Source organism: Natrix helvetica, assembly GCF_964273705.1.
Source record: "Natrix helvetica genome assembly, chromosome: 7".
Lineage (NCBI taxonomy): Eukaryota > Metazoa > Chordata > Lepidosauria > Squamata > Natricidae > Natrix > Natrix helvetica.
In genome coordinates, this window is record NC_138558.1 from 64,669,793 (window position 1) to 64,813,971 (window position 144,179).

The 144,179-nt window shown below is 44.3% G+C and overlaps 1 protein-coding gene across 2 annotated transcripts; it reads right to left on the reverse strand.

Annotated features, from left to right (window-relative positions):
* Nucleotides 1–17,439: 17,439 nt before the first annotated feature.
* PDGFRA (platelet derived growth factor receptor alpha) lies at nt 17,440–86,836 on the reverse strand. Of its 2 annotated transcripts, none has more exons than XM_081959288.1 (23): nt 86,650–86,836; nt 70,501–70,561; nt 60,592–60,906; nt 58,339–58,605; nt 56,779–56,909; nt 55,582–55,753; nt 55,311–55,500; nt 53,397–53,512; nt 49,211–49,334; nt 47,230–47,423; nt 45,506–45,600; nt 44,666–44,798; nt 42,746–42,850; nt 40,149–40,259; nt 35,710–35,863; nt 32,608–32,774; nt 28,592–28,701; nt 25,611–25,733; nt 25,048–25,159; nt 22,907–23,006; nt 22,326–22,431; nt 20,726–20,961; nt 17,440–20,023 (listed from the first exon to the last, which is right to left on the reverse strand). In XM_081959288.1, the coding sequence occupies exons 2-23, from the start codon at nt 70,547–70,549 to the stop codon at nt 19,876–19,878; spliced, it is 3,258 nt and encodes a 1,085-aa protein (XP_081815414.1). In that variant the 5' UTR covers nt 70,550–70,561; nt 86,650–86,836; the 3' UTR covers nt 17,440–19,875. The 2 variants fall into 2 exon arrangements, with proteins under 2 accessions (XP_081815414.1, XP_081815415.1); XM_081959289.1 differs by lacking the exon at nt 86,650–86,836 and adding an exon at nt 85,608–85,623.
* Nucleotides 86,837–144,179: the final 57,343 nt, after the last annotated feature.

The following is a 144,179-nucleotide window of genomic DNA, read 5'->3' on the forward strand; positions in this document are numbered from 1 at the left end:
TTCAGAAGCTCGCAAAAGGAGATCACATGACCCCAGGACAACCCAACTGTCATAAATATGAATTAGTTGCCAAGCATCTGAATTTTGATCACGTGGGGATGCTGCAACGACCGTAAGTGTGAAAAATCGTCAAAAGTCACTTTTTCGGTGCCATTGTTGCAAGTCTTTGTTCATTCTGAGCCTTTACTTTCCTGACTTCGTCTTTGCAGATTCTGGACTATCTGCTGATATTAGTTGTGTGACCCTTTTTCCATTTTTTTTGTACTTGTCTGTTTTGTCTTTCAATTTGTCAGAGAAATATTTGTGCAGCCATGCTGGTTTCTTCTTGGATTACTTGTTTTTCTTTCTCAGTGGTATTGTGCTGGTCTCGGCTTTTATGATCATATTTTTCAGAGTTTCCCAAGATTCTTGAGTTGTTTTCCCCTTTAGGATTTTCATTCAAGGAATCTTTCCCAAGTTCTCTCTGAGTTTATTAAAATCAGATCTTTTAAAATCTAAGACTCTGGTATTGTTAGATTGGGTAATGGATAGGCACACACAGGCTTAACGGTAACAACAGCTCTTTATTAAGTACAACAAGTGAGAACAATCCAGCGAAGGTTGGGTCTGACAGCAGCCCTTTTATAGGGAGCTGTCGGACCCTTCGACCAATAGGATTAAACCTCTGTTCCCGCCGGAACAGAGGACCTTGGTGGAAACCACTGTAGTTAGAGCAAGTATCTAACAGGTATCATCATGTTCTATTGCTTGCAACTTTGAACAGTCTCTAAATGAACTGTTGTAAGTCAAGGACTATCTGTATTCTTGGGCGACTGTTCCTGTTGCTGGCTATATCAAAAGAAAATACTGTATTTTTGGAGTATAAGATGCACCGGAGTATATGACGCACCAAGGTTTTGAAGAGGCAAATTTTAAAAAAAAGTTTTGGCATTCTGCAAACCTCCCAAAAACGGCCCATTCTTCGTGAAAGCGGGCCTGTTTTTTTTTTTTTTCAAAAAAGGGGCATGAATAGCCCTTAGGAGGCTTATAGTGTTCCGGGGGGGGGGTGGCGCAAAAATGAGCAAAAAACGGCCCATTTTTTGCTCATTTCTGCCCTCCCCAGCTCCCAGGAGCTCTCTGAAAGCCTCCTACAAGCTATGCACGGCCATTTTGGTGAAAGGGGCAGGGTTTCGGGAGGCAAAAAATGCTGTATTCAGTGTATAAGACGCACCCAGATTTTCAGCCTCTTTTTTGAGGGAAAACGATGCTTCTTATACTCTGAAAAATATGGTAGTTTGGAATATAGAGGAGGCCCTTGGCTACCCCAATAGCTCACCGATCCCACTTGCACCCCCAACCCTGGAGAAAAGCTAAGAGCCTTAAAATTATAAGCAGCCTTCAAATCCAACTGTTCTCAGCTATTTTCTAGAAGAAGGAAAACATTCCTAGATCACTCAGAACTGGAGGCCTTCAAGTAAATATCCTCATTTGCTTCTATTACAGTCACTTTATGCAAAGTTTTTAAAAGCATGAATTTAGGAAAATAATAAAAAGGCATCCTTTTTTCTTTTATTCCTTGTTTTTATTTTTCATTCCACTTCAATTATCGATCAGGTTGTTGGGATAAAAGTCCAAGATCATAGGTATGTTTTGCATAACCGCCGTTTTATTTAGTGCAGGGGTGTCCAAACTTGGCAACTTTAAGACTTGTGGACTTCAACTCCCAGAATTCTGGGAGTTGAAGTCCACAAGTCTTAAAGTTGCCAAGTTTGGACACCCCTGATTTAGTACGTGTAATATCTAGATTGATTAATTCCCTCTTTTGGATTCTAAAACATTGGTAAATATTACTGAAGGTAGGATGCAGAGTCTTTAAAGAGAACTGATCATGGATTTATGGAAGCTTTCAGTTTGTGGCAATTTTTTTTCCTTATAGCTAATCTTAACTTGGGACTTAGCCAAAATAAATTGGCTTGAGCTATTAACTTCTACATAAGGTTTTTATGAGTTCACTCATGACCCATGACAACTCATGGGTATCTAGTGATGGGGGGGGGGGGAAAGGGTGAGGTAGGGTCCAGAGAGACAAGACATCATCTTTCAAGAAATAAAAGAATTGTCAGAAGGAAAACTTCGGAGCAAGAGCAGCGATGGTGGTGGAGACTCTAAAAATATCCGAAATAGACAATGACTCATTCTACATATGCCGAACAGCTGACAGATGGTTGAATGTCCATTTCATTGCTGTTATTTGTGTTGGCAAACCGGCTTGGTTCAGTGCAGCTGATGTGCCATGTAGTCTCTTATTATGGCTCCGTTTCCTCTACCGCAATTTAAATAAAATGATCCCTTTTTTGGGGGTTTAGAGATGTGAGGGAACACGAGAGCCACCATGACTAGCTTGGGTACGAATGATGAGCTCCTAGAGCCTTGTGAGGATCATGGGGAGACAAAGGACAATGTGGGGGGAAAAAGGCTTGTAAAAAAAAGGATAGAGGGATTTTTCATTCACCCTTTATGGTAGAGGGAGATGCGGTCTGTCTCTTGGGAATAATCCGTATCCTGTCATACCCTCCCATTATCTCCAGCTATTAGTGATGCTGCCTGAAGATCTTGGCCAGTAGATACTAGAAGTTACAATAGAATCCCTTATGCCACCAGCCTTGAAATTTTGGGCTTATACAACCTGGAACTACGCGGCCTATGTTCTGACCTAAGCATAGTACACAAAATTGTCTGCTACAGCATCCTACCTGTCAACTACTACTTCAGCTCAATAATAAACGGGCAAACAATCGATACAAACTCAAGGTAAACCACTCCAAAGTCGATTGCAGAAAATACAACTTCAGCAACAGAGTGGTCAATGCCTGGAATGCTCTACCTGACTCCATTGTTACATCCTGAAACCCCCATAACTTTAACCTTAAACTGTCTACCGTGGACCTCACCCCATTCCTAAGAGGCCGGTAAGGGATGTGCATAAGCGCACCAGCATTCCTACTGTCCAGGGGTGGGTTCCTGCCAGTTCTAACCTCTTCATCTACCGTGCCATTTAGAACCGATTCCAGCTCCCTCCCCCCGACCATCTGCACCATGCTTGTCCCGCCCACCGCTCACTGATTGGCTGGCTCACCAATCACCCCCCCCCCCCCGCCTCTAAGAGTCCTATCTAAACCTTAAAGTCTTAAAGCTGTCAAGTTTTAACATCCCTGGGGTTTTTTTTCCTAAAGGGTTACGGGTGCAAGGGTCTTGCAACTTGACCGCTTTAAGACTTGCACACTTCAATGCCAGAGTTCCTGAGCCAACATGACTGGAGGAGGAATTCTGGGAGTTGAAGTCCACAAGTCTTAAAGCTGTCAAGTTTGAACATCCATGGGGTTTTTTTTTTCTAAAGGGTTAGGGGTCCAAGGGTCTTGTAACTTGACAGCTTTAAGACTTGCGTGCTTCAAATGCCAGAGTTTCTGAGCCAACATTTTGGTTGCTAAGCAAGAGCGTTGTTAAGTGAGTTTCACCACATGTTACAAGTTGGCCATGCCCACCCAGTCACATGACTGCCAAGCCACTCCCACTCGGTCACATAGCAGGCAAGCCACTCCCACAAAGCAGGCCACACCTACAGAAGAGGTTCTAAAACATTTTGAAACCCACCACTGCTACAGTCCCTCTTCTACTGTCTTACTGCAGTCACTTATGACGGCAGGACTGTAACTTTGTTGCTTGTATCCTTACGATTAATATTAATATTGATTGATATACTAATAATGATACTATTAATCTTCTCATCTTTCCTATCACACATCTCCTCCCACTTATGACTGTATGACTGTAACTTTGTTGCTTGTATCCTTACTATTTATATTGATATTGTTTCCTAGTATGATTTGATTGCTTATTTGTACCCTATGATTATCATTAAGTGTTGTACCTTATGATTCTTGATGAATGTATCTTTTCTTTTATGTACACTGAGAGCATCTGCACCAAAGACAAATTCCTTGTGTATCCAATCACACTTGGCCAATAAAGAATTCTATTCTATTTTATTCTAGTCTAGTCTAGTCTAGTCTATTTTATTTTGTCCCCATTTATTTGTACTCATTTCATGTGCTCATGTCCATGTTTATACTTATACCTGTTGCTTTGTACTGTATATGTTTGACTAACTAACTAAATAAATAAATAAAAATTTCTTTGAGCTTCAGGCTTTGCATGGCACACCAAGGGCTACACTTCAGAAGTGGGTAGGTCCAGGTCTTTATCTTGGCTGGGTGTTTTTTTTTTAAGAACAAGAGGGTGTCTCGTTTAAGGAAGATATGTTAAATTGGTTAAACAAATAGTGTGATCACTACTGTTTTTAATACTAGTATAATTGATATTAAATAGATATTATTACATAATCTAATTGATATTAAACAAGGTGGCTCAGTGGCTAAGAAGCTGAGCTTGTCAATCAGAAAGGTCAGCGGTTCGGATCCCTAGCGCTGCGTAACGGAGTGAGCTCCTGTTACTTGTCCCAGCTTCTGCCAACCTAGCAGTTCAAAAGCACGTAAAAAATGCAAGAAGAAAAAATAAGAACCACCTTTGGTGGGAAGGTAACAGCATTCCATGCGCTTTCAGCATTTAGTCATGCTGCCACATGACCACAGAGACCTCTTCGGACTGGCTCTTTGGCTTTGAAACGGACATGAGCACCGCCCCCTAGAGTCGGGAAGGACTAGCACATGTGCAAGGGGAATCTTAATTTTGTGATTCCCCTTGTGAAGCCTTCACAAGATTTTACAGAGGGCAAGGTTTTAGACAGGTATCGTTAACTTCTATTTCCAATGCCTTTTGATAGCTTCTTTTGGCTTTTGTCATTTTACACACAAACACACATAGGGATGCACACAAATGCATATAACAGACTCAATCCCCTAATATTCGTTGATTGACATACAGTATGTGTGAGGGGAACCTTTACCTTTAATTGATATTAATGCAAGGAATATTGTTGTAAACACTTTGATTATTACTTCCTAAAATGACTTGTACCCAGACAACATACTGTTAAATTGAAGTTGGAATTTTTATATGTTATAAAATGAAATAATAACATATTACCAAAAAAGGGGGGGGTCTCCGGGTTTTGAGGTCTAGGGCATTGATAGGGCTTGTTACGTTTCTGCCAAATAGAAAAAGTGGAAAACTGGAGTCCCCCCCCCTTTTTTTTTTAGCAAGAATCACATGAAATCCCCAAAATGCTTTTTCAAGAGGCAACTGGACTTTCTTGTTTTTCTTTGAAGATGTTTTGCTTCTCATCCAAGAAGCTTCTTCAGCTCTAACTGGATGGTGGGGAATGGTGGGAATCCAGTCAGAGCTGAAGAAGCTTCTTGGATGAGAAGCGAAACGTCTTCAAAATAATAATAATAATAATAAAATTTATTTCTTAGCCGCACCCTCTCCCGAAGGACTCGGGGCGGCGTACAAGAAAACACAAATAATATAAAATAGACAACACATACACAATAAACAAATACATGGACATGGACATGGAGAAGGGAGGCAGATAAATAGAGACAATTAAAACACAGTAAAATCTAAAAAACCCAGAATTAAAATTAAAAAACCCGTCAGGAGCAGAGTGAGCGAACTATGGTTGAGCCAGGCCAGCTATTTGGAATAGGTGGGTCTTGAGCTTTATCCGAAAGGCGCGGAGGTCAGAGGTAGTCCTAATATCCGGGGGAAGGTCATTCCACAGGGCTGGGCCCGCTACAGAGAAGGCTCTACTCCTAGACACCGCCCCCCGACATTGTCTGGCGGACGGCACCTAGAGGAGTCCCTCTCTGTGCGAGCGGATTGGTCGCAGGGATGTATGGGGCAGGATACGATCCCGCAGGTATCTAGGTCCTGAGCCATGGAGCGCTTTAAAGATCGTTATCAAGACCTTGAAACGCACCCGGTAGACCACAGGTAGCCAGTGCAGCTCGCGCAGGAAAGGTGTCACATGGGAGTACCTTGTACTCCCCATTATTACCCGCGCGGCCGCGTTCTGGACCAACTGTAGTCTCCGAGTGCATTTCAAGGGAAGCCCCATGTAGAGAGCGTTGCAGTGGTCCAGGCGAGACGTCACCAGCGCATGAGTGACTGTGCGCAAGGCATCCCGGTCCAATAGGGGGCGCAATTGGCGCACCAGGCAAACCTGGTGGAACGCCCCCCTTGCCACGGCCGTCACATGGTCATCCATGGACAGCCGGGCATCCAGGAGGACGCCCAAATTGCGCGCCCGCTCCACCGGGGCAAGTTGTACACCCCCGATGGCCAGAGATGGAATTAACTGGTTGAACCGGGGGGCTGGCAGCCACAGCCACTCTGTCTTGGAAGGGTTGAGCCTGAGTCGGTTGTCATCCATCCAGACCCGTACGGCTTCCACACACCGGGACATCACTTCGACGGCTTCGTTGGGGTGGTTCGGGGTGGAAATGTACAGCTGAGTATCATCAGCGTACAGATGATATCCCACCCCAAAGCCACGGATGATCTCACCCAGCGGCTTCATATATGTGTTGAACAGGAGCGGCGAGAGGACCGACCCCTGCGGCACCCCACAGATAAGGGGGCTTAGAGTCGACCTCTGCTCCCCTGTCAACACACGTTGCGTCCGGCCAGAGAGGTAGGAGCCGAACCACCGTAGAACGGTGCCCCCGACCCCCAACCCCTCCAGTCGGTGCAACAGGATACCATGGTCGATGGTATCAAAAGCCGCCGAGAGATCTAATAGGACCAGGATAGAGGAACAACCCCTATCTCTGGCCCTCCAGAGATCATCCACCAACGCGACCAAGGCCGTCTCCGTGCTGTGTCCGGGGCGAAAGCCGGACTGGCGCGGGTCTAGATAATCATTTTCCTCCAGATGTCATGGAAACTGATAAGCCACCACACTCTCTACAACCTTCGCCAAAAAGGGAAGGTTGGAGACAGGACGATAATTGGCCAGCTCCATAGGGTCCAGGGAAGGCTTCTTGAGCAAGGGTCTCACCACCGCCTCTTTCAAGGCTGCTGGAAGAGACCCCTCGCCCAGCGAAGCGTTCACTAGGCCCTGGAGCCAGTCGCGTGTAACCTCCCAGGATGCCAGTACAAGCCAGGAGGGACACGGGTCCAGCAAACATGTGGTAGGTCGCAGTCGTCCACGCACTCTGTCCAAATCCTCGATGGCAACCAAATCAAACTCTTCCCAGGTTGGTTTCTCAAGACTCGCCACGGACATCTCCACTGGGCCACTGAAAGGGACCCAGTCCTTCCGGATTTGAGCGATTTTATCCTGCAGGTATTTCCCAAATTCCTCTGCCCTACCCTGTAAAGGGGCCTCCCGCGGCCTCTGAAACAGAAGGGAGCGGGACACCCGAAACAGGGCGGCAGGGCGGTTCTCCGCGGATGCAATGAGAGCGGCACAATATTGACGTTTGGCCGCTCTCAATGCCACAAGGTACGTCCTTAAATGGGCTCGTACCTGTGTTCGGTCAAATTCGGAACGGGAGGATCTCCAACGACTCTCTAGGCATCTCTTGCGGCGCTTCATCACCCTTAGCTCCTCGGTAAACCAAGGGGCCAGGGTGGATCGTTGCCGCCGGAGAGGCTGCAAAGGCGCCACCCGGTTCAAGGCCCCGGTAGTTGCATTATTCCACGCAACCACCAGGTCCCCTACCCGGGGGCGGGTCAAGGTTACAGGAGGTGGCCCAAGCTCCGTCTGGAACCTATCTGGTTCCATCAGGCGCCTGGGGCGGAACCATCTAGTATTTTCCGGTTCCGCCTCCCCGCAGCGGGGGGTAGCTCCAGGGAAGTCAAGTCGGAGGAGTGAGTGGTCTGACCATGACAGCGGAGTGATGGTTAAGTCTCCTCCTCCCAGATCATTCAACCACTGGCCAGAGACAAAAACGAGGTCCAGGGTGTGACCTCCCTCATGTGTCGGGCTCTGAATCAGTTGAGTCAGGTCCATGGCTGTCATGGAGGCCATGAACTCCTGAACCCCCTCAGATGCTCCTCCCACCGATGGCAGGTTAAAGTCCCCCATCACTAAAAGTTTGGGGGTCTCAACCGCCACCGATGCGACCAGCTCGAGGAGTTCGGGCAGGGCCACTGATGTATAGCGAGGAGCCAGGTATACTATCAGCAGGCCCAACTGTCTCCCAGGGCCCCATTTCACAACAAGGGATTCACATCCGGACGTCTGTGGCACAGTGGACTCCCTCGGCTCTAAGTCCTCCCGAATAATCACTGCTACCCCACCGCCCCTTCCCTGGGCCCGGGGCTGGTGAAATGCACGATAACCTGGCGGGCACATTTCCACGAGGGGTAAACCTCCCTCATGGCCCAGCCAGGTCTCCGTTATTCCCGCGAGGTCCGGCTCCCCCTCCAGAATTAGATCGTGAATGAGGGGGGCCTTATTAACGACGGACCTCGCATTGCATAACAACAGCCTCAGGCCCTGGGCCTGGAGCTCCTGACCACCTAGAACGCGGGGGTTGGTACAAACGACCGGGTGTAACCAGCACCCACGGTCTCCCAACCGACTGCAAAAGAAAAAAGAAAGGAAGTCCAGTTGCCTCTTGAAAATACACCTTTGGGATAACCGTGATCTGGATGACTGAGAATCTCCATAGACAATCACATGAGGAAAAACTAGTGAAGCACAGGAAGGCCTCAACTTACGACCACAATTGAGCCCCAAATTTAAGTTGCTAAGTGAGTTTAGCCTCATTTTGCGACTTTTCTCACCACATTTGTTAAGTGAACCATTGCAGTTCTTAAATTAGGGACACGGTTGTTAAGTGAATCTCATTTCCCCATTGACTTTGCTTGTCAGAAGGGCGCAAAGGGGGATCCCATGACCCCGGGACACAGTCATAATGGTCACAAATGTGAGTCAGTTGTCAAGCGTTCAAAATATAAATTGCATGACCATGGGGATGCTGCAACTGTCATAAGTGTGAAAAATGGTTGTAAGTCGCTTTTTTCACTGCCGTTGTAACTTTGAACAGTCTCTAAATAAACTGTTGTAAGGACTCTCTATACTATAGACATTTGCTTAGAGGTCTCCTTCAACATTACCAAGAGGATGAATGATGCAACACTGTAGAGTATAGACTTAGTCTTTGAACATCCCTTGGGCGTGCGGTCTACCCTCTGACAAAAGCAGAAACTACATTGATAGAGCATTCGTCATCACTATCTATGGGCAGGAATGACATAATGACTCTTATGGCCTTCAACAATGTACGTTCTCTGTGAATCCAGAAAAGATGTTAATGCTGGGTGGGAAGTCAGTCCTAAGACCACAGCTTGAAGCTTTGCTCTGATATTGCATAGTGCAATATGTGTAAACATGGTGGTAACAGTGGAAGTAGGTAATGTAGTACATTGGTAAGCTATGCTTTTGGGCAGGAAGGCAGTCTTCTCTGAATGAGAAGTTGGCCTTCTTGTTTAAGTCACTTTTAGGTAGAAATAGTCTTTAAACATTGAATAGAATAGAATAGAATAGAATAGAATAGAATAGAATAGAATAGAATAGAGCAGGTAGAGTAAAGTAGAGTAGAATAGAGGAATGAAGAATTAGAACAGAAATAGAACAAGAGTAGAGTAGAATAGAATGAAGAATTAGAATAGAATAGAATAGAATAGAATAGAATAGAATAGAACAGAACAGAACAGAACAGAACAGGGGTACAGTAGAGTAAAGTAGAGTAGAAAAGAATAGAGGCATGAAGAATTAGAACAGAAATAGGAGTAGAGTAGAATAGAATAATGAAGGAATAGAATAGAATAGAATAGAATAGAATAGAAGAGTTGAAAGGGATCTTGGAGGTCTTCTAGTTCAACCCCCTGGCTAGGCAGGAAACCCTACACAACTTCAGACAAACGGTTATGCAACATCTTCTTTAAAATGTCCAGTGTTGGGGCATTCACAACTTCTGGAGGCAAGTTGTCCCATTGATTAATTGTTCTAACTGTCAGGAAATTTCTCCTAAGTTCTCAGTTGCTTCTCTCCTTGATTAGTTTCCATCCATTGCTTCTTGTCCTACCGTCAGGTGCTTTGGAGAATAGTTTGACTCCCTCTTCTTTGGGGCAACCCCTGAGATATTGGAACACTGCTATCATGTCTCCCCTGGCCCTTCTTTTCATTAAACTAGACATACCCAGTTCCTGAAACCGTTCATCATATGTTTTAGCCTCTATTCCCCTAATCATATTTATTGCTCTTCTCTGCACTCTTTCTACATTTTTTATATGTACTATATAAAGAATCATGAGAAAAATTGAGATTTTAGTTGGTGCTATGCCTCACCTCTGTTTAGTAGCCCTTAGAACACCTAACTAAGTATGACAAGCTCATGATGAATTTGCTCTAGGTTGTAGCTTCAAAACTACAAATAAAGGTATGATTTGCAGGATTTTGTTGAAAATCGGAGAGCTATCCACGTATTTGCAGAACCTGTTAGGATCTGCAGTGGAAATGAATAGTAGAAAGGAAAACCTGTTTTGCCTAGATGCATTTCCTAAGGTTGCTGACTTAGCTTTGGTTTCTACTGGATGTGAAACTAGATTCATCCAGACCATCTTCTCGTTCAACTGGAAAGAAAGTCAGTATGTTGATTACTGTAAACAAGTCTTAAAGAAATGGTCACCAAGAATAGCTGTTTGCCAAAAGACAAGGGGGGGGGGTTCGAGAATTGGCCAGTGGCCACACACAGAGATACTTTTTCCCAATCTGGTAAATCGCAACACAATAAGTTTTTGCTGCCTTATCAACTTCCAAAAAATCACCAAGAGCAGCTCAGTTTAATTCCAAAGAAGCATATATGGCAGAGGTCTTCAAACTTGGCAACTTTAAGACTTGTGGACTTCAACTCCCAGAATTCTACATTTTTGAAGTCCACAAGCCTTAAAAGTTGCCAAGTTTGGGGACCCCTGATATATGGGATACAGCTTGAAACAGAACAGGGTGCAATTTCTTGCTGGTGAACGTGTTATTTTCCAGACTACTACCAGAAATGTCTGTCTGTCTGAATGTCTCTCTCTGTCTGTCTGTGTGTGTTTGTGTGTTAGAACAAACTTTTTAAAGATAAATTAATTCTTGTACAATAGCTCCACCTTGTGGGAAATGACAAAGGCTCCTTCTCCAGTTGCAAATTATTTAAAAGCTTCATTAGAGGTAAAGGATCAAGGAACAGCCTATAATCGGCAACTTTCTCTAAAAGAAGAAAAAGAATTCCTTTCTTTCTACATATGCATCCTTCTTTCTTTCTTTCTTTCTTTCTTTCTTTCTTTCTTTCTTTCTTTCTTTCTTTCTTTCTTTCTTTCTTCTTTCTTTCTTTCTTTCTTTCTTTCTTTCTTTCTTTCTTTCTTTTCTTCCTTCTTTCTTTCTTACCCCATGACGCTAAGAAGATCTTTCGTATTGATATTTATAGGATTCATCCTGTTTTTATTTATTTATTATTTTTTTCCAGAACAACTCTGTATGCTAAGTTAGACTGATAAAGTCAATTCAGGGCTTAGCACTGGCATGCAGGAAATAAAAGGGGTACTTCGAGGTCTGGTTCTGTAGCTGAGGCCTGCCATCCGCTCTAGCCGCAAGGCCTAGGGGTAAGCCGTATTTTCAACCATGCTTAAATACGGTGCAAGTAGAGGCCACATAAATCTCAAACTTCCGTCTCAGAGGGAAAGTTGCTCCAGAAAGCAGGCATCTTGTTAGAGAAGGCCTCTGCCTGAGTCCCATCAGATGCCTCTGTTTAATCAATCAGACCTCAACACACCAATTCGGTCAGATCAAACAGGACAAGCAGAGATAGGCAGCGTCTACAGATAACCAGGCCCTTTGCCATGAAGGACTCTATTGATCAGTGATGGCCAAGGGTGAGTTCCAGCTTCAGTTACTGCCGGTTCACTCAGCTATGCTCTTCGGGCACACACGCACTTCAGGTAGTTCAGAAGTGTGCTTCAGTTCACTCAGAGCGCTTTGGGTGCTATGGGTGCATGCGCAAAACAGTAGTGGGTTCCAGATCCCGTTCCAACTGGTACGCATGGCGCATGCATGCGTTGTAGCTGCCAGTGACACTTTTGCAAGCATCTGCAACACTCCAGCTGCTCGTCGGAGCATCGCACAGGTGCTGTATGCGCCATGCATATGCGCGGAAGCGCCGAAGGCTTTAAAGGACAAGTAAGGAGCTTGGGCAGGTGGGTGGGCCCTCCGGAGCACCATACCAGAATGGTACCCAGTGCTCCGGGCAGGCTCTGGTACACCTGTACCGGGGCATACCGCCTGTAACCCACCACTGGCGCAGAAGCAAAAAACAAGATGGCAGCGCCTATGGCAGTGCTGATAGAACTGGTTTGGAGGCGTGGCCAACCAAATTACTACCTACTCAGCTGAACTGGTCTAAACTGGTAGGAACCCATCTCTGGTGATGGCTAACCTTTTGGCCATCGTGTGCCGAAAGTGCCCACATCTATCTTGCAATGTGTGTGCGACACACAAACCCCAAGCACCCTGCCCCCCTGTGTATGTGCATGTGAAAACCTTCTGTGCTCACCTCAACTTCCATTCATGCACGCATGACCCCCTCCCACACCCTGTTTTGGGCCTAGCAGGCCTCCCTAAAGCCTCCAGGGACCAAAAATGGGGCCCGAAGGGCGTGCCGCCACCCCCCTGTGGTCTTCCCCGACCCAATGTGCATGTATGCATGACCCCCCCCACTCCCGTGCATTCATGCATGTCTCCTGTATGCACCCCACCCCACGCATGCACAACAGAGACCCAAAAATAGGTCTGCCATCATGGCTATAGATGGTAAGTAGCTCTTTGAATTGCATTGGGAACTTTACAAGCAGTGGTGGGTTGCAGGTGGTGTGCTCCGGTACAGGTGTACTGGAGCCTGTCCAGAGCACCCAGTACCATTCTGTTACGGTGCTCCGGAGGGCCCCCCCACCCATCCCAGCTCATTACCTGTCCTTTAAAACCTTCGGCACTTCCTCGCAGGCGCATGGCACATACAGCACCTGCACGATGCTGACTGAGCAGCTGGAGCATCACAGAGGGTTGCAAAGGCGTCGCTGGAAGGTATGACGCATGTGTGTGCTGCGCGCATTCATGTAGAGGACGCCCGGCCACATTGCAATCGTACCAGTTTCAACGGGATCTGGAACCCACCACTGTTTACAAGTAACTAGTGCAGCTCATAAAGCAGAAGTATTATATGACCACACCCCACGTGCCCATGCTACCTCATTCTAGACCAGGAAGGTCTGAATAATCTTCAAGGGCAGCCCCATGTAGACCACATTGCAAAAGTCCAAATGTGAGGTGATGAAGGCATGAGAACCTGTCTTAAGGTCTTGTCAGCTGCCACCGTACGCTTGCTTGTGCCTTGTTACCATGAACTCTGGGGAGAGAGGATGGGCGAGGGGAATGCTTGGGGGAAAGCGAAAGTAAATCCTGTATCTCCCCGAGATGCTGCTTCAAGGTCACCCGGCTAGAGAAGAAGGCAGCTGCATACCAACCTATGCTTGAAGTGACTGTTTTGAACCTTGCTTGAACCTGATGGGTCATGGAAGGAGGGCAGCAATGGGAGGCAGTTAAGGGAGAGAAAAGTTGAACTTAGGGATTTTGACGTGCGAGTCTCAGTTCTGGCTATGCATTACTGCAACTTCTAATAAAACTATACTTTTCTCAACAAATGGAGCCAAGGATTGTTTTGAATTAAAGGTTTACGTTGTGGCGGGTCTGACAGGTCTCCACTACATTAATCTGTGTGAAAGGCTTTCCTAGTCATAGCTGCTATTTCTTCCTCAAGCAGGAGCTGTAGTATCAACCCTCATGTTGTACACCAGTTCTGAAGGGGGATGGGCAAACCCTTCAGAACTAAAGGTGGAATGGCACCAGATCTGGCTGGTCCAAACACCCACAGCTATTTGGTTTTCTCAGAGCTGAGCCTATCCAGACAATGAAACAAGACCTCCAAGATCAGCATCATCTGCTGATCTTGGTATCACCAACATTCTGATGATAATGAATCCTACACTGTTGAACTACTCCAGCACCTTCATAAAGATGATAGATAGTAAGGCTAGGCTTCTCCAAAAAGCACGAGGCAGAGTCCTAGTCCTGACAAAACCCCTTTTATTAAACGAATGTGAATTCCTCTCGTTCACATTCAGCAGGGCCCAGCAAACAGTCTTTTAAAGGAATATTTATGACTACAGACTTTATCTATCTTGGAAAGCTGCCATGTAGATATTTTCCAAACGAGGTGCTGTGCAAGGAAAGGCTGGGCAGAGTCTCTGAGATTCATGGACAGATCTTCACACTCCTGAAACGAATCTAATGATCGAACAAACGAATTGTTTCCTGCAAAAGCCTACTACCCTTTCGTTCCTCTTTTATTTCCTATGGGAGGGGATCACCTTCCACCTGTGACTTTACTCCCAAGTCTACCCTGATTTCTGAGTTGTTCTTTTCTTCTGGCAGCTCTGTGCATGCGCACACTGGGAACAGGCTCCAGCTGTTCCTCTGCCTCACTGCTGTCTAGCTCCGTAGGCACCTGATCACTGCCAGACAGCCTTGCCCCCTCTCTGCCTCCAACGCAGAGCCCTCGTCTGAGTCTTCCCCAGTCTCCAGAACCGGCCGATGCTCCTCCTGGCAGGCCACAACAAGAGATGAGATCTTTGCATTTTACCAGATGTTGTAAAACCCTGTCTGGACTACAACGCAGCTCATACTGTTTTTAGGCTTCAGAAGTAGTCATTATGAAGGCTGGAATATAAATACATAAATACAGATAATCCTTCACTGATGACTGTGAAGGAGCTAACCCATCATGATCATAAGCTGTGACCATCGTAGAACAGGTTGTTTGTGTGACCGACACAATTTCTGCAGCACTGATAAAGTCCCTGCAGTGGTTGTTAAGCAGCTGCTGCAGTTGTTAAATTGTACTAATGGTTTCACAATGGGTACAGCTTGCCAAAAACTGGATATGCCATTTTTCAGCAAAACTGTCATAAAACATTGCCCCACATCCACAGGACCATACATATAGCCCCTAAAGGCAGCCACGTTGCCAAGGGCCCAAAGTTCAGTCATATGACTATGGAGGAGGAGGGGATTACCATGGGAACCTTGAATCTGGGATATAAGGTAGGTACCAGAGATGGTATTCAGCAGGTTCTGACCAGTTCTGGAGAACCGGTAGCAGAAATTTTGAGTAGTTCGGAGAACCGGTAAATACCACCTCTGGCTGGCCCCGCCCCCATCTATTCTCTGCCTCCCGAGTCCAAAATGGGGATTTTACAGTATCCTTCCCCTGCCACGCCCACCAAGCCAAGCCACACCCACAGAATCGATAGTACAAATTTTTGAATCTCACCACTGGTGAGATTCGTACGTCCTAACATCAAACTATCATCCCTATATATTTTGGGGGAATGCCACATCAATCCCAAGGTTTGCCTCTGTGTGCCACAGGTTGTTCAGACTTGAGCAATTTGATCCACAGATAATCCTCCGCTTATGACCCCAATTGAGCCCAATTTTTTTGTTGCTAAGTGAGACATTTGCTAATTGAGTTTCTTGCCACAGTTGTTAAGTGAATCGCTGCAGTTGTTAAGTTAGGAACCCGGTTGTTAAGCGAATCTGGCCTCCCCATTGACTTTGCTTGTCAGAAGGTCGCAAAAGCGGATGATGTCACCCTGCGCGTGCAACTGGCTGCAACCGTCATAAATGTGAGTCAGTTGCCAAGCATCTGCATTCTGATCACGTGACCATCGGTAAGAGAAATAAGTCATAAGTTGTTTTTTCCCAGTGCCCTTTTGTAACTTTGAATGGTCACTAAATGAACTTTTGTAAGTCGAGGACTAACTATATTAGCAATGACTGTTACTTAGAATAAGTAAGGTGATTTGAATCATGTCTAGCACCAGACTGGAGGAAACAGCGGATTGCTTGGAGTAAGAATAAAAACTGAAGTATTTTTAAATTATATATATATATATCTATATCATTTATTGAAATATAAAGATCTTAATTTACATGTTCTTAAAGACAAAAAAAATAAGAAAAGGGGCATTTGAATTACATTTTGTACCTTTAGTCACTCTTCCAGCTTCTCCTTCCCAAACATTTCCCAAAACTACCACTTGGAACAATCTTTTCCTTATCATTCCTTATCTAAAATATAAATTTTGGACATTTAAAAGTGCAACAGTTAGCATGCCTGTGGAATATATCACAGTAAAAAAAAATTATTAACAAAGGCAGTGATACAGCTTGTCATAAATGTTTTGTACTCCTCAAAATTGATATAAAAATACATATATACATATTGATGTATAACATCACCTTAACTTATGTCCTTCATTATATCATAGGACTGTTTTGTATAATTGCAGACAACATTTTAACGAATAGGTCAGCCATTCTAACCAAAAAGTTGTGTTTCACAGGCAGATTTGATTGTCATGTGTGTACGGAACAGACAGAAACTGGACATTTATTTATTTATTTATTTTGTGAAAGCTTCTTGAATCTGAGCCATAATGTAGAAACTAGTAGCCGTGATTTTCATCTGCCACTATATTATTAAAATCCAGTGCAATCCTAGATACATCAACTAAAAAAAAAATATCGCTCCATTTAATTCCAGGGAGTTTGCCATCACATAGGATTGCAATCTAACTGCACAAGGCAGCTCTTGGGTTGAGATTGACTTAAGTTTTTCTTTTGAATGTGCAGTTCATTGCTGTATCTGGAGCTATAATTTTCAGAAGATTACGACGATAAAAAAGATTTTGGTCCATCTAAATCTTGGTCCCACAACAAGTATTGGCCCCAAAGGTGTGAAGTGCGGCAAGCAAAGAGAGAGCAGAGAACAGCATATAGTACATACCAATTTGCACTATAATGCAACAAGGAACTAAGGTCAACATGAACACATTGATGTAGCTTTCTGGCACACAATTAGTTCACTGTTGACTTCTACCAAGGATTTTTTTTGTACTTATCAGTCTATTCCAGTGATGGCGAACCTGTGGCACGCGGAGCCATTTGTCAGGGCACTCGAGGCGCATGTGCGTGCTGGCCAGCTGAGTTCACCCTTTTTTAAAGCCATTTTTCGCCCTCCCCAGGCTCCAGAGGCTTTATAGGAGCCTGGGGAGGGCGGAAAGAGCCCCCCCGCCCCCCCCGGAGGCCCTCCAGAGGCTTCATGAGCTTCCCTGAAGCCTCCAGAGCACAAAAAACCGGGCCTACGGGCAAACCGGAAGTTCAGGAACGCACTTCCAGCTCGGAGGGTTGTTTTGACTGCTCCGGAGGCTTTAGGGAAGCCTCCTGAAAGTCCTTGAAGCCTTTGGAGGGCGTCTGGGGGGGCAGGGGGGCTGTTTTCGCCCTCCCCAGGCTCCTATAAAGCCTCTGGAGCCTGGGGAGGGCGAAAAAAGCATGTAAAAATGGGGGGAGCGCCTGTAGTATGTGCATGCGCACTGGGGGGGTCACACATTGCATTATGGGTACGGCACGCCTGCACACAACCCCCCTGCGCTCCCCCCACTTATGGCACGCGAGTCAAAAAAGGTTCGCCATCACTGGTCTATTCTACGACCCCAGTATTTACAAGGGTAAAGATTCCCCTTGCACATATGTGCTAGTCCTTCCCGACTCTAGGGGGCAGTGCTCATCTCTGTTTCAAAGCCAAAGAGCCAGTGCTGTCCAAAGACATCTCAGTGCCTTCTTTATATGCTCCTCTTTATTGTCATAAATTCTAACCAGAGAAACCATTGAAATATTGCTCCAAGCAATCGTCCCTCTGGGATCCTTTGCAGGGATCATTAAGGGTACTTTGGGAACACAGAATCCACAGGAGATCCATCAAGCTTTCACGCTGGCACACGGACAACATTTTCTTAATGCCAAGACTCTGCTCCATCTATTGAGCTGGAGCTTTTGCGGTGACTGTAATTGTATGCCAAATACCTCTCACAACATGCTAAGGGGTTTTTGTTGTTTGATTTTTTTGCTTCCACCATTGAGCCAATTCAGAAAATTGCACATATAGACTAGCAGGCAACTTGGCTTTCAGAACGAAGAGCAGATTTTTTTTAAAGCACGTTCACTTTCTTATTTTGCTCTTTACAAAACTCCAGACTGAACTTCCCGTAATTATGGGATTTCATCTTGTGTGCACCATATGCTCCCAGTCTTATATTTATACCAACCGGTTCCAGTTTATTATTTCCACAGGTCCTCTGACAACATCCCAGCCTAAAAGCTACAATCCTATATGCACCGATCTGGAAGTAAGCCAAAAACACTGATTGGGACTTACTTTTAAGTAGACGTGAATAGGATTCCACTACAAATCATACAAAAATTTGACACTCTTATCACACATATTAAAAAGGCAGATTAAGAAAAGAGTAATATTCAACCTATCTCAGAATACATCAAAGAAGAATTAATGCTACCCGGTTGACATTTTACAAATGCAAGCGGCATACTTTTTCCACTTAATCGACAGAAATTAGGCAGGCCTAGGTTATGAGTATACTGCATGCATGGAAAGGCTTTTCCTTTGATTCAATGCCCATCGGAGAAATTGCAAGAAAAAAAAACCTTGCTAATTTTCATAGGAAAATTTCTTTAGAATAAAAACATTTTTGCACAAAGTAGCTACGCAACTGGAAATTTCAGGCTCAGAAAAAAAGTGTTTTTCAGAAAGATCAGTTGGTGTATCCAATCATCCAAGTCACAGGTATACTCCCCCCCCCAAAAAAACCACCTTTTAAATGTGTACCATCATTCTTCAATGCTCCATGCAGCCTCATTAAATTGCCAGCTATTTCTATTGTACAATAATTTGATTGTAAATGTATTACATTGATTAAAAATACATTTCAGTTATCTATATTCTGCAAAATTCAGTTTCTGCTAGTGAAGACCTACTAGCATGTTAGCCGCTGTATTAAAAAAGCTCTTTTGTTAAGAAAGGCAAATTAATATCGAGACTCCTTGGAAAACACTTTCTAATCCTACTTCCTACACTAGGTTTAATTTACCAAAACAGTCAAATAGAAGAGCTTTTCGTGTAAATATTTAAACCCTAAAATGATTTAGTTTGTTAGTAGTGACGTAAGTACTGCATTTTAACAAAGAACAAGAAGTAGTTATAAACTATACTTAGTAATACTGAGAACAGTAGATAAAGAACTATTCCTCTATAGTTATGAAGAAGAAAAAATAATCTCGTTTGATTTAATAAGCTATTGAATATATTTTGGAAATACCTGCCGTTCCCTTTTTATTTGCATTATCTGTAAAAAATAAAATAAAACACTGCTTAGTGTTAATCCATTTCATGCTTTTCCAAAGTGGTGTTTTTCCCCCCCGATATGTGATTCAACTCAGGTGGTAATCCACCAGCAGCTTATATAAACTTCAGGAAGTAAAAATGCCAAAGTCTTAAGTGGTCTTCTTCTTTTTAAAAAAAATGTATATCTTGGTAGGAACAGATACAATCACACCCACAACGATTCAGCATAGTAGAAATTTTATCCGTCTGAGTTATGAATGCCCTTGAAACACAAACTGAAGTATCCGTGGCCTTTTTCCTTTATCCATCCATCGACCGAAACAGCAAACAAGGCCGAACTGCTACTATGGAGAACTTCAACAAAGAAGGATGCTTGAAAACTGTCATTTCACAGTCTTTCACGAGCCAAGGGAGATTCTGAGACCACCAGTTGAGACAGGAGCATTGGCAGATCTTCTGTTTTAAGAGTGGTTTTCCTGACCAAATTGAAAGTTCGCGAGTTCTATCTGGATCTTCCTGTCTCTTTTGTTTTACACAGCTCAAAAGTTGTCCACTCTACTTTCCAGAGTTACAGGAAGCTGTCCTCAACGAGTTCTGAGGAATCCATGCCAATGTCATCGATCATGTCAATATCGTCAATGGTTTCATCTTCTCGCTTCACAAACGTCGAACTGCTGGATCCAGTTTCGATGGCGCTTTCCTCGGACGTCTGAGAACTGCGTAAGAACACAAAAGGAAAACAAAAGTTAAGAACAGAACAAAGCATGGCAGCAAACACTTTACTTTGTCCATTTATCGTATTTGTACGGCCACGCCTCTCACAAGAAACTGACTCCAGAGTACAACCGTGTACAACCCTTAAAACCCTTGTTCAGTTGTATATAGTGGCCAGAGAAAGACTAGAATGCAAAGCGTGGGCAGGGGTTGGAATGGAGAACTTCAAATTAACTCTGCCCACTGCCAGGAGTTCGATCCTGACCGGCTCAAGGTTGATTCAGCCTCCCACCCTTCTCAGGTTGGTAAAATGAGGACCCAAATTGTTGAGGACAATATGCTGACGTTGTAAACTGTTCAGTCGGGGGTGGTATTCACTTGCCTTCCCTACCGGTTCGCAAATGTGAGCCTGCACTGCGCTTAGGCTTCACGCATGCACTTTGGCTTTAAAAAGTGCCTAAATGGGATCCCATAGAGTCAGGGCGAGTGATTGTGATTTCCACTACCGGTTAGTGCGGTGTACACTATCACCTCTGCGTTCAGTGCTGTAAAGCACTATGAAGTCGTATATAAAACCAAGTGCTATTGCTATATTTATAAATTGAAAATACCAATAAAAAGGAGTTAGTTACAGTATCTGCAGAGCTAAGGTGACCGTTCCTTCCTCACATGACCAAAACTGATGAAGTCCCTTCTATGTTTACCTGTGTCTGTTCCTTTTTCCCAATTCATCTTCTGACACAGGATCAATATCAGGCAGTGGAATTATGTAGCCGCTGTCTGCGCTGAGTCTTTGTTCATCAAATCCACTCTCCCTGTCCTTCAGTTTGTCCTCGTTCTTGTAAGTGACACCAATATATGGATTGTCGCAGTCCACTCTCATGCGTGTGACGGCAGGATGGTCACTCTTTAAGAAGTCCAAGTGAATTCCATCATAACTCTGGGGGGGGGGGGGAAATGGAATAAAAATTGCTTAGAAGCCTAGAACATTCATCTTACAGCTTTATCCGCCTTCCTTCACTATAAACTCTAATCTACGTGCAATAAGTTTTCCTTTTGCCATTCAAGGATCATGCTTCACATATAGAGTAAGGATGTGTATCACATGTTCTATTACACTGTGAGCTATACAGAGTTTGTAGGTCTGCACATATTCTCCCCTTATTAGAGAGATTGCCAGGGAAGGCAGACAATTTTTATCTAAGCTTTCTCCTCCAGGACACAAACCCGGCTACCACATATACAGTGGCAAAGTTCTGTGTTGCTGCAACGTCCACAAGAAAAAAAAAATTGGTTACAGAAGTATAGTTGTCATCTTGTACCAATTATGTGGACATATCTCTAACAATTTCCGGACCATTGTATTTACTCCCATACTTATCGGCTCTGCACCCAGGTAAGCCAGGGAGTGAGTGATCCGAACAATTTGAGAACATGTATGTCATTATCCACTTTTAACGTCAATACTTTTTAATTATATTTTAATGTCAGTACTTTTTAACATATTGTAAAAAGTAATGTGTATTGCTGGTCTTTGACCGTAATAAAGATTTATACTATACTTATACTTCACATATAGAGTGTTTTTAAAGAAAAATAATTCCAAAAATGAATATATATATTTTTTTATGAGAACAGTGGTTGTGTTAATTGAAGCCCCTGCAGCACAAGTGGCTATGATGCCCCTGCACAAATGGAAGGGTAGCAAGGTAGCGGCAGCAACTTTTTTCTGATATTGTCAAGAACTTAATTAGAGATCAAAAGTGGCTCAACGGATTTGGAAACCTGACGTATTAAAACTAAAACGATAGTCATGTGGAACCAAACAATCTGTTAACTCCAACCCATTTTCCAGGGTCTGCTGTGTGATGAATCATGTCTTTTAGAAGTGACACAAGCTAGACAATCCTCTATGAAAGGGAGCCTAAAAGCATGTAAGTTGCTTATCCAACAATAACAATTGTCAGGTTTGTCCCAGGCGTCCCAACTTTTTATCTCCACAATTCTTCAATAAAGAAACATATGTTTTAAAATTGTTGGAATTCATTGCTGGAATGTATTTCAATACAACTACAGTAGTATTCAGCCAGTAGATGGCAGTGTTTACATGTTTGGATTTATGGTATGCACACACCCCCACACACAAAATCTGCTCTTTTGTTCTAAGTGGAGTTTCCTGTTTCCTATTACAGTTAAATAATTGAGCAGTAAAGCACATGGTGACTGTACTTTTTGTTTGCTTTAGATAAGCAGAATTTCTAATAAAAACCCTAACAGCAACATCCATTTTCTGAAAAGACTAACCTTCTTGTATTCACCAGGCAGCAGACTCTCAACTATTTCACTCAAGTGGTAAAAAGAAGGTCTCTTTTCAGGTTCACTATTCCAGCATTTCACCATGATGTCATACCTGGGAACCAGATAGAAGAAAATATCTGTCATTGGGAAAGTTCATAAGCAAATTGTTGACAAGTTATAAGGCTGATGAAAAATGGGAGGAAGGCCACTCATGGTAGATCTCTCAGCTAATGACATAAGTGCATCTCAATAAAACCAACATTGAATCAGCTATCAACTTCAATTCTCCACTCCGTTATGAACTCCTTTATACTTTTAAGTATTCCAGGAAAGCCATGATTATCTGTTAATTTGTTGCCTAATTGTTTTATCAAACAGCATCTTTTTCTTAAAGCGCAACACTGGAGTTTTTTTTTTAAGAATAAGCAATATTGCAGGAGGCATGCCAATCAATAGCTAGAGCTCTAGTGCAAATGTCGGAGTTCAGCCTGGAAGCATTTTGGACGGAATGCTGAAAGGACAGCAAGCTGAAAAAGTTTGATCCTATTACATGCCAGCAGAGAAAGAAGATGTGAGTGAATACATACACCTCAGAGGTAGCATGATCTGGTTTTGTCATCCGATAGCCACTTTTTATTTTATTATAGAAGGTGGAATCAACCATCATGCCAGGGTAGGGAGTCCCACCTGGAAAACAAAAGCAGAAAGTTGATATTACATTTCCTGGCTCAAGAAGCAACTCCAAAAATATCCATTTTATTAAGACGTATCTTACAAAGCTGCATAAAATTTGAATGGTTCAACATATGTCAAAGATAAGAGTCCAATGATTTAGTCACACATACACGCACATACAAATTGTCGAAAGCAGGTAAATCAAGATGATGTAATGATCTGGTCATATCCTTCAAACATAACGTCAACTGCAAGTCTTCTAAACAAGCTACATCTCCTTCATAAATATGTGCTTTCAGTGGTTGGGATAGCAATAGCTATACCAATAGCACCTAGACTTATATACCACTTCATAGTGCTTTTTACAGCCCACTCTAAGCGGTTTACTGAATCAGCATAGTTCCCCCAACAATCTGGGTCCTCATTTTACCCACCTCGGAAAGATGGAAGGCTGAGTCAACCTTGAGCCAGTCAGACTCGAACTCCTGGCAGTTGGCAGAATTTAGCCTGCAATGCTGCATTCTAACCACTGTGCCACCTAATCAATCTAGGTGGAGATTTAACAGACTGGATATCATCACTCTAAATATTTTGCAGTCTATAATTCTATATATAAATACCTGGTTAAGGACGGGCAATTGCAAAAAAATGAGTATTTTTTACAGGTATCAAAATATATAGGAATATATATTATTTCTTAATGTCTTGTAATCTAGCAATAAACCCACTTCGTTCTATGGCATAAAGCGAACTTGGAGTTATTGGTTTAGCATAACATATGAATCTCTGTATTTACTTTATCAGTGGACCATATTTTTGTGGCCATCACTGAATTTAACACTGAGGCAGGGGGTGATAGCAGTGGTGGGATTCAGCCAGTTCCTACCTATTCAGGAGAACTTTCTAAGCAGTTCGGAGAACCGGTTGTTGGAAGAAATCTCATTTTGTTTTTTCCCACTTTACAGGGCTAATCCTGTAAGGAAGGCAGGAAGGAAACACTCTGGTGTTTCTAGTTTAATTTTTATTGCCCTGCTTACAGAAACTGCCTCTCCGGTTAACCTTTATTACATTGTAACAGCTATGGCGAAGCGTCCATCGATGTGAGTGATGTTGAGTTGGCCACACCCACAAGTCACATGACCCCCCCCTGAGCCACGCCTACCCAGCTGGTCATTAAGGCAGAGAACCTGTTGTTAAATTATTTGAATTCCACAACTGGGTTATAGGGTGGGAGATTGAGAGCAAGATTGTGGTTTGAGATGCAAAAAACAACAACAACCCTACAGCAGGACCTCTTCCTATTTTCTGATCAAATATTTACATCAAACCATTTACAAAAAATATTCTGCTGGTATCTGACTGACATCCTGAAATGGACGTTTATGTACCGTGTTTCCCCCAAAATAAGACAAGCTCTTATTATCTTTTGACCCCCGAAATAAGCACTTGGCCTTATTATTCTTGAGGTTCAGGAGGCGGCGAGCATGGTCACCTCATGGCTGCTGCTGTGTTGCAATCTTTTCAGGGAGGGCTTATTTTAGCACATGTGCTCAAAAGCCCATTTGGGCTTATTATCTGCGGAGGTCTTTTTTTCAGGGAAATAGGGCATTATTTAAAAGAGCATGTGGATGCACAATTTATTTTAATTAAATAATAACAGTTAAACTGACCATTACAGATAACTAATAAATATCCAAAACAGAATTATGGATTGGCTTTGGAGAACATGGAATTGAATATTATTTACAAAATTAACTTATTGGAATTCTAAATTCTAATTTGCGTAATTTATTATAAAATTGGGAAATGAAAAATTATAGGTTGCGACTTTTTCAGTAATGTAGGTGTCAGCAATGTATACTTGCTGATATAATGTTGTTATTTTTATTGTTGTCTGCTTGTACCAGAGGTTCATAGCAAATTTTTAAAAAGTAATACGGCAACAATTTGGTTACCATGCCTCTAAACAAAATTTTCAACCATAATACATTGTAGATATCTAATTATTTATCGGGTTAAATGCTTTCACACACCAAACAATTAGTTTACCTACCAAGAGAAAATATTTCCCATAACAGAATGCCATAGGACCAGACATCACTTAATGTGGTATACAAGTTGTCAAAAATGCTTTCAGGTGCCATCCATTTCACTGGAAGAAAGGTCTGAAAAAGGTAAAAGTTATTTAGAAAATATGCAAGAGTTGTCATAAACGAAATATTCACTATCAGGGTAGTAGTGGGATTCAATTTTTTTTTACTATCGGTTCTATGGGCTTGGTGGGTGGGGCTTGGTGGGCGGGGCAGGGGAAGGATACTGCAAAATCCCCATTCCCCCCCCCCCGATCAGCTGGGACTTGGGAGGCAGAGAATAGATGGGGCGGGGCCAGCCAGAGGTGGTATTTACCAGTTCTCCAAACTACTCAAAATTCCCACTACTGGTTCTCCATTACTGGACAGAACCTGCTGAATACCACCTCAGGGTATCTTTAAAGTTGATTTGTAAGTCACAAGAATTTGGGTAGGTAGGTAGCAAAAGACACTAAAGTTGGCCATTTATTTCAACGCTGTCGCTTGCTTTTCACCCAACCTATGTTAAAACAACAACAATACATACACTGCCTTTGGAAACATAGTTGGAATCATGCATAATGTCTCTTGCTAGCCCAAAGTCACAGATCTTCACAATTTTTCCTTGGGCTAAGAGGACATTTCGTGCTGCCAGATCACGGTGCACACACTGTAAAAAAAAAAAAGTACACTTTTAAAATAATATATACATATTATAACATATAATCTTTAGAATAATACCATGCCTTCAGTATACAGTGGTATGGTGGTACTCAACTGCTTTGAAACTCATCAAATTTGGTACCCATTTTGGTGCAAAAATTTTGTCCCAGTACTCATCATTTGTTTGGTACTCGACACAAAAACTAGAACTGGTCAGTGTCGGCCGCCTTGTGACTCACTACATGATGGGGAAAAAATATTGGAAACTCATCATTTCTGGTACTCATCATGCCTTCTGAAATCAATTAACGATGACCCAAAGGTACTTTTTTTTTCAAGAGGCAACTTGAACGTGAACTTCCTGTTTTTTCTTTGAAGACATTTCGCTTCTCCTCCAAGAAGCTTCTTCAGCTCTGACTGGGGAATGGGAGGATTTATATTCCTTGCAGACAGCTGGACATTTGCATCCTTTTAGCGGGTCATTGAAGCACTTGGAGGTTTATCTGTGTTCTCAGGGTCATCTTAGTTAGTGCTCCTGAGTGAGGAACGGTGGGAATCCAGTCAGAACTGAAGAAACTTCTTGGATGAGAAGCAAAACATCTTCAAAGAAAGTCCAGTTGCCTCTTGAAAAAGCACCTTTGGGGACAACCATGACCTGGATAACTGAGAATCTCTACAGACTTTTAGGTATGTCCTTTCGGATGAATACCCTTCGAATGGTGTAGGGGTAGGAACGTATTTCCAGAAAAATTGCAAACTACACGAACCATTTGCCCTTCAGTTTGAGATGTAGACAATACTCAGGTGACCTTGAGGACACAGACAAGTGCTTCAATGACCCTCTTAATGGATGCAAATGACCAGCTGTCTGCAAGGAGTATAAATCCTTCCATTCCCCACCATCCAGCCAGAGCTGAAGAAGCTTCTTGGATGAGAAGCGAAACGTCTTCAAAAGAAAAACAAGAACCTAATATTCAAATACATTTCAAAAACCAGAAAGTCCAGTTGCCTCTTGAAAAAGCACCTTTGGGACAACCATGACCTGGATGACTGAGAATCTCCACAGACAATTAACGATGAGTTAACCAAGGTACCACCGAGTATATACGTAGTACTTGGCTGATGCTAGCGAGCAACAACGCACTGATCTTATACATTTGAAATGTTAAAGTTGGGTACATTAGAGGGGGATACTCTCTTGGTTGTCTTTTCCATCTTTAACATTTGAAATGTATCCTTCAGCATAACGATCTTTGCAATGTAGCTTACTTAAGGGAAAGGAAGAGGGAGGATGAGTGCAGACACACCAAATCTACAAGACTGAGCAAAAACAGGCTGAATTTGTTTTCAAACCTGGCATGAAATTTTGGCACTGTCTCTCTCTCTTGACCACATGAAAATTGGAAGCTGCCTAGATCCTAACATAGAAACTGTGACTTATACATAAGCTATGTACTGTATATGGCAAGCAGATCTATGGGATAAGTTGAGGGAAGAATCGCTGACAGGGATAAACTCCTACCATCCCACAGGAAGATCGCTATGGAGACTAATCCTTCTTGGGGTACAACACTTAAAATCTGGTTGGCTGTTAAATTTAGAGAGGGTCCCTTTCCCATCCGCACTCTTAAAATAGGCAAAGTGACTGATTCAAAGTGGTGAAAATTGGGGTTTAAAGCTAGTCTTTGTCAGAGGAGAACCAAGCAGTTTCTTCTCATCTCCCCCTACAATAATATTCATTTTTCAGAAAACAATAGGTCAATGTACAAATACATTGCTTTCAAAACCCAGAGCCTATGTACTGTAGCGATGCATGTAGAGCAGGGAAGTGGTGGGATTCAAAAATTTTTACTATCGGTTCTGCGAGCGTGTGCTGGTGGACGTAGCATGACTTGGTGGGCATGGCCGGGGAAGGATACTGTAAAATCTTCATTCCCACCACATTCCAGGGGAAGGTTACTGCAAAATCCCCATTTCCTCCCGATCAGCTGGGACTCAGGAGGCAGAGAATAGATGGGGGTGGGGCCAGTCAGAGGTGGTATTTACCCGTTCTCCAAACTACTCAAAAAATCCGCTTCTCCAGTTCTCCAGAACTGGTCAGAACCTGCTGAATACCACCTCTTGAGCAGGGGTGTCAAACTGAAGGCCCGGGGGCCAGATCCAGCCCGCGGGGTGCTTATATCTGGCCCGTGGAGCCGCCCTGGAAACAGTGAGGGCCTGGCCCACAGTGCCTCTGCCAGCAAAAACGGAGCTTGGGAGTGCTGCGTGCGGCCCTCCTGAGCTCCGTTTATGCTGGCAGAGGTTTGCAAGAGGCTGTCACAGCCAAAACGGAGCTCAGGACCTGTTTTCATTGGCAGAGTGCTTGGACCACCACAGGTGCCCCTGACACGAGTGACATTGAGCTGGCCACGCCCCCTGACCATGCCCCCTCCCTGCACCCCCCAAAGTCAAACACAACCCTGATGTGGCCCTCAATGAAATCGAGTTTGACACCCCTGATGTAGAGTCTATCGGTTGTGTTTGAACTGCGCTTCTTCCTCATTGCCTGATTCAGATAACTTCCCTGTTATTACTCTTGCTAGGGAATGGTGTTGGTGTAGTTTTTTATTTGTTTTCTAGGACTTATTAGGAAACTTTAGATCAAACTATGTCATAGTGGATTTATGACAGAATTGGCTATTTGAATTTATGTGCAATTGCCTTGGACTGGACAGCTGTGTAGGGAAATGTCAGCTCATCCATACAATATAAATAATCATTTTCTAATACATGTTCTCTTGATTGTTCTTTTTATAAGACATCTTTGCAAAGCTTAGATGCCAACTTTGTTTAAAATGAAGCTGCCCTTCAGGCTTTGCCACTTACGTTTTTTGATGCCAAGAACTCCATCCCCCGGGCTACCTGGTAGGTGAAGCTCAGCAGATCCAGCAAACTGAGGCCTTCTGAATTGTCATCAGAAAGCAGATTCTTCCCATCTAATTTCATTGAGAAGAGGGGAAAAATGAAAAGAAAATTCTTTGGTTAAATGTTAACTCCAGAGGAATCAATGCATCTATCTCTTTGAGGCAAGCATCGTTTTGAACAGGTTGCATTTTTCTGAGACATGACAGAGACAATACTGTATCTCCAGTAAACTGATTTAACTACAAAGGCTCCCTTTTCCTGCATAAAATTCTTATTCAAAGATTAAATACTTATTACAAGGACGGAGTGGCTCAGTGGCTAAGACACTGAGATTGTCAATCAGAAAGGTCTGCATTTCGGCGGTTCGAATCCCTTGTGCCGCGTAACTGAGTGAGCTCCTGTAACTTGTCCCAGCTTCTGCCAACCTCGCCATTCGAAAGCATGTAAAAATGCAAGTAGAAAAATAGGAACCACCTTTAGTGGAAAGGTAATAGTGTTCTGTGACTACAGAGGCGTGTTCGGACAGCGCTGGCTGTTTGTCTTCAAAACAGAGATGAAGTCTCCGCCTAGAGGCGGGAACGACTAGCACATATGTGTGAGGGGAACTTTATTGTAGTTATTTCCTTAAATTGCCGTTTCCCTTTATCAAACCCAGCAACCTTTCTTCTGTCGTTCCATAACATTGAACTGAGAACTCTATCTCCAAAACATTTCAAGAAAACATGTTTGTATCCATCAATAATAGAGAAGCGGTGTTTTTTTTAAAAAAAAATCAAAATACTAAATATAGTTTTATTTCTCCCTTAATTATAGACCTTTTTTTCCCTAGAAATTGCAGGATTAAAGGAGCACCACCTACACATTACAGGGCTTGTTGTTACTTTATTCCTGTGTGGTTTAAATCCAAAGCCATCATTTAGAAATGGCATGGAGTCATCCACTTGTTTTCGACATATATCCATTTTTTTGCCCTGTTTGCTAGCCTGGCCCGTGCTCTTTGGTAATTGGGGTTACCCAAGACTCTCAAAGGATCAATGGTTTCTACAGCATGGCTCTTATTATGCTCTGGAAAATGACAGCTGCAACATGCTTAACATATCATCATTTGGTTACTTGGTTGAACTTAGTAAAGCCTTGGTGGAAAAGCTTCTGCCAATGGAGCTGCAGCTGGAATAGAATCCACTTCAAGAATCAGGAAAGGGCAAATCTGTTCTGTAAACCATGGATCAGATTTCAGCGTAATAGGACAGTAAAAGGGATGAGTTGGTCATACGGCCCTTGACTAACCATCAATTTGGCATTCTGCAAATTACTTCTGTTTGAAGTCAGTTAGCTCTTAGGGATGCATCCTAATCTAAGGAAAAGCACAAACAAGTGGCTCAAAATCCAGCTAAAAACAAAATCCTTTGTGCCATCAATGACACTGGCCCTCATTAAGCCTAAGAAACATCATTGACCAGTTTTGTGGACAGAGGTACATTATGTTTACGACCTTGCTCACAATAGAATCCCTTATGCCACCAGGCTCGAAATTTTGGGCTTAAACAATCTGGAACTGTGCCGCCTATGGCCGGACCTAAGCATAGTACATAAAATTGTCTGCTACAACATCCTCCCTGTAAACGACTACTTCAGCTTCAACCACAATAATACACCAGGAAACAATAGATACAAACTCAAAGTAAACCGCTCCAAACTCAATTGCAGACAATATGACTTCAGCAACAGAGTGGTCAATGCCTGGAATGCTCTACCTGACTCCGTTGTTACATCCTCAAACCCCCGTAACTTTAACCTTAAACATGTCTACCGTGGACCTCACCCCATTCCTAAGAGGCCTGTAAAGGGGAAGTGCATAAGCGCACCAGCGTACCTACTGTACCTCTCCTACTCTCCCCATTTATCTGTATTTACTTCCTTTGTTCATGTTTATGTTCATACTTATATCTGTTACCTTGTACATGTTTGACAAACAAAGAAATACAATAAATAAATGTGCTGGGTAAGAAGAAAAGATAGGAAATCTTTAACTCCAGAGGTCATCCTGAATGCCTACTTCATTTTGAATTATAAATAGTAACCAATGTTTTCACAACAAAGTTAGATAATCAACCAAATTGTAAGAAACAATATAATTGCCATTTGGATGTAGAAAAATTCCACTAGTATATTTTTACCTGTCTCCTGAAGTAGGAAATGTTAACATCTAATATGATTCTGCCTTTTGTAGAATTCTTCAAGATACAGAAACTTTCTGAGACTCAGTGTTTGGGAATCTTATGAACCAACCACTATGTAGTACAGGACATTCCAATTGCTTTAATAACTTTACTTTTGATTTTTCCTAGCGCACAAAACATGTACTAGTGGGTAATAGTGCTGCAACATTTGTTTCAGGCATGTTAATGTTATTTGGATTTCTTATTATGCCAAAATGTTGTTTAAATAAAGACTCCCTTGAATTGAGCTTCTTTATGGGTGACTCTGTGGAGGCATATATGCTGCTTTTATGGTAGCAGTATGGAGTAGAGTAGAGTAGAGTAGAGTAGAGTAGAGTAGAGTAGAGTAGAGTGGAGTGGAGTGGAGTGGAGTGGAGTGGAGTGGAGTGGAGTGGAGTGGAATGGAACGGAACAGAACAGAATAGAATAGAAGTAGAAGGGACCTTGGAGGTCTTCTAGTTCAGCCCCATGCTTAAGCAGGAGAAGAACCTATACTATTTCAGATAAGGGACTGCCTAGACTCTTCTTAAAAACCTCCAGTGATAGAGGCCCCACAACTTCTGGAGGCAGTTTTTCCACTAGTTAATTGTCATCACTGTTAGGAAGTTTACAAATTGCTTAATTCCAGGTTGCTTCTCTCTTTGATTAGTTTCCAACCATTGGAAATTAATGGCAATTGATTTGCCATTGCTTACTTCCATGATGTCTTTTTGACTTCCCAGACTAATATATACTCTGGAATTTCTCATCCGACTACTAACCAGATCCAGCCCTGCTTACTTTTGGAGACTAACTTTAAATTACTTAGCAGCTATCACCTCTGGCAGCACCGATTATTTTACAGGAAGAATAAATACATTATGTTCTTCATCAAACAGTTATTATTCAGATTATAATTAATGACATGCTGCTGTAATCTTTCAGACTTGATACGACCTCTAAAACCAAGCTGAAATAATTCAATTTTTAGGAAAATTGAACATTGAAAAGGCCATAAGACCTAACCCTTCGCTATCCTTCTATACAAATAGATACCTGAACACAGAAAGAGATCATTGCAATCAGGATTGAAAGACCAAAAAACCAACAACAACCTAATAGCAATCATTTAATGAAAAGAAGGTCTAGAGGTGACATGATAGCGGTGTTCAAATATCTCGGGGGTTGCCACAAAGAAGAGAAAGTCAAGTATTCTCCAAAGCACCTGAGGGCAGAACAAGAAGCAATGGGTGGAAACTAATCAAGGAGACAAGCAACTTAGAACTGAGGAGAAATTTCCTGACAGAACAATTAATCAGTGGAACAACTTGCCTCCAGAATTTGTGAATACTCCAAGACTGGAAATTTTTAAGATGTTGGATATCTATTTGTCTGAAGTGGTATAGGGTTTCCTGCCTAGGCAGGTGGTTGGACTAGAAGACCTCCAAGGTCCCTTCCAACTCTGCTATTCTATATTCTATTCTATTCACTTCTGCCATGAGCTCAAGCATAAAAGAACTAAATTGTGCAGCTATTAGGGACAATACAGAATCCAATGTCCCATAGAACAGACAAAAACCATAAAACAGAGAGGTGAAATGACCAGCACATGCCACAAAATCCTTAACTTTTACTCCTACAAGACTAGCAGTGACTTCAAATTACTTTGTTCAGAAAAAAAAAAACAGTGCAAGGAGAAAACCTAACCGTAATCCAATCTGATTCTTTGCCAAATAAAATTACTTGGTTATATATGCTACAACATATAAGCAGACTTACCCAATTTATATTTTTTCTTATATGAAGCAGGGCGGTCGTACACAGATCTTTGGATGTCAGAGTATTTTGATCTGTCTTTTCTTTCTAACATGGGCACGTACTGAGTCGTCTCTGCTTGTTTCATATCCATGTATTCACCATTATTTTCAAAGGATAAGATGACATAGCTGGAATAAAAAGCACAGTAGCAATATAAAGAAACAGTGAATATTTACTGTACTTGTTATACTTTCAGTTACAAGTATAATATTATACGTATTATAGCCGTGGAGGCGCAATGGTTAGAATGCCGTATTGCGGGCTAATTCTGCTGACTGCCAGCAGTTCAATCCTGACTAGCTAAAGGTTGACTTAGCCTTCCATCCTTCCCAGGTTGGTAAAATAAGATAAACCAGATTGTTGGTGGGCAATATGCTGACTGTGAAAACTGCTGAGAGAGGGCTATAAAGCACTGAAGTGGTATATAAGTCTAAGGCCTATTGCTATTGCTATTGCTATACTGATCTCTTATTTGTTGATTGTGGAGCAGGGGTTAGGTATTGTAAATGTCACAATAAAGTTTCAGCAATCTGGAGGCCATTCCCAAAATGACTCTTCCATCATTGTCTTGAATCAATGATTCTTTAAAATCTTAATCAATAAATCTGCCCTACATTTCTTCATCCCATTAGAAACTTTTTTTCCTTCTGTTAATGAAGGAGACACCATAAAGTTTCCATAATATGATTCATTAGATGGAGAATTATGTTTCCCCAGAAGGCGGCAATGCTTTGGAAGTGAGTTGCAGCAACGTGCAAAGCAGTGTAAGGGTGGCTTGGTTAACAATCTGGGAGTCTTCCCTCCAAGTGAAGTTATGGAGCTCACCATAAAACAGGGGTGTCCAAACTTGGGAACTTTAAGACTTGTGGACTTCAGCTCCCAGAATTCCCCAGCCAGCATGGCTGGCTGGGGAATTCTGGGAGTTGAAGTCCACAAGTCTTAAAGTTCCCAAGTTTGGACACCCCTGCCATAAAACATTCCTATTATGATATAAATAGTGGTCTCAAATCAACTTTTGGGAAATGGGAGTGAGATTGTAATATTGCTGTTATTATTAATTTGAAATTATAATTTTTGCAAAGGAGGCGGAGTTTCGGGAGGCCAAAAATGCTGTATTCAGTGTATAAGATGCACCCAGTTTTTCAGCCTCTTTATTGAGGCAAAAAGGTGCATCTTATACTCCGAAAAATACGGTAATTCTAGATGCGAGAAACTAAATTAAGTACTATACCGCTTTATCTCATTTCAGGTAATCCTCGACTTACAGCAGTTCATTTAGTAACCTTTCAAAGTAATCCCAGCAGTGGGGGGGGGGGGAAAGTGACTTGTGACCATTTTACACACTTACAACCATTGCAGCCTCCCCATGGTCACAAGATTTACATTCAGATGCTGGACAACTGTTTCATATTTATGACGGTTGCAGTCTGTCAGGGTTGTGTGATCGGCTTTTGCAACCTTCTGACAAGCAAAATCAATGGGGAAGCCAGATTCACCTAACAATCATGTTACTAACTTAACAACTGCGGGGAGTCACTTAATAAATGTGGCAAGAAAGATGGGGGCAAAACTCACTTAACAAATTTCTCAGGAAGCAACATAAATGTTAGGCTCAATTGTGGTGGTAATTCAGGGACTACCTGTATTAAGTAAGTATTATATTAAATACTAGCTGATAACTTTATGGTAATCCTATATTAGACAGACAAAGGAATAAATTATATTATAGTGTCAAGTCAAAATAATGTTGGCACACAGAGACACAGGGACACACACACACACACACACACACACACACAAACTTGAATCCAAAATTCACACTTTCATTGTCAAAAGTACTGTGATTTGAAACTATAGATATAATTCATTCCTTTTCATTTCATCAGCCCAGGCGTTCCAGAGTTATGCTGGAACAGACACAGACACACACACTGAGGAGTGTTAGGGCTGTCTTACTCCCACAGTATTTGTTTCTAGAGAGCAAGTCACCTGTGTACCAAGTCATTTCAGCGGCTTTAAGACTTGCACACTTCAATGCCAGAGTTCCTGAGCCAACAAGACTGGAGGAGGAATTCTGGGAGTTGAAGTCCACAAGTCTTAAAGCTGTCAAGTTTGAACACCCCTGGGGTTTTTTTTCTAAAGGGTTAGGGGTGCAAGGGTCTTGTAACTTGACAGCTTTAAGACTTGCGTGCTTCAAATGCCAGAGTTTCTGAGCCAACATTTTGGTTGCTAAGCAAGAGCGTTGTTAAGTGAGTTTCAACACATTTTACAAGTTGGCCACACCCACCCAGTCACATGGCTGGCAAGTCACTCCCACCCGGTCACATGGGTGGCAAGCCACTCCCACCTGGTCACATGGCCAGCAAGCCACTCCCACAAGGCAGGCCACATCTACAGAAGAGGTTCTAAAAAATGTTGAAACCCACCACTGGGCATGTCTTACCCCCACAGTATTTGTTTCCAGAGAGTAAGTCATCTGTGTACCAAGTTTGCTGAAATTGCTCGAGGTGTTCCAGAGTTATGCTGGAACACACACACACACACACACACACACACACACACACATATATATATATGCTGGTTTTGTTGTATTCGGGTCTTTTCCCGTGTAAGGTTGAGATTGTCTTTGCAACGTTTCGGCAGGATCTCACCTGCCATCTTCAAGCTGTGGGCTTATTAACATTTTTGTTGTGGCTTGCAAGTATAAAGAAGGGTTCCTGATCAACCTGTTGTAATGGAAGGACCCTATTAAGCTCTGGAGTAGTTTCTTCAATCTCGTGTCTCTCACATCTCAGTAAAAAAATTAAGGTTTCCCTGCCCAATTGTGTCCGACTCTAGAGTTTCTTGGCCGAGGGACCCAGGATTGTCCGAAGACAATTTCCGTAGTCATGTGGCCATGATGGCTATACGCCAGGGGTGTCCAAACTTGGGAACTTTAAGACTTGTGGACTTCAACTCCCAGAATTCCCCAGCCAGCCATGTTCCCAAGTTTGGACACCCCTGCTATACGCCAAAGATGCATATTAATATTGTCCCTTTGATTACTTCATAGCTAAAGCTTACCTTCTAGTGCTCTCATCTGCAGAATTAATGCCAAAGATGTCCAGGTCCGTCTTTGCTTTTTCAGGATGCCGACTCAGAAAGTTATCCCTGTTTTTATGGAGGTAGTTCACCAAGTCTCCATAAAAACAGTATTCTGTTATGATGTATATTGGACCTAATGAAGAAGAACAAAGCAGAACAATGCTTAACGTCTCAGGGAAGCCATGTCTGGAAACTAAATTGGACATCCCTGTCCCAAAGATCGCCAGTGTTCATCTGACTTCAACGTAGAATCAGAACTGCAGAAAAAACAATGGCTACCAACCTGCCTTCTACTAAGGACCTGCATACTGCACAAGTCAAAAAGAGGGCCGTGAAAGTATCTACAGACCCCTCACCTCCTGGATGTAAATTGTTTCAACTTCTAGCCTCAAAACGATGCTATAGAGCAGTGATGGCGAACCATTTTTGGCTCGCGTGCCACAAGTGGGGGAAGCGCAGGGGGGTTGAGTGTGGGCGTGCCGCACCCATAGTGCAACGCGCGACCCCCCCAGTGCGCATGCACGCAAAATGCGCGACCCCCCCATTTTTACATGGTTTTTTTTTTTTTTTTTTTTTTTTTTTTTTTACTTTTTTTTTCTTGTAATAAAATTTTATTGGTTTTTCAAAATTTATAGGGAAAAGGGTAAATGGACAGGTATACAAATTTTGGCAGTTGCAAAGTGTGTGAGGCCCCCCTCCCTCCATACCCATAGCGTACATTTATATATAATGCATTAGTATATAATTGATTATAATCAGCATATTAGTTCTATTATTAAATTCAATCAAATTAAACATTACAATATAAAATCCAAATATAATTCCATTTTCACTTTCGGTCAATTTATAATAATATGATTTTCATATTTATTTCTGTGATCTGAGTCTTCTTGCTATTGCCCCATCTCCCTCCACTGGCAGAGCTCTGGCCCCTCCCGTGTCCTGCGTGTCCGTTGTAGTGTCTGGTGGTTTCTCTAGGAGTGTTTTATTTTTTTCCATAAAGGCCTGCGCCTCTATGGGTGAATTAATTCTGATTCTTGTCTCCTCCCAGAATATCAGCATACCTTCAGGCATCAACCATCTAAACCACACCCCTTTCTGGTATAATTTATTCGCTAATTGCGAATAATTTTTTCTTTTTTCTCTAATCTTCTTAGGGATCTGCTTCAGAATGGTTATCTCCATATCATGATATGTCAATGCTTGCCCCCTTTGTACACCCAGAATTTCATCTCTTGTGGTTTTTCTAAGGAATTTAATGTGAACCTCCCTGGGTAAATTGTGTGTTCTAGCATAAGCTGAGTTCACTCTATAAACCAGATCTATATCCCACCCCATCTGTTGTTTTTCTTTGTGTGTATAGTCAGCCAGAATGTTTGTCATGATGTCCCTTATATTTTCCCCATCTTCTTCTATAACATTTTGAAATCTAAGATAATAGGACATTCTCTCAAATTCTAATTTCATCTGTTGGATGTCAAGATCTTTGTTCCCTTTCTGCACAGCTTCCACCACCCCCCTCACCTCCTCCACCCCCCCTTCCACAAGATTCAGTCTTTGTGAGTTCTTATATATTTGGGCTTGATTTTCTTTAATTTCATCTTTCATTTCCCTTAACTGTTTCTTGATTTCCTCCTGGCCCTGTAGAATTTGTTGAAGCATTTGTTGAAAGTCCATCTCTGTAGTCTTATGTTGCATCAGTTCTGTTATCTTTGACTGTGTGGCTGGACTGGATGTTGCGGATGTTGGAGCAGAAGTGGCAAAGCCAGGTTTTCCAGGAGGGGGTCTTTTAGATGCCATCCTTTATAACGTTAAAAGTTCAGTCCAAATATGAAGTAAGCAATTAGAAAAGAAGGGTAGCCAGGTGAATCCGGGAGCAGAATAACCAGGCAGAAGAGAATCTCTCCAATAAGTCTGGCAATAGATAGAAAATTTCCCCTAGAAGGTTAAAAAAATACCAATCCACAAGAGGTTCCTCTGGGAGACACGGAGACAAAGACCGGAAGCCTGAATTTTAAAGGTGGAGTCAGGTTTCAGAGTTCATAAAGACAACGGAAGTGTGCCATCTTGCCCTGCCAGTTTTGGGCACAGAGGCGTAACAAAGTTTTAAAAAGTTCCAAAAGTCCTCAAATCATTGTAATATGTAAAATTAAATTGAAAAGAAAATCATCTCAGCCTAAGTGAGGCTTCATTCGTTGGCTCTCCCCCCTCCTCCTTCCCCGGGGGCTGAGAGCAAAATTGTTTCTTGCCGCTTGTCCAAGGGGGGGGGGGGAAACCCCCCTCCCTCCAGCCGCACCTCCAAAATGCTCCGAAAGTTGTTTTAAAGTTTTAAAAGCTGAATCAAATCTTCATGCAAAGTAAGGGATGAAGAGAGAGGCAACCTCACCGCACCGCAGCTGCTTCCTTCAATTGTAGCATTCTCCAGTCAGCTTGTAGCGAGGCGCGAGGCGTGGAAACGCGATGCGCCCTCCGAGCTTGCTCCCCGGTGCCTTGGGCGCGCGAGAGAGCCCCCGCCGGCTGCCGCCGCTGCAGGAGACCTCCGCGATGCCGCCCCTCCGGCAGGACCCCTCTGCGGGGTGTCCTGTGCCCCCCAAGGAGTGGGGAAGCCCACCGGGGAGCCGGAGCGGGCAAAGAGCTGCCCGTCGCCGCCGCCGCCGGAACCGGAACTCTTTACATGGTTTTTTTTTTGCCCTCCCCAGGCTCCAGGGGCTTTATAGGAGCCTGGGGAGGGCGAAAAGAGCCTCCCCGACCCCCCGGAGGCCCTCCGGAGGCTTCAGGGACTGTCCAGAGGCTTCCCTGAAGCCTTCGGAGCGCTTAAAACCACCCTCCGAGCAAACCGGAAGTGACTTCCGGGTTGCTCGGAGGGTCGTTTTAAGCGCTCCGAAGGCATCAGGGAAGCCTCGGACGGTCCCTAAAGCCTTCGGAACGCTTAAAACGACCCTCTGAGCAACCCAGAAGTCACTTCCGGTTTGCTCGGAGGGTGGTTTTAAGCGTTCCAAAGGCTTCAGGGACGGTCCCTGAAGCCTCCGGGGGGGCGGGGGGGCTCTTTTCGCCCTCCCCAGGCTCCTTTAAAGCCTCTGGAGCCTGGGGAAGGCGAAAAATAGCTTTTAAAAAGGTGAACTCAGCTGGCCAGCGCGCGCATGCGCGCTGGCCAGCTGACAGGACAGCGCCTCGCGTGCCCTGACAAATGGCTCCGCGTGCCACTTGTGGCACGCGTGCCATAGGTTCGCCATCACGGCTATAGAGCACTGCACACCAGAACAACTAGACCCAAGGACAGTTTTTTCCTGAATGCCATCACTCTGCTAAACAACTAATTCCCACAACACTGTCAAATTATCTACTACGACTGTATTACTATTATTCTTATCATCCTTCCTAGTCCCTATCTCTTCCCACTGATGACTATAACCATGTTGCTTGTATCTTTACAATTTATATTGATTTATTTGTTGCCTAGTACGATTTGATTTCTTATTAGTAACCTAGGACTATCACTAAGTGTTGTATCGTATGATTCTTGATGAACGAATTCTATTTTATTTTTCTTTATGTACAATGAGGGCATATGCACCAAAGACAAATTCCTTGTGTGTCCAATCACACTTGGCCACTAAAGAATTCTAATTCTAATCAGAGACTTTTCTACACTGTTTTATACACATAAACACCACATCCTTAAAGGCAGGGGTGGAATTCAGCCGGTTCGCACCGGTTTGGGCAAACCAGATGTTCATTTTGCATCCAGTTCGCCAAACCGGTTGTTGCAAGGACCAGCTGGCCCCGCCCACCCTCCCCTCCCCTCCCAGGAGTCTCCACATGGCCCGTTCATCATGACAGGTGAGTACAGGGCCCGCACGGAGGCTTTGAGAGGGCGAAAAATGGGCCTCCCGGAAGTTCAGGAACAGCCTCCAGAGCCCAGGGAAAGCCGTTTTCCCCCTCCCAGAGGCTCGAGGAAAGACTCCAGAGCCTGGGGAGGGTGAAAACGCCCCCCCCCCCCTGCCATGGTGCAGGAGGCCGAGTAGGCCACGCCCACCCAGCAATCGGGGAGAGAACCAGTTGCTAATATTTTTCAATCCCACCCCTGCTTAAAGGTTGTCAGAAAGGTTCTGAAACCTAAAGGTCAGGAACTATGAATGATTACTAGCCATCTTCACAGCAACTTTTCTGTAGTCAGAAGTCCCTTCCAGCTCTTCTCTGGGGCTAAAATGGCTGTGTTTGGTTTGGTAGGTCTTAAATTATGCAATCCTGATAATACAGATTTGCAACAGGGATCGAGCAGAATGGCCGGTGTTTGATCTGTTAAATTACAGCCTACTTTTCTAAATACTAGCTCAATAAATGCAACCGGGCCTGATGTTCTAAGGTATTTCTTTTTTCAATGGAAAGAGACAAAGATGCCTGCTAGAGAAATTTACCTGATTTTGTGCAAGCTCCTAAGAGGTTGACGATGTTCAAGTGGGGGCCAAGATGAGTCATTATCTTTAATTCAGACATGAGCGCCTGCTTTTCGCTGGATCTTGCAGTTGCTGGTGGGAAAATATGGGACACAGAGAATTAGAATGTGTTTTTCCAGAAGTAAGCAATCACGGTCACTGTTTCTTTATGAGCAGGAATCTTTAGGGGGGGTGGGGGGGAGGAAATAGTTTTCAAAAAAAGATCTGTTTAAGTTTAAGATTACTTTATTGTCAGTGCACCTCGTGCAACGAAATTAAATGCCATCTTCAGTGTACATTATAACTATAAAAATAAAACACAAACACACATCCTTCACATTCTATACAATTGAATTGAAACCCCCTAATATTGCATTACAATACAATAGCAGAGTTGGAAGGGGCCTTGGAGGTCTTCTAGTCCAACCCCCTGCCTAGGCAGGAAACCCTATACCGTTTCAGACAAATGGCTATCCAACATCTTCTTAAAGACTTCCAGTGTTGGGGCATTCACAACTTCTGGAGGCAAGCTGTTCCACTGATTAATTGTTCTAACTGTCAGGAAATTTCTCCTCAGTTCTAAGTTGCTTCTCTCCTTGATTAGTTTCCACCCATTGCTTCTTGTTCTACCCTCAGGTGCCTTGGAGAATAGTTTGACTCCCTCTTCTTTGTGGCAGCCCCTGAGATATTGGAAGACTGCTATCATGTCTCCCCTAGTCCTTCTTTTCATAAGATTAGACATACCCAGTTCCTGTATACCGTTCTTCATACGTTTTAGCCTCCAGTCCCCTAATCCTCTTTGTTGTTCTTCTCTGCCATTCTTTCTAGAGTCTCAACATGTTTTTTTTTACATCATGGCGACCAAAACTGGATGCAGTATTCCAAGTGTGGCCGTACCAAGGCATTATAAACTTCACGTGATCTTGATTCTATTCCTCTGTCGATGCAGCCTAGAATTGTGTTGGCTTTTTTGGCAGCTGCTGCACACTGCTGGCTCATATTTAAATGGTAGTATTAGTATTGCACTATACTAGTGATGGCGAACCTTTTCGGCACCGAGTATCCAAACCGGAACACGTCTGTATGTGCATTTGCCAGAACACTGGTAACCCAAAGACCAGCTGGCTTGCTTTGTGCATGCCTGTTTTGGGGGCATTTTTTGGTAGTTTTTGGCCCGAAAAATGGCCTGAAAATGGGCTGCTTTGGGGCATTTTCAGGCCTTTTTTCAGGCAGTTTTTGGCAGTCTTTTGGGCCATTTTCCAGCGCTCCGGCACCCACGAAGACCAGCTGGCCGGCGTGTCGGAAACTAGAAGAGAAGCTGACAAGGGCACACATGCCCCCAGAGAGGACTCTGCATGCCACCTCTGGCACGTGTGCCATAGGTTCAACATTACTGCACTCTACAGTAGGAACAGGATCTGCTAGGGAAAGGAAATTATTTTCATTTTATGTGCTGATTTCTTAACTTGCTTAATAAATAAAGCAATAATATCTTGGTATTGTGGACATATGTCTGAATTCTTCCCAATATAGATTGCTTTCTGAATCAGACTGTAGGCACTCCAAAATTATTATTTTGCACCATTTTGGTATTAGATCCAGAATGGATTGTCTCATCCCATCATTTGCCATAGGTTTGCCATCATGGCCTACACCATTTTTGACAGATGACAGTCCAGTCTCTTCTTGAAAGCCTTCAGCGATGGGCCAGCCACAACTTCTGAAGGCAACTTCTATTCCATTGGTTAATTGGATCTCACTGTCAGAAAGTTCCTCCTTATTTCCAGGTTGAATTTCTCCTTGATCAGTTTCCATCCATTATTCCTTGTCTGGCCTTCAGGTGCTTTGGAAAATAGCTTGACCCCCTTCATCTCTGTGGCAGCCCCTCAAATATTGGAAGACTGCTCTCATGTCTCCCCTGGTCTCTAGTTCTTCACTAGACTAGCCAGGCCCAGTTCCTGCAACAGTTCTTTGTATGTTTTAGCCTCCAGTTCCCTACATTACTTAACAAATGTGGCCTAAAAAGGTCATAAAATTGGGCATAACTTCTTGAACAATGCTTAGCAATGGAAATTCTGGTTCCCAATTGTGGTTGTTAGTCAAGGACTTTCCCCATATAATTAGATGTTTTTTCTGTTCCGCCAGTATGAGCAGAAGTATCAGCTGATGACTTTATACAATCCTCTTCTTTTAAAAAAATTACCACTCACTTTAAATATTAATTTTGTAGGAAATATGTTGAACCAATCAATTTTTTCCAAGCTCAATGCGAATGAGATGGCATTAATGAGAATCATCATATTTTAACAACCTCATTATCCCTTGAGGGGTGGAGTCTGACAACTGAATGGATCTGAGTGTTTCCTGGCCAGATGCCCTTCCTGTCGCCAATGCGGAGTTTTGTTCAGCAGATATGTTCTCAGTGCACCCAGAGAGAGAAATATCTGCCTCTACCTAGGATTGAACTCACAGCCTCCTGATTGTGAGGCGAGAGCTCCACCTCTAGGCCACCATACCATTCCAATGGCATTAATGGGAACGAGACAGTATATTAGCAGTAAATGAAAAAAAATGCTTACGTTTCAACATCTTCACAGCTACTTTCATCACTGGTTGCGACCGGCTTAATCCATAGGCTGTTCCTTCGACTACTTTCCCAAAAGCCCCAGAACCAAGGATTCGACCTATAGACAAGAGAATACAGTTGCTGAGAATTAACTCTGGAGCCATCATCTGGAGTTATTTTGCCTTTCGAGACTTTTTCTAAAAATGCAGCCTAGGTACCTCTAAAAAACTTTCTAGTAAAATCGACCGATATCTCCTTCTTGAGCCCTGTTTTTAATCAGGCAAGAATTGAAAAATATGATTGAAATTCTACACGGAATGCCCATCCAGCTACCATCTGAAATGATAAAGTTGATAATTCTACCGTCTCAAATTATTACTTGGTTTTGGGTAAATAAACGTGGGAACAGCTGGGAAAGAAGATGGCCACCAGAAGCTGAAGTGCCCAAGCTCTCTTCTTTTCATCATGTCACAATCAACAGTAGGACATTTGATTAGGTCCAGGCCAGGGAATAGAAACAGCATGGACTACGGCAGGGTTATTGGGATTTGTCATGAAGTCTCATAAAAGAAGAAAAAAATATTTTCCATTTCATCGCTGTAAGAACATTTTTTTCCAAGAACCGAAAGGTCATAGCAATCACACCTGTAACCTTTGGAGCTGTTTGGGATGAAGGACTGGTTGCTGAGAGGATCAGAATAACAGAATAACAAGAGTTGGATGGGACCTTGGAGGGCTTCTAGTCCAACCCCCTGCTCAAGCAGGAAACTTTATATCATTTCAGACAAATGGTCCTCCAATCTCTTCTTAAAAATCTCCAATGTTGGAGCACCCACAATTTCTGGAGGCAAGTTGTTCCACTGATTAATTGTTCTGACTACCAGGAAATTTCTCCTCAGTTCAAGGTTGTTTCTCTCCTTGATTAGTTTCCACCCATTGTTTCTTGTCCTGCCCTCAGGTGCTTTGGAGAATAGTTTGACTCCCTCTTCTTTGTGGCAACCCCTGAGATATTGGAACAATGCTCTCATGTAACCCCTAAACCTTCTTTTCATTAAACTAAACATACCACATTCCTGCACCTGTTCTGCGTTTGTTTTATCCTCTGGTTCCTTAATCATCTTGGTTCCTCTTCTCTGCACTCTTCCTAGAGTCTCAACATCTTTTTTATGTTGTGGCAACCAAAACTTGATGCAGTATTCCAAATGTCTTATCAAGGCCTTATAAAATGGTATCAATACTCCACATGAACTTGATTCTATCCTTCTATTGATGCAGCCTATGACTGTGTTGGCTTTTTTGGCAGCTGTGGCATACTGCTGGCTCATATTTAAGTCATTGTCCGTCAGGATACCTAGATCCCTCAGTTATTACTATTGAGCCAGGTACCACCTATTCTACAGCTGTACACTTGTTTTTTCTTGCTTAAATGTAGAACCTTACTTTTCTCACCGTTGAATTTCATTTCATTTCCTTAGACAGGGCCCAGGGTTTCCGTCGGTCGAGATCCTTCTGTATCTTGAGCCTTATCTTCTGGAGGGTTATGGCTATTCCTGCCACCTTGGTGTCAAAACCATTTCTGGTATATAATTTATGGGGACACAGGTAGTCCTCAACTTGCAACAGCTCATTTAGTGACCATTCAAAGCTACAATGACACTGGAAAAAAGTGTCGCTTAACAAGCGGGTTACTAACAGAAGTGATTCACTTAACAACCGTGGCAAGAAAAGGTCGTAAGATGGGATGGAACTCACTTGGCAAATGTTTCACTGAGCAACATAAATGGGGTCATAACTCGAGGACTCTCTGCATTGGCTATTCCTGCCACCTTGGTGTCAAGACCATTTCTGGCAAAGAATTAATAGGAATAAGGTCTCTTGAGGACTTGTGTGGAAAATCAGAGACTCTGTTTACAAGCCTTTGCGTGATCCTTACCCAGCACTAGTCCGTCTCTAGGAAATTCCCATCTTGAATCGTAGGGCAATTGCATTGGATCCACATAGATGTACTCATGGCCATCCGGGCTGATAGACTCAATGACTCTCCATCGGATCTCATATCTGGGTTTCTGTGCAAAAGAAGACATGGAAGATCAGTTTCCTCCCAATGCAGTAAATCAGGGGTGTCAAACTTAAGGCCCACAGGCCACATCCGGGCCGTGATGTGGTCAGATCTGGCCCACAGGGCCGTCCTCCAAAATGTAAGGGCCTTGCTTTAGCCGGTCTCCCCAATGCAAAGAGAAAACATGCCAGCTGTCTGGGGGAGTGGTGTCAAGCTGGCCGTGCCCACCCAGCTGGCCATGCTCACCCAGTCGGCCAGCCCCCCCCCCCCGGCCCCCTGAGGTCAACCACAGCCCTGATGCGGCCCTCAATGAAATTGAGTTTGACACCCCTGCAGTAAATCAGGGGTGCAGAATGTGGTTTATAGCAGGAGTCCCCAACCTGTGGCTCACGGGGCCCACTGCCAAGTCGTGGGCTAATTGCCACTGGGCCGTGTGAGTAGCTGGCCAGTGCGTGCACCTCTGTGTGTACACGTCCCTATGTGCACGAGAATCATCATGGGCGGCCGCGGCCCCATTTGCACAAGCCTCGTTGCAGGCACTCGCGCAAGCATCACCACAAACATTGCGGGCACTTGCTTGTTTGCATGTGCGTACACACCAACATGTGCTTGCTACTCCCACAAAATCATCCCCTCTTTCTCCCCCTCCCTTCTCCGAGCCATCAACCCTGAAAGTTTGGGGAACTCTGGTCTAAAGGATGGATTTCTCCTTACCTGTTTCCATATGATTACCAAGACAATCAGCGCGATTATTACAATCACGAGGAGGACCAGGACAGCAGCAGCCACAGTGAGTTCCGATCTTAACGCTGTAAGGAGAAGCACATAGAATTCTCTCCTTTGCTTTTTTTAAAGCAAAGTAACTTTTCACTGCGACGTCCAGTGCAGTAACACTGATATTAATATTATAGGAGTTACGTAAACCCCACAAATGAGCATATAATCAAAAAAATAATAATGGAATGTGCAGAAATGGATAGGTTAACGTTAAGAATGAAAGAAAAGGAAGATTCTGAATATTTTAAAACATGGGAACTTTTTTTTTTTACAAATGGTTAGTCGATAGATACAGAGATCAGGTGGATGGATTTATGTGAAAATATGGTTTACATGAGAAAGCAAAATTGATGATTACAAAAGGTTGTGTAATTATCCTACAATGGAGATTTCATGCCAGCAAAAAAACCAAAGCCCAATCTTTCCAAATTAAGCCATTTAAAAATTCACTATATAGTTCCCTTCCCTTCCTCTGTCATCCTTGTTCAAATCAAAACAAAGGAAATGTGTGGGAACAGTCCAGATGCAATAACAATGAAGACAAACTCCCTTTTGTCTAAGAGGTTTATAAATTGCTACTGCTCCTTTGACAGATACATTGCAAATAAAAAAATTATACGGGTAGTCCTCAACTTACAACAGTTCGTTTAGCTACAACGGCACTGAAAAAAGTGACTTATGACCACTTTTCACACTTATGACCATTGCAGCATCTCTAGAATCACATGATTTACATTCAGATGCTTGACAATTGGTTCATATTTATGACGGTTGCCATGTCTCCGGGTCAGGTGATCCAATTTTGCGACCTTTATACGAGCAAAGTCAATGGGGAAGACAGATTCACTAGGTATAGATACAGAGATCAGGTGGATGGATTTATGTGAAAATATGGTTTACATGAGAAAGCAAAATTGATTAGTAAACATGCTTTTGATGCTTAGATGATTGATGACAATCTAGAAGATAGTATATTTTATACCAATGATTGATAGTATCTACTATATGTTTGTGTGTTGATATGATCATAATGATTATGAGGCTGTTTAAATAATAATACTTTTGTTACCTAGAAAACACACTTGTTCAATTTAGAAATGGAATTTGTGATATAAAAGCAAAAAAAAAAACCACTTTTTAAAAAGTGTTACTAATTTTACAATTGCAGTGACTCACTTAAGAAATGTAGCAAGAACAATCGTAAGGTGGGGCAACATAAATACTGGGCACAATTGTGGTGGTAAATTGAGGACTACCTTCTTTCCCTGAAAATAAGCCCTTCCCAAATAATAAGCCCTCCCCCAAAATATTGCAACACAGCAGCAGCCATGAGGTGACCACGCTCGCCACCTCCTGCACCCCAAAAATAATAAGACCTCCCCGAAAATGAGGCCAAGCGCTTATTTCAGGGGGTCAAAAGAAAATAAGACCTTGTCTTATTTTCGGTGAAACACGGTAGCAGTATATGCTTAGTCTGTTATATTATAAAAGCTGGCCTAAATTTACATGTTTTTGTTTTTAATGTATATTTATTTTCAGTTCTAGCTGCTACACCAAATGGATCTTTTCTCCTTTTAATTATATCTCCTGGGGAAAAAATATATATCTGAAGTTGCGGTGATTTGGGGGCCCAGGAAGTACTTTGATCCAAGTTAACTTACTAGGAGCCACAAGCTTTATCTCCCTTGTAACAGTCCGAAGGTCATTCTTTGCCATACAACGAACAGCCATGATTTCTTCCACCTTCTGAAAAGTCACCTGACTGGCTACCATGTTCCTTTCGTCGAGATGAGTCTCCACCGTGACATCAGAGATGTTGTTGGTCAGGAGAGTCCATGAGGTGTCATTGTTGCATCTAGAAAGAAGTCGCTTTTTCATTGATCCCGCCAAAAAAAGATTCTTCTTTTACTGAAGACTATTGAGTGGACAGATACCTTTACGTGCATCTTTAAATAACACGTTGCCCAAGCAAAAGCAACATTTTCTTTGAACAACAGCCACTGATACTACAGATTTATACCACAAGCAACATTTCAGGAGTATTAAGAAGGGTACCAGGTATGTGGACAAATCTCAGTTCTCAAATCTCAAATCCAAAGTATTTATTTGATAGATTTATAGCCTGCTTTTCACACAAAATTTAAACTTAGGAAATATTGTTAGACACAGTTTATAAGGTTGGCTTATTATTAACAATTAATCTTGGGCTTTAAATTATATATAACTCCAACACTCAAGAGGTACCAGTTTCTATAAGGAACAGAATAGAATAACAGAGTTGGAAGGGAACTTGGAGATCTTCTAGTCCAACCCCTGCTTAGACAAGCAACCCTATACAAATCATTATTTAATATCTTCTTAAAAACTTCCAGTGTTGGAAGATTCACAACTTCTCGAGGCAAGGAGTTCCACTGATTAATTGTTCTCACTGTCAGGAAATTTCTCCTTAATTCTAAGTTGCTTCTCTCCTTGATTAGTTTCCACCCATAGCATCTTGTCCTACCCTCAGTTGCTTTGGAGAATAGCTTGACTCCCTCTTTTTTGTGGCAGCCCCTGAGATATCAGAACACTGCTATCATGTCTCCCCTAGTCCTTCTTTTCATCAAACTAGACTAGGAAGAAAATTATAGCTGTGGAGAAGGCACCATGTATGAGAAAGGATTAACCATTGCTGTTTCTTCAACTCTGATTAGGAAATCTTGTGGCTTGGGTTGTTTAAAGAGGCATTATATACGCTCACACATTTAACAATACACCGATTGCACCAAGAGTTAAAAATTCAAGAGGTATTTTAATCAATAAAATGATATTCCCACTCTCAAATCTGAAATCTTTACATCAGTGATGCCTAAACGTATTTTCAAATGGTTTCAACTCCCATAACCGTTTAGCCATTTTCCATTCTTACTGCCCATTTATTATTAGCTAATAAATGATTATCAATTTTGGAGTTGTGAGAGTTAAAATGCAATACAAACTCGAAGGCACCCTGTTGTAGAACATATAACATATTTTTGGAGTATAAGACGCACCTTTTCTTCCCCCAAAAGAGGGTGAAAATCTGGGTGCGTCTTATACACTGAATACAGCATTTTTTGTCCCCCCAAACCCTGCTCCCTTTGCAAAAACGGATACGCAGAGAGTTTGGGAGGCCTGCAAACGATTCCTGGTGGCTGGGGAGGGCAAAAATGAGCGAAAAATGGGGCTGTTTTTCACAAAAACCGGAGTGTTTTTGCCCTCCCAAGCTCCCAGGAGTACTCTACAGGCCTCCCAAACTCGTCACAAGCCATTTTTTGCAGAAAAACAGGCCCGTTTTCATGAGCAATGGGCCATTTTCTGTTCATTTTTGCCCTCCCCAGCCCCAGAAGCATTCTGCAGGCCTCTCAAACTCTCTGCATGCCCCTTTTTTCACAAAAAACGAGGCGTGCAGAGGGGTCGGGAGGCCTGCAGAGTGCTCCTGGGTGCTGGGGAGGGCAAAAACTTTAAAAAAAAATTTACCTCTTCAAAATCTTGGTGCATCTTATACTCCGGTGCGTCTTATAGTCCGAAAAATACGGTATATTATGAAAAGTATAGAGTAAACGTATGATTATACCAGGCAGATAAAGCCACCCGAGGCAGCCCAAAAACCAAAGGCCTTACTTCTTAATGTCCTTGCAAACCAGCCATTCCACATTGGGGAGGGGTGTGCCTTCTGCCAAACATTTGACTGTCTGCCCGGAAGAGCCATGGTGATTATCTATCAGGTCTCGAATTAAAGCTGGAACTGGAAAAGGAAAAATTGGGAAGAGCATGTAAGAGATCTGTGTGCTGGGGGTGGTTTCTTCAGAGACAGTCTATTTCTGAATCCACATCTGCCTGGCAGGCACCGTTGTTTCTTGAGGAAGCTTCAGAAATGGACACAGGAGGGTTTTTTTGCTTGTATTCTCTGAGACAGGACAACCTCCTGCATTATAGAAATGATCTATGCCCGGGATGACAACCTATGGCACGCGTGCCATCTCTATGGGCACGCAAGCCGTTGCCCAGCTCAGCTCCACCCCGCATGGGCATACACCTCCCACCAGCCAGCTGATTTTCAGGTCTCTGCCGTGCACACGGGAGACACAGGAGCTTGCGCGGGAGCAAGGGATTGCAGAGGGTTGGGTGTCACACACACACACACACACACACACACACACACACACACACACAAGCAGCCAGCTTTTGGTTCCAGGAGGCTTCAGGGAGGCCTGCTAGCCCAAAACGGGTCATGAGAGGGGGGGACACATGCATGCACGAGGGGAGCACGGGGAGTCGCACGGGGGTGGGAGTCACATGTGCAGGGGGCAGGGGGCATTGCATTTTGGGTGTAGGCACATGCACGATTTCAGCACACAAGGACAAAAAGGTTAGCCGGCACTGATCTATGCCTATTTACCTTAAATACTTTTCTCTTAACTCAATGAGATGAACTTTAATCAAACACCCGTAAGATTTGACGGTATCAGGCCGTACTGCGATTGCTTTGCCTGAAAGGGAGAGTGTTCTGACCCAGCTACTCAAACACGACAAACCACCAGAAGTGAACTCAGTGATTCCTTTATTAGGAGCTTCAGCAGTCCCAGCAAAAAGCTTCTCTCTCAGCGCAGGCTAACAAGTCTGCCTGCCACATCTATTCATCTCCACCCCCTGCCTTTTATCCCCAGAGCTAGGATGGGGCTTTGCTAGCAGCTGTGGCTCTTCTGTCCCAAGGACCGGCCCATAGATTTCCATTACTCTCCTCTCCTCTGCCTTCTGTGCATCCGCGCATCATGCACTGGGCCCAGCTGTTCCTCTTCTTCCTCATCAGCCACCTCCAGACCTGGGGGCTGTTGACTTTCCATCTGAGGGCTGACGAACGACCCAGGCTCCACCCCTTTCTCTTTCTTTCTGCGGGCTCCATTCCCTCTTCCCCCTCGGAGCTCTCGGGTTGCCTTGCTGCTGTGTCTGACTCCCACTCCGCCTCCTCCTCATCTGATTCGGCTGCAGGAGGGGCCAACAGCCGACAGGCCACAGCAGAGAGCAATTCACCATACCTTTCTTCTAAGTAGGAAGATTGCATTGCTAGATGGCAATACATTGGATATTTTCCCAGAGGTACCCCCAACTAAACGGAGTCACAAGCTGCGTAAGGAAACCTTCTTGAATCTGGTGGGTTTGGGATCTGTTGAACTTCCCTTATTCACAGCCAATATGGCCCAACCCACAGGGTGCTTGCAAATCATGAGAACTGAAATCCATGGAAATCAGTACCATGAAGATAAGTGGTATGAGGCCAAGCTATTTCTTTGTTTTCAGTAGGAACTGATAGTTTATGTCTAGTCCTCTTTTACCAGAGCAAAATTGGAACAAACAACTTGGTCAGCAAGCAAAGCAGTCACCAAGTGAAACTAAGACTGTGCTTATGATTTTACTTCAGCTGTCCTCTGCTTTATAGATCTGAAAAGGTCATAAATGTGAGGATTTGTTACTTTTTCATTACCACTGTAACTGCAAACAGTCACTAAACAAACACTCCAAATACCGACTCCAAGAGGAATTACATCTTCTGAGTTAGCAATATTCTGCTGTTAGATACAGAATATCTGGGACCATTTTGTCAACAATACAGTATAAGCAACTGGATAAGATATTGCTTTTAAAAAGTTTTCTGCCACTATATTTCTATGAAAAAAATGTGAGAAATCAAGACTTAAATTGACTATTTCAACTTAAAAGTTACAAGATTTCCATTAACAGTCAGTTTGCCAATCAGTTAATTTTAAGGTAAAGGTAAAGATTCCCCTCGCACATGTATGCTAGTCGTTCCCGACTCTAGGGGGCGGTGCTCATCTCTGTTTCAAAGCCGAAGAGCCAGCACCGTCTCTGTGGTCATGTGGCCATCATGACTAAACGCTGAAGGCACACGGAACACTGTTACTTTCCCATCAAAGGTGGCCCCTATTTATCTACTTGCATTTTTACATGCTTTCGAACTGCTAGGTTGGCAGAAGCTGGGACAAGTAACGGGAGCTCATTCCGTTATGCAGTGCTAGGGATTCGAACCCCCGAACTTTTGACTTTTCTGATCGACAAGTTCAGCATCTTAGCCCCTGAGCCACCACGTCCCTGTTGGTTAATTTTACCAATATATAAATCCAATCGTCCAGAAGCAGAAGAGACATTCAGATTTTAGTTAAAGCATTGTGCATTGTTAGATCCTGTGGTTAAAAACCACACACTCCTCTCTGTGTCAGAGAGCAAAGCTCTCCCAAAACACCATTTACCATCTGCAAGTTGTATAAAAACATTTATAATCTACGACCCAATTAATTGAGGCTCTTTTTAAGGACACACGTAAATGAAAAGTATCTGATAGCATTGAATGAAAACAGATCTCTATGAACTCTTTCCAAATTTCCTTCTTTAAACTTGGTCATCGGCATAAGTTCTCCACTAAATGCTTATTTTGTTCTGTAATTCCTTATCCCTTTAAGGTGCCCTTTCCTCTCTCCAAATTAAAACCGCATGGATAGGACCACATCTGCCTTTCAGCCAAGCACACCAGATGTTGAAGTACAGTATGTCGACTGAATTAATAATCCCCAGACTATCATCCACTGGTATCAACAAGCAAGCACAATTTTCCTACATAATTTGCTAAGTTACTGACTGAATTTCAGAAGCATTTCATGATGTGAACAGGGGAGTCCATTGAAGGTATTATTGCTGGAATGGTGCAGTCAATCTATATCACTCATGAATTTGATGGAAATAAAGGCCAATGGTTTTGCATTATTATTATCATTATTATTATTATTATTTTCTTACAAGGTCCAGTTCATCTTTGCCCATCTACTGTAATATATTTTTTTCCCCTGAACTTCTTACTTAGGGATGGTTTCCAGCTGCCGCTGCTGCCGGTTCACTCAGGGATGCGCCCCGCACGCACCAACCCGCGCGCATGCACAGTGCAAATTGCTCTGCACATGCACAGAAGGCAAAAACAAGATGGCGGCACCTATGGCGCTGCCGAGAGAACTGGTTTGGGTGTGTGGCAGGCCTAGGTCGCTGCCGGTTCCAGTGACCCAGGCTGCCAAGATGGACAAAGGTGGGTTTTCCTTCGTTTGATCATCACAAGAATTTTGAGATGTGTTACTACTGGCCTTTATAGTTGATCTGGCATTCTAAACTGTTCCTTGATATTATTATATTATATAGCTGATAACCTGGCGTTACCCGGATATTTATTTGTAGGGGGAAAATGTCTGGACCGAAAGTAATTTTTAATGTTGGATTTTCCCCTGTACCAGAGGGAGCCCCTTTATGGAGTACTGTGAAGCTGTTACCATGGCAACTCCACTGCGCTGCACAGTAGAAGCCATTTTAAGGCACAACAGGCTGTATCTTAACAGAACACACATCACAAGGGGTGTTAGTGGTGTCTTAACCACATAATATTTTTCTCCAGAGGGTAAGTCATCTGTGTACCAAGTTTGGTTGAAATTGCTCAAGGCGTTCCAGAGTTATGCTGGAACATACACACACACATACACACATTTTTATAATTATATAGTTACACATTGGACTTGATGTTATATTTATACCTCACATGCTTTTTCCAAATGATGTGTTGTAAAATTGGCTTGTGTGAGCTTGCTTGTTTTCTTGCTAATATCACTGATGAAGTTAGCTATTTGGGTAATGAAATGTCTGTAAGAAAATAAGCAAGCTCAGAGACCACCAAGGACCCCTCTTTTCAACACTGAACTACAAATATTCTCCTTTATTGATATTGATAATGGCTTGTCCCATTTTACAAGTTTACCTCGTACGAGCAGAGAGAAAGTGTATCTTTGGATTTCATCCTCATTCTGGGCTACTAGTGTATAATATCCACTGTCTTCTTCCTTGGCACGAATTAATTTTAATACACTCTGATATCTGTGAGGAGGGGGGGATAAAAAAAACTATGATTAAAAAAATAGCGCAACACAGTAGGAATAAAGTAATTATTTTAATGGAAGCAAAAATATGTGTATAAAAGTCTGGTGAAATTTAAAAATTTACTACCCGTTCTGTGGGCTTAGCTTGGTGGGCGTGGCTGGGGAAGGATACTGCAAAATCCCCATTCCCTCCCCACTCCTGGGGCCAGCCAGAGGTTGCATTTGCCAGTTCTCCAAACTACTCAAAATTTTCACTACCGGTTCTTCAGAACCTGTTAGAACCTGCTGAATTTCACCCCTGATATAAGTAGTATAAGATTCATTAGACCAAAATGTCACCATTCTGGAGTACCTCTTCTCTCTCATCCTAAATCAAATTTATAGCATTTATATTTCTTTTTCCACTGACAGAGTTAAGATCACTGGCCTTACTTCTCTTCAACCAAAGCAAACTGGGGGTGCTGGGACTTATAATCGGACTCAAAAGACAAGGAGCAGACTGATTACACACAACAATCAGCATTGCAACTTCGCAATTAAGAAGCTGGTACAATTGCTGTTACAGTGAAAGATATAGCAGGGGAAGAGGAAGAAAACAGGGAAGTTCAGATTGCAGACATGTTTATTTATTTTATTTTATTTATTTATTTATTTATTTATTTATTTATTTATTTATTTATTTCATCAAGCATGTATTAGATAACAGATATAAATATAAATATGATTATGAATGCATGAAATGGATACGAATAAAAGGGAACATTAGAACAGGGACGGTAGGCACATTGGTGTGCTTATGCACGCCCTTTACAGACATCTTAGGAATGGGGTGAGGTCCACAGTAGACAGTCTAAGGTTAAAGTTTTGGGGGTTTGGGGAAGAAACCACTGAGTCAGGTAGAGCATTCCAGGCATCGACCACTCTGTTGCTGGAGTCGTATTTTCTGCAATCGAGTTTGGAGCGGTTTACCATAAGTTTGTATCTATTGTGTGCTCCGGTGTTGTTGTGGTTGAAGCTGAAGTAGTCATTGCCTGGTAGGACATTGTAGTAGATAATTTTATGTACTATGCTTAGGTCAGACTGAAGGCGGCGTAATTCTAAGTTGTCCTAGCCCAAAATTTCGAGCCTGGTGGCATAAGGGATTCCGTTGTGAGCAGAGGAGTGGAGGACTCTTCTGGTGAAATGTCTCTGGACTCCCTCAATTGTATTATATGCAGTGCGGGTTCCAGACAGATGAGCTGTATTCGAGAATTGGTCTAGCAAATGTTTTGTATGCTCTGGTTAGCAGTACAACATTACCAGAGAAGAAGCTTCACATGATTAGGTTCACAATTCTTAATGGCTTTTTGGCAATGCTGTTACAGTGGGTTCTGGCCCACTGTTGCGAGTATAGAGTCAATATTTTCAATGATTTGGAATGAGAAGGGTTAATAACATTTTAGGAAGGAAAATACAAGAAGGTGTGTGGTTTTTGTAGTGTCGATCTGGCACTGACTGACAAAGCAACGGGGAATAAAGCAGAATTACTCTTATGCTCTGTTCAACCAATACTTAGAATCATAGGGCTGGAGAGGACCTTGGAGGTTAAGGCTATGGGGACAACGACAAAATCATCAGTCAAAAACGGAGTGTATGACGTAGACTGAGAACTAGAGAAAATGTTCAGAGAGGTGTATCATAGAATGAAGCTTATTCAGCAGGGAGAGTAAACAATTTCTGACAAGACACCTTCTTTCACAAATGGAGAATTCAATGGTGAACAAACCCATCAATCTATGACGGACTTGTCCCTTTACCTCGTTTCTTTGATTTGCTTGGAACTGGTTACAATCTCTGTGAGATTCTCCATCAGAGTGACGTTGTCCTTTAGCCAGAACAATTTCGGCTCTGGGTATGCATCGACATAAATTACAAAGTTTTTCACTTCATGTAGATTGACGGCTTCCGTGGGCTTGAAAAGAGGTTCCAAGTCAACAAACCCTTTATCTGTAGGAAGACAATAGTTCCATGACTACCTCTGTTGCCATTCCCATGACTCATAGCGTGAAAAAGAGAAACAAACTCTACCGTGAACATAGATGGCTATCCTTTCCATTTTCTTAAAATCTTTGGTCACATGTCGAACGGCACACTCATAATCCCCACTGTCTTTCACGGATGCATCTGGAATGGTTAAATTATAAATCAGCTTCTGGGTTGGGATTTTGATGTCATCAAGGGTGATTATTCCTTTAGTCTTCTGCATATGGGAGAGACGGAACGGGACAGGTAGTCAAGACAGAAATCTTGTTAAAATAAGATATCTTCAGAAAACATTGTGCTATTTCCATAATGGCGAACCTATGGCACACACGCAACAGGTGGCATGCAATGCCCTCTCTGCGGGCACATGAGCTGTCACCCCAGCTCAACTCAACTGCACATGCACGCATGGCTCCTGCCGGCCAGCTGATTTTCAGGTCTCTGCCGCACATGTGCAGGGGGAGCGGGCTGCATGTGGGAGACGCATGCGCAGGCGGGGGGGATCGCGCGTGCATGCATGAAAAGTGGGGGGAAGTGCAGGGGAGTGCGAGAGGTGCAGGAGGGTGCGTGGGGTGTGGCTTGCCCCCCCGCGGGCTTCCCCCCCCCCCGGCCCATTTTTGCTCCGAGAAGGCTACAGAGAGGCCTACTAGGCCCGGGGAGCACGGGAGAGTGTGTCACACACACACTGCATTATGGGTGCAGTAAAAACGTTAGCCATCATTCTGCAATCTCATCAGCCTCCTTGTCCCCAAGAATTTTCAGAAGAAGTCCCATTCTGGATTCCATAATTGTCAAATCTGTCTAATTATGCGGGTCAGAGAATCCAAACCTTATGGATTAGGCCATGTTAGAGAAGGCCGCTTTGGATTAGGACTTAAAGACATTTGGAAATAATCATGTTCTTTCATCAGCACAAGTGTAACATGTGAGCAGCTATGCAAAAACCATTTTTGTCGTATTATATATATATATATATTCCAGGTTGTTATTACTCTTCCTCTCCCACTTCCTGTCAAACTCATGTGTTACTCATCTCTGCGTAGCATTCGGCAAAGTTCTGCATGCTTGCTAACCGTTAAGTCTTGACAGCTGACCAAGCGAATGCATTTAACAATTGGCCTTTCTTCCCAGTGTTTTTATACAGGCATTTTCTTTTTAAAAAATCAAAATCAAATCAGGACTTAAAAGACCCACCCACGGCCTCCTCCGGTCATTGAGTCAACAACAAAAAGGGATATTTACCGCTTTCCCTGGATAATTCCACTCTAGGTTTACCACTTCGTTATCCAAGACCACACAAGTAACGGTAATGGTTTCTCCGGTTTTATACACGGTCTTGGGGGACTCAATTTCAACACGAAGGGACGTTGGAGCTGGAAGAAGATTAAACATTTTAAGGAAATAATATGCATATAACATCATTCTCTTGAAGACCCTATTTCTCTACCATACATTAAGGAGAACGTCAACATTAAAGATGTGTGGGGAGAAATTTATTAAACTAAATCCAGGGGTGAAATCCTACCGGTTTGGGCAGGTTCTGTAGTAAAAAAAATAGTTAACAAAGAAAAAAAAGTTTGGACGATCAGCTGTGCTATGCAATGGTAGGAAACTTTTTTTAGAACTTTTTTTTAGCATTTGGGGTCTGTCTTTGCTCCCAGGAGGCTTTCCTAAGGCCTGCTAGTCCAAAAATGGGGGATGGGGGTGGGGCGAAAGAGAGAGAGAGAGAGAAAGAGAGAGAGAGAAAGAGGGAGGGAGGGAAAAAGGAGAGGGAGGAAGAACCACAAACCTGGCACTAGACGCATCTTCAGAGGATACCTTGAAAGAGCACAGGGCTGGAAGGGACCTGGAGGTCATCTAGTCCAACCCCCTGCTCCAGCAGAATATTGTTAAAGTGAGTTTCTGTATTTTGATCCCCCCAGTCACATGACTACACAACCATGCCCACCCAGTCACATGACACTCCCACCAAGCCACGCCCACAGAACGGGTAGGGAAAAAAATTAGTTTTCAGCACTGACTAAATCACCGTATTTTTAAAAACTGTTGTTCGTGGGGCCAACTCAAGGCATTTGGGAGGTTTTTGAGCTAAAAGAACAAACAGCATTCTTTGCCATATAAAATAAATAACATGTTTGAATCATTACATGGGTGGAACTGAATCTTTGGGATTCAAAAGCAGGAATCTATTGTAGACGTGGAAGAGGGCACATTGGTGTCTGTTCCCCCAGCATGGAAGAAAGTGAATTATGACCGTTTTGTGCACTAAACACCGTTGCAGCAGCCCCTGGTGAACGTGATCACAATTCAGATACTTGGTAATTGACTCATACATACGACCGTTGCAGTGTCCCAGGGTCATGTGATCACCTTTTGCAACCTTCTGACTAGCAAAGTCAGTGGGGAAGCCAGACTCACTTAACAACTATGTTACTAACTCGTCAATTGCAGTGATTCTCTTAACAATTGTAAAATTCACTTAAGAAATGTCTCACTTGACAACAGAAATGTTGGACTCAATTGTGGTTGTAAGTCGAGGACTACTTGCACTTATAAGATGACCGTGTCTTTAACAAGAAGCAGTTGGGACCTTTTCACAAAGCATCTAAGGCAGTGTTTCTCAACCTTGGCGACTTTAAGCCCTGTGGACTTCAATTCCCAGAATCCCCCAGCCAGCTGGCTGGGGAATTCTGGAAGTTGAAGTCCACAGGACTTAAAGTTACCAAGGTTGAGAAACACTGATCTAAGGAGACTCAAGCGTGTCATTTATCCATTTCGATTGAAAAGCACAAAGAGACGTACCTTTGTAAACATAGATGAAAAATTCGCCAGACTGGAATTCGACTGCTTTGACAGTTGTCTTGCATATGTAGGAGCCCAAAGAGAAGTTTCCAATGAAGCCCAGTCTGTTGTCGTAAGAGGCATACAGAACTTTCCCTTCTCTGTTCATCAGGGTGACTTGAGTGTTAGGATCGGTCGTGCGACAGGGGATAATGGAAGAATTGTCTTCCTCACTGGCCACAATGAACAAATCTTCGGGGGAGGATGGGACAAAGGGAACAGCTGGATCTGTTGAGAATCAGATACTTAACATCAATAGGGTTGGAGGAATAAATACATACATTAATAGTTCAATCTCGAGCCTTCATTCCATGCGTTGTACAATAATATGAGTTATTCCAGTAGTTGAACCAAAACTTCCAAGTCCATATTCCAATTTTCCTAATCTTCCCATTTTTTATTTTTGGCTTTAGGTTTTTCCAATTCCAAATTTATTAACAAAGTTCTTCTTGGTCTCAGTACTCTCTCACCGATAGTTGTCTCCTCCTTTCTCTCCGTCCTCCGCATTCCAAGTGATGATTAGCCACTAGCTTAGTTCCGGGAAATTTTTAAGCTCCAAAATTTGTTTCTCTTACTCTTACATCGGCCAATCTTCCTCTGGATCAAACACTCCGTCCGCTTCTCCGCACCTGCACAAATCTTGTTCCAGATGCCCCGTCTCCAGAGCAGTCATATGAAGATGGCTGCCACCCCCGCTGCCGATTCCCAGAGAGCTTTGAATCGGACCTGTTGGGGAGCTTGCCTCGCCCCTCACAGGCGTCCAAAATGCCTCTCCTTGTGCCCCGTCCCTTCAAGATGGTTCCAATCCACAAAGGACCTCTCAACGATGGCTTGCCAGCTGGGTTTTCACATAGCTCAACAGAGCTCATTATTTCCCCAGCCGTTCTCACCGGGACGCTTTCCATATTCCAGCCATAATCAGAAGGTGGGGACCCTTAGTAGACACGTGGGTTATTATAAAGGCAAAATCGTTCATGCTTTAAATCTTGAGTTAAGTCTTGGAAGGGGCCCCCTGGCCATGGGCCATGGCAGGGGTGGGTTCCGGCTTCTACTGCTGGTTTGCTCAGGAATGCACTTCGGGCGCACTATGCGCAAATGCACAGTAGTAAAAAAGTTGCTTCTGCGCATGCACAGAAGCAAAAAACAAGATGGTGCCACCTATGGCTCTGCCAATAGGACCAGTTGAGGGGCGTGGCCAGCCGAGTTACTACCTACTCATCCGGACCGGTCCAAACCGGTAGGAACCCACCTCTGGTCCATGGCCACAAAAGTTATTTAAAGAGGGTCCGTGGTGAAGCATAGGTTGAGAACCACTGAATGTTTCAGTTGTTGTAAGTCAAAGAGATACAGTAGAAGCTACTTGTCTCTCTAGCCCAGGGTGTCAAATTCAAGGCCCATGGGCCAGATTTGGCCCACAGGGTACTTAGATCTGGCCCACGGGGCCACCCGGGAAACAGCAAAGCACCGGCCAGCAGTGCCTCTGCCAGTGAAAACAAAGCCAGGAAGGGACATGTGCAGCCCTCCTGAGCTCTGTTTTCATTGGCAGAGGGTTGCAGGAGGCCGGACCTTCACTGGCAACTTGGGAGCCCATTTTTGCTGGCAGTGCACCTGGGCCACCATGAGCACTCCAACATGAGTGACATTGAGCTGGCCATGCCCAATGTCAGATTCGAGTTAATGTCAGGCTTCCAAATAGCATCCAAAAGTAAATCAGAGTCCAAGGCAAAAGATTCCTCAAAGTTCCAATTTATTAAGTGAGCCATGTTGGCACACCTGGGAAAACCCGAATCTGAAAGCTTCCCGGTTTTCCCCACCCAGTTAAAATACCCACAAATCCATCACATGGCCCAATCTTCCACTGCCATTCTGGCAGTTCCACCCATCCAGTTCCGGCCCGGTGCAGAGGTGCAAAGACAAAGGATGACCTTGGCTTTCTAAAAAGAAGTTTGTTATGGCTACATAGCATCTAACTCCATACTATCCCCCCTCCCATTTTCCCACAATAGAAAATGCATAGTAGAATAATAGAAAGTGTGGCAGGCCAAAAATCCCCCCAAAAAGATGGCTGCATGCCTGGCCACCCCCCCAAGGTCAAACACAACCCTGATGCAGCCCTCAATGAAACCGACAAACTGCAGGCAGCCGGCAGGCAGCAGAAGTAGCCTGCAGTGCTGCACTCTAGCCACTGCGCCACCGTGGCTCAAATCAACTCACCTGGCACAAAAATGTAGATCTCTTTCCCCTCCACCTCTCCATCTTCCTCTTGAGAGTGATTATAATAACAAATGTATAATCCGGTGAGAGAAGCTGAAACGTTTGCCACTTCAAGGACAGTCACAAAAAGGCCACTGTTGTTCTCTTCGTTTCTGATGGTTATGGAATGGTTGCCCTCTGGGATGGGATGCTGCCAGCTGACTTCGCTGTCTCCAAAACATTTCAAGGTGAAGGAGCCGTTCAGCTGCACCACCAATTGCTCTTCGTTTGGAAGAATAGTGGGAAGCAAACTCTGGCAGGAGATGATGCATAACCCTACGGAAAGAAAGCACGCCGTGTTACCACGAGGAACATGTTTTAATCTCAAGGAAGTGACCATCAACTCCTTCGGGCCATTTCCATCAGTGCCTCTCTGGGGGGGAAAAGTCAACAGGAATAAAATCAACAGGACAAAAACCGAGAGAGTTAAACGTCCTTCCAAGAGAAATGGTGCTGTAAGGTCTCCTGCTTGAGTGGGGGATTGCACTAGATCAGGGGTCAGCAACCCATGGCTCTATGGCAGGGGTGTCCAAAGTTGGCAACTTTAAGACTTGTGGACTTCAACTCCCAGAATTCCCCAGCCAGCTCTGCTCTGCTGGCTGGGGAATTCTGGGAGTTGAAGTCCACAAGTCTTAAAGTTGCCAACTTTGGACACCCCTGCTCTAGGGCTGCATGTGGCTCTTTCATCCCTCTGTTGCAGCTCCCTGTTGCTCAAAATATGTGTCACAACCGCCAATGTGCGACACCCGCTGGCACCTGATTTATTGAGCTTTTCAACCCCTGGTAGGCCAACCATGTTTAAATCCAAGAAAAGGAAAGTTTCAGAAGAAAACAGAATGTTTAATTCAACTACATATGCTAGTTTTGGGACTCCCTCTGTTTTCTTTTCAGTGGGAAACGGGTCCAAATGGCTCTTTGAGTGACTAAGATTGCCGATCCTTGATGACTTGCAAGATCCCTTCTAATTCTGTTATTCTGTTTCTGGAATCTGTTTCTTTTCAAACCAGTTTGCAATATTTGATTACAGGTAATCCTCGACTTATGACCACAATTGAATCCAAAGTTTTTGTTGCTAAGCAAGACACTTAAGTTTTGTCCCATTTTACGACCTTCCTGGCCGCAATTGTTAAGTGAACCATCGCAGTTGTTAATAGTAAGCACAGTTGTTCAGGGAATCTGGTTTCCCGATTGACTTTACTTGTCAGAAGGTCGCAAAAGGGGATCGTGCGAGCCCCCAGGACACAGTGACGGTCATAAATATGAACCAGTCTCCAAGCGTGTGAATTTTGATCACATGACCACCGGGCTGCTGCAACGTTGTAGGTGTGAAAAGCAGTCGTAAGTCTCTTTCTTTCCAGTGCCCTTGCAACTTTGAACGGTCACTAAATGAACTGTTGTAAGTCGAAGACTACCTGTATTGTGATTACAAGTAGTTGTGAAGCATTCCCAAACTGCACAGTAAATACATTTGCTTGGGAGCACGTTAGACATTTTGCAAAGCTTGGCTTTTCTGTTCATTTATACTTAGTTTTTATTATATTGTTCCCAAGAGTTTTTGTAGAAGTCAAGCCCAAATAACGATATGTGTTTCCAAAATAGCATTATGTTGCACTATACTTTCTATACTGCAAATTTCAAACTGGACCTGGCGGTAGCATATTTCCAATAACATAGAACAATGAGGGTGAACCTTTTTTGGCTCGCGTGCCAAAAGCGGGGGGAGCCCAGGGGGTCGTGCGCATGACCAGCACTCTCCCCCTTTTTTGGGCATGCTTTTATCGCCCTCCCCAGGTTCCAGAGGCTTTATAGGAGCCTGAGGAGGGTGAAAACAGCCTCCCAACACCACCCACCACCCGAGGCCCTCCAGAGGCTTCAGGAGCTTCCCTAAAGCCTCCGGAGCACGAAAAAATGACCCCATGATCAAACCTGAAGTCACTTCCGGTTTGCTCGTGGGGTCATTTTTTGCTCTCCGGAGCCTTCAGGGAAGCCTCCTAAAGGCTCCAGAGGGCTAAAACCGGCCCTACGAGCAAACCGAAAGTACATTCCTGAACTTCCAATTTGCCTGTAAGCCTCCGGAGGGCGAAAAATGGCCTCAAAAGGCTGAAATTAGCATGCGCGTGCTGGCCAGCTGACAGGGCAACGCCTTGCATACCCTGACAAATGGCTCTGGAGTTTCTGGAGGCAAGCTGTTCCACTGGTTAATTGCCCTCACTGTTAGGAATGGAATGCAATAGAGTAGATACATAGAAGGGATCTTGGAGGTCTTCTAGTCCAACCCCCTGGTTAGGCCGGAAACCCTATACCGTTTCAGCCAAATAGCTATCCAACATCTTCTTAAAGACTTCCAGTGTTGGGGCATTCACAACTTCTGGAGGCAAGCTGTTCCACTGCTGAATTGTTCTCATTGTCAGGACATTTCTCCTTAGTTCTAAGTTGCTTCTCTCCTTAATTAGTTTCCATCCATTGCTTCTTGTTCTACAGTCTGATGCTTTGAAGAATAGCTTGGCTCCCTCTTCTTTGTGGCAACCCCTGAGATATTGGAAGACTGCTATCATGTCTCCCCAGTCCTTCTTTTCATTAAACTAGACATACCCAGTTCCTGCAACCGTTCTTCATATGTTTTAGCCTCTAGTCCCCTAATCCTCTTGGTTGCTCTGCACTGCACCCTTTCTAGAGTCTCAACATCTTTCTTACACTGTGGCAACCGAAAATAAATGCAGTATTCCAAGTGTGGCCTTACCAAGGCATATTTCTTGTTCAAAAGACAGTCAGATCCTCCTCAAAACCCAAGAAACTTAGTATGTCCTGTCTACAAATTGGGCGCCTGCCAAATAAATCAATACATATTTTACCCTGGGCCAAACTTAGCTATTAACTTCACCTTTCTCTAAAATTCCTGGTGGAGCTTTTCCAGCTCTGACCCAGAAAATGCATGATATTCAGACCTTGTTGCTTTTGGGTCTGAGTATGCCATGCTTAACATTCTTGAAGATTTGTGTTAGATTCGGGCAACGAGAGAACAGACTGCGGACACGTAGTGACTTATCAGCTCTTTATTAGTAGTAGTAGTGATCCAGCTTGCCCTGTGGACGGAGGGTTCCCCTTTTATAGGAATCGGGTACGCCTCTCGACCAATCAGAGCGATACCTGTTTCCCGCCGTAGCGGCGGACCAGAGAGGAGACTTGCTGCGATATATGCTAATATCTAACACCCCTCCCCTCTTAGACGGCGCATTACGGTTGGTTACATAGTCCTTAAGATATGATGGTGTTTGCCTTACACGGGTAGAACGTCGCAGTTCTGGTTGATCTGGAGTAGTTTCAGGATCGGTTGCTTTCTCTGCTTCACGTTCGGGGGTCTGCAGACTTTCGTTGTTTTGGCGTTGTTCGGGTTCTCTCTCGACCTCTTGTTCTACCCTGGGCTCGTAGGTGTCGTGGTTCTCTGTGTTGGGGATCTCGAGTGGCTGACTTTGTGCTGGCAGGTAGTTTCCATCGTCAGCCCTCAGGTCTGAGTGTGCCAGGCGACCCCGTAGTTGATCGATGTGCCTTTTCCAATTCCGTCCATCTTCAAGCTCTAACAGATACGATTGTGGACCCGTGATGCCAATGACCTTTGCCGGCATCCACAATGTTCCCCCTGCATAGTTGTGGGCGTATACTGAATCCCCTATGCTAAAACTCCGAATTTTGCTCGTCGAGTCTGGGGGCGCTGTGGCAGAGTAATTTGGGTGAAGACGGTCCAGGTGAGACCGTAGACGGCGGCCCATGAGTAGTTCAGCGGGGCTCCTACCCGTCGTTGCGCTGGGGGTAATATGTTGAATTAATAGGTAATGATCAATGCGTGTTTGCCAATCACCTGGACCCATCCTAGCGAGGGCCTCTTTTGCGGATCGCACCATTCTCTCCGCCTGTCCGTTTGATGCCGGATGGAATGGCGCGACGAGGGCGTGCCGAATCCCCTGACCTGCTAAGTACGTTTCGAATTGCATGGCCGTGAACTGGGGCCCGTTATCGGAGAGCAGGAGGTCGGGCAGGCCATGAGTGGTGAAAAGTCGCCGTAGAACCTTAATGACTGCCTCTGCCATGGTTGAAGTCATTAGGACTACTTCTAGCCATTTGGAGTATGCATCCACAACTATAAGGAAGGTCTGACCTTGGACTGGCCCTGCGAAGTCGATGTGTATTCGCGACCAGGGTGCTTTAGGCTTTTCCCATTCTGTGGCGGGCGCTTCCGGGGGTGCTGGTCTCGATTCCTGGCCTGGATCGCAAGTGGCCACCCATTCCTCTATCTCTTTGTCCATGTTTGGCCACCACACGTAACTTCTTGCTAACGCCTTCATCCTAACTATCCCCGGATGCCCAACATGTAATGCATCTAACACATTTCTACGTAATGCATAAGGAATAACAACTCGATCCCCCCACAATAAACAACCTTGTAACACTGAGAGTTCATCCCGTTTTGACCAAAACATTTTGAATTCCGGGCCCACGTTTCCCTTCAGCCACCCCCTCCAAACCCAAGTTTGAACTTGCTTTATTATATTGTCCTTAGAAGAGAACCTTGCAACGTCGCAGGAAGAAACCGGTCCTGAGTCCAAACAGTCAATGAGCAGCACCGGTACTTCGGGAGTGGGGTCTGGCAAAAGGTCCGGTAGTGGGCAACGGCTGAGTGCGTCTGCGTGTCCTATAGTGGAGCCCGGTCGATGTATCAGCTTGTATGAATATGCAGCCAGGAAAACAGTCCACCTGGTCATGCGTGGAGAAAGGGAGACTGGTGTGGGGTGGTTTCCCGCCAAGAATCCCAACAGCGGTTTGTGATCCGTAATCAGTTCGAAGTCGCGCCCATAGAGGTATTCATGAAAACGTTTAACTCCAGCGACAGCGGCTAACGCTTCCCTGTCCATCTGGCTGTAGTTCCTCTCAGCCGATGAAAGAGTCCTGGAGTAGAAGGCGATGGGTGCTTCGTTCCCGTTTGGCATTCTGTGGCTGAGGACTGCGCCGACGCCGAATGGGGATGCATCGCAGGTCAATACCAGTGGTAGCGTCTGGCTGTATTGAACTAGTAGCGAGTCAGTGGTGAGCAAACGCTTTACTGCGGCAAAAGCTGCTGCTTCGGATCGTCCCCATCTCCATGTTGCGTTCCTCTGGAGTAGTCGATGTAATGGCTCAGCAACGGTCGCCTTCTGTCTCAGAAAAACACTGTAGAAGTTAAGTAGTCCGAGGAAGGCCTGCAACTCGGTCTGATTTCGTGGTGTGGGGGCGTCCTGGATCGCCTTAATTTTCTTTGAAGTGGGGTGTATTCCCTGACCATCAATTCTATATCCCAGGAATTCTACGCTAGGCACGTTAATTTGGCATTTCTCCTTTTTGAGGCGGAGGCCCTTTTCTCTGATTCTGGCCAAAACAGATCTGACTCTTTTTAATAGTTGCTCCTCGTTTGCAGCGGACACCAAGATGTCGTCAAAATAGGGGACGACTCCCGGTATCCCTTGCAAAAGCCGTTCCATGACGCTCTGGAACAGACCTGGAGCAATACTCACACCGAATTGTAGCCGGTTGCATTTGAATGCTCCTCTATGCGTCACTATAGTTTGGGCCTCCGCTGTGGCGCTATCCACGGGCAACTGCTGGTAAGCTTGTGCCATGTCTAATTTAGCAAATATCTTTCCTGGCCCCAACGAGTGCAATAAGTGTTGTACTACTGGCACAGGATATGCGCTTTGTTGTAGCGCGACATTAATTGTGCATTTATAGTCCGCGCTGATGCGGACTGACCCGTCTGGTTTAACTGGGGTCACAATGGGAGTTTCCCAGCACGCGTGATCCACCAGCTCAAGGATTCCTTGCTCCACTAACTTATCGATCTCTTTATCTATTTTTGGGCGGAGTGCAAAAGGCACTCGTCTCGGTTTAAGTCGGATTGGCGCCACTTTGGGGTCTAAATTGAATGAGATTGGTTTACCCACATACTTACCAAGACCGGGGCTGAACACATCCTCGAACTCCTTAAAAATCTGCTCAGCGCTGCTGTTCTCCACGGCGTTGATCCCGGTGACTTCTAACCCCAAGGCTTCAAACCAATCTAGTCCTAGAAGGTTCTGTAACGGAGCGCTGGTGATGGTCACGGGCAGCTGGGCTACGATGTCCTTGAAACGAATTTGGAACGTGCCTTGGCCCACGATGGGGACTCGGTTCCCCTGGTAGTCTCGTAGCAGGATGTCTGGTGCGCGTAGTTGGCTCTTTTTGAGGCTAGGGTTAGCCTGTTTCATCGATGCCCATGAAATGATCGTCAAGGACGATCCTGTGTCAACTTCCAGCTCGCAAGGAGAGCCCTCCAAGAGGACTGTGACTTTCAGCTTTTTAGGCCGCTTGGTGCGGACCTGACTTATTGATGTGAGATACGTTCGCAATTCCTCTCTCTGGGTCAGCTCTATCTCAGCATCTGTATCCTGAAAATACTCTCGTTGAGCGTCTTGGTAGAACGCTCTCTCAGCTCTTTGTGTATAATCTCTCTGGGAATACGCCCTTTCAGCTCTATGGGAATTGTCTCTCTGGGTAAACACTTGTGGATTCCTCTCTGGGCGCCCTTTTTGATTTCGCCAAGCCCCTGGGTTGGGCTTCTGTTGGCGGTACGCAGGCGGCTGCCGTGAGGCAGGGACTTCGCTCCGGCACACTCGTGCGATGTGCCCAAGTTTGTTGCAGTGTGAACAAACAACGTTCCTGAACCGACAGGTAGACCGGGGGTGATTCCCTCCGCAGCTTGCGCTGGGCGGCAAGCGGAATCCGGGTCTCCCCCCAGGCCTCATGTGACTGCTCCGCATCAGGTGACTGTCCTCGAACTCGGGATCCTCGTAGTCGGGGTTGGTGTCCTCGTAGTGGACTCTGGTTTGTCTGGGTGCTGGCTGGCTTATTTTGAATCCGTGTTGTATGCTTTCCGATGATCTTTCCGCTGACTCGGATGCCCTTGCTTCGTTTAGCGCTATTTGTAGGGTTAAATTTGGGTTTGCCAACAGCCTTTTTTGTAGCGAAATGTCTCTTAACCCACAAACAAATTGTGCCAGGATATGCTCGTCCAGATCCCTGAACTCGCAGTTAGTTGATGCTTTACGTAGGGCTGCAACATATTGGTTGATTGACTCTCCCGCCTTCTGGTTCCGCGTGTTGAATTCCTGGCGGCAAACATGGCGGGAAGGTTTTGGCGCGTAATGAGTCTGTAGAGTCTGTTGCAACGCCGTCCATGATACCGCTTGTATTGGAGTAGGCGTGGTGAGGTCTCTGGCCGTGTTGAAGACTTCTCGCCCACAGTAGCCGAGGAAAATGTTTTTCTTTCGGGCATCTGTTATCCCCGTGTATTCGTTTGCTTCGAGAAAACACTCGAAACGAATCATGAAAGCCTCCCATTCGTCGTTCGTTGGGTCGAATGGAGCGGGTGGAGTGTGCATCGCCATCTTCTCTTCGTTTGAATTTGCCGCGCTGCGGTGACCTGAGATGGCTGCCGGAATTTCTGCCGAATTCCTGGGCTGGATCGAATCCTGAGATTCTGAAGTAGCTCTCTTCGTCCTATCTGTCTCTCGATCCCACCTTCATCGCCAATGTTAGATTCGGGCAACGAGAGAACAGACTGCGGACACGTAGTGACTTATCAGCTCTTTATTAGTAGTAGTAGTGATCCAGCTTGCCCTGTGGACGGAGGGTTCCCCTTTTATAGGAATCGGGTACGCCTCTCGACCAATCAGAGCGATACCTGTTTCCCGCCGTAGCGGCGGACCAGAGAGGAGACTTGCTGCGATATATGCTAATATCTAACAATTTGCACCCATGATCTCCCTTCTGGGAAGAGAAATGAGGCACGATGAGAGAAATCAAAGCAGCTTTTTTTCTCTCTCCACGCAATGCCAGGAGATAAAATATATTTCTGATGCTGTTTCTGGGACCAGAACTGGCCTATGAAAATGAGAGTGAAGTGAATTGAATGTGTTTGCTCAAGCAACAGGCTAGAATTCTGTAATGCAGGCCACTTCTTGCAACTCCCCATCGACTGGAAAGGCTGGCAAAGGAGATCTAAAATACCTGGAGAAAGTACCGTATTTTTCGGAGTATAAGACGCACCTTTTTCCCTCACCGTTTTACGGTGGTTCTCCTCCTACCTGTCGGATCGGTCACAGTTTGTGTTGACTGGAGGGCAGAGATCGACCCCCAGGCGCGTCACTTGTGGGGTGCCCCAGGGGTCGGTTCTCTCACCCCTCCTGTTCAACATATACATGAAACCGCTGGGCGAGATCATCCGTGGTTTTGGGATACGGTATCATCAATATGCTGATGATACCCAACTTTTCATCTCTACCCCAAACCACCCAAACGATGCCCTCGACGTGATGTCCCGATGCCTGGAGGCTGTGTGGATCTGGATGGGGAGGAACAGGCTCAAGCTCAATCCCTCCAAGACTGAGTGGCTGTGGTTCCCGGCATCCCGATTTGTAACTCTTGTTCCATCTTTGATGACAGGGGGAGAAATTTTAGCCCCCTCAGAGAAGGCTCGCAATCTGGGAGTCCTCCTGGATACGCGGCTTAGTTTAGAAGAACACCTGACGGCCGTGACCAGGGGGGCCTTTCACCAGGTTCGCCTGGTACGCCAGTTGCGCCCCTTCCTGGATCGGGATGCTCTGTGCACAGTCACTCATGCCCTCGTCCTTTCTCGCCTGGACTACTGCAATGCTCTCTACATGGGGCTGCCCTTGAAGAGCACCCGGAGGCTTCAGCTGGTCCAGAATGCGGCCGCGCGGGTTGTCATGGGGGTACCTAGGTGCTCCCATGTCACACCCCTTTTAGGCGGCCTGCACTGGTTGCCGGTTGTTTTCCGGGTGCGATTCAAGGTATTAATTATGACCTTTAAAGCGCTCCATGGCTTAGGCCCAGGGTACCTGCGAGACCACCTACTGCCACCAGTAGCCTCCACCGTCCAGTACGATCCCACAGAGTTGGCCTCCTCAGGGTGCCGTCGGCCAAGCAGTGTCGGATGGTGACCCCCAGGGGGAGAGCCTTCTCTGTGGGAGCGCCTTCCCTCTGGAATGAGCTGCCCCCGGAGCTCCGCATAATCCCTGACCTCCGGTCCTTCCGACGCGCCCTAAAAAGTTGGCTTTTCCAGCAAGCCGGCCTGGCCTGTTAATGTTAATGTTAATGTTAATGTTAATGTTAATGTTAATTTATTTTAAATGTACTGTTTCTTTTTTTAAAAAAAATGGTTTGGTCTTTTTGGAATTGGGTTTAATCTTTTTTTTAACTTTTGTGATGTGTGTTTTTAATGTTGTACGCCGCCCTGAGTCCTTTGGAGAAGGGCGGCATATAAATCCAAATAAACTAAACTAAACTAAAAAAGAGGCTGAAAATCTGTGTGTGTCTTATACACTGAATACAGCATTTTTTCCCTCCCGAAACCCCTCCTCCTTCATCAAAATGGCCATGCATAGCCTTTAGGAGGCTTTCAGAGTGCTCCTGGGGGCTGAGGAGGGCAAAAATGAGCAAAAAACGGGCCATTTTTTGCTCACTTTTGCCCTCCCCCCAGCCCCAGGAGCACTCTACAAGCCTCCTAAAGGCTATTCATGCCCTTTAAAAAAATACATTTTCATGAAAAACGGGCTGTTTTGGGGAGGTCTGCAGAGTGCAAAACCTTTTTAAAAAATTTGCCTCTTCAAAATCTTGGTGCGTCTTATACTCTGGTGCGTCTTATACTCCGGTGCGTCTTATATTCTGAAAAATATGGTAATCGGGCTGCTTGTTCCAGGCTTAAGCAGGGTGGATTTTAACCAAAGAGGCTATCTGACAAATGCTAAAGGTGGCAAAAATATTCCATTGAAGGCAACTTCTTACCTGCCAGGAGGTAGCCCAAGATCAATAATTCTTTTCCGGAAGGACCCATAGCAGAGGTCAACTGAAAACAGAATACAAAAGTAAAAAAAAATAATCATTATATATATATAAACAGATAAGGCACATCTGCAATGCATGTTGAAAATATCTACAAGTTATCCTCGACATTGTTAAAAGCGCAAAATGGACCGGCAGTAACACTGGCAGCAATCCACCCTGACTGACCCACAGAGCCATTTTTATATAGATAGATTATTTTTCTTATTGTTTTTATTTCTTTTTTTTTAACGGTGTTTTTATATCCTTGTAAGCTGCCTCTGGGCGGCAAGATAAATTTTCTAAATAAATAATAAAGCAGAGCAAGAAAAGTCGTAAAACAGGGTAAAGCTCACTTAACCAATGTCTCGGTTAGCAACATACATTTTGGGGCTCAACTGTGGTCAAGGACTACCTGTACCTGGGCCAACTCCAGGAGACATTGGAGAACAGGGAACTGGCATGCTATGGCCCAGGGAGTGTCTCAAAGATTCAGACCAACTTAACCACATCATCATTCTGGATATTGCATTAGCATAAAGACCCCATGTTTCAGGATGCCACATAAATTTATCACACATAAAAATGATTTCTGCTGCCAATACTCTCTAAGTCAGGGGTGTCCAAACTTGGGAACTTTAAGACTTGTGAACTTCAACTCCCAGAATTCCCCAGCCAGCTGCTGGACACACCTGCTCTAAGTTGTAGAAAACAATGGACACTCAATCAGATCAGGATAGCATGACAATTGAGTCAACATCATGAAGAGTACGATGCAAACGCCTTTTCAAATTCCAAACTCCCGTGTCTGAATCAACATCTTCACGAAAGAGAAAATGCAGCTCTAGAAACATGCGCCTTCATCCCTACATCAAGTAGGAAAAGATCTTTTTTTAAAAAAGAGTGGGAGAGATTCCGAGATTAACGTCTCTCAAACTCAACGCCATTTGGTGATCCTCTTCTCCAGATGTCTTCGGTTACTAATGAAAACCTCATCTTCGAGATACAGGAATGTCTTGTAAAAATTGATTAAAAAAAAATAAACACCGCCCTTGCGTTGATCTAACCTAGCTTACTTCAGAGGTGAAAATCTAGGATGAAACAACCTTCAGTGTTCAAAAGATGTAACATTGCTTAAACCTCTGCACAGAAAGCCGAGATTAATCTTGAAAGAAAGAGAAACGGAATGCAGAATTCAAGCTGGCAGAAGACAAACTTCTGTCACACAACTTTCCATGATCTGCTAATGGTGAAAGAGAAGGCTCAAGTCTACGTGTTTCAAATCTTAAAGTTCTACTTCAAACATAACTAAGTATTTAGTTTGTCTAAAACTCTTTAGCTGCTGATATAGTTCTACAGAGGAATTATTGAGTCTGTCATCTGCACCTCTATAACTATCTGGTTTGGTTTTGTAACCCAACAAGACAGACACAGAATTCAGAGGATAATCAGAACTGCAGAAAAAAACAATTACCACAACCCTGCCTTCCATGGAGGACCTGTAAACTGCACGAGTCAAAAAGAGGGCTGTGAAAATATCTACAGACCTCTCGCATCCTGGACATAAATTGTTTCAACTTCTACCCTCAAAACGACACAATAGGGCACTTCACACCAGAACATCTATATGCAAGGACAGTTTTTTTCCTGAATGCCGAAGAATGCTAAACAAATAATTCCCTCAACACTGTCAAACTATTTACTAAGTCTGCATTACTATTACTATTAGTCTTCTCATCATTCCTATCACCCATCTCCTCCCATTTATGCCTGCAACTTTGTTGCTTGTATCCTTACGATTTATATTGATAGTTTCCTAGTATGATTTGATTGCTTACTTGTACCCTATGGCTATCATTAAGTGTTGTCTCTTATGATTCGTGACGAATGTATCTTTTCTTTTATGTACACTGAGAACATATGCACCAAAGACAAATTCCTTGTGTGTCCAATCACACTTGGCCAATAAAGAATTCTATTCTATTGTATTCTATAATATATACACATATAGTCATATTTTTAATTTTACTGAAATAGCAGCTGCTAAAGTAACAATTAAATCTACTGGGCTGAAACATGGCAGTCCTGAAAGTATATATTTGTTTGTTTTTAATTGACACCATTTCTTTCTAAGGCTTTTGAGCTGCTCCTCTGACTCTGGGAGGATGATTTAACACTTTCTAAAGAAGGGGTCTTCAAACTTGACAACTTTAAGACCTGTGGACTTCAACTCCCAGAATTCTCCATGCTGTAGAATGTAGAAAAGGAGGAGGAGGAGGAGGAGATTGTAATATTCAGATGCTTGGCAACTGACTCATATTTGTGACGGTCCTGGAGTCATGTGATCCCCTTTTGCGACCTTCTGACAAGCAAAGTCAGTGGGGAATCCCAATTCACTACTAATTCAACCTCTGCGGTGATTCAGTTAACCAAGATGGCCAGAAACATCGTTCAATGGGGAAAAACCTCACTTAACAACTTTCTCACTTAGCAACATAACGTTTGGGATGAACTGTGGTCGTACCTGCATTTAGAATCCATTGTCAATCTACTTTTCAATAACACCGCATACAAAGGAAATCCTGCACGCTCCAAATATATCTCCAGAGAATTGCTGCCTACATTTTCATAGAGATGCCCACCAAACATATATTTTTAAGCACTAGCAATGCTGGCATTTTTCATTCAAACCGGATTGAGAAATCTGCACTAACGTATTTCCCTGTTACCATCTTTGGCTGAAGCTGCAGCCGCAGCCGCAAGGACAAGACTATCCTAAGCGGGCCACAGAGTCTTGCAAAGTTATAAAAGCAGAGCAATCTGGAGTCTTCAATCGGTCGACCGCCAGATCAGGAGTGATTTACTGACCGGTGGGCTGGCAGGATCTCAACGGCGGCGGTGCTGGGTTTTTAACAAGTGGAGTGGGGGGATGAATCACTGACCTCCAATCCACCACCAGGCCTGCCTGACAAAAGATCAGCAAACAGGCACTGGCAAAAAAAAAAAGCAACCCTCAACAGATGGCATTCTTCCAGAAACAAGTCATTTGCCTGGGTTTTTCAATTAGCAATAATAGCCCTGTGTTTATGTAAAAGTGCCTCCCCACTGATAAGCAGGCTCTTGCACATCAAAGTCATCTTCCCTTCCAGCCTCCTTCTTCACCCCCACTTTTTTTTATCACAGTTCTACCCCTTATTTTTTCTAGATAAAGAAATCCTCGCTGCTGCGTATGCCTTTCCGAGGAATTCCTGGGCTCATCTTGGATTTGTTTCTTCTAGCTGCTGTTCCCTCTATAATTGCAAGCTAGGTTCCAGATTCAGAGATGAGCAGCTAAAGATGACCAAAGGCCTGGAGATCAAAACATTATGACGAACGGCTGCGGGATTTGAGTCTGGCTGGTCTAAAGAAAAGGAGAACGAGGGATGACGTGATAGGAGTGTTCCAGTATTTGAGGGGCTGCTACAAAGAAAAGGGGGGTCAAATTAGTCTACAAAGCACCAGAGAGCAAGAAAAGAAACAATAGTTGGAAACTAATCAAAGAGAGAAGCAACCTAGAATAAAGGATAAACTTCCTAGGCTGCATTAACAGAGGGATAGAATCAAGATCAGGTGGAGTGTTGATGCCGCTTTATAATGCCTTGGTAAGGTCACACTTGGAATACTGCATCCAGTTTTGGTTGCCACGAGGTAGAAAAGATGTGGAGACTCTAGAAAGAGGGCAGAGAAGAGCAACAAAGATGATTAGGGGACTGGAGACTAAAACATATGAAGAACGGTTGCAGGAACTGGGTATGTCTAGTATAATGAAAAGAAGGACTAGGGGAGACATGATAGCAGTCTTCCAATATCTCAGGGGCTGCCTCCAAGAAGAAGGTGTCAAAATATTTTCCAAAGCACCTGAGGGTAGAACAAGAAGCAATGGGGGGAAACTAATCAAGGAGAGAAGCAACTTAGAAGTAAGGAGAGATTTCCTGACAGTTAGAACAATTCATCGGTGGAACAACTTGCCTCCAGAAGTTCTTAAAACACTGGAAGACTTCTTTTTAAGAAGAGATTGGATAACCATTTGTCTGAAGTGGTATAGGGTTTCCTACTAGAGCAAGAGGTTGGACTAGAGGACCTCCAAGATCCCTTCCAACTCTGTTATTCTATTCTATTTTATTCTATTCTTTCTTTTCCATTCTATTCCATTCTATTCCTAACAGTGAGGAAAATTAACCAGTGGAAAAGCTCGCCTCCAGAAATTGTGGGAACTCCATCATTGGATATTTTTAAGAAGAGTCTAGAAAGTCATTTATCTGAAATAGTATAAGTTCTCCTGCTTGAGCAGGAGGCTGGACTAGAAGACCCCCAAGGTCTCTCCCAGCTCATTCATTCATTCAAGTTTTCTTAACAGGGAGAATTCAGTGAAAGAAGCTAGCCAGGTAAGTACCTTGAGAATCCCCAAGTCAATTTTAAAAAGTAGAAATCAAGAGAAGCAACGTTTGGATGACAGGGGGAAAGCAGTCTGAGTGATTAAAAAGAAAGAAATGGCCTTGTGCTAGAAAGCAAGAAAGAATACAGTATAGATAGTCCTCGATTTACAACAGCTCATTTAGTGACCGTTTAAAGTTACGGCAGCACTGAAACAAGTGATTAATGACCATTTTTCACACTTACAACCATTGAAGTATCCCCCTTGATAAATGTGATCCAAATTCTGATGCTTGGCAACTGACTCATATTTATGACGGTTGCAGTATGCAGCAAGTATTCAGAGGGGAAGCCAGATTCACTTAACAACTGTGTTACTAAGTTAACAACCGCAGTGATTCGCTTAACAACTGTGGCGAAGAAAGATTGTAAAATGGGGCAAAACTCACTTAAGAAATATCTCACGTAGCAATAGAAATTTTGGGCTCAACTCTGGTCGTAAGTCGAGGACTACCTGTGTTTATCGTATAATCTCTTTCTGATCTTCAGTCTATCAGTACAAAGATACTGACAGCAACATATCCGCCACTATGAACTTTCAAGGCTAATTCACCAACAACTTGACCATTTATACATATTTTAAAAAGAGGGAAAAAAGCAGAACAACAGTAAAGGTAAAGGTTCTTCTCACACATATGTGCTAGTCGTTCCTGACTCTAGGGGGCGGTGCTCATCTCTGTTTCAAAGCCAAAGAGCCAGCGCTGTCCGAAGACGTCTCCGTGGTCATGTGGCTGGCATGACTCAACACCGAAGGCGCAAGGAACGCTGTTACCTTCCCACCAAAGGTGGTCCCTATTTTTCTACTTGTATTTTTACATGCTTTTGACCTGCTAGGTTGGCAGAAGCTGGGACAAATAGCGGGAGCTCACTCCATTATGCGGCGCTAGGGATTCAAACCGCCGAACTGCCAACCTTTCTGATAGACAAGCTTAGCGTCTTAGCCACTCAGCCACCGCATCCCTTAACGGTAATAGTTAACTTAATAATCCTCAGAACAAGAGTATATTGGAGCAAATTGCTGAAATTTTGAGCAGCCCAGACTGGGTCCCATTGGTTTGTAATGCCTCTTTATTGGAATCCCTTATTCAAGATCCCACATTTTTGGGGAAAGGGAATCTACAAATTTCTCCAAAGAGGAATGTTTATGATACAGGAAAGAGATTGGCTTTTATTTTAGAGAGAAGGAAAATAACAAAAGCTTTCAAAGAATTTTTTTTGGAACTTGATTACTTGTAGTGGGGTTCACTTTGTTTTGGTCCTCTTTTTTGCATTTTAAGATCATATTTGCACCAAACACCGTATTTTTCAGAGTATAAGACGCACCTTTTTCCCTCAAAAAAGAGGCTGAAAAACTGGGTGTATCTTATACACTGAATACAGCATTTTTGCCTCCCGAAACTCTGCCCCTTTCACCAAAATGACCGTGCAGAGCCTTTAGGAGGCTTCCAGAGTGCTCCGGCGGGGGGGGGGTTTGGGGAGGGCAGAAATGAGCAAAAAACGGGCTGTTTTTTTGCCTAATTCCCCCCCCCCCCAGGAGTACTCCTTAAGCCTCCTAAAAGCTATCCATGCCCTTTTTTTTTTGACAAAAAACTGGCCTGTTTTTGCAAAAAAAACAGGTCATTTTGGGGAGGTTTGCAGAGGCAAAAAATTTGCCTCTTCAAACCCTTGATATGTCTTATACTCTGAAAAATACAATAGCTTAGGCCAGCATTTCTCAACTTGGCAACTTCAAATTGCGTAGATTTCAACTCCCAGAATTCCCCACCCAGCATGCTTTGTTGGGAAATTTTGGGAATCCAGGTCCATAAAGTCTTCAAGTTTCCAAGGTTGATAAATGCTGGCTTAAGGTCACTGAGATAATTTAGTCCTAATCTAATAAAGGGCTGTATGTGCCTTTCCAATTATATTCATTATAATGATAGATCCTAATCAATGTTTTTCTTCTTCATACCTTTCTATAATAGAAATCTATATGTATAAATGATATGCATATATCTATATGTATATCATTTATATTGTATAGAACAGAATAAAATAACTGAGTTGGGAGGGGCCTTGGAAGGGTTGGACTCTTCTAGGAAACCCTACACACCACTTCAGACCAATGAATATCCAACATCTTCTTAAAAACTTCCAATGTTCCAACTTCCAACTTTCTTCTCTCCTTGATTAGTTTCCACCCATTGCTTCTTGTTCTACCCTCAGGTGCCTTGGAGAATAGCTTGGCTCCCTCTTCTTTGTGGCAACCCCTGAGATATTGAAACACTGCTATCATGTCTCCCCTAGTCCTTCTTTTCATTAAACTAGACATACCCAGTTCCTGCAACCGTTCTTCATATGTTTTACCCTCCAGTCCCCTAATCATCTTTGTTGCTCTTCTCTGCACTCGTTCTAGAGTCTCCACATCTTTTTTACATTGTGGCGACCAAAACTGAATCTTCTATATAGATACATTTATAATGTACAGTATCTGTATCTATATCTATATCATCTATAACGTATAAGTGATATTTCTTATTAGTTGCATTCATTATGGGTTGTCCACGAAGCATAGATTTCATTCACTATATGCCCAGTCTTGCTAAAAATGAACAAGTCGACATCTAAATATTAACATTAAAAATAAATAAATCCACAGCAGCCATTCTTTAATTTCTTAGAATAGAAACCATAACCCCTCTTGCGTTTTTCTTACACACTTATATTCACAAAGAAATACTGACTCACAAGTGAGCTGCCGTTCTGTGCAACCTTTTTTGAAATGAAATCCATCAAACTCAACAGGATTGGAACGTAGAATTGGCCACTCAAAAGCATTGATGGTTGGGTTTTTTTTTTCCAGGAGATCCATCTCTTTAATCCATTAGTACATTACAAGCAGTCCTCAACATACAACCATTCGTTTAACGACAGTTTAAAGTGACGGCGGCCTGAGAAAATGTAACTTACTAATTGCACTTGCAACCATTATACTACCCTTGTGGTCACTCAATTCAGGTGCTTTGCAAGTAGGTCATATTTACAACCTGTTGTAGTATCCTACAGTCACCTGATCACCATTTGCAACCTTTTTTTGCCAATTTACAGCAAAAAGCAACAACAACCAATACGTTGGGAAAGCTGGATTCACTTAACGCAGCCTAAAACGTGTTATAAAAACCGGGTCTGTCTCAACTTACAACCGCAATGATTTACAACAGAAATTCCACTCCCAATTCTTGTCATAAACCGAGACTACCTGTATATCTATTCCAGTGGTGGGATTCACTTACCTTTGTCACCAGTTTGGAAATGTGAGAGCGCTCACATGCGCAGAAGGTCGTGCATTATGTTGGGGCAGGTGGGTGGAGCGTCCAGCCGCCACCACTACCATTCACTTGAACCAGTAAGAACTGGCTGAAAACCACCTCTGATCTATTTGCTGTCTTCTAACAGTAACATTATCAATGTGATGTGTTATTGGTCAAAAAATTGACTTGGGAAGGGGAAAAAAGAACAAACTAAGATTGAGGATGATGGGTGCTTATAAAAAACTGCAATGAATAATGAATAAAACATATTTCTCCTTCCCAATAACATCACCCTTCTATCCGCCCTCTGGAGTTTTATTAAGAAGAACCCGTTATGCATAGTTTCTCCAGTTTGATGTGCGTGCATTTATTCCAACAGATGGCAGTGTTGAGCCATAGAAAAGAAGGGAATTACTAACTGAAAGTTTTGTCTAGAAGTAGCGGTAGGTTTTTAAGTGGTTCCAGATTATCTACACAATATGTGCTAGAAAACTGCAACTTTAAAATGGAAGTCATTCGTATTTCTTGGTGGCACAATCCTTTAGCTGTAGAACAACATTAGTATAACTGGAACTTAAGAGGAAACTTAATACAGCTCATCTGCCTGGAATCCACACTGTATATCAGACGTTAATATAATTGAGTGTGTCCAGAGGTATTTCACAAGAAGAGCACTCCACTCCTCTGCTCACAACGGAATCACTTAGGCCACCAGGCTTGACATTTTGGGCTTGGTCAATCTGGAACTGTGTTGCCTACGGTCCAACCTAAGCACATTACACAAAATTGTCTGCTACAACATCCTACCTGTCAACGACTTCTTCGGCTTCAACCACAATAATACACAGGCAAACAATCGATACAAACTCAAAGTAAACCGCTCCAAACTCGATTGCAGAAAATACGACTTCAGCAACAGAGTGGTCAACGCCTGGAATGCTCTACCCGTCTCCGTTGTTACATCCTCTAACCCTCACAGCTTCAACCTTAAATTGTCTCGCCCCACTCCTAAGAGGACCATAAAGGAGGCATGCATAAGCGCACCAGCGTGCCTACCGTCCCTGTCCTACTGTCCCCATTTATTTGTATTCATTTCTTTCATTCATATCCATGTTTATATTTATAACTACTACAGTATCTTGTATATGTTTGACAAACTAATAAATACAAACACAAACTTTTTTCATTTTTAGTGAGGTAACTATCCCAAAGGTACTTTTTCAGGAGGCAACTGGACTTTCTTTCACTTCTCATCTTTCTTCAATTCTGACTGGATGGTGAGGAATGGAAGGATTTATTATATTCCTTGCAGAGAGCTGGTCATTTGCATCCTTTTAGAGGATCGTTGAAGCATTTGGAAGTTTATCTGTGTCCTCGGGGTCACCTGAGTACTGCCCCTGGTTCCTATAATCTGCAATTTTTTGAGAATCTCTACAGATTTTAGCTATACAATTTGGGATGAACTCCCTTTGAATAGGAATGGATTTCCAGAGGGGGGGAGGAAATGCAGATTACAGGAATATGCCTCAGGTGACCGTAAGGACACAGATAAATCTCCAAGTGCTTCAATGACCTTCGAAAAGGATGCAAAACCTGGGGAAAGATACTAGAATAATAAAAGTAAACACTCTAAAGAAAAGATACAATAACCAAAAAAATAGGGAAAAGAAAAACAAGAAATTAGGGGAAAGGAGGAGAAGTAGGAAAAGAATTAAAACTGGGGTTTTGGGGAGCCCAAGAGAAAATGGTTAAAAGAGGAAGAAAGGGAAAAAGAGTTACATTAGTAAACTAAAGAGAATAGTAGTAAGATTGTTATTGTTACATAACTAATTAAGAAATAAAGAAATGATAGTATATTGTTAATGGTAGAAAAAAATTGAAAGAAATGCTCTCTGTGCTTAAATTGAATTAGAGGATGCATGCTGTTTATAGCAAAATATACCAATGGGGAAAATAAGAAATGAAAATGTGGTGTAACTTTGAAGAGCAATTGAAGATATTGTCTATGTATTAAGAAAAAATAAATATAAAGATGGAAAATAATGGAAGAGAATAAGTTGGCTGAAAGTGAAAACAAAACTATGGTGTAAAAAGTGTAATATAATTGAGAGGAGGTAAAAGAAAAGACTCGGACAACTCTTTGTTCCTATAATACAGGGGTGTCCAAACTTGGGAACTTTAAGACTTGTGGACTTCAACTCCCAGAATTCCCCAGCCAGCCATGCTGGCTGGGGAATTCTGAGAGTTGAAGTCCACAAGTCTTAAAGTTCCCAAGTTTGGACACCCCTGCTATAATATGTATAATTTGTATTAAAAAATAAAAAACCTTAGGGGGGGGGGAAATAAAAAAGGATGCAAATGACCAGCTGTTTGCAAGAAGTATAAATCCTTCCATTTGCCACCATCCAGTCAGAGCGGAAGAAGCTTCTTGGATGAGAAGCGAAACGTCTTCAAAAGAAAAAAACAGAAAGTCCAGTTGTCTCTTGAAAAAAGCACCTTTGGGACAATCATGTCCTGGATGACCGAGAATCTCTACAGACATTTAGCTATACAAGTGGGGTAACTAGTTTTCCCACCATTTGTAGCAAACAAACTATATTTTTCCCCATTTTATGACGTTTCTTGCCACATTTGTCCAGTGAATCACTGCCATTGTTAAGTTAGTAACACGGTTGTTAAGTGAATTTGGCTTCCCCATTGACTTTGACATTGACATTGTGTCGACTTACGACCACAACTGAGTCCAAAATTTTGGTTGCTAAGCAAGACATTCGAGTTTTGTCCCATTTTGCGACTTTCCTTGCCGCTATCGTTAAGTGAACCATTGCAGTAGTTAACAGTAAACACAGTTGTTCAGGGAATCTGGCTTTCCCATTGACTTTGCTTATTAGAAGGTCGCAAAGGGGAATCCCATGACCCCAAGACACTGCAACCGTCATTAATGCAACTGAACTACAAAACCCAGAGAACCACAAGGCGCAAAAAGCTGTCAAGCATTCAAATGTAGATCATGTGGATGTTGCAACGGTCATGAGTGTGGGAAATGGTCATAAGTCCCCTTTTTCAGTGCCGTTGTAATGTTGAACAGTCACTAAAGGGATTGTTGCAAGTCGAGGCATACGGTACCTGTTATTGCCATATCTGGCCTGCAGAAATGCATGCAACCACTAGCAAAGAGCTATGAGGAAAAAAATATGAACTCTTTGCCTGTGTAGTGATTTAGACAGCAGACTAAAAAGCAGAGACATCACCCTGCCAACAAAAGTGCGTATAGTGAAGGCTATGTTTTTCCCAGTTGCAATGTATGGCTGTGAAATTTGGACCATAAGAAAGGCTGAGCACCAAAGAATGGAGGCCTTTGAACTCTGGTGCTGGAGAAGACTCCTGCGAGTCCCTTGGACTGCAAGGCGATCAAACCGGTCAGTCCTAGAGGAGATCAATCCTGACTGCTCTTTAGAAGGCGAGATCCTGAAGAGGAAACTCAAATACTTTGGCCAACTAATAAGAAGGAAGGACTCCCTGGAGAAGAGCCTCATGCTAGGAAAGATTGAGGGCAAAAGAAGAATGGACGACAGAAAATAATGTGGCTGGATGGAGTCACTGAAGCAGTCAGCATGAGCTTAAATGGACTCCAGAGGTTGGTAGAGGACAGGAAAGCCTGGAGGAACATTGTCCATGGGGTCGGGATGGGTCAGACACGACTTCACGACTAACAACATGGTTTCAAATGTGGCAATTTAAAGATGTGTGGACTTCAACTCCCAGCATTCCCCAGCCAGCAAGCAGTGAGTGTGTGTAAGCCAGTGTGCTTAAACAAGGCAGATTCACGACTGCAGCAGTTTTCAAAGTGTGGTCCCAGAAACACTTCTGCAGGGTCAAATAAATACTCTTAACAATCCTAATTTTTCATTTCTAAAACAATACACGTCGGTCGATCTAACCCTCGTAAAACAAAGCTCCTGAGATTCTGAACCGGTTTTTTTTTTTTTAAGAAAGCAAAGGAGACCCGAAATCAAAATGTAGACCCATTTGGCTAAGGAATTCCGATAGCCATATGATTCTCCTTCCACTGTCAGGATGCAATGGACCCGCCATTCCCAACAACCGTCGCTTGAGGGCAGCAGAGGACCGCAAAGGCGAAAAACTGCCCTGACCGAGCTCTTCTAATTTACTCCAAGTCTCTGGCAAGATCCAGATTATCCGCCCCGCCACATCACACAACCATCTCAGCAAAACCTCCAGAAATCTCGGGTCCTTCCTCTTAACGCGCCTACATTTCTGGCAGCTGGGGAACCAACCCATGTTCCCCCCCCTCGCCCAGTGCTACCCCATTAAGGGGCGGGGAATCCCCAATCCTTCTTCTACCCACCCAGCCTCACCCCCGGCCCCTGTGGCTGTTCATCTTCCTTGGCATTTTATTTTGCCACGGAATCTACCGGGCTCTTTTGCTGCCCCGTTGCAGGCGCTTTTCCATCTTAGAGAAGAGAAGGAGAGAGGAAACAGAAGAGAGGAGAGGAGGAGAGATGAGGAGAGAGAAGAGAACAGAAGAGGGGGGGAGAGAGGAGAGGAGGAAAGGAAAGAAGAGAGGAGAGGAGAGATGAGAAGAAAGAGGATAGAAGACAGGAAACAGAAGAGAGGAGAGAAGAGGAGAGGAGGGGAGGAAAGGAGAGGAGAGGAGAGGAGAAGAGAAGAGAAGAGAAGAGAAGAGAAGAGAAGAGAAGAGAAGAGAAGAGAAGAGAAGAGAAGAGAAGAGAAGAGAAGAGAAGAGAAGAGAAAATTGCCGCCGCGTCAACGCGTTCTATTCGAGGGGAAACTATGACGAATGGGTGCCAAGCTATTGGTAACCACCCGCGGTAGCCTCGGCCAGCCCTTCAGACGTTTCGATGACGCCGTTTGACTTCTCTCTGGGACTCGCCAAGATCCGGAGGCAAAGCAAACTTGGAGAGAAGGACCAACCCAAGCGAAGATTTCCAAGAGGCCCAGTTCTCCATCCGAAGAGATTGAAAAGAGTCCAATTATTCTCCGTGTTGGGTGCAGGCTGGAAAATCGTTACGGGGCATTGCCTTTCCCAAGGGAATGAATCCGGATCAAAACGCCGCCTCTTCCCACCACCTAGGGGGCTCCGTGGCTAAGATGCTGAGCTTGTCTATCAGAAAGGTCGGCGGTTCGAATCCCTGGTATAGGTCTCCTGCCGTGAGCCTCCAAGGTCCCTTCCAACTCTGTTACTTGTTAAGCTCGTGCTGCGTCGGCTCCGGATTCAGGACCGGAGTTTTGAAGGGGATTCATTTCTGAGAGTCAGCTTTCCCGTTTTCAAATATTTGGAGAAAGACAGGCTGGCAGAGGGAGCGAGTCGAGGCAGGCCACACCTCACCGGCGTGGCTTTCCTTGCCTCGTCCCCAGCAAAAACAAGGACGCGGCCCTACGTGTTGGTTCCTACCACCCACCGCTCTGAAATCGTCGTTTCCGTTAGTCCTCCTCTACAATTGGGCTCCTACACTTGGCTTCTGAAACCCATTTTTGCAATAAGTCCAGGCGTCTCTTTCCACTCCCAGAGCGGGTTGTAAAAAAAAAGGACCGAGAAACGAACTCTTAAAAAGCAAATAATGACTTATTCCGATCTCTCCCTCTCCCCTTTCCCTTTAAATAATTCCCAAAGTGCCTTTGGGAAACCTGGCCAGGATTGCAAAATCAAAACATCTGGGACACTCCCTTCCCTTCCCTCCTTCCCGCACGGCACAGAAACCGACTCTGGCTTCGCCCAGCTGCAGACTACAGCGTAACACACACACACACACCCTGCCGAGATGCAGCCACAACCGAGGACACATCACCCTATAGACGGGGCTCACATGCGCCCCCAACCCACCCCAGCCAAACTCACCCGGGTGCTTGCCTGGCTGAAAGAGCTGCGAGCCTCCATCCCCTCGCCGTTGCAGCTCAGCCTTTCGGCCAGGGGGAGACACTCCTTTTGCCCCAGCAGGACCGTGGGTGAAGAGGCGAAGATCCCACCCTGGTTGTTGGCCCTTTTTGGAGGAAGGGGCGCTTTTCAGTCCCGTGGAGAGGAGTGGGGTGTCCCACAGGGGAATGGGGAGGGGGGGTGTCTTAATCGCCGCTCCTGAGATCCAGAAGAGCAACGAGATTCCCCTCCAGGACGTTTTCTCTAAGAGTGGACTAGAGGATGCCGGGATTCGGGGGCTAATGGGGCGTCGGGGGTCCGCGCCCTCTGTTGTGCGGTGGGAAGGGGGTAGAAATGCCAAGAGAGATTTGGGCAGCGTCTCTCCCCTGGGGGATTCAAAGAAAACGCGTTGCAGCTCTTTCCAAGACGGGCAGTGGTCAGTTCCAAGATGATGATAGATAGATAGATAGATAGATAGATAGATAGATAGATAGATAGATAGATAGATAGATAGGTAGGTAGGTAGGTAGGTAGGTAGGTAGGTAGGTAGGTAGGTAGGTAGGTAGGTAGGTAGGTAGGTAGGTAGGTAGGTAGGTAGGTAGGTAGGTAGGTAGGTAGGCACAACGGGCCCCGGAGAGGAGGCTGGTGCGGAGACCAGGCTGCCTACGAGGACGCAATCTCACTTTTGGGGCTGCATCCCAGCCGCGTCACTTTTCTCTCCTACCCCGCGTTTTGGGATCCTCTCCCGCAGGATCGGTTCGGAGGAGCCGCTTCTCGACTCGGCTGCTGGAAACCCAGGCGGTGCTCCGGTCAATCCTCGCCGCCCCGCCTCTGCTGGACCGAAGTGGAGGGTGGGAAGCCGGCTGGAGGCAGCCGTCGGCCCTCTTCCGATCCCGCTGAGCCGACCCAGAGTAGGCAGCTCTGCTCCTGCCGCCGGATTAGGCCCTTTGAATCTGGGTAACCCCGTTCCAACGCCAACCGTGGATCCCCAACTAGATCCCCCCAAGACTTCCCGCCAGACGGCGTCGACAAAGAGTTTGCACCCCGAGGCGCCCCTCTGCCTTTCTCAGAATCAGCCTCCTCCTCCTCCAGCTTCCCATCCCCGCGTCCCGCCAGTTTCTCTGGTCCACCGACTTGTAACCTCACCCTCGGCGTAAGGCCGGGTTGAGGAGACGGGGGAGGGGGTATCTTGCCTCTTCCTCGGCCAGGTCGGTCGGGTCTCTGAGAGCGGTTGGGGGCGTCTTCTGAAGAGTTAGGAACGGGGGAGAAAGAGAGAAAGATCAAAGCTCGAAATGGCAAGGATGAGGGGTTGAAGGGGGGACAAGAACGTTGGAATAAATGGGCGGGGAGGGCAGGAAAGGAAGAAGGAAGGAAAGGAAGATTTGAGAAAAGCCCCTCCCTTCGTTGCTTACCTTCCTCAAAGCTGCGAGCTGCTTCCCGAATCCCGACCGCTCAGCCCGACGGCCTCCCTAGATACCGACGAGCCTAAACCGCTCGGCCAAGCTCCCGCGGCGCCTTCCCCGCATTTGAGATTCATCTGCCTCCCCTCTGTTGCCCTCTGGCAAGAGAGAGAGAGAGAGACGCTCCGAGGGGGGCTTCCCTCCAGTTTGGGGCAGGCACTGCAGCCCTCCCCCCCCACGCCCTGGCCCGCCCGCCGCCGCCCCCCTCCCCAGCCTCCAGCTGCAAGAATGCCGCGCCGCGGCCCCTCTGCCAAATCTGGTTGTCATTAGCGCAGCCCGAGCAGGCAACGGCTTTTCCGCCAGCGCCTCAGCCTCCCTCCAGACCCCAGCCGGCGCAGGGCCTCCTGCGGGGCGACCCTCGACTCCAAGCGGAGCCCCTTTCGCTGGAGGAGCCGTCGGGCAACAGACAGGCGCAGCGGGGCCAGAAAAAGCGCAACACGGCGGCGGATCCGCGGCTCTCGCTCTCTCTCCTTGTAGCCCCGCTCGGTCGCTCCCATCGCAGCCTCGGGGCTGCCCCGCACGATCTTCCCGACCCCCCGACCCCCGAGCGATGGGGGACAACGAGGGGCCCGATTCCTTCCCTCCTCCTCCTCCTCCCTCAGCAGGAACGATTCTGGCTATTTCACCTTTCGTTTCGCGGCGCCTCCTGATCAGGCTCTCTGGGGATCTCCCTGGTAGAAAGTCGATTCTCCTGGGATCTAGAGAGCCCTCTAGATCGAAGCAGGGGGGAGGCTTCCTTCTGATTACCCCCAAAAGTTCGAATTGTCAAAACTGGACGTCGGGGGGCGGAATGGAAAGCCACCAAACCTCCCTGCCTGAATTCCGGGTGCTCTTTTTAATATTTTTCCCCCAGGATCTCATCCAAAGATTTATATATGTATGTATGTATGTATATATATATTTTGCTGGACTCCAACTCAAAAAAGAATTCGCGACGGAGAGAGAAAAAAGAAGGGGGGAAAGGAAGGGGAAAAAACACCCCCAAATGCATTACCTTCCTGAATCTTGGTTAATAATCCGTAACCGCCAAAATCGATGCAATTTGTAAAATAATTTTTAAAAATCCAAGAAAGGAATCCCTGCTTCTCCTTTCTCCGGCTTTCCCCCTCTCTGCGACGGCCTCAGAAAGCGACGGCCGGAGCGGCTTCAATTCTAGGCTCCATCCTGCTCCAACGAATCCCAGGTTTCAAGTAAAGAGTTGTCAGGAAATGGTCCTTGCCCCCCTCTCTCTCAAGCCCCATGCCCAGCTCTCGCTCTTCCAGAATAAAAGCTTCTCGCGCTGATGTGACTCCCGAGGCTCCCCGCGCCCAGCTCTTAAACTGGCGGGGTGGGGGGGTGGGGGAGGGGGGTCGGCCAAACTTTCCAAACTCCGTCTTCGAACTGGGGGTGGGGAGGGGGGCGTGCGCGCGTGTGTTGGTACTCGTGTTCATGCTGGGAAGAGGTTGACCATATGGCACGCACTGGGCACGGGGAGGGGTCCCTTGCGCTGAAGCGTGAGCAGATTCCTGACCCTTCCCCCCTTTTTTTCCGCAATTGACCCCCATCTCAGCAATGTCCCCCCCCCCAAGCGAGGGCCACGCCTGCGCAGATTTGAGATATTTCTGGAGGTGCTTGATCCATATTGTCAGTGGTTCCTGGGCTTGGGGGGGGGGACTTAGGCGGGAGAACTGGGGAGAGCGAAAGAGGAGACTTCCCCCAAATCGGTGCCCACCAGTGGTGTATGAACCATTAAGCAGACTAAGCACGTGCTTAGGGCACCGGGACCAAAGGGGGCACCACAAAATTGAGAGATAAAGGAGAGGGGGGGAGAACCAATGAAGATTTGTACAGTATGTACAAAGGAAGGAGGCACCAAGATTTGTCAGTCCTTAGGGCACCAGCGAGCCTTAATCCGCCACCGGTGCCCACTGTTGCATTACAACTGTCAGTTTCCCCCTGGCTCTGCTGGTCGGGGCACTCTGGGAGTTGCAACCCTCACCTCTGAGAGGCATCGTTGGCCTCAGGTGGGGCTGGAAGGAGGAGAAAGGCTTGTTTACTCGGGTTCCTCTTTTCAGCTTTGCGGTAGTAACCAGCCATCCGACCAACGTCCGAAGAGGAATTGGCGCGGAAGACAAGCGTCCCCAGTGGGTGGGTGGGTGGCTCTGCTTTGGCTCTTGTCCTGGCGCAAAGCGAGTGTGGAAGTCGCGCTGCAGAGGCGAGGAAAGAGAAGGGAAGAGAAGGGAAGAAGGAAAGCAAGAGGGAAGGGAAGAGAAAAGAGAAGAGGAAGAGAAATGGGAAGGGAAGGGAAGAGGAAATGGAAGGGAAGAGAGAAGAGGGAAGGGAAGGGAGGGAGGGAAGGGAAGAGAAAAGAGAAGAGAAGAAGGAGAGAAAAGGGAAGGGGAGGGAAGAGGGAAAGGAAGAGGGAAGGGAAGGGAAAAGAGAAGAGGGAGAGAAGGGGGAAGAGAGAAGAGAGAAGGGGAGAGGGAAGGGAAGGGGAGAGGAAAGGGAAGCGAAGAGAGAAGAGGGAAGAGAAAGAAGAAGAGGGAAGGGAAAAGAGAAGAGGGAGAGAAAAGGGAAGGGAAGGGAAGGGAAGGGAGAAGGGGAAAGGGAAGACAAAAGAGGGAAGGGAAGGGAAAAGAGAAAAGAGGGAGAAAAGGGGAGGGAAGAGGGAAGGGAAGGGAGGGAAGGGGAGAGGGAAGGGAAGAGAAAACAGAAAAGGGAAGGAAGGGAAGGGAAGAGAGGATTGGGGGGATTGGGGGAGGGTCAAGGCGATTTAGATGGGATCCCGGGAGTCAATGTGTGTCTGTGCGGGGGGGAGCTGCTGTTGATTTTCTGTCTAGTTTGTAGGAAATGAGGCATGGAGCGCGCGCAACTTCTTGCACCTGGGAGCTGTTCAGCTTTGGGGACCAAGGGGGCACTCGAGCTCCAGGAAAGAGAGCCGAGGCGCAGCTGAAACCCCAAGAGGAGAGAGAGAAGAACCGAAAGACCGCAGCGCGGGTCCATTCCCAGCCCCCCCTCCCTTCCTTTCCCCACCCGCCGTATCAGTGGAGGAAGAGGGGGGGATGCTTAGGTTCCTTCGCGGGGAAGCTTTCTGCCCTGTCGGCGTCTTTGGCAAATCCCCCCCCCCCCCATCCTGGATGCTCTCGCGGGGCATCCTTACCCCAAACCCGCCGGGCATCCCATCCCCAGAGTGTGCAGGATGCAGGATCCCTGACGTTGGGGGTAAAAGGGGGACACCCCGCGCGTGGTTGTGGCGCTGCCCAGCCGCAGAGATCTCCACCTTCCCCCCCCCCCCCGACTTCTTTCTGGACTCCCACTGCCCGCGGCCCTTGGCTCCCCCTTTCCCCTCCCGCAGCTTCAGCGCTGCCTTCTCTATTGCTTCCATCTGTTTCTGCAGGAGGAGGAGGAGGGCGCGCTCGGGAACAGCAGCCCCCTTGTTTGACCGGCGGACAGGATACCGTAGGGTTTAGAGTTTAGACGCAAAGCGCAGCCTTGCGAGGCAGCGCCGCAAGAAAGCAAGCGGGCTCGGGCCGCTTTCCTTGGGGAAGGAAGGAAAGGAAGGAACGAAGGGAGGGAGGGAGGGAGGGAGGACGAAGGGAGGGAGGGAGGGAGGGAGGGAGGAAGGAAGGAACTGTTGCATCTCGATTCGACCATCCCGCTATGACTTGTGTGGCTCAGCCCACTTACCTTTGGGAAGGAAGGAAGGAAGGGAGGGAGGGAGGGAGGGAGGAAGGAAGGAAGGAAGGAAGGAAGGAAGGAAGGAAGGAAGGAAGGAAGGAAGGAAGGAAGGAAGGAAGGAAGGAAGGAAGGAAGGAAGGAAGGAAGGAAGATTCGACCATCACGTTATGTGTGGCTCGGATCGCTTATTTTGGGGGAGGGAGGAAGGAAGGAAGGAAGGAATTGTAGCATCTCGATTCGACCATCCCGCTATGACTTGTGTGGCTGAGCCCACTTACCTTGGTGGGGGGAAGGAAGGAAGGAAGGAAGGAAGGAAGGAAGGAAGGAAGGAAGGAAGGAAGGAAGGAAGGAAGGAAGGAAGGAAGGAAGGAAGGAAGGAAGGAAGGAAGGAAGATTCGACCATCACGTTATGTGTGGCTCGGATCGCTTATTTTGGGGGAGGGAGGAAGGAAGGAAGGAAGGAATTGTAGCATCTCGATTCGACCATCCCGCTATGACTTGTGTGGCTGAGCCCACTTACCTTGGTGGGGGGAAGGAAGGAAGGAAGGAAGGAAGGAAGGAAGGAAGGAAGGAAGGAAGGAAGGAAGGAAGGAAGGAAGGAAGGAAGGTAGGTAGGTAGGTAGGTAGGTAGGTAGGTAGGTAGGTAGGTAGGTAGGTAGGTAGGTAGGTAGATTCAACCATCACGCTATGTGTGGCTCGGGCCGCTTACCTTGGGGAAGGGAGGGAGGGAGGGAAGGAAGGGAGGTTAGTTCTCTTGCAACCCAATTCGACCAGCCCGCTAGGACTTGTTAGCGGCGAAGTTGGAAAAACGTGGCTGGCCAACCAGAGGATCGCGTTCACGGTCAGAAAGCCCCTCGGGCATTAACCTTGCCCTCCTCCTTCGGGCGCCCTGGAGAGTCCGCCTCGAGGCTCCTTACCCCTGGGGAGACCCAGGCAGGATTAGCATTCGGGAGCTAACCCCTAACCACTCTGGAGTTTTCTCCTCGGCTTCCTCCGAAAAGCGCCCGGCGCGCAGCTCCTCTTGGTCCCGCTCGAGATCAGTGAGTGCCTCCGACCTGCCCATCCCTGGCACTAAGCTCGGGCCCAGGTTAAGCCCCCTGCCTTTGGGGGGAAAGAGGGGAGAGAGGGAGAGAGATAAAGAAGAGTTTTGTTCCCGGATCTCTTTCTCAGAGCCAGATGGAAATTCCCTCCTGCTCTGGAAACCAGAGCGGGGAAGATAAGCAGGATAAGGAGGCGAGAGGAAAACGGGACGGGAGGCAGAAAAACTGGAAAGAAAAGCATCTCCTGGTTGCAACTGGATCCTCGGATTGGAGTAACGCCTTGGCGGCGATCCACTAAGCTAAGGCAACCAAGCGAGATCAGCGCCGTGCAGATCCATTAGAAGAGCGTGTAAGGCAGGGGTGTCCAAACTTGGGAACTTTAAGACTTGTGGACTTCAACTCCCAGAATTCCCCAGCCAGCCATGCTGGCTGGGGAATTCTGGGAATTGAAGTCCACAAGTCTTAAAGTTCTCAAGTTTGGACACCCCTGGTGTAAGGGATGCAGAATAGCGCAAGCTGATCCAGACTAGCTTCCCGGTTCCCCATAAATCCGAATCAAGAGGTTTGGGGGGGGGGGGGGAGGCGGGGAAATTGGAAAGCCGTTTGGCGTCTCTTGGTGGTTCCTAATCAGGACCCGACGCTTTGGAAATGTGTGGGGGTCCTGATGCTGAAATTAGGAAAATTAGCAATGGCACTTAGACTTATATACCACTCCACAGTGTTTATACAGGCCTCGCTAAGCGGTTTACAGAGTCAGCCTAGTGCCCCCAACCATCTGGGTCCTCAGAATTAGGACAGGAGGAGTCGTTCGTCCCTTTGAGGACGCCCCCTTTCTGCGGCTGTCGGGGTGAAAGATAAATTGGGGGAGATGGTTGGTGTGGGGTCTTCTTGCGCCCCGCTTTTAAAAGGAAGTGCAGGGCTTTTCGGGGAAGCGCAAGACACGCCCACGCCCCCCACCGACTCCTGTTTGGAAGTCCCAAAGGGGCTTTTTTGTTTTTTAAGAGGCCCCTGGACTTTCTGGGATTTTTCTTTGAAGACGTTCTTCTCATCCATTCCACAGCAGAGCTGAAGAAACCTCTTCAACTAAGTGTTGTATCTTATGATTCTTGATGAATGTATTCTGTTTTATTTTTCTTTATGTACACGGAGAGCATCTGAACCAAAGACAAATTCCTTGTGTGTCCAATCACACTGGGCCAATAAAGAATTCTATTCTATTCTATATTCTCTTCTATATTCTATATTCTACTCTATTCTATTCTTCTATTCTATATTCTCTTCCATATTCTATATTGTTCTTTTCTGTTCTGTTCTATATTCTATTCTATTCTATATTCTGTTCTATTCTATTCTGTTCTATTCTATTCTACTTTACTTTACTTTACTTTACTTTACTTTTATTTGTGCTTATAGACCGCCCCCTCTCCCAAAAGGGACTCTATTCTATTCTTCTATTCTATATTCTCTTCCATATTCTATATTGTTCTTTTCTGTTCTGTTCTGTTCTATATTCTATATTCTATTCTATTCTATTCTATTCTATATTCTGTTCTATTCTATTCTATTCTTCTATTCTATATTCTCTTCCCTTCTATATTCTATATTGTTCTTTTCTGTTCTGTTCTATATTCTAAATTCCAAATTCCAAATTCTAAATTCTATTCTATATTCTGTTCTATTCTATTCTATATTCTACATTCTATTTTATCCTATTCTATTCAAGCAAAACCTCTTCAAAGCTCTGCTGAAGAAAGGATGAGAGAAGCAAAAGATTTTCAATGCCTCTTGGGGGGAAAAGCACCTTTAGAACAACCCTGACCTGCATGACTTGAGAATCTCCATAGGCATCCTGTTTGGAAGATTGGAGATGAGCTGGGATGGGGAGGGGGGAGGGAGAGGGGAGGGAGGGAGACCCGTCTGTGGACCTGAGGAACAAGAGGCGAATGGCCTTCTCTCCCCTTTCTCCTCGCCAGCCTGGCTGTATATTTTTCCTCCCTTATCTGGGGAACTGGAAGTTGATAGAAAGCAGGGAATATTCGCACCAGATGTGCCGGGGGGCGGGAGAGTCCTGCGCGTCTTCTTCCCAGCATCCAAGCGTCGCCTGGCCATTTGCTGGAGGGAGGGGCGCCCCAGCGGGTGGACCTTAAACAAAATCCCTGCCCTCCCTTCTCCCCACGGGCGCCGCTGGGTGCCCATTTTATCCTGGCTGGAAAAAGCTATGCAAGAAACTCCAGGGAAGGGCAAATGGACCCACTGGGGGATGGGGCAACCACGCCCCCCCCCCGTGGCTGGCAGGAGAAGGGGAGGCAGGCCGAGGTTTTTCAAGGATCCCCCCCCCCTTTTTTTTTTTTTGCAGCCTTTCCCTTCCCTTCCCTCTCCATCCTGGAATTAGAATCGGAATTGGAATTGGAATGGAATGAAATGGAACGGAATGGAGCGGATTGAAATTGGAATTGGAATTGGAATTGGAATTGGAATTGGAATAGAATAGAATAGAATAGAATGGAATGGAATGGAATGGAATGGAGGAGAATGGAATGGAATGGAAGAAATGGAATGGAACATAATGGAACGGAATGGAGCGGATTGAAATTGGAATTGGAATTTGAATTGGGATAGAATAGAATAGAATAGAATAGAATAGAATAGAATAGAATAGAATAGAATAGGAATTCTTTATTGACCAAGTTTGATTGGACATACAAGGAATTTGTCTTTGGTGCATATACTCTCAGTATACATAAGAGAATAAAATACATTCAACACGAATAAAAAGACTTAGCACTTAGTGACTCCAGCACTTAGTGATAGTTGAGGTTACTAATAAGCTATCAAATCATACTAGGAAACAAATAACATTTTTTTCTGGGGACCCGGGCAGATGGATCGGAGTTTAAAAGTAGCCCAGACTCTCAGAAGAGCCTTTGTAGAAATGCGCGCGATCCTATAATATCAAACTTGATGACTCTCTAACCGAGAAGCCACACTCGACTCTCCAAACTCGCTCAAGAATAAAGCGGATCTTTTATCGATTCTTGATACGTTCGGTGTCGGGTCGATTTAATGACAAACTACGTCTGAACATTCGAGTTAGGATACCATCACGATGAAGGTGATATACGCATCTATTCTTTGAGCGATCATTATTCGCACATTTTGATCCGTTCAGATAAGTGAACTGCCGTAACAGTTTATGGAAACAACCTCACACGGTTTCAGACATTGGCTGGTTGTCTGGGTATTCCCCCCCCCCCGCGCCAAAATCCTGGTTCCCTCCCCCGCCCCGTAAAATGTGGATCCTCCTCCAAATCAACGCCTCTAATTTGAGGAAGATATGTAATCTCTATTGTAGTAGAGAAATGCGTATGGGTTAGTGTTAGGGTTAAAGTCCAGGGGAGAGCAGAAGGAAGGAGAAGTAAGAAGAGGGAAGTAGAGAAGAGGAAAGAGAGGGGGGAAATGGACGAGAGGAGAGGAGTAGGAGAGAGGGAAAGAGAGGGAAGCGGAGAAGAAATATGTATGGGTACAGTATTGATATTCTTCAAAACAGCCGTTTGCTTCCTGAATCCTAATGCAAATTGAGATATTCCCTTTTCCTGCATCTCTGAAAAAGGTATTTTACATGAAAATATAATAAACTGATTCCCCCCCCCCCCAATAAAATGACTTTAGTTATTTTGGGTTCATTACTATTTAAAGCTACATTCCTATAAAATGCTGTTGAGGAGAAAGAACCCTTCCAATCCTCCCCCCAAAAAATCACTTTTGGCTTACTTGGGCAATGATTAGGATTAATAAAACTGTTGATTTCATAATTGAACTGGCATAGATCTATTCCCAAATCGAATACATGTAAGTAACATCCCTTTTTAAATTTTAGAATGAAGAAGTGTTTGGAATTTTGCAATTGAAACTACTTGGGATCAACCTTCTGACCACGAGGTCTAATTCCCAGCGTTCCCCAAAAAAGTGTTTTCAGTCTAATAAGATTCGTGGTGCTTGCGTATTCCCCCCCCCCCCCCCCACACAACCTGGTTACCAAATGGCGCGAGTTGAGGTTTGACAGTAAACAGTTTTTAAGCTTCGAAATGGATCCCTTCCTTGGTAAGAACGAAGCTGGTTTTAAACCTGAGCTCTTTAACTGACAAATTTCATCTTCAGAAAAGCTGTATCGGATCAAATCTCGGATCCTCGGATCTAGCAATTTTAGCCCTGCAATAAACGCGCCAGGTGGAATTTCCAAAGATGGGATGTGAATGTACATCATTCCTATAGTCCAGTGTTTCTCAAACTTGGCGACTTTAAGTCCTGCGGACTTCAACTCCCAGAATCCCTGGCTGGGGAATTCTGGGAGTTGAAGTCCACAGGACTTAAAGTCGCCAAGTTTGAGAAACACTGCTTATAGTCCAAGGGCTGTGTGTGTGTGTGTGTCCAACCTCAGTAACTTTAAGACCTGTGGACTTCAACTTCCAGAATCCCCCAGCCAGCCAGGGTGGCTGAGGAATTCTGGGTGTTGAAGTCCATAGGTCTTAAAAGTTACTGAGGTTGCGCCCCAGTAACAGAGTTACAGAGGGACGCTTCATGATGAGACATTCATGTTGGACACACATGCTCTAGTCTTTGAGATGCCGGAGTTGGGATGGCAGGGGTAACAGTTAATGTTTCAAAAACCCGGGGTGGATTAAAGGAAGATTGGAATGAATCCTTTCCAGATGCCCTTGTAATTTCTTCCTGTTCCCTGCCATTCCTTCAGCCACCCGATCCTCACCCAACTGCCTCGCTGAGGATTTACAGCAACGCCGCCCCCCCCCCCCCCCGCATGATTGGACCGAGATGAAGTCTATCTCCATTACCATCATAGAATAGAGTAGAGTAGAGTAGAGTAGAGAAGAAAAGAGTAGAGTAGAGTAGAGTAGAGTAGAGTAGAATAGAATAGAAGTAGAGTAGAGTAGAATAGAATAGAATAGAATAGAGGTAGAGTAGAGTAGAATAGAATAGGACAGAATAGAGTAGAGTAGAGTACAATAGAAGAGGATAGGATAGAATAGAATAGTAGAATAGAGTAGAATGCAATAGAAGAGGATAGGATAGAATAGAATAGAATAGAATAGAATAGAATAGAAAGTAGAGTAGAGTAAAGTAGAGTAGAGTGGAATACAATAAAAGAGGATAGAATAGAGTGGTGTGGAGTAGTTTAGAGTAGCGTAGAATAGAATAGAATAGAATAGAATAGAAGACTTCAAAGGGAACTTGTAGGTTACCTACAGTCAGACATGATGTAGGAGACCATACACTATTTCTAACAAATGGCAGTCCAGTCTCTTCTTGAAAGCTTCCAGTGATGAAGTTCCCACAACTTTTGAAGGCAACTTCTGTTCCACTGGTTGATTGTTCTCACTGTCAGAACATTCCTCCTTATTTCCAGGTCGAATCTCTCCTTGATCACTTTCCATCCATGATTCCTTCTCTGGCCTTTGGGTGCCTTGGAAAATAGCTTGACCCCTTCCTCTCTGTGGCAGCCCTTCAAATATTGGAAGACCACTATCATGTCACCCCTGGTCCTTATAGGAAGTCATCTTTGGAGGAGAGGGAATGCAAGAACAGGCATAAATCTTAGTGGGCTGTGATCTGATGGGCATGCACTTCGAAAAGGGGGGGGGGGGCAGGAGAAGATGCCTCCATTTGCAACTTCATTTGAAGGAGCCAGAAGGCCTCTGTGTCAAGCCACATGGAGACTGGAGAGAAAAGGAGCAGGAGTGGGTTTAAACTCAAAATCCAAAATCCAAATCTCATTTAATCTCAGCCATTTTACTTCCCGTTCCCTTTCAGTCACCTTAGCCAGTTTTGCGCATCCAGATTTAAGCACCCTGTGGGCCGGATCCAGCCCCCGGGGCCTTGAGTTTGACACCCCTGCCTTACAGGAAGGAGTGGAAGTGTGAGAGTCCCAGCCTAAATGCGGGGAGGCGCGAAGGAGCTGACGGATTGCAGCCGTTTCTTTTTTTGTGTGGCTGCTCATTACAGTTTCTGCCGTTTATTGGGTGGTGGGTCTTCGACCAGCCCTCTCCCCTCCTGGAACTGATTTTATTCTCTGACATTGAGATATGTTCCCTCCCTCCCATCCCAGTAAGGGAAACTAAGCCCATCTGAGCCTGCCTCTAAACACGTTGTTAATTTAGGACTCTCTTCTGTTTTGACGGGAGTCTGCAGCCAGGAAGGTGTTTTCTTACTTGGAGGGGCTAGCCTTGAATCCAGAGCCCTTGCCCTCCCTCCCCCCCCGTCCGCCTTTCCCCCTCCCCTTCTCGACATCATTGATTAATTTTTATGGACTTGCTTAATTTGCAGAGGAGGGAGAGAGGGACGGGCGGGTGTCGGAGATGGAAGTGAAGGCAGGCGGTTGGGTTAGGGAGGGAGGACCTGCTCTGCAGACAAGTCCCCAAGGCGAGCTGGAGTCTTTTGTCTCGCTCGGTGGAAGGTCTGGCATCAATTATGGTGGGCTCTGTTTATGCGTTGTTGGGTTTTTTTGGTGGTTTTTTTTTTTTTTTTTTTTTTGCAACGAACAGATTTGCACACTCAAGTTTCTCTGCAAATCTTGCTCCACGTTTCTCCTCTACGTTCTGGGGAGTCTCTTCCCTAAACTGCCTCGCTCTTTTCAAGGGTAAATCAGTGATGAAATTCCAATATTTTTTACTACCGGTTCTGGGGGTATGGCTTGGTGGGCAGGAGAAGGATACTGCAAAATCCCCATTCCCTCCCCACTCAGGGGCCAGCCAGAGGTGGCATTTGCCAGTTCTCTGAACTACTCAAAATTTCCACTACCAGTTCTCCAGAACCTGCTGGACTTCACCCCTGGGGTAAATCAACCATTTTTCAGACCTTGTCCCCTTCCCCCAGACAATTAATACAATTAATTAATACAATTAATTAATTTAAGACATTAATGCAAGTGAGCAAGTCCAGAGGTATTTCACGAGAAGAGTACTATACTCCTCTGCTCACAACAGAATACCCAACACCCCCAGGCTTGAAATGTTGGGCTTGGACAACCTAGAACTACACTGCCTAATGACTAATTCATCTTCAACCACAATAATACAAGAGCACACAACAGATACAAACTCAAAGTAAACTGCTCCAAATTCGATTGCAGAAAATATGACTTCAGCAACAGAGTGGTCAACGCCAGGAATGCACTACCTGACTTTGTTGTTACAGCTTCAAACCGTCAGAGCTTCAACCTCAAACTGTCTACTGTTGACCTCACCCCATTCCTAAGAGGTCTGTAAGGGGGCATGCATAGCCCCTCCAGCGGGCCTACCGTCCCTGTTCCACTCTCTCCATTTACTCATAATCCATTTCATTCATACTCATGTTTATTCTTATACCTATTATCTTGTAAACGACTGACAAATAAATAAATAAAGGATTAGGGCAGAACCCGTGAGGAGCCTCTTCGTGTAAGTTGCCTCTTTCCTACCCCTCTCCCAACACACTCTGCGTGTGACTGCGTGATTAGGACAGGGGGAAAGGGAAGATAGCATTTCTCCCTTTCCGTTTACATTCTTTTCCTGAGGTCCTTCAGGAAGGTGTGAAAGTTTTCCCAATTTCCTGCGGAACCCCCCCCCCAAGAGAAACGCAGGAAGCCTTTCCTACCTGATACCTACCTAGTAGTAATCGGAGCCAACCAACCTTAACAGCAACTGATTCTACCTAATTCCCTTTGAACTTACGTGAGAACATCATGAGCAGTTCTATTCATTTATCTAGAGGTACAAAGGTGACCTTAGTAGATAACCTAGGGACCCGGTGGCTCAGTGACTAAGACGCTGAGCTTGTTTATCAGAAAGGTCAGTTGTTCTGCGGCTTGAATCCCTAGCGCCGCTTAACGCTTAACGGAGTGAGCTCCCATTACTTGTCCCAGCTTCTGCCAACCTAGCAGTTCGAAAGCGCGTAAAAATGCAAGTAGAAAAATAGGGACCACCTTTGGTGGGAAGGTAACCGCATTCCATGTTAGTTATGCCGGTCACATGACCACGGAGACATCTTCAGACAGCGCTGGCTCTTCGGCTTTGAAACAGAGATGAGCACCGCCCCCTAGAGTCCGGAACGACTAGCACATATGTGTGAGGAGAACCTTTGCCTTTACCTAGTGGATAAGTAAGAGGCAAACCCCTAATCTGGACTTTCTTCTTCCTCTCTCCAACTAGCAGCTGCAGGTCCTTTTATAATATCATGTAGATTCATAGTTTGGATCGTTGCCTGAAATTACAATATATATGTTCCATATGGGAAATGTAAATAGATAACAAAGCCCTGGTCCGTTGCCCTTGAGAGGCAAACCTTGCAACTTCCCAACCACGCATATGCGTACACTGTGGGATTTAGCCCATCCCCCTTCCCCCACCGATAAGAAAAACATCTTGTCTTCTCTATGGGTAGTTCTCGACTTACAACTGTTTGTTTGAGTGGCCGTTCAAAGTTACAGCGCACTGAAAAAGGTGACTTATGACTGTTTTTCACACTTACAACATCAAGTGATCAAAATTCAGATACTTGACAACTGACTCATATTTATGACGGTTGCAGGGACGTAATCACCTTTTTGTGACTTCCTGACAAGCAAAGTCAATGGAGAAGCTCTCTCTCTTTCTCTCTCTCTCTCTGTTTCTCTCATTCCCTTTCTCTCTCTCTCTCTGTCTCTCTTTCTCTTTCTCTGTCTCTCTTTCTCTCTCTCTCTCTGTTTCTCTCTCTGTTTTTTTCTCTCTCTCTTTTTCTTTCTCTCTGTTTCTCTCTCTGTTTTTCTCTTCTCTCTCTCTTTCTCTTTTTTCTCTCTCTCTCTGTTTCTCATTCACTCTCTGTACCTCTGTCTGTGTGTCTTTGTATCTGTGTGCATAGAAAGAAAGAGACATTACAGAAAGAAGCGCAATTAAATAAAATAAAAATACAGAAAAAACAAAGTTACTCAAAAAATGGCTTCAAACTTCTTTTATAACCAATCTAGGTGAAATTTACGTTTAACTCTTACTCTATATTTAAAGCGTAGCATTCATTTTTAAAATAATATACAAATAGTACTCATCATCAAATCCATGATTTTATTATTATTTTTCTGCCTAATGCAAAAATTCAAAAGGGGCAAGGAAGTAGTTTGGATGTGCAGGGCAAGAAGTCCCACCACGGGGAGAACACCAGTGGGGAGGCCAAATTATGGGTCCCTGAGGTCAAATTTTCTTGGTGATGGAACCGTCAACAGGCCTTCTGATCTTCTGAGCTCATTTGGGGGAGGTGGTGACTCAAGATCTCCAGCCTCCCAGCCATGTAGATCGGGGTCCCCAACCTTTCTGGCTTTACCATCTTAGACAAATGTCTGTCCAGTCTCTTCTTAAAAGCCTCGAGTGATGGAGCACCCACGATTTCTGGTGGCAAGCTGTTCCACTGGTTAATTGTCCTCACTGTTAGGAAGTTTCTCCTGAATCCCAGGTTGCTTCTCTCTTTGATCAGTTTCCATCCATTGTTTCTTATCCTGCCCTCCGTGCTTTGGAGAATAATTTGTTCTTTGTGGCAGCCCCTCAAATACTGGAATATTGTGCTATCATGTCACCCCTAATTCTTCTTTTCTTTAGACTAGCCAGACCCAAAATCTGCAGCCGTTCTTCATAAGGTTTAGTCTCCAGGCCTTTCCTCATATGAGTTGCTCTTCTCTGAACTTTTTCCAAAGTCTCAACATCTTGAGAACAAAGGCAACATTGTTCCTTAAGGGGATAAGTGAGCCCTATCTTTATTTTAATTTGCACACGTATTACTCTAAAGCTGACCTCAGCATCCCAGAGATGGCTGGAGGAGGGTGGGGAGAAGGCCTTAATCTCCTTGTTTTCCTTTGACCCTCCATTTTGACCAAGCCAAAAACCCGGGGATGTTTGTTCTGACAGGATAAACAAAAGGCGAAGCCTGGACTGTGAAATTCCAAAACGGGCCCTTCCCAGAGACGCTGAAATCCCCAGCCTTTGTGGAGAGCAATGGAGAGAGGAGGTAGGTCCGGCTCCCCGTGGCAGCCATCAGCGGCCCAAGCTTGATGAGGTTGGGCAGCAATTTTGCTGACGTGCCGGGATGAAGGCAACCTCTTTCGCTCCTTGTTTTCTTCTCCAGCACCAGCCTCTTCATTCTGTTTGCTCAACATAATTTGGCTCTGAATAGCCAGGCTCCAGCGAGGGGAGGGAGGCCTCGACAAGAGACAAAAGAAGTTAAAAGTTAGTTGTTCCCACCCCTTCCCTCCCCCTTCCCTTTGTTTTACTCCCAACATTGCTGTTTAGCTTAGCGTAATTGATTGTGCTCTTTGCAAGTCTTACTATGCCGGCTTTTGCAACCTCAAGAGGGATCCTTCCATGCTATTGTGGCTTCCCTTGTGCCCCACACATCCCATCTCCTTAACTTCCCTTCTTTTCATCCCTTCGTCTCCTTCCAAAAAGCGAAACATGGCCATGTTTGTTTTCCTGGACACAAATTCAGTTCCGTTGAGCTCTGGATTTTGATTCTTCTGGCAACTGGTCTACCTCTGGCCCTTACAGCTGACCTAGCAGCTCCCTTTTGGAATGCAGTCATAGCGCCAAACGCTTTATGCTACAGCTGGAGTTCTGAGTGCGCACATATTTATGGCTAGAAATGTATGTGAATGTTGTGGTTGCTTATTGGTGGCCTCTCCATCTGCTCAAAAGCCTTCTAAGAAGGTTTTGTGTGTGCGGCTTCCTCCTGTAATTCACAAATGGCAATGAGTATCATATTATTTAGGTGGCAATAATTACCATTATGAGGGACGCGGTGGCTCAGTGGCTAAGACGCTGAGCTTGTCAATCAGAAAGGTTGGCAATTCGGCGGCTCGAATCCCTAGCGCCGCGTAACGGAGTGAGCTCCCGTTACTTGTCCCAGCTTCTGCCAACCTAGCAGTTCGAAAGCATGTAAAAATGCAAGTAGAAAAATAAGGACCACCTTTGGTGGGAAAGTAACAGCGTTCCGTGTGCCTTCGGCGTTTAGTCATGCAGGTCACATGACCATGGAAACGTCTTTGGACAGCCCTGGCTCTTCATCTTTGAAATGGAGATGAGCACCGCCCCCTAGATTTGGGAACAACTAGCATATATGTGCGAGGGGAACCTTTACCTTTACCTTAATTATGAGCAATTATGAGATGGCTTGACACATTCTGTTTGTTGAGCAACAAGAAGTTCCCACACCTGTAGAGACGCTCTTTCCTAGTGAGCAAAAAGAAAATATGTGTAGCAGGCTTTGGGTGTTTTTTCAAAACACCTTTTGTTTTGGTTGAAACAATGGGAAATAAATGAACATATTGTCAACCATATGTCCCAAACTTTATAAACCCAGCAGCAGCCTAGGATTAAAAAAAAAAAAACACCACATCAAACGTCAGATTTGTTCACACATTACATTGAGCAATAATGCAGTTTTCCAGGCTTAAGGCTTAAGTGTGTCATGTCATCTTAGTTGTTAGGTTTGTATATTATGATTTATGATCTAGCGGGATATTAACCCTGGTGGGGCATCCAGATAAATTATACTGAAAACAAGCACACTCTAGTACAGGGGTCAGCAAACTGCAAGTCGGGAGCCGCATGTGGCTCTTTCATCTCTCTGCTGCGGCTCCCTGTTGCCAGTCGGCACCACGATTTTGAGAGGAGCTTCCGGTTTGGGGGAGGGGGAAGCAGGGTGTGCCAAAAGGAGACTCTATGGCAAGGGGCGGGTTTTCCGGTCAGCTCCACAATCGGTAGGACCTTCGGTTAGGACAGGTAGAGGAAAAAGGATGCCACACTAGGAGGAGACTCTATGGTGGGGGAGCCAGACTTCTGGTCAGCTCCAGAATTGAACAGGGGGCTTCCGGTTAGGACCTTTGTGGCTCTTTGAGTGTATAAGTTTGCTGACCCCTGCTCTAGTACAATGTTGGCAAACCTTTTTGGCACCAATTGCCGAAATGGGAGTGCACATGTGGGGGAGCATCGGAAACCAGAAGAGCAGCTCCCTGGCGTGCACGTGTGGGAGTGCTGGAAACTGGAAGAGCAGTGCTCATGTTGGGAAGCTGAGCTTCTGGTTTCCGGCATGCGCAGGTGTGGTGGTCACCTGGTCTTCTGGTTTCTGTTTCTCCTGCGCACGTGAAGACCAGCTGGCCACCGTGCATGTGCACGCCAGCACCCGGAAGAGCAATGGGCAATGGCTGGTGTGCCTGGAGAGATGGCTCTGTGTGCCACTTCCGCCATGTGTGCCATAGGTTCACCATCACGGCTCTAGTATGTTGTGTTTACAAAAGTCAAAGCAGGAAAAAAGTGGATTCAATAAGAACCTCCCTACTCTCTTTGTTGCTTAACCTTCCCAGGGACAAAGTAACTAGAAAGTGAAAGCCCTAATAGGGTTGTTTGTGTTGGACCCTTAGAACTGTCAGCAATTTCAGCAAGAGGTTACAGGAGCAAAGGCATTCTTGTTTCTGGAGTCCTTAGTGCTCTCTGGGCTTACCGTATTTTTCAGAGAATAAGACGCACCTTTTTTCCCCTCAAAAAGAGGCTGAAAATCTGGGTGCTTCTTATATACCGAATACAGCAAATTTTTGCGTCCTGAAACCCCTCCCCCTTCACCAAAATAGTCATGCATAACTTGTAGGAGGCTTTCAGAGAGTTCCTGGGAATGAGCAAAAATGGGGCGTTTTTTGCTCAATTCCCCCCCCCCCCAGGAGCACTCTATAAGCTTCCTAATGCTCTTTTTTTTGGTAAAAAAGGGCCCATTTTCAGGAAAAAAGGACTGTATTTTGCTCATCTCCCCCCCCCCCCCAGGAGCACTCAACAAGCCTCCTAAGGGCTATTCATTTTTTCACCAAAAAAAAAAAAAAACCAGGCCGTTTTTGGGAGGTGTGCAGAGTGCAAAAACTTTTTTAAAAAATTTGCCTCTTCAAAACCTTGGTGCGTCTTATACTCCAGTGTGTCTTATACTCTGAAAAATACGGTGGTTGTTTGCTTGCAGATGAGCCTAGGTCAGTGATGGGGAACCTTTTTTGGCTCGCGTGCCACAAGTGGGGGGAGCGCAGGGGGTTGAGTGCGGGCGTGCCACACCCATAATGCAACGCACGACCCCCAGTGCGCATGCACGAAAACGCACGACCCCCCCATTTTTACATGCTTTTTTCGCCCTCCCCAGGCTCCAGGGGCTTTATAGGAGGCTTCAGAGACCGTCCCTGAAGCCTTCGGAGCGCTTAAAACCACCCTCCGAGCAAACCAGAAGTGCTTCCGGGTTGCTCGGAGGGTCGTTTTAAGCGCTCTGAAGGCATCAGGGAAGCCTCAGATGGTCCCTGAAGCCTTCGGAGCGCTTAAAACCACCCTCCGAGCAAACCAGAAGTGCTTCCAGGTTGCTCGGAGGGTCGTTTTAAGCGCTCCGAAGGCATCAGGGAAGCCTCAGACGGTCCCTGAAGCCTTTGGAGCGCTTAAAACCACCCACCGAGCAAACCGGAAGTGAGGTTTGCTCTGAGGATGGTTTTAAGCGCTCCGAAGGCGTCAGGGAAGCCTCCCGACGGTCCCTGAAGCCTTCGGAACGTTTAAAACGACCCTCCGAGCAACCCGGAAGTCACTTCCGGTTTGCTCGGAGGGTGGTTTTAAGCGTTCCGAAGGCTTCAGGGACGGTCCCTGAAGCCTCCGGGGGGGCGGGGGAGACTCTTTTTGCCCTCCCCAGGCTCCTATAAAGCCTCTGGAGCCTGGGGAAGGCGAAAAATAGATTTTAAAAAGGTGAACTCAGCTGGCCAGCGCGCACATGCGCGCTGGCCAGCTGACAGGGCAGCGCCTCGCGTGCCCTGACAAATGGCTCCGCGTGCCACTTGTGGCACGCGTGCCATAAGTTCGCCATCACTGGTCTAGGTGAAATGTTTGCAAGACAACAACCAAACTGAGAGAACACCAAGGACTCCAAGGTTCAACCCTGGGTTAACTCTCTTCTCTTCTACAAGCATTCTTGTTTCCTACACAGAAACATTTTGCGCATGCAAAATCTTTCGGTAGTAATGCTTGCAGGAACCCAACCCTGACTGCATTGCCTTTTTTGGGTGGCTGCAGGACCCTGTTGGCTCATATTTAAGTGATTGTCCATTAAGACTCTAAGATCTTGCAGTCTCTGCCATTGAGTCAAGTTTCACCTAATCTGTACCTGTACATTTGTTTTTTTCTTACCTAACTGTAAAATGTTACTTTTTTCCACCACTTTTTTGAATTTATTTTTGTTAGATAGGGCTCAGTGTTTTTCGAGATCCATCTGGATCTTGAGCTATCTTCCGGAGTTTTAGTTATTCATCTCAGTTTAGTGTCATCAGCACATTTGATATATTTTTTTCCTTCTATTCCCTCATCTAAATAATTTATGAAGATATTAAAGAAAGCTGGGCCTAAAAGAAAACCTTGGGATACCCCACTGCTTATTTCTTTCCATGTCCCTTTAAGGACTTGGGTGTGATTTGTCAACAAGTTACAAACCCATCTGGTGGTGATGCTGTCTATCTCACATTTTGCTAATTTACTAAGAAGTCGGTTATGGTTTACTTTGTCAAATGCCTTACCCAAATCCAAATATGCTATGTCCACAGCATTTCACTCCTCCACCAGCTTAGTTCCTTTATCAAAGAGTGAAATAAGGTTTCTTTGGCATGTTCTGTTTTTGAGAAACCGATGTAGGCTTATGGTTATAACTTTGTTTGTTTGTGGGTGCATCTGTTGCTTGATTATCTTTTTTCTTCACAATCTCTATTGGGTATTTGATTCTATCTCTGTCTGTCTGTCTATCATCTATTTATCATCTGTCTGTCTGTCTATCATCTATCTATTACACACACACGTACACATTATAAAAAAAACTTTATTAAAAATTGAAATATACCAACCTCACTGCACAGGAGAGAATATTAACCACAATGGTGGAGCCACCTCAGAATGTTACCAGTTCTTTGGGACCCCCCAGAACTGATGACAAAACCAGATGTTGAGAGACTTCTAATGTTAGGATAGAACTAATGTCATTTTGTGGAGGGGGGGGAGGAAAACGTTCCACAGGGCAGATGCCATGGCAGAGAAGTTCTACCCCCTATGACCTGCCAAGTGTAAGTCCCTAATAGATGGCACCCATGGCAAAACAGCATGACTTCTCTGGAAGTCTAAAGGTGCAGACAGATGTAATTGGGGAAAAGAGATTCTTCAGATAATCCGGGCCCATACAATGAAGGGCTTTAAAACCAGCACCTAGGATTGGACCCAGAAGCAGACTGACAATCAGTGCAGTTGCACAACAGAGGTGTATAACGTGTGGTCTCCTCGAAACACACACTTCACTTAATTGCCTGCGTAAAGGAAATGGCTACTTTGCAAAGCAGACCTTGTATTCACACATTAAGCTAAGCCCTGGTTTGTTGTCTTATTCACAACTTCATCATTTAAGCCAACAGCTTACAACAAATAAGTCACATTACAATTAGTACCATGTGTAAAGTCAGGCACGTTAGAAAAAGGATAAAAGAAGAAATAGAATAATGTATGTATGTATGTGTGTGTGTGTGTGTGTGTATGTATGTATGTATGTATGTATGTATGTATGTATTTATGTATGTATGTATTTGTGTTATTTATCAGCACAAATACAACACAAATATATATTTGTTGAGTAGTCTCTGGTGGAAAAAAACACCATGACTATTTACTGATAGTTTCTACAATTTTTAAAAAATGCTGCCTTAGTAAGCTGCATTGTTTCCCACACAGAGCCTTGCTTTCATATGATTTTCACCAAATATAAGTGCTATATTTTGTACTGATATAAACAGACTTCTTGTGGCATACACTCACATATGACTTTCTGCCTAGTCCTTCTGCATATGTTTAGCAGATCGCTCTGTTCTTTGGTTCATCCAGAGTACCATGTGTAAAGGTGAGCAGCCAACTGTCAAGCTTCTACTATTAAGAGAAAGTGCACAACCAAGAACTAGGCAAAGGTAAAGGTTCCCCTCGCACATATGTGCTAGTCCTTCCCGACTCCATTTCAAAGCCGAAGAGCCAGCACTGTCCAAAGATGTCTCCGTGGTCATGTGGCTGGCATGACTAAACACCAAAGGCGCACAGAACACTACTACCTTCCCACCAAAGGTGGTCCCTGTTTTTCTACTTGCATTTTTACATGCTTTCAAACTGCTAGGTTGGCCGAAGCTGGGACAAGTAACGGGAGCTCACTCCGTTATGTGGTACTAGGGATTCAAACCGTCGAACTGCCGACCTTTCTGATCGACCCCATTCCTCGAACCAAGTACTAGGGAATGGTTTTTTAAAAAGTGAAGATGACAATAAACATATCAAACGAAAAGGGCTGTTCTAGTTCCCTGATTCTATGGGTCTTTGGGTCCTAATCATTGGGGACAGATTGCTAAATCTATCAGCCAGCTAAAGAATTACTAATATCCTTTTGCATTCTTCTGACGGTTTCCAAATGTCACTACACAAACATCTGTTCGTGATGGAGGGCAAGGGGAAGGGAAAAGAGACTTCCTCTGCAGATTATGCTGTTAGCTCTAGCATTGCACAATGTGGGCCGGGTTTAGTTGTTGTCGAAATAGTTTGGTTTGCTATGGTGCTGTCTGTGCGCAACTCAGAGAAGGATTGTTTTATTAAAAACAAACATACACACACACACACACCCAGTACTGTCACAGAGCAACACCCGATGGCTTTCCTAGCAAGCAATTTAAGCACGAATAAAAGATGGAAAGTTTTAAACTCACAAGAAACAACTGGGGGGGGGGGAGAGAACAAATTCTGATGCCCTGGAGCGAAGCCACTAGGAGGCACTCGAGTTCAAGCAAGCAAAACTAAATTATTTCAAGGCAGCTTGGCAGGAGTCCAAGAAAAATCAGCTGAATTGGAAACCAAAGTATTCCCATTTCACTTCTGTAGGAAACACGCAACTCGTTCGGCGTAAATGCCTCTCCGCGTTGCTTTTGTAAACTTTATGTAATTTTTTTTAAACTTCTATTGTTTTTAAAAATCTATTGCACAAATCTTAAAACTGAGGGTAAACGCCTCTCATCTCCTGCCAATTCGTTTTTATGAACATTTTCTATTTACCGTTAGAGGGAACACTGTTGATTTTAGTTAACCTCTGCAATGTTAAGTATTGGGGGACGGGAGAAAGTCACTGGGGAGAACGAGATGCAATTGCTTCCAAATGTGCGCCAATTTTTCTCAAGTACTATGATCTACAGCCTTGTCCTTTTTTTCCCTTTTCCTTTTTTTCCTTTATACTCATATAACCCAAATCTGTAAAGACGAAGTCGGAAAGCTAAGGCTCCGAATAAACCAAGACTTGCAACAAATGTCAAAAAACCCTGGAGGAAACAATTGGTCCACTAATGGGAGAAGATGTCAAGAAAGTGACAGGCAGGAGGGAAAAAACAGAGCTGCTTAATTCATTCTTTGCATCTGTTTTCACGTGAAGGGTGGGGGGCGCGAAACAGCACAACCTACCAAAAACAGAACAATAAAAGACAGACCAGGAATACAAAATGATTTAGCCAAGAAAATGGCCAGAAAGCACCTGTCCACCCTAGATGAGTTCAGGTCATCTGGACCAAATGGATTGTATTCCAGAGTTCTGAAGGAGCTGACAGATGTGATCTTGGAATTACTAAACCAAGTATTTCAAAGATCCCGGAGCGCCGGGAGCTATCACAGGACTGGAAAGGAGTTGATGTGGTTCCCATCTTCAAAAAAGCAGAAAATATGGATCCAGGAAGCCACACCCAATCAGCCTGACATCAATACCTGGGAAGATCCCAGAAAAGCTTATCAAGCTACAGATCTGCAAACACCTAGAAACAAGTAGTTATGACCAGAAGCCAGTGACGTGCGGTGAGGTTTATGGCTGGTGAGGCTGGTGACGTCATTAGGAAGGCAGGAAATGGGACCACGTGTGCAGGAGGCTGAGGCAGCCGCAGCCTCCTCCACACGTGGTCCCATTCCCCGCCTTCCTGAGTCAACATGAAGGGGATCGCGGAGCGCTTGCGCTCCGCGGTCCCCTTCATATTGACTCAGGAAGGCGGGGAATGGGACCACGTGTGCCTTTTCCCTTTTCTCTTTTCTTTTCATGATGAGAGCGGTGAGGCTCTGCCTCCCCTGCCTCCCCTGACCGCACGTCCCTGCCAGAAGCTAACAAGGGTTTCTCAAAAACAGAACATGTCAAAAAAACGTATTTTGTTCTTTGAAAAAAGTGACTAAATTAGTGGACCAGCGAAATGCTGTGGACATAGAATACTTGGATTTCGATAAGGCATTTGACAAAGTAGACCACAACCTATTTCTTAGTAAGTTAAAAAATGTGGGATAGACAGCATCACTACCAGATGGCTTCTTAATTGGCCGACAAACCACACTCCATGTGTAGTCCTTAATGGAACTACATCTACATGGAAGGAAGTGGAGACAGTCTTAGGCCCAGTACTATTCAATATCTTCAGAAATGATTTGGTTGAGGGAATAGAAGGAGAAATCCTCAAGTTTGCAGACAACACCAAGCTGGAAGGAGTAGCCAACAGAAAATAGGCTCAAGATCCAAAAAGAGCTGAACAGACACTGGGCCTATCTAACAAAATGAACTTCAATGATGAGAAAGTAAAGTTTTACATTTAGGCAAGAAAAAAACAAATGTACAGATATAGAATAGGTGCAATCTGGCTCAACAGCAGTAACTGTGAGAGTCCTAGTGGACAAAAATGCTTAAATATGAGGCAGCAGTGTGCTGCAGCTATCAAAAAAGACAATGCAATCCTAGGCTCCATTAACAGAGGGACAGAATTAAGATCACACAAAGTTCAGTATCACTTTATAATGATTTGGTAAGACGACACTTGGAATATTGCATCCACTTTTGGACTCCACAATATAAAAAAAGATGTTGAGACTATAGAAAGAGTGCAGAGAAAAGCAACAAAGGTGATCAGGGGACTGGAGACCAAAACATATGAAGAACGATTGCAGGAATTGGGTATATCTAGTCTAGTGAAAAGAAGGACTAGGGGTGACATGATAGCAAAGTTCCGATATTTGAGGGGCTCCCAGAAAGAAGAAAGGATCAAGCTATTCTCCAAAGCAACTGAAGACAGGACAAGAAGCAATGGGTGGAAACAAATCAAAGGAGAGAAAGCAGCCTAGAACTAAGGAGAAATTTCCTGACAGAACAATTAATCAGTGAAATGGCTTGTCTTCAAAAATATGCCTGTTCCAACACTGGAGGATTTTAAGAAGAGATTGTAAGTCATTTGTATGAAATGTTATAAGCATTCCTGCTTGAGCAAGGGGTTGGACTAACAGACCTCCAAGGTCCCTCCCAATGCTGTTATTCTGTTCTATTCTTAATTTATGAAAGATAAAGCGTAGATAACAAGAGCAGCTAATTCATATCGAGCAAATTTTAAAAGAAGTTTGCCTTATGACTTGAGAGACCAAATGTTGCTAGTGGAAGGAAGAAAGAATAGAGGAGTAGAGGGCAAGATAATAAAATACCCAGGGTATAGACTTGCTCATGGAAAGTTATACTTTGGCATTGATGTCATTATGTCATTTTTGTGCTTAATTTAATTTAATAAATATGTACATATGATTCAGGAGCTGTAACCCAGTTATATGCCATATTGTCTGCTTTCAATTCCTGAGTGGAACTGCAGATAAAATTCTGCCATTTTTAATGACTGGCATATTATACTGAAAGAGCAATAGAATTTTGCTTTACAGTAGTGGCCAAAATTGTGGAAACCTTTTAGGGAAAGTGTATTTTTGAGGTTTGATGGCTAATAACATAACTTTCTTTTGTAGTAGTACCATAAAATTATATATCAATGGAAAGATACTTTAATCAAGAATGCAATGCAACAAATTTTGTTCAATTATCTGTATTCTATGAAAGGTTATAGCCAAATACAGCCAGCAATAAAACCCAGTGAATAGACGCAATCATTCAATCTTGGTTTCACATTATATTAGCTGCAGAACTAAAAGACTTGGTTCACTCCATGGGAAGACCACGTAAGGCAGTAATTCATCCTAAAGGTTACCCAACTAAGTATTAACTGACATGGTGATAATTTTTATATATCTCGTTTTTTCTACGTGTTTCACTTACTTCTTTATAACTGCTATTCTAGTAGCAAATCTTTCATAAAAGTTATTGCATTACATTCTTGATTAAATTATTTTTCTATTGATATATAATTTCATGGTACTTACTCCAAAAAATAAAAAAAAACAATCGTATGGACTTCAACTCCCAGAATTCTGAAACTGAAGTTCAAATAAAGCTGCTACATCTCACAGGTTTTTTTGGAAAAGTTTTTTTAATTTTTTAAACAGACAAAGACAAACAAAAACATAAACATATACAACCTTCTTCCATTTCATATAGCGTGTCGTTTGGTTACAAAATTTTGTGGGTCCCTTCCATGGTCACCACTTATAATTATATATCAAATCACAAATTGTTCAATAGATAAACATCAGTACCTTATTGTTATATATCAATTCTTCAACTATAATTATTATTCCTTAATTTTAAATAGAACATTCTAAATATTGAATTCAGGCATACAACAAGAAGATGAAGAATTTTATAAGGTTTGGGATTTGTTTTATCAATGGTCAGATAAAAAATCATGGTAATGGAAAATATTGAAGAATTTTTTATATTTTAAGAATAATAGAATGATATATGCAATACTATAAGGGTTTAGCATTGTTAAACAGATTAGAAATGTCTCACAGCTTGATCACCCCTTTTGGGGTCCCTTAATTGCACTGGCCGTAAGTGGTCACAGCTTCTAAAAATCCTCCAAAGATCTCTTCCATGCATTGGCCTTTTCTGTTTGAACCTGTCCAAGAAAAGCGAAAGTTAAAAGTAATATTTCCTTTTTTGTGTGTGGCACAAAATCTAGCAGACTCCCCACTTCACTTGACTTTGAGATATTGGAATGATAGCATCAAGTTAAGAAAAAATAATAAATTAAAGGGTCTCTAAGACATAAATGCTGTCGTACAAAGAGCAAATCTAAAAACTGAAAAGCAGATTTAAATTGCAAAGACAAAATACCTTCAATTGGGGTACATGACAGAACTCTTTCAATAAATTAGCTCTTAAGAATAAATTAAGGGATGTGGTGGCTCAGTGGCTAAGGCGCTGAGCTGGTCGGTCAGAAAGGTTGGCAGTTCGGCGGTTCAAATCCCTAGCGTCTTGTAATGGAGTGAGCTCCTGTTATTTGTCCCAGCTTCTGCCAACCTAGCAGTTCAAAAGCATGTAAAAATGCAAGTAGAAAAATAGGGACCAACTTTGGTGGGAAGGTAACAATATTCCGTGCGCCTTCGGCATTAGTCATGCCAGCCACATGACCACGGAGACATCTTTGGACAGCGCTGGCACTTCGGCTTTGAAATGGAGATGAGCACTGCCCCCTAGAGTCGGGAATGACTAGCACATATGTGCGAGGGGAACCTTTACCTTTACCTATTTAAGAATACATGTACTCCCTGAATGAAAAGTAAATCAGGACCGTTAAATAATACACCATGGGTTAAAATTGGTTCTCATCCTGGATTCTGTCATTGATTTAAAGCCATTGGAGAGTTTGCATCCTGAATAAATCTCTATGAAAAATAAAATTCATACATATATAAAACAAGTAAGAGAAAAAGCAGGATAGATTTATTTATAACATATATTGGCCTTCCATCTTACCATAAGGTAACTGGGGGTCCTCCAGACATAAATACACATCTACATTAGAACAAGAATAGATTAAAACCAAGATTAACACCAAGGGAAAATAGAGAGGGCAGGAGCGGAATGAGGGGAAGTGGGATGTGTTGTTATTCAATCAACCACTTCCATTGTGCTGTTCCCCCACTGTGGTCCCAAGACAACTGGCAGAACCACATCTTTAGGCCCTTACTAAAAGACAAGAAGGCTAGCTGCCATCATCTTACCAAAAATACTCTTCCCCTTTCAAGTAGGACCAATAAAATTAGGTAAAAGCTTTTTTAAAGAGTTAAATAAGCTAACTATGAAATACATTTGGCGGGGGGGGAGCTCGAATTAAAATAAAACTATTGCAAGATAGTAGAGAAAGAGGAGGATTCGGGCTCCCGGGTTGGGAGACTTACTATCAGGCAGCGGCACTTACGTGGATCAAAAATTGGATTGAGTTAAAAAAAATAAAAGAATGCTGATTTTGGAAGGCCACGGCTGACAGTTAGGATGGCACGCACTTATATGGGATGACAAAAATAAAACCCACAAAGTTATTTTAAGAAACATTTAATTAGAAAAGATAGGAGGGCTCAGTTCAGGCCAACCTCACTTTGGGGGGGGGCAAGATGTTCCAGAGGGCAGGAGCCACAGCAAAGAAGGCCCTCCTCCTGGACCCTGACAGCCAGAATTCTTGGGCTGATGGGACCCACAGCATGCCTCCTCTGCTAGCAGAGTGGTACAGGCCAATCCCAGTGGGGTGAGATGGTCCCTCAAGTAATCTGGACACATGAGGGGAAACCAGAAGCATCACAGCAAGAACGGCTGGGAAAATAGTGAGCTCTGAGGAGCTTCGCGAAAAAACCAGCCGGCAAACTGTCGTTGGGAGGTCTTTGGACCAGAACCATCCTGAAGGGAAGGTGAAGAAGGAGATGCCTTGTGAATGACTGTGAGGAGCAAAGCAAGCTCCCTGGCAGATCTGAAACAAGCACTCCAGACCAGCAGTGGGGGTGGCGGCCATCTTCAATGACTGCTCTGGAACTGGGGCAACCGGCCCAAGTTTGCAGCAGGAGCAGTGATTAGACAGAGTGTTGGAACTGGGAGAAAGACTGGCCGACCCAAGAGTAAAGAAATGTAAATTCAGAGCTTAAAAAAATTGTCCAGAGCTTAAAAATAGCGGCTAAGTGATACTTGGAATATGAAGGGGGGGGGAACTAATCTGGACACATGACATGAAGGACTTTAAAGGTGATCACCAATACCGTGAATTGCACCTGGAAGCAGAGTGGCAGCCAAGGCAGCTCACAGAGCAATGGTGTTACCAAGGGTCCATTCTTGGAGTCCCCCAAAACTGCCAATGTTGCTGCACTCTGCACCTGCAGTAGCCTCCGAATGCTCTTCAAGGGTAGCCCCATGTAGAGCACATTACAATAGCCCAACCGTGAGATGACAAGGGATTGAATGACAGAGTGCAGGGAGTCCTGATCCAGGAAAGTCCACAACTGATGAGTTGCAAGTCCAGGAGAACCTTCAAGTTGGGAACAGATCCAAGTGACTTTGTCCACCATTATACTATTAATGTTAATAGTATAAACAATACATGAAGTCAATTTGTACTATTAAACTTAATATGGTTCAAATTGTTGCATGAATAACATTGAACAAGGAATATAATACTGCATTTTTTGGTTTCTTTATTATCATTATTTTGTTGGTTGATTATTAATTTAAAAAAATAACCTGTACCAACCTAGGTGGTTAAGTTTCACTTCACTTCAACATGTGCTTCTGAGATAAAAACTGCCCACCAAACACACTAAGTGCTGCGTCAACAGATGCATTTTCCAAAGGTTCATGTTGAATTAACTACAAAGAATTGCATGAGTATAATCAGACTTCAGTTAATCTCATTTGCAGCTTTAGAAACCTAAATGATTAAATGTGCTGATTCTAAATTAAATCCAGTAGGTATGAAATAGTTATGAACGTATGAACATATCAGAGTTTTAATGTCATATTTGATTGTTAAGCAAATGTAAGTATTGTGATTTTGGATGTCTGTGTTACTCACTTTGACCCTTTGAGGTAAATGTACGATTAAGCCTCATATATTCTTACTTTCAATCAGAAACTGGTTTCCTGTGGCTTAAATTCCATTTCCCCATGCTCTAGTCTAGGCCAATAGAAAACCTTAGGCTTGCTTCATAGGACATGGTTCCTTTGAATCCTTGAATTACAACATTCAAAACCGGACACACAATATTTGAAGGGGGATACAGACAGTGCTTGAGTTACGTGACTGTTGGGACCACTGTGGCTGATGGATGGATCCATCCACTTTGCTAATGGCTGTTGTTCTTCTTGTCCTTCCTTTCACTGTTCCCACTGTTATAGATTTCTCAAAGAGTTAGCCTAATGCAGGGGTGTCCAAACTTGGGAACTTTAAGACTTGTGGACTTAACTCCCAGAATTCCCCAGCCAGCCGGCTGGGGAATTCTGGGAGTTGAAGTCCACAAGTCTTAAAGTTCCCAAGTTTGGACACCCCTGCTCTAAAAGGTTGATAATCCTGTTCTAAATTGTGACTTAACCTTATGTGCAAATCACTGCTTTGCAAGTTAGCCAGAGCATGTATACGGTGCTTTTTCACAATGTTGGTTAAGTAGCAATCATAGTTTTGATTGAGCATATACTAGCATTAACATCTAAAAATATATCAGATAGAAACCAGATTGCAATGTCTAAAATACACATCCCTTCCTTTCCTTCTGCAATCTTATATCATGTAATATAGACAAAAGTCCTTGATTTCTTTCAGTGCTGTGCTTCCGCAAAGCTAAAAAAAAAATGTAATCATAGAATACATTCATCATAAATCATAAGATACAACACTCAGTGATAATCATAGGACAGGGGTGTCCAAACTTGGGAACTTTAAGACTTGTGGACTTCAACTCCCAGAATTCCCCAGCCAGCACTGGCTGGGGAATTCTGGGAGTTGAAGTCCACAAGTCTTAAAGTTCCCAAGTTTGGACACCCCTGGCCTAATGTGTCTAAAGTAGGATAATTTGAGCCTGATCACTTGAGGCAAGGATGAGAATGCTGGGTTGTTTGTTCAACGCTCATTTATTTTCTTCACTACCCATATTGTTCTCCAAGCCCAACATTCATTTAGAAATACACTTTCTATATAGCTTCATCAAAGTTCATTTCGTATATCATAGGGGAAAGTATTAAGGTGGCTCAGTGGCTAAGTCACTAAGTTGGTCGATCAGAAAGATCGGCAGTTCGGCGGTTCAAATCCCTAGCGCCGCGTAACGGAGTGAGCTCCCGTTACTTGTCCCAGCTTCTGCCATTCTAGCAGTTTGAAAGCATGTAAAAATGCAAGTAGAAAAATAGGGACCACCTTTGGGAGGGAAGGTAACAGCGTTCCGTGCACCTTCGGCCTTTAGTCATGCCAGCCACATGACCATGGAGACATCTTTGGACAGCGCTGGCTCTTCAGCTTTGAAACGGAAATGAGATCGCCGCCTAGAGTCAGTAATAACTATCACATTTGCGCAAGGGGAACCTTTACCTTTTAGGCGAAAGTATTACCTGCACAGTTCCAATTTCTGTGGATCTAGATAGAACCTATGGCACCTGAATATCTTTTCCAAGGCCTTCATGGCTACTCTATCAAATGGGAGCCTGAGCTAAGTTCAGCACTTTGAACGTGATTCCTGATATTCTCCTTGAAAATCATGAGTTTGTATTCAATATGGTATTATGGAAAGTTACCTTCTTCTTTGGTTTAGCTTAACTTAAAACCTGCATGCAAGCAATTCATGATCCATTCCACAATCAGTTTGATTTCCATGCGCCTATGTTTATCAACATCATTCTGGTTATTGGAAAACTATGTTAGCATCAAAATAATCATTGGATTGGCAAAGGATTGTAAGTTGCTCTCTTCTCCTTTTATTTTCCTACATTTTCCACTTTAATATTTCCAGGTTTCCAACCACAAGCAGCACAAAAGCCTTTTTAGAAAATTTGGTCTACTACCCTCTTTTTATGTATATCTAACATGACTGAGACGGAACACTCTCATTTTCAGAAAAAAATATGAATGAAATAAAGGATGAAGTTTGCTAGATAACTATGTATTTTGAAGAGGAAACTATTTCTCATGGAAATGACAAAGAATATTTTTTAAAATGTAGCGTGTTCAGAAGCAAATATAAAATAGGCAAGGAATGTATATGTGAGATTAATTAGTATTTTTTCAGTCCATTATACTAATGAAGCAGCAACTATTGGTTTGCAAGTACTATAATGAAATGACTAAATTGGCTCAACGTAATAGAAAGAACAGGGTTTCAGAATGTGAATAAATGTACTTGGTTTTACTCTCCGGTGAGCTGGTTCTGTTTAATTCTACTTATTTAGAAGTTCTAATCAACATTTTAGGGACAAACATTTTAGCATTGCAACAACTGTTAGAAGTTCTTCAAAGATGCCAATAGGAAAAAAGAGGGGGAAAAATAACAGTGGTTTCAGATTACACAGTATTTTGAAAAATCATGTATACAGAATAATTAACTATGGAATCCTCAGGCTCATAATCTTACTGAAAAACACATGTTTATGTTTGAGAAAGCCATGAAGAAATGATTTAATTTTGCTGTATTTCAAGAATGTCCACAGCAGAAAACTACGCAGCCCCAGATTCCAAAAAGTGAAATGCAACATTTCTCTCAAAAATCTGCATCTTTAGTATTGATTTCAAAGCCAGCTGCCATTAGGAGTCTTTTGAAACTGCCAAGTTACTTTTGGATTGGGAGCCGCGCAGAATTAGTTATAAGACTGGGGTATACAAATATTTTAAATAAGTGAGTGAGTGAGTGATACAACAAACTGGACATGAAAGAACAATGAAAGAAGTGAAAGTAAAATAGCAACCAATTAAATATGATCCAGCAGTATGCAGCGGCAGCTAAAAAAGCCAATGCAATCCTAAATTGCATTAACAGAGGGAAACAATCAAGATCAAGTGAGGCATTAATACCACTCTATAAAGTCTTAGTAAGACCACCACCTAGAGTACTGCATCCAGTTTTGGTCACCACACTATAAAAAAGATGTTGAGACTCTGGAAAGACTGCAGAGAAGAGTAACCAAGATGATTAGTGGACTGGAGGTAAAACATATAATGAACGATTGCAAGAACTGTGCATGGCTAGTCTAGTGAAGAGAAGGACCAGGGGAGATATAATAGCAGTGTTCCAATATTTGAGGGGCTGCCACGGAGAGGAAGGGGGTTCAGCTATTTTCCAAGGCACCTGAAGGCCAGACAAGGACTAATGGATGGAAACTGAAAAAGGAGAGATTCAACCTGGAAATAAGGAGGATTTTTTTTGACAGTGAGAACAATCAACCAATGGAACAGAAGCTGTCTTCAGATGTTGTGGGAGCTTCATCACTGGAAGCTTTCAAGAGGAGACTGGACTGCCATCTGTCAGAAATGGTGTATGGTCTCCTGCTTGGGAGGGGGTTGGACTAGATGACCTACACGGTCCCTTCCAACGCAATAATCTTTTATTATTATTTACAAAATTCTTGTATGAACAGGTATTTAGAAAATAGATTAATACTTAACTAAATAAATAAGGAAAAGATGGATGGATGGATTGATGGATGGATGGAAAGAAGGATGTGGAAACTGCTACTATTTTTTTTTTTAAAAAAACAAGCTATCTAGAGTTACCAACCAGCAGATCATGTTGATTTTCCAATTCTGAGCATAATAGGAAAAATAGCAATATGCATTTGGCTGGGGGGAAATACTGTACTGTAAGGAGATATGTATGGAATGGTACATGGGCATATGAGGCTTTGACCCAGCAATATCCCCTCCCAGTAATTTGGAAGATGAAAAAAAAAACTATTTAAAATCAGTATGCATATGAATTGGTGGAGGATAGAATAATTCCTTTGCCAACTGTATTCCAGACCACACAGTGGGCTTTTTACAGAAGATCTGAAGAGTGAAAATTGATACTGCCTCTGAGGTAATTGTTGAGCTCTTAATATTTTCTTGCAGCTTGCCTAGTCATCTGTGGTACTCATATTCCATTTACAATATCCATCCACATTTTATTCAATCCTGAAATTGCCCAGAGGACTTCCATCCACTGATTTATACATAGCTGTATGATTTACTTATTTTTAAAAATAAGAACCTTTAACCAGATGCATCGGACACTGACGTAACATTTACCCAAGATCAGCAGTTCTTAAAGGCTGCTCCCTTGACAACATAAATTTAATGCAACAATTATTTCTGTCCCATTAAAAGAGAAAGGGACATAATATTCATTAACTCCTGATTGCACCAAAAGTCATTTTCACATCAAATCCAATTAAGGAGTTATCCCTTTAAGAAAGCAGCTTCCCCCCCCCCCTCCTGAGTTAGGAAAAAAAAAGTGAGTCAGACTTTAGGATTACTAAAATGAGTAACAGGATCTATAATGTTATCTGCATAGAAGATAAGAGTACTGCTTTGTAATGAACGTCACGCTCGATTTTTTAAAAAGATGATAGGGGGAAAAAGGGGAAATGCTGCGTGAGGAATCTGTATAACAATGGGAAGCATGAATCCAATTTTGGGTCGGTCGCCAGGAAATAAATAGATAAATAAATAAATATGTATTTGTGATGCCAACGAAATTGCATTAAGTTGTGGGTTTGCCAAAAAAAAAAAAGAAAATTAGAAGTAAATTTAGTCCTGTCAAAATGTACTAATTAGAATTAACATAACCAATAGAATTAAACAAGTTAAGAAGAGGGTTGTTATGATATCAAACATGTAAGATTTTGGCATAAGTTGGAATAGATAAATAATGTATATGATTGTAAAACTTAGCTGTTATTGCACAAAATATTTTGTACCCAGACGACACGCTGTTTAATGGACTATTTGTATTAAGCTAAAATAAAAACTTGTATGTATGTATGTATGTTGTGGGTTTGCTTTGAACTTAAATTTTTCAATTACCCATAATGACTAGGCTTATATAATTCTAGATGTCATAAATATCCGTCTTCAAGGCTTCCCCTGTGCTCTCTACAACAAATTGTAGGTTATAATCAAAATGAAAACAATCACATTGAGTTTATATTATATTATGTTTGGGCAAGATTTGTTTAACCAAGGTTTCTCCAATAAACCCCAATGGATGGTGTTTTCATAACAAACTAAGCCATAAACTATTTCTTATAAATGATATTGACTGGAATCACAGAATACCCAGCTAAAACAAACCACAATTTGTTCTCTTGTCACATGTGAACAGTATAGAATGTGTGATCTGCTTATCTTTTCTGCCATTCCCATATTAGTGAGGGAAGGACTTTGGGGTTTGCGTGTGTCCCTTTTTCTTCATTGTCTTTTAAATTTGAAGGCTGGCGAAGGGCAAAATATAAGAACCAGTTTGGTGTAGTGATTAAGGCATCAAGCAAGAAAGCAGGAAACTTTTGAGTTCTAGCCCTGCCTTAGGTTTGAAGGTAACTGGGTGACCTTGGGCCAGTCACTCTCTCTCAGCCCTAGAAAGATACAGGCAATGGCAAATCATTACCGAGACCTTGCCAAGTAAACTGAAGAAAAAATTGTCCAGCAGTTGTCAGAGTTAACATTGACTCTGAGGCACACAAAAACAAATTAACCAAACAAACCAAGCAAAATGTAATGTAATAAAATATAAACCTTTTATTTTATTAAAATATAATTTAATAAAATTATATGATTTTAAAATAAAAAATGCCACAATAGGGTTTCTTTCCTTTGTAGTGTCTTTGTTGCATGGACAACCTTGAGGTCTGTTCGCAGTCTGTTCCCTGTGTCCATAGGGCACCTGGTGAGGAATATGGTAGTCGGGCATTCTGATTACATGTTCCACTCACTGCATCTGAGCTCTGATAATTAGGGGCATAATGCCGGTGGATTGAGAGGAACATTCAGTTTGTTTTTTGGGATATGGATTTAATCTTTTTTTTAAACTTTTGGGATGTGTGTTTTTTAATGTTGTATGCCGCCCTGAGTCCTTTTGGAGAAGGGCGGCATATAAATCCAAACAAACAAACAAACAAACAAACATGGGCCAGTCCTGGAGTCTGGGGAAGGCTCTGATGCGGACTCTGTGTCAGAGGCAGAGGGGGCCAGGGCCGTATGCCAGTTATCAGCTGCCTTCAGAGTCAGACATCAGTGAGGCAGACGGACAGCTGGAGCCTGTTCCCAGTGTGCGCATGTGCAGAGTGGCCAGACGAAGGGAACAGCTAAAGAACAGGGGTCTTGGGATGAAGGCCACAAGTGGACAAAGAATGGCCCCTCCCAGAGGAAATAAAAGAGGAGCGAAAGGGGAGTGGAGTTTGCAGGAGACAATTAGTTCGCTTTATTGGTTCATGACTCTCCGAGACTCCTTGCCAAGTTCTGTAGATATCAGCCTGGCAGCTCTCCAAGCCAGATAAGGTCTGTGACTGTAAATCCTCCCTTGAAAGACTTTGCTGGATATGAATGAGCAGAATTCACAGTCAATTAATAAAAGGGGTTTTTGTTGGGACCAGGAGTTTGCTTTTGGGAAGCCTAGGTCAGAACAAGTAGAAACAATAAGCTAGCCAAGAAGGGGAAAAATTAAAGACGGTTTTCCTCTAGTCTCCTATTTTAATGGCGTCAGGGTGCATATCAATTTCAACTCTTCTTCTTTGGACTTGCTTTGAGTTTTAATTGTATAATAGTTACTTCTAACCAGGAGTGGGCTACTTGGGGTTCGCAGGGGTTCTGGAGAACTTCTAGCTAAGATTCTGTGCAGTTCAGAGAACACCCAAATCCTACTTCTGGCTGGCTCCGCCTTGCTCACCCCACCCCTCCCCTCCCCTCCCAGGAGTCCCATGCGGCCCGTTTTAGATGCAGGTAAGTGCAGGGTGTGCACGGAGTCTCAGGGAGGGTGAAAAATGAGCCTACCAGAAGTTCAAGAAGGCCGGAAATGGGCCCGTTTCTGACATCCAGAGGGTCTCTGGAACCTGGGAAGTCCATTTTCGCCCTCCCAGAGGCTCAAGAAAAGCCTCCAGAGCCCAGGGAGGGCAAAAACACCCTCCCCCATGGTGCAGAAGGCCAACTAGGCCACACCCACCATGGCCATGCCCAACCAGCAACTGGGCAGAGAACCCCTTGCTAAAAGTTTTGAAGCTCACCCCTGCTTCTAACTCTGGGTGTTGATTGCATCCTTACTCATCGATTAACTGCTCTGGTTTAAGCTAGGGAAGAATTGGTACTCAAAAGACTAAGCTATCTATACTTTAAAATTGCAGTAGAAGAAATTTGGTAATCGTAGATTTTGATCATGGAAATCCAAGTTCCTTATACTAGGACTGAGAGGTTCTCCATGTCCGTATCAAATCCAAGGGCATGAAGACTAAAGGTCACTGTTTTTCCCCCAAACAAGCATACATTTTAAAGAATCTTGAGTGCCGAGAAATGAGTCTACTCTGATTAGAGCCTCCTTGTTATCTCTGATATCACTTTCAGGATCCTATGATAATGTGGCTGAAGGAGTTTACTGGACAACGTCCATTTGATTAAAATGGGAGGTGATAGCCTTTAAACATGAATAAGAGGTTGCTAAATGCAGCTCGGCCCGTGATGTGTTGCATTGCAGTTGTTCTGCCAAAGAAAACCTAAAGGTTGCACAGCATAAAGAGCAGAAGGGTATTAGGCCATCCAAGGAAGACCACACAAAGATTACTCCATTGAGGCTGTAATGGGTTACCTTTGTGCCATTCCCATTCTCATTACAATCAGTGCCACTAGAATGGATTCACGTTGTGCCATTTTCTGCTCTAGTTGCACTAAGAATGAAGTATTTAAGCCCACATACAATCCGTGATTGGTTGATCGCTCCTCCTGTACACTCTTTCATGAAGGCCTGGCAGCTTGAAATAGTGAAATTGTCAGAAGATCAAAATGCACATTTGGGAGGGAAATTTTCCTTCTTTGTTTTCGTTTTTTCCCCCTCCTTTTTTTTTTTAAAAAAATCACTTTTTCTGTTCACAATATCTCCAAATGATTTTTTTTTAAAAAAGAGCCAACTACTTCCTTTAATTATGTTAATATTACTTCTCTTGACAATGGCTTGGGTGGAACCCTTTTGCAGATTGCATAAAGTGTAACCGAGCGCTTCCCCCCCCCTGTCCACTAGAGGGCTTTACGTCTAGAAAGGAAATCCACCTCTTTTTATACCCTTCCCGCCACATGGCGCCACAGCAATAAAGTTGAAACAAAAGGGAAACTTTTTTAAACCAAAAAAAATGTGGGTTCAGCCAAGTACCGGGTCCTTTTCAATATCCTGCTAGTGTAAATGAACTTTGGCTATTATGCAGGGATGTTTTTAAGGGGCTGGAAAAGTTCAACCATTCAAAGGGAAGAGAACATTTTTGAATTTTTTTTTCACTCGTCCTGCATTTTATTGGCAACAAGTTCTGACGTAGTATGTGTGGCCATGGGAGCATCCTGTGCTGTACATGATTTCTGCATGATCATTCACTATGATTAGACCAATCAGAGGAATAAAAGAATGAGGGGTCCTTTTGGTGCTCTCTGAGCTTGCTTGTTTTCTTGCAGATGTTTCCTTGCCCAAAATAGGTAGCAGAGGTGGGCTTCTGGGAGTTCGCAGGAGAACCTCTAGCTAAGATTCTGTGCACTTTGGAGAACCCCCAAATTCCACTCCAGACTGGCCAGGATAACATGAAGTCAACCAGACTTATGATTAGTTATCGTCAGGTTGGTGAGGGTTTAATGGGAAAAATAGAATAGAATGGAATGATTGGCCAAGTGTGATTGGACACACAAGGAATTTGTCTCCAGTGCATAAGCTCTCAGTGTACATACAAGTGATAAATCATGATCGTAATCATAGAATACATTCATCATAAATCATAAGATACAACACTCAGTGATAATCATAGGACAGGGGTGTCCAAACTTGGGAACTTTAAGACTTGTGGACTTCAACTCTCAGAATTCCCCAGCCAGCATAGCTGGTTGGGGAATTCTGAGAGTTGAAGTCCACAAGTCTTAAAGTTCCCAAGTTTGGACACCCCTGTCATAGGACATTAAATAACTAATCATCATAAATCATACCAGGAGACTAAGCAAAACAATTTTAAAAATTGGCAAGATACAAACAACAAAGTTATAGTCATAAGGAGATAAGGAAATAGGTAATGGGAAAGATGAGAAGGATAACAGTAACATAACCCTAGTAGGTAGTTTGACAGTGTTGTGGGAATTAGTTGTTTAGCAGAGTGATATGGGGTTTTACTTCTGTAACGTGCCCAGAGTCACTCTGAATGAATTTGGCAGCCATATAAATTTTCTTAATAAATAAATGAGGAAATCCAATAGCAGCAAATTCTATTCTTTTATAGAATGTGTTCTATGATTCTTCCTCTCATAATGCTGGAATTTCACTGTGTTTAGTTTTCATTGGATGACCCGAGATTCTAATATTATGAATGGTGAGGAAGAAATGGTTACTATTCCATCAATGCTACAACTTTCTTCCCTCTTACTTATCTTCTTTCTACAAAGTTGCCATTATTCTTCTCAGCTTATTTTCCAGTCCTATTGCATGTTTTAGTTGTTCTTGTATAACTCTACATAGTATGTAATATTCCAAGTGTAATAGTACTATAGAGTTATACAAGAGTGTTATTATAGTCATTTAAATTTTTTTTTCTAATTATTCATTTTTGTTTGTTTTACAGATATCACAGATTAGACCAGTGCTTCTTAACCTTAGCAACTCTAAATTGAGTTGGACTTCAACTCCCAGAATTCCACCCCATGGCTCTTGAGTTTCCTTGGAAGCATTTGAGTGAGGAAACTCATCAAATACTTTTTAAAAATCCAAATATGTAGCATTGGATCATCTCTATGCACTGAGTAATATTTTTCTTCAATAGGTATTACTATTTTCTATGCTGAACATATACAAGATTATTAATATGTTTTCCAATTTACTCTAGATACAATATTAGACCATATTCCCCCACTTCAGTTGTTGTTTTTTAAAAGGGGGGGGAGTTATTTTGGCCCTTCCTAATCTTTGGAATGGATGACAAGTTTTTCATTTGTTATAAACCCAGCAATTTTAAATTTAGGTAAAAGAGCTCAGATGGAATCTGCCTAGAACTAATATTCATTTATTTATTTCCTTCAATAAGGGCTATATTTTAATTTCACCAAATAATTCTTCAGAGTGCTCGCCTTGAAGAAGCAGATAAGGTATGGTTATCTGTTTTAGATTTTCAACAATGAAAACCAATGTTTATTATTTAGTGCATATTATACATTTAGCTTTTCTGCTGTTTCCTTCCTTCTTTAGCATAACTTTAACATCCTTAATCATCCAAAGAATAACTGCATTTGACTGGTTTCTTGTTTCAGATATAGTTTTATTCACAAACATATAGAAAGTCTTTTGCTGCAAAGTTTCCATTTTTATTTTCAATCAATCAATCTTTGTTTCAATCAAGGACCAGCATATATCAGAAGTAGTCAAATATAAAAAGAAAGACACACTAGAGAGCATCATTTCTAATAATATCCTAGATATAAATATGTAATACTCCAACAAGTGTTATATTAAAGATATAATACTACAGTTAAACATAATATAAAGCTAAAATTGTAACTCGAATAAAAAAACTGGGAAAACATTACACAGCTAGTCTTTGACTTACCACAGTTCATGCAGTGACCAAAATTACAACTGCACTGAAAAAAGTGACTTATGATTGTTTTTCACACGTATGACGTTTGGTCATGTGATCAAAATTCAGATGCTTGGAAACTGGTTCATGTTTATGACAGTTGTTGTGTCCCAAGGTTATGTGATTCCATTTTGCAATCTTCTGAAAAGCAAAGTCAGTGGGGAAGCTGGATTCCCTTAACAATCGGGTCACTAACCCAACAACTGCAGTGACTCACTTAACAACTGCGGCGAGAAAAGTCATAAAGTTGGGGCCAAAATTCACTTAACAAGTGTCTTACCTAGCAGCATAAATTTTGGACACAATTGCAAGTCAAGGAGTATCTGTATATGTCTAACAAATGCTTAAAGCAGGGGTGTCCAAACTTGGGAACTTTAAGACTTGTGGACTTAAAGCTGGCTGGGGAATTCTGGGAGTTGAAGTCCACAAGTCTTAAAGTTCCCAAGTTTGGACACCCCTGGCTTAAAGCATCTCTTTGCATCTCCTTTTTTCTCTCCCCCCCCCCCATTTGATTAAATTATCCTCTTTTTTTGCCTAGTCATGAGCTCCATTGATCTCAGATACGGTGACACTTTTCATGAGTTTGAGCCGGTCAATAAGTTAACTATTAAGTACTTTTCATGAATGCAGTTGTGATTATCCATATGACCTTTAGAAGTAAAAACTGAGCTCCAAACCTTTTGCCAATACTGATTGAGGAGGACTTGGGAAGATTCTTGGAAGTCTTCTGTGAAAAGTCTGAAAGTAGGAGGTGGATAATTTCGATTTCTTAAGTTACTTTTACCGTAATTAAGTCTTTTGCTGCTTGATGCCCAATGTTGTGTTTTCTTCAGCACCTTCTATCTCAGAGCTATTTAATCATTCGTATCAGGAAGATTCAAGTGAGGAACTTGGTTATAACAGGGGTGGGCTGCTGGGGGTTCGCAGGGGTCTGGGAGAACCTCTAGCTAAGATTCTGTGCAGTTTGAAGAACCCCAAAATCCCACTCCTGGCTGGCCCTGCCCACCCCTCCCCTCCCCTCCCAGGAGTCACCATACACCGTTTTGGATGTAGGTAAGTGCAGGGCGCATGCAGAGGCCCGGGGAGGTGAAAAGAATTTCAGTAGGAGGGTCTCTGGAGGGCATCCAGAGCCTGAGGAGGGCAAAAACACCTCCCCACCATGGTGCAAGAGGCCATGTAGGCCACACCCACCCAGCAACCGGGCAGAGAGCCCCTTGCTAAAAATTTTGAAGTCCATCCCTGGTTATATAATATTAATACTTGTGACAAAACAGGATTAAGATCTTTAAGGCTTCACAAGCATTTTGAATTGTGTACCCAAACTGGACTGGCAGCCAATATTATTATTCAGGGATTGGTGAGAATGTATTCTCTGTGTTAGCAATTTATATTGTGTATGTGTCACCGTGAAAGACCGAAATTGGTGAATGTCGACATTCACCGGTGAATGTTGGTGAATGTCGACATTCACCGGTGAATGTCGACACATACCAATTTCGGTCTTTCACGGTGACATATTGTTACTGTGAAAGTCCGAAATTTCAGCGTAACGCTTTCCTTTTGCTTTTCAATTCGCGGTCCTGGAAACTACTCGTTCTAACCGCGCAGGATCGCAGTTTTTTTTTAAAAAAAGTCCGTGAATAGAAGACGCTTAAAAGGAAGCGAGGAGCCAAGGTATTAGGGTAAGGGTATTAGGGTAAGGGTGTCGAGAGGATAAGGGTATTTAGCAAATATTTTGGACATACACCAAGCGACTATGTGAATGTCGACATTCACCGGTGAATGTCGACATTCACCAGATTTCGGACTTTCACAGTAACATATGCATGATATTTCTAGAAAGTCATCAAATAATCCACTTAAAGGATTACAGCATAGACAATCTTGGCCAAGTTATTAATCTTATAACTAAGCATTTCTCAATAAATTTTACGGCAATCACAATCATATTGAATTATTTCTTTGTTAAATTGAAGTTCCAGCTTTCCTCCAGGAATTTAAAATGACACGAATAGTGCCTCCTTTTAGCATTCAATTTTTAATACTGTTGGAAGAATGAAACTCTCCAAATTCTATGAAAACATCAGGAGTAAAAAGATAACTTTTATAAGAATGGTGAAAAGTTATAGCACAAAGGACAAAAATTCTCCATCTTTGTTCAGTTCTTGTACACAAGCAACAAATGAAATCCACAATATAGGCATTCAAAGTGCTCAATGGTTTGGAATAGAAAAAAAGACATTTGAATAAAGTACCAGTTTCTCATAAACACAACCTGTTATAATATTGATTTTATTATTTGTCAAATAGTAAGATTTAATAATACTGTATATGCAAACTGCAGATTCAAATACTATGAAACACTCAAATCTATTCTTCTTTTTACTTACAATAAAGCATAATCCTCAAAACAATGTTTTAATTGCGTTCTCACTAGAATGTTATACTTATTTTGGAAGAACATATTTTAATATGTTATAATTTTGGGAGAAGAAACTGCGGCCAGATGTGACTTTCTGTTTCAAACAAGGCCTTATCCACACATTGTAAGTGTTGCAGCCCTAATTTTTACTCTGAATTTTCAAGCATTGTTACGAAACAAACTGGTGTTCATCTTGAAAGCAGAAGCGTTGGCTTATTAATTTAGAGAAGGGTTTGTTTGTTTGTTTGTATATTTATTATCCTGCCTTAATTACTTTATATACAGTATGACTCAAGGCAGAGAACGTACCTAATACTTGTTATTCAGTGGTGGGTTCCAGATCCCGTTGCAACCGGTACGGTGGAACAGGGGTGGGCGTCCACCACATGCATGCGTGTGCATGCCTATTTACCGCCTGTGATGCTCCAGCTGCTTAGTGGAGCGTTGCACAGGCGCCGTACATTCCGATCGCGTAAGCCCCGATCAGCTCAAATACAGGTAAGGAGGGCGGGTGGGCCCTCCGTGGCACCGTACCGGAACGGTACCTGGTGCTCCCAGCAGGCACCGGTATGCCAGTACCGGGGCATACCGGTTGTATCCCACCACTGTTGTTATTCCTCCTTCTATTTTCAACCCTGTGAGGGGAGTTGCCCTGAGAAAGACTGACTGGCTCCAAAGTCACCCATCTGGCTTTCGTGCATAAGGTGGGACTACAATTCCCAGTCTCCGGGTCTCTAGCCTGATGCCCTAACCATACTGTTTGAAAGCCAGTCCCATTAATTTAAAGGCATTTTTACTGGTGGTGTTTTGACATTCATCCCTTTTTTATGGCTGACATTTTATCCATCCTTTTACTGCTCTGACTAAAATGAGGGTATCTTCTGAATAATACTGAACATGGAATAACTTATTTCTAATAGTAGTCCATTTTTAGCTTGAATATCGCAACAGCTCTTAGATTTCTATACTGGTTCAGAGTGATTTACAGCCCTCTCGAAGCAGTTTAGAGTCAGCTTATTGATCTTAACCATCTCGGTCCTCTTATATATTCATACATATATTAAATATGTAAATATACACTGTAGCATTGCTCATTCTATACTGCATTTCAATACACCACAACCTCTTCCTTTACAGGCAAATCCAGCAAATGTCCCATTATATAAGGTAAAGGTTCCCCTCGCACATCTGTGCTAGTCGTTCCCGACTCTTGGGGGCGGTGCTCATCTCCGTTTCAAAGCCGAAGAGCCAGCACTGTCCAAAGGCGTCTCCGTGGTCATGTGACAAAACGCCAAAGGCGCACGGAACACTGTTACCTTCCCACCAAAGGTGGTCCCTATTCTTCTACTTGCATTTTTACATGTTTTCGAACTGCTAGGTTGGCAGAAGCTGAGACAAGTAACGGGAGCTCATTCCGTTACGCGACGCTAGGGATTTGAACCACCGAACAGCCAACCTTTCTGATCGACATGCTCAGCATTTTGGCCACTGAGCCACCGCGTGTCTCTGTTCCATTATATAACTCAATGTAAAGTAGACCTCTTTTAACCTTTTTTTTTTTTTTGCTTATCTGGAAAAAGCTGTACTTAGACTTAGAATTGTCACTTTAAATGTATACTAATTGGCATACATTAAAATGAAATTTTGTTAAGCTGTTTACTCTCACTCAGCCTCAGAGGACACTAAGTCTGCCGCTGGTCATTATCCTTCAGCCTGGCCTACTTCACAGGGCTGTTGTGTTGGGGATAAATTTGCACTCTTGGAGGAAAGCCAAGTTATCAACTGAACGGCCAAACAAAAGAAGGCAGACGCAAGCATTGAAAGGCTTCCAAAGCTTGTTGACTGGCACCTCTCGTGCTCCAGGTAGTTCTTGACTTACGACCACAACCGAGCCCAAACGTTCTGGTGTTAAGTGAGACATTTGGGTTTTTTTGAATTTTTTATTTACAAACATACAAAATACACACACACACAGAACTTAGACGTACACTACATTTACACAATACATTGGAACTTCCTATTCCTTCTAATAGCAGTTTCAAATCGATACAATTCTCCATATGTTATTTCCCCTTCTAATATATTTCATTAGAGTTTCACCATTTTTAACTCTCTTATTTTACTCATCTATCTGCTATATTGGTTGATTACCTCTAATAAATTTAAACTCTCTTGAGTGCATATATATATGTTAATTCTCCTTAACTTCTATTTTTGGGCTTTATTGGCTTCTTTCATTGATCCTTGTTTCTTTCCTCCAGATATTTTTCCCATATCTGATAATATTGTGTTTCTTCTTTTCCCTGGATTTCTTTTGTTAATTTGTCCATTTCGGCACAGTCCATGACCTTTCTTATTATTTCATCTTTGCTTGGTATCAATTTATTTTTCATTTTTGAGCGAAGGCAATCCTCGCAGCCATAATTATGTGTAGAATTAAATTCTAGATTTCTTGTTTATATTTTGTTGTCATTATTCCTAGTAAAAATACTTCTGGAAACCAATCAATTTTGACTCCTGTTATTGATTCTAGCCAATTTTTAATCTTTTTCCAATACTTTTTAGCTTCCTCACACGTCCACCATATGTGATAATATGTTCCGTGTGTTAATTCACATTTCCAACATTTGGGTGAAATATTTGCTGAGATTTTTGCTAAACCTGCTGGTGCTAGGTGCCATCTGTAAAACATTTTGTACTGGTTTTCCTTGTATGCAACCGATAGTGTCATTTTTAAATTTGTCCCCCAAAATTTTTCCCATTTATCTAATTCAATATTGTAGCCAAAGTTCTGTGACCATTTTACCATTTGTTCTTTCACAATTTCTTCTTCCATTTTATACTTCAAAAGAAATGTATATATTCTCCCTATCATATTTTTTTTCTGAGCTTTGAATTATTTTGTCTAATTCGTGTGGCTCCATTTGGATGCCATATAATTTAGTATCGTTATTGTGTTTAGCTTTGATTTGCAAGTAGGTTAGCCAGTCGAATTTCATGTTTTGTTCTGCCAATTCTTTGATTGTTTTTAAATTTCCCTGAGACATTTGTTAAGTGAGCTTTCCTCCCTTCCTTTTATGATCTTTCTTGCCATGGCCATTAAGTAAATCACTGCAGTTTTTTAAAAGAATTTTATTAGTTTTTTTACAAACATTTATAGGAAAGGATAAGTAGGTATACAAAAAATTTTGACAGCTACATCGTGCGAAAGGTAGAAATCCCCCCAAATCTCACAACTTTTACAAAAGAAAAAACCAAAAAGTAAAAGATAAACATTAACAGCTTTTTGTTTTCCATTGTAACAACCATATATTCAATCATCTCATGTCACTTCCAACAATTACATTATATCAACAATTGCAATAATGTTTCAAATATACTTATTTCTGTGACCTGAGTCTTTTCACTATTGCTTCCTCCCCCCTGTCTTCTGGCAGAGTCGCGGCCCCTCCCTCCTTCATGTCTTGTGTACTGTCCCCTGTTCCATCTAGGAGAGCACTGTGTTTTTTAATGAAGGCCTCCGCCTCCGCAACTGTGTTAATTCTAATTCTGCTGCCCTCCCAGAAAAATCAACATTCCTTCTGGCAATAACCATCTAAACCAAACTCCTTTATTATATAATTTCTTTGATAAAGAGGAATATTTCTTCCTCTTATCTCTTACTTTTTTCGGAATTTGTTTAAGAATGGTTATTTCTTTATCTTTATATTTTAATGGTCCCCCCCCCCTTTGAGCTCCTAAAACATCATCTCTTGTAGTCTTCCTAAGAAATTTAACATGTACTTTCCTTGGAACATTGTGTGTTCTAGCATATGCTGAGTTGATCCTATAAATCAAATCAATGTCCCACCACAGCTGTTCTTTATCTCTTTTAATATATTCTGCTAAAATTGTAGTCATAATATCCTTGATATCTTCATTTTCTGTCTCTGGTAAATTTTGAAATCTAAGAAAAAAAGACTTTCTTTCAAGATCCATTTTTATCATAAAATTTTCAAGTTCTCTATTCCCCGTCTGGACTATCTTGACCTCCTCCCTCAACCCAGTCGTGCCATCCTCCAACACACTAATCCTCTGTTTATTTTCTATTGTTTGCTGTTGCGTTTCTCTGAGCTGTTCATTTAAGTCTGCCAGTTGTTTTTTCAGTTCATCTTGTCCCTTCATAATAGTTTGAAACATTTGAGCAACAGATAAATCCTTTCAGCTCTCTTCAGTTGTTTTGGTTTGTAAAAATGAAGCAATTTTTGTCTGTTGCGTAGTCGGGCTAGACGTAGAAGATCCTGGGGCCGGAGATGCCTTCCCAGGCGGTGGCTTTTTAGGTCGCATTTTAAGTTCAGAGAAAACTATAAATCTTGTACAAAAGAAATGGCGTCTGTGGAATGCACAGCTGGGAGAGATTGTGGAGGCAAACAAGCCCAGAAGTAGAAGTTAATCCTCATACACAGTTCCAAGCCAAAGAATAGGAATCAAATACTCCAAATCCAAAGGGACCACATAACAAGAGAGGCTCCAGGAGATCTTCAGGGTGTAAAATAATATAAGCCAGAAATTCTTTCAAAGGGGAAACTTCATTCATAAGAGCAAAGAAGAAGGAGGAAGTTGGCCATCTTGGCTCCACCTTCACAGGGGACCAGGGAGCAAAATATCCAAAGTTTCCATGAGGTTGTTTAAAAGAGCAACTCAGCAGTCATCTCTTACGATTGTAATAAAAATCATTCTCCCATTGCTAGGAGAAGTGAGCGGTTAGCTTTTAACTCTCTCCCCTCCGAGATAGAGAGATATTCCGAATGCCGCCTTATCCGAGGGGGGGTGGAAAATCCCCCCTCCAATCTTACAACTTCAAAGGATTGAATCCACAATTTAAAGGAAACTGCTGTTCATCAATTAGTTAGAATTAGAAGAGATTGAGGCAAACCTCTCACCTTGCGCACTTCAGCTGTGGCTTCTGATTAATTCTTTCCTTCCGGAATCTGCTCAGTGAAGGCACACAGCAACGTCATGCACCCCCCACGCTCCCTGACTCCTGGGGCGAAGCTGGAAACCCCCCCGTGGCTGCCGCCGATCCCGGGGGTTCCAACAAGCCGCCCTACGGCAGGGGCCCCCTCCAAGGCCCCCTGTGCTCCTAAAAGGAGCCCACCGGAGAGACGAGCAGCAGACGCAAACGTCCATCGCCTTCGGGGACCGGAAGTCGTCTCCATCACTGCAGTTTTTAAATTAGCAACACGGTTGTTAAGTGAACCTGGCTTTCTCATTGACTTTGCTTGTCAGAAGGTCACAAACGGGGTGTCAGGCCTGTAGTTATGTTCTTTTTAGGATCTTTGGCCTGCCACACTTTCTTATAATTTTCTATGCTGTTTCAATAGTGTAGTAGTTGGGAGGGGGGAATAGAAAGGAGTAGGTTTGTAGAATGGATTGTTGACATTCTTTTGTAGAAGCCAAGGTCATTTTTTGTCTCAGCACCTCGACACCTGGCTGGAAGAAGATGGGTGTACATGCCAGCATGGAAGATGATGATTGGAACATGTGATGGATTTGTGGGTGTGGGGAGAGATCATGAACTTTAACTGGGTGAACCCAGAGCATGTACTTCCAGAGTTGGAATTTCCATAGCCGTGCTAAATTGCCTGCGGAATAAATTGGACCTTAAAGGATGTTTTGCCTTGGACAATGATTTATTTCTGCATGGTATTTAGAACCCTAACATTATTCCAACTCTGCACCTTTAAAATAATTCACTAGCTCCCTCCCCCTATCAAGGGGGAAGGGCTGGTGATGGAAGATCTGGTGATGGGGTCTCGGCATTCCCAATGCTGACCGGGACAGCGTAAATATCAGCGAAGAATAAATGAGAAGCTTTTGGTGATAAGAAGCTGAGTGCGGAACTTCAAAGGCAATGGAATGCTGCTTCCAGTTTAATTGCATCAGGAGGAATGCAGGAGGAGACACGACAAGACGAAGGAAGGTTGCAGACGGACTTCTTCAGGAAAATTGTGAGTGCATGCTCCCCCTCCTTCCCCCCAGCTTGGAAACAAGGCTTGGAAAAAAAACACCTAGAACAGAGGTTTGGGCTCCTTCCAGACGGCAATAAATGAAATGGCTTTACACCCTGCAACTAGCTGGGAGAAAGATTCCCTTTCAAAATGGGAATTTCAAAGGAGGCAGGAAGAAGGGATTTTTCCAGCATCTGTCACTTGCAAGCCACCACAAATGGGGCTGCAACCAGTAAATGAAGCAAATTGGGCAGTAAATTGGGCTTTCCTCCCAGGACTTGGATGGAAGAGATGCTACTTACAAACTCCTTTGCCATCAGCATGGGGAAATGCTCCAAGCCAGCAGAGGGCACCTACTTGGCCCATAACTCATCCAAACCAGCAAAGGGCACCTACTTGGCCCATAACTCCTCCAAGCCAGCAGGAGGGTCCTTGGCACGTAAAACCCCCTAGCCAGCCATCATTGGTTGAGCTGCAACCTGTGAAGCAGGCAACCCCGGGATGGGTCTTAACCCCAGGTCATGGATGGGAGGGATGCCAGCGGGCACCTGCCCTCCCTCAGCAGATGGCACCATGGCAGAAAGCTGGGCAGTGGCCAACCGAGGGATTGACCTCCCCACCGGTTCCAGTCTCCCCTGCAAGGCCAAAAAGGGTTCTTACCAGACCTTCCTACAGAGAAGAAATCTCCATGGAAGAAGGGATTACCAAACAGAGGCCTGCCTTGTGGATGGCAGGAAAATGTGCGCCTGCAAGGCCCCAAGTGGTTCTTATCCCACCTTCCTACAGAGTAGCAATCACCAACATGGAAGAAGGGATTACCAAAGCCAGGCCTGCAAGATGGGAAGCGGGACAAGGTGCATCTGCAATGCCCCAAAAGGTTCTTACTCCACCTTCCTACAGAGAAGCAATCTCCACCATGGAAGAAGGGTTTACCAAGGGGGCAGCTGCAAGTTGGAGAGCAAGGCAGTGTGATGAAACGGTTCCTGAGTTTAGAGATGTAACTAGGGTCCATTCCTCGGGGGGGGGGGCAATTAAATGCCACCATTGTTGTCAACTTGGCCACAGAGCGTCAGAGTGCTTGGCTCCAGCCCCAATGCCACAAACGTGCGCACCAACCACCACGGCGGTAAAGAGAGGGTCCCAGATGCCACCACAGAACAGTCATCTGGGCCAACAACCTCTGGAAGAGGATCCCCAACTTAAGGTGAGGAAGTGTCCTACCAAGGGGGAGGCCTCGGAAGAAGAAAAGGGCAGACATTCTCCGGAGGAGGATCCCCAACTTAAGGTGACAAAGAGTCCAACTAAGGGGGAGGCCTCGGAGGGGGAAAAGCCTAAATGACCTCTGGAAGAGGATCCCCAACTTATGGTGACGAAGAGTCCTACCAAGGGGGAGGCCTCGGAGGAGGGAATTGCCGAAGAACAAATGTGTGTACCAGTCGCCATGGTGGTAAAGAGAGGGCCCCAGATGCCAGCACAGAAAAGTCATCTGGGCAAACGACCTCTGGAAGAGGATCCCCAGCTTAAGGTGACAAAGAGTCCTACCAAGGGGGAGGTCTCGGAGGAGGGAATTGCCGAAGAACAAACGTGTGTACCAATTGCCACGGTGGTTAAGAGAGGGCCCCAGATGCCCGCACAGAAAAGTCATCTGGGCCAACAGCCTCTGGAAGAGGATCTCCAACTTAAAGTGACAAAGTGTCCTACCAAGGGGGAGGCCTCGGAAGAGGAAAGGGGCAAACAATCTCCAGAGGAGGATCCCCAACTGAAGGTGACAAAGAGTCCAACTAAGGGGGAGGCCTCGGAGGGGGAAATGCCCAACCGACCTCTGGAAGAGGACCCCCAACTTCAGGTGACGAAGAGTCCTACCAAGGGGGAGGCCTCGGAGGAGGAACAAGGCCAGCCGTGGATGATTGGATCCAAGAGCCCAGAACCTACAGCACCTGCAGCAGAGAGCCCGAAATGGCAATGGGAAGAGTTCGCAATGGACTTCATCATGGAACTCCCAGACAGCAGTGGGCATAAAGTAATTTGGACTGTTATTGATTTGGTTTCTAAGCAGGCACACTTCATTGCTTGCTCAGGATTGCCATCCGCAAACGAATTAGCGAAAATGTTTGTGAAACACATTTATCGCCTGCATGGAGTACCCAAGAAGATCATTTCAGACCGCAGAGTCCAGTTCACAGCCAAGTTCTGGAGAGAGGTCCTGAGATCTATTGGGTCCACACAAGAACTGAGCTCAGAGGTTCATCCCAGTATGAACGGCGCAGCAGAGGGAGCCAATGCGGTGGTGGAACAATACATCAGGTGTTTTGTGGACTATCAGCACGACAACTGGTCGGACTTGCTACCCTTCGCCGAAGTGGCGTACAACGATGCGGTCCACAGCAGCAGAGGATTAGCGGGTTTCCAGATTACCAGTGACATGGAAGTTGTTGCCATGCCTGAGTTGCCTAGAGAACCTCCTTCTTTCATGTCTTTGAGTGAATGGATGGACATGCTAAAGAAAGGATGGGAGAATACGAAGAAGGCTCTAGCAGTTACGGCAGAAGCCTACCAGAAGCAAGATGATCAACATCGCTCGCTCCAAAACCCCTACCGTGTGGGGGACAATGTTTTTTTATCTACCAAATACATAAGATTAGAAATGCTTAGCAAGGAATTGGGTCCAAAATTTCTAGGTCCATTCCCAATAGTGAAGATAGTTAACCCAGTTACAGTTCAACTCAGTCTACCCAGGAGTCTAGGGGAAATTGACCCAGAATTTCATTGTAGCTTGTTGAAACCAGTAATTGGGTCTAACAGAAGAGCATCCACCCAAGCTCAAACTCCTCCTGTAGTGATAGAAGGGGAAACACAATCTGAGGTGGAAAAAATTGTAGATTTCAGGCTGAATAGGGGTTGCTTACAGTACTTAGTGCATTGGAAGGGTTACCCTTGGTCTGAAGCTAATTGGGTGAACAGTGGGAACCTAAAAGTGGAGAAGTTAGTAAAGCAATTCAATGGGAAGTTTCCCGAGAAGTCAAAGGGTTCCCCTGGGTGGAGAAGAGGCGGTTAATTTTGTTATGTTAACTTTTATGTTATTCTCTTTGCAGGAAACATTTTTCTTTTGAGGAGAGGCTGCCTGTCAGGCCTGTAGTTATATTCTTTTTAGGATGTTTGGCCTGCCACACTTTCTTATAATTTTCTATGCTGTTTCAATAGTGTAGTAGTTGGGAGGGGGGAATAGAAAGGAGTAGGATTGTAGAATGGATTGTTGACATTCTTTTGTAGAAGCCAAGGTCATCTTTTGTCTCAGCACCTCGACACCTGGCCGGAAGAAGATGGGTGTACATGCCAGCGTGGAAGATGATGATTGGAACATGTGATGGATTTGTGGGTGTGGGGAGAGATCATGAACTTTAACTGGGTGAACCCAGAGCATGTACTTCCAGAGTTGGAATTTCCATAGCCGTGCTAAATTGCCTGCGGAATAAATTGGACCTTAAAGGATGTTTTGCCTTGGACAATGATTTATTTCTGCATGGTATTTAGAACCCTAACACGGGGGATTAGATGATCTGGAGGTCATGACGAACCCATTGCCAAGCATCTGAATTTTGATCACGTGACTATGGGGATGCGAGTGTGTAAAACAGTCATTTGTATTTATCAGTTTGTCAAACACGTACAAGATAGCAGGTATAAATATAAACATGGATATGAACGAAAGAATACAAATAAATGGGGACAGTAGGAAGGGACGGTAGGCAGGCTGGTGAGCTTATGCACGCCCCCTTTATGGACCTCTTTCCTTTTTTCTGGGCTCTTGTCATGGTCACTAAATGAACCATTGTAAGCCGAGTGCTACCTATACTGTTAGATATTAGCATATATCGTGGTAAGTCTCCCCTCTGGTCCGCTGCTATAGCGGGAAACAGGTATCGTTCTGATTGGTCGAGGGGCGTACCCGATCCCTATAAAAGGGGAACCCTCCGACCACAGAGCAAGCTGGATCACTACTACTACTAATAAAGAGCTGTTAAGTCACTTCGTGTCCGCAGTCTGTCTCTCGTTGCCCAGATCTAACATTGGCGACGAAGGTGGGATTGAGAGACAGATAGGACGAAGAACGCTACCTTCAGAATCTCCGGATTTGATCCAGCCCAGGAATTCGGCAGAAATTCCGGCAGCCATCTCAGATCACCACAGCGCGGCAAATTCAAACAGAGAAGATGGCGATGCATGCTCCCCCCGCTCCTTTCGACCCAGCAAACGACGAATGGGAAGCCTTCATGATTCGTTTGGAGTGTTTCCTCGAAGCGAACGAATACACGGGGATCACCGACGCGAGGAAGAAAAACATCTTCCTCGGCTACTGCGGAAAGGAAGTCTTCAATACGGCCAGAGACCTCACCACGCCTACTCCAATACAGGCAGTATCGTGGACGGCGTTGCAACAGGCCCTGCAAACTCATTACGCGCCAAAACCTTCCCGCCATGTCTGCCGCAAGGAATTCAACACGAGGAACCAGAAGGCGGGAGAATCCATAAATCAATATGTTGCAGCCCTACGAAAAGCAGCAACTCACTGTGAGTTCAGGGATCTGGACGAGCACATCTTAGCGCAGCTCATCTGTGGGTTAAGAGACATTTCACTACAAAAGAAGCTGTTGGCAAACCCGAATTTAACCCTACAGATAGCGCTAAACGAAGCAAGAGCGTCAGAGTCAGCAGAGAAATCATCGGTGACCATACAACGAGGGGCCAACGGAAATCAGCCAGCACCAAGGCAAACCAGAGTACACTACGAAGACACAAGCCCCGACTACGAGAATCCCGAGTTCGAGGACAGTCACCTGATGCAGAGCAGTCACTTGAGGCCTGGGGGGAGACCCGGATTCCGTTTGCCGCCCTGCGCAAGCTGCGGAGGGAATCACCCCAGGTCTACTTGTAGGTTCAGGAACGTTGTTTGTTCGCACTGCAACAAACTTGGGCACATCGCACGAGTGTGCCGGAGCAGAGTCCCTGCCTCACGGCAGCCACCCATGTACCGCCAACAGAAGCCCAACCCAGGGGCTTGGCGAAATCAAAAAGGGCGCCCAGAGAGAAATCCACAAGTGTTTACCCAGAGAGAAAATTTCCAAAGAGCTGAACGAGCGTATCCCCAGAGAGATTACTCACAAGGAACTGAGCGAGCGTATCCCCAGAGAGAATACACACAAAGAGCTGAAAGAGCGTTCTATCAAGACGCTCAACGAGAGTATTTTCAGGATGTAGACGATGAGATAGAGTTGACCCAGAGAGAGGAGTTGCGAACGTATCTCACCACAATACATCAGGTCCGCCCTAAGCGGCCAAAAAGGCTGAGAGTCACAGTCCTCTTGGAGGGCTCACCTTGCGAGCTACAAGTTGACACAGGATCGACCCTGACGATTATTTCATGGGCATCCATGAAACAGGCTATCCCTAGCCTCAGAAAGAGCCAACTACGCGCTCCAGACGTCCTGTTACGAGACTACCAGGGGAACCAAGTCCCCATCGTGGGCCAAGGCACATTCCAAATCCGTTTCAAGGACATCGAAGCCCAGCTGTCCGTGACCATCGCCAGCGCGCCATTACAGAACCTTCTGGGGCTTGATTGGTTTGAAGCCCTGGGGTTAGAAGTCACCGGAATCAACGCCGTGAGAAACAGCAGCGCTGAACAGATTTTTAAGGAGTTCGAGGATGTGTTCAGCCCCGGTCTTGGTAAGTATGTGGGTAAACCAATATCATTCAATTTAGACCCCAAAGTGGCGCCAATCCGACTTAAACCGAGACGAGTGCCTTTTGCACTCCGCCCAAAAATAGATAAGGAAATAGATAAGTTAGTGGAGCAAGGAATCCTTGAGCCGGTGGATCACGCGCGCTGGGAAACACCCATCGTGACCCCAGTCAAACCAGATGGATCAGTCCGCATCTGCGCGGACTATAAATGCACAATTAATGTCGCGCTACAACAGAGCGCATATCCTGTGCCTGTAGTACAGCACTTATTGCACTCGTTGGGGCCTGGAAAGGTATTTGCTAAATTAGACATGGCACAAGCTTACCAGCAACTGCCAGTAGATAGCGCCACAGCGGAGGCCCAAACTATAGTGACGCATAGAGGAGCATTCAAATGCAACCGGCTACAATTCGGTGTGAGTATTGCCCCAGGATTGTTCCAGAGCGTCATGGAACGACTTTTGCAAGGGATACCGGGAGTCGTCCCCTATTTTGACGACATCTTGGTGTCCGCTGCAAACGAGGAGCAATTAAATAAAAGAGTCAGAACTGTTTTGGCCAGAATCAGAGAAAAGGGTCTCCGCCTCAAAAAGGAAAAATGCCAAATTAACGTGCCTAGCGTAGAATTCCTGGGTTATAGAATCAATGGTCAGGGAATACACCCCACTTCAAAGAAAATTAAGGCGATCCAGGACGCCCCCACACCACGGAATCAGACCGAGTTGCAGGCCTTCCTCGGACTACTTAACTTCTACAGCGTTTTTCTGAGGCAGAAGGCAACCGTTGCTGAGCCACTACACCGTCTACTCCAGAGGAACGCACCATGGAAATGGGGACGATCCGAAGCTGCAGCTTTCGCCGGGGTAAAGCGCCTGCTCACCACTGACTCACTGCTTGTCCAATACAGCCAGACCCTACCGCTGGTATTGACCTGCGACGCATCACCTTTCGGAGTTGGAGCAGTCCTCAGCCACAGGATGCCCGACGGAAAAGAAGCACCCATCGCCTTCTACTCCAGAACTCTTTCATCGGCCGAAAGGAATTACAGCCAAATGGACAGGGAAGCGCTGGCTGCTGTAGCTGGAGTAAAACGTTTCCACGAATACCTCTACGGCCGCGATTTTGAACTAATTACAGATCACAAACCGTTGTTGGGACTTTTGGCGGGAAACCGCCCCACTCCGGTCTCCCTTTCTCCACGCATGACCAGGTGGACTGTTTTCCTGGCTGCGTACTCATACAAATTGATTCATCGACCGGGCGCCACTCTCGGACACGCAGACGCACTCAGCTGTTGCCCATTACCTGACATTCTGCCAGACCCCACTCCAGAAGTACCGGTATTGCTCATTGACTGTTTGGACTCTGGACCGGTTTCTTCATACGACGTTGCAAGGTTCTCCTCTAAAGACAATTTAATAAAGCAAGTTCAAACTTGGGTTTGGAGGGGGTGGCCGAAGGGAAACGTGGGCCCGGAATTCAAAGTGTTTTGGGCAAAACGGGACGAACTCTCAGTGTTGCAAGGTTGTTTATTGTGGGGGGATCGAGTTGTTATTCCGTATGTTTTACGTAGGAATGTATTAGATGCTTTACATGTGGGTCATCCGGGGATTGTTAGAATGAAGGCGTTAGCAAGAAGTTACGTTTGGTGGCCAAACATGGACAAAGAAATAGAGGAGTGGGTGGCCACTTGCGACCCATGCCAGGAATCGAGACCAGCACCCCCGGAAGCGCCCGCCACAGAATGGGAGAAACCTAAAGCACCCTGGTCGCGAATACACATCGACTTCGCAGGGCCATTCCAAGGTCAGACTTTCCTTATAGTTGTGGATGCATACTCAAAATGGCTAGATGTAGTCCTAATGACTTCAACCACGGCAGAGGCAGTCATTAAGGTTCTACGGCGACTTTTCGCCACCCATGGCCTGCCCGACCTCCTGGTCTCCGATAACGGGCCCCAGTTCACGGCCATGCAATTTGAGACATATCTAGCAGGTCAGGGAATTCGGCACGCCCTCGTCGCGCCATTCCATCCGGCATCAAATGGACAGGCGGAGAGAATGGTACGATTCGCAAAAGAGGCCCTCGCTAGGATGGGTCCAGGTGATTGGCAAACACGCATTGATCATTACCTTTTAATTCAGCATATCACCCCAAGTGCAACGACGGGTAGGAGCCCCGCTGAACTACTCATGGGCCGCCATCTACGGTCTCACCTGGACCGTCTTCACCCAAATTACTCTGCCACAGCTCCCCCAGACTCCACAAGCAAAATTCGGTCTTTTAGCATAGGGGATTCAGTATACGCCCACAACTATGCAGGGGGAACATTGTGGATGCCGGCAAAGGTCATTGGCATCACGGGTCCACGATCGTATCTGCTGGAGCTGGAAGATGGGCGGAACTGGAAAAGGCACATCGATCAACTTCGGGGTCGCCTAGCACACTCAGACCTTCGAAACGAAAACGAGATTTTCCTGCCTACAGAAAGTCAGCCACGCGAGAGCCCCATCATAGAAAACTACGACACCTGCGAACCAAGCTTGGAACAAGAAAACACGCACGAAGCAGAGCAAACCCCAGGCAACGAAACCGAGCAGACTCCGGAACGCCCTAGCAACGAGGGCACGAAACCTCCCGAACGTGGAACGGGAAAAGCATCCGATCCGGAAACCATTTCTGACCAACCAGAACCACGACGTTCCTCCCGAGTAAGGCAACCCCCCACATACCTAAAAGACTATGTTACCTACCGCAACGTTCCGTCTAGGAGGGGAGGGGTGTTAGATATTAGCATATATCGTGGTAAGTCTCCCCTCTGGTCCGCTGCTACAGCGGGAAACAGGTATCGTTCTGATTGGTCGAGGGGCGTACCCGATCCCTATAAAAGGGGAACCCTCCGACCACAGAGAAAGCTGGTTCACTACTACTACTAATAAACAGCTGTTAAGTCACTTCGTGTCCGCAGTCTGTCTCTCGTTGCCCAGATCTAACATATACCCAGCAGCCTGACCAGCTCCCCGCCCCTCTCCGAGCATGCGTCAACCCGATGCACCCTTGCTGAGCAATCCAGGCCGTCCATCACCTGCCTGACCACGCCCTATCCCGCCCACTCCTTTAGGCCCGCCCACGTGCAGGGCGGAGCTGCCTCGCTTCCCGCCCTTGCGCGCGCACGTACCCCTCTTCCCACATCCCCCATGGTTGCCGGATTCCTGAGGGGAGAAATTGGCTAGGCTGGCGCTGACCTGAGGGGCTTTTGGCACCCTCTCCCTTCTAAAGCCGCTGAGGGGCAAGCGGGAGAACGGACGGATTTTTCCCCCCTCCCTCAAGGAAGGACTTTGCCAGGGCTGAGGCGGGCGGCTCCTCCCGCGGGCGCCTCGGTCCGTGACGAGCGCGCCCTTTTTTCAACGTGGGAAGAGGCGAAAGTTGTTATGGGAGAGGCTTCTCCCTCTCCCTTCCCCTCCTCCTCTTTCGGGGAAGAGGGGAAACTTTTTGCCGCCTCCCGCCCCCCCTAATATATTCGTGTCGCCTCACACTTTCCCAATGGGTTACCAGCTGCAACGCTCCTGAATAGCGAGCTTAATTGGGTTTTGTCATGCAGAACACCGCCCGTCTTTCTCTCTTTTCCCCCCACCCCCGCGGGACAAAAGGGCGGGAAGGCCGAAGCCGCTTTGAGGCGAAGTTTTCGCTCGCTGCAGCTGATTTGCACGCCTCGCGTCTTCGCCTGCCAGACCCCGGTCCCTCCCCGGAGACAGCACCCTTTCGGGCTCCCGAAGCGCATTTCGCGCGGCTGCTCGTGTTTTGAGAGAATTTTGAAGCGCTCCTTGTTCCAAGTCCCGTTTTTTTTAATTTTTATTTTATTAGCTCGCTTGAAAGGGAAAGCGCGGAAAGCTCCTCTGCGAGACCCTCCCCCCTCATCTGAGATTGAAAGGAAAAAAACCTTGATAAGAAACTAGACCATTCCAACGACCGATCGACAAGAGAACCAATCAGCTGCTCAGGATTTAAATATAGCTCCAAATGAACCACCAATCACGGGACCGACTGGGGGAAGGGGGCTTGGTGCTTTCTTGTTTTCTTGCAGACGTTTCGTTACCCTAACTAGGTAACATCATCTGTGCTACAGGTGACAGCAAGCAGCCTTCTTTTAGCACTGATGATCTATGGAGCTCCTCAGTCATCCTGGTGACGGTTGTCCCAAAGGTGGTTTTTTCACAAGAGGCAACTGGACTTTCTGGTTTTTGTTTTGAAGACGTTTCTCTTCTCATCCAAGAAGCTCCTTGAACTCTGACTGGATGGTGGGGAAGGTGGGAATTCAGTCAGAGCTCAAGAAGCTTCTTGGATGAGAAGCGAAATGTCTTCAAAACAAAAACCAGAATATCCAGTTGCCTCTTGAAAAAAAAAGCACCTTTGGGATAGCACTGATAATGTTACCTAGTTTGGGTAATGAAGCACCTGCAAGAAAACAAGCAAGCTCAAGAGAGCACCAAGGACCCCTCATTTCAATCCTGAGCTACAAATATTCTCCTTTATTGGTACCAATTGACCGTGTAAGTGGTCCTCAACTTATGACCACAACTGAACCTAAAATTATCTTGCAAAGAAATTTGAGAACATTTATCAAGCAAAACATTGCAGTTGTTAAATTAATAGCATGGTTGTTAAGCGAATCTGGTTTTCTCATTGACTGCTAGTCAGAAGGTCGCAAAAGGGAGTCACGTGACCATAGGACACTGCAACGGTCATGAATGTGAGCCATGAGCCGGTAACCATGGGGATGCTGCAATAGTCATAAGTGAGAAAAATGGTTATAAGTCACTTTTTCCAGTGTCTTTATAACTTTGAAAGGTCATTAAATAAACCATTATGTCAACTACCTGTAGGAGAAGAAACTCCCGCTGCTGATGTTACCTGTTCTGGTAATGAAATGTTCAGAAACTAAATTGAAACAAGCTTGGAGAGCAAACCACTAACAAACTCTAAAAGCTACAAGTATTTTCTATTATGTCTTGGTAAGCATTGTCAGATGTGGAGGGCACAATAGTACAGGTAGTCCTTGACTTAACAGTTTGTT

Coding starts and splice junctions, on each gene's coding strand:
- PDGFRA (XM_081959288.1), bottom strand. CDS start 70,549: ATGGGTCCTTCCGGAAAAGAATTATTGATCTTGGGCTACCTCCTGGCA. Junction 47,424..49,210: donor GTTTGCAAGGACATTAAGAA/GTAAGGCCTTTG, acceptor ACTTCTTTCTAG/ATGCAACAATGACACCTCAT. Junction 35,864..40,148: donor AGGAGCTTGCACAAAATCAG/GTAAATTTCTCT, acceptor CTTCTTCATTAG/GTCCAATATACATCATAACA.